The sequence below is a fragment of the Ovis canadensis genome, chromosome 3 (genome assembly GCF_042477335.2).
Source record: "Ovis canadensis isolate MfBH-ARS-UI-01 breed Bighorn chromosome 3, ARS-UI_OviCan_v2, whole genome shotgun sequence".
NCBI classification, from domain to species: domain Eukaryota; kingdom Metazoa; phylum Chordata; class Mammalia; order Artiodactyla; family Bovidae; genus Ovis; species Ovis canadensis.
In genome coordinates, this window is record NC_091247.1 from 33,756,581 (window position 1) to 33,870,935 (window position 114,355).

Here is a 114,355-nt window from a genome sequence, read left to right on the forward strand (position 1 = left end):
AGCTCCTTTTTCTCCCTGGGCCCCAGGTTTCCTGCTTTTGCACCTCTTGGAAGCCTGGGGCCCCCAGTTCCATTGTCATTGGTCCCAGAAGGCCTTCTGAGGATTCTGGAAGCTGACGTTTTCATCAGCTGCCATGGACAGAGTCGAACTATGAAGGTAACACCTCTCATCTGACGGATGAAGTGAGATTGTGCTGGACGACGCTAAACTGCAGAACCACAGACTCTCTGTTGACTCCCGGCCTGCTGCAGGGGGAGCTGGGGAGCAGATTGGGGGTGAGATGCAAAGAGCCCGGCGCCTTCAAGGCTGTCTGTCATCACACTCAGCACCACCACCCCCAACTAAAGACCTAAGGGCCCCTGCCTTGCCCTACATGTGGCCCAGGGCTGTGTGAGGGTCACTGGAGAAATCCAGATGTGAGGGCACCAAAGTCACGGGCTGGGGAGCAGATGCTGTAACAGAGAAACCTCACCCCAGCCTTCTGAAGCTTTGCTCTCTGGGGCAAGGCCCAACCCTGGATTCACAGGAGGGACTGAACTGCAGAGATGGGGCAAATATGAATCGCACTCTGGACCTTTTCACGATTGGCTTTGCCCCTATAAACCACGCTTGTGAGGTAGTTTGAGAGGAAAGAGAGGAGGAGATGGAGGTTCCCAGGGAGAAAGAAGAGATTAAGGAGAAACACGTCGCTCACTCTGACGCACGTTTGTGTGTGTGCGCGCGCGCACGTGTACACACACACACACACACACACACACACACACACATTAAATTACAGAGAGTCCTGGGCAAACATGTCAAGGAGAACACATGCCTGAAGCCCCCTCTGGAAGGCCCCATGGAACTGAGGCGCAGCCGGCAACCTTGGGATGCGACTTCTCTTGGGGTCCCCATGGCCACTGGGGCGCTGGGCTGAGCAGCACTGCTGCTGCGGCTTTGTGCGCCATTTCCACCTGCATCCGGCACTGGCATCGGAGCGAGTATCTGGGCCGGCAGTGAAGCCGCAAGATGCGCCCATTCAAGGATGAGAAAACGGAGGCTTGGGTGGGAGCGACGATTTGCTGGGGTCACACAAGAGAGCTCTTGGAGATAGGGGGACATCTTGTGGGCGCGTCCCACCGGCTACTCCAAGAAGGGGACGGCGAGAGGGGTGCGGGGCCCCCGGACACGCATGCCCCACACTGGCGTTGCTAGGCGCACGGTTGCCGGGTGACCGGTGCTGTTGACCGCGGGGCCGGAGCGCCCCGGCTCGCCGCGCGCTCGCCGCCCGCATCATGGCCTCTCGCAGCGCGGGCACCCTACTGACAGAGTTCAATGCCGCCTACGTGCCCCCCGGCCTCATGCCCGGGTAAGACCGCCGCGCGCCAGCCGCGCCTGAACCTGGGGTGGGGCTGGGGGTCTGAGTCCCTGGGGGCAGTCCCTCCTCTGCTCCCTCCACAAAACCCTCCTCCCGCCTCGAAACTCCATCCCCGCGGAGTGTGAAGTTGAAGGAACCAGGTTGGGCCAAGCTTTCACTTGGTGGGGTGGTCTCCTCAGGGGCTTGCACTCTCAAACCATGCAGTGTCTGGGGGCGGCAGGGGCTCTCCAGTTACCCTTCAGTGGGAAGTCCTTACCTAGTAGGCACCATACCGCCTGCCCGGGATAACAGTGGATGGGGTCCGGCTCATGGAGAGGAGGGGAAGATAGCGTGTGGGGCTGGTGTTTGGAGGGGATGGTGTTTCTGCTGGGCAGAAACAAGAGGATGAGGTGTCCTGGGGAAGGAAGTGAGCTCTTTGTCCCTCAGCACAGTGCAGGCATCCAGGATGCCTGCGGGTGCGCACCCGGAAGCAGAGATGAAAGAATCCGGACGCGTCGTGGGTTCTCCCGCTGATCTCACTTAATCCTCGAAGAATGCCGCCTTTGAAAGCTTCCCGGCCTTTAGGCCTTTAGCATTGTCGGATGCAGGGCCGAACCTACCTTTCCTTGCTCAGGATGTTTTCACACTCCAAACCTCGAAGGTGCAAGTCTGACTGTTCGCTTCCATTGTTTGGTCCTTTCTTTCAAAGTGAGATTTCCACTTCCGACCTTCCCTTCCAAGGTGTGAGACGGTCTTCTCTCTCCTACCAGTCGACATGGGCACTGAGGATGGGGGCTGGGTTCTGAGAATCCACCTGCCCTGTGTCTGCACATCCCATCTGAATGGATGAATGAAATTAATGTCTTGAGAGTTTTGCAGTCACTAACTCCGTGTGGATGAAAAAACATAGGCTTTCTTCTGCAAACTAAATAGACCACAAAATCATGAAGAGGTCCCACTGCTTATTTTATATGACATTTGGATTGTCTTGAAGCAGAATAAGCAGGACATGGAGGAGCTGTGATGTTAAAGTCATTTCTGTGCACAGAGGTGGTGCAGTGACTAGGGGCAGGTGCTGTAGCTTTAAGCCAGCCCCTTTGTGGACAGGGCTTTTCCTGGCTCTTGGGGAACTCAAAAGCTGCTTTGGCTCCCATCTGGCAAAGCTGATTTGCCAGGTCACAGTTGTTTTCTGAAGTCAAGCCTGGTGTCTTAGAAAAGGTGAATAAGGATTTTCCTATTAATCCTTTCAATCATTGGGGCATTCCCTTGATAAAGACATGTTGAGTGCTTGGGATGGGCCTGATGTTGGGTTAAGACAAACAAATGAGGGGAGGGAGGTTGCCCTGGATGGGTTTCAGTCTGGTGTGAATACATAAGGTTTAGTTCAAAACCGTCTTTGCAGCCTTGGATAGTGGTGTTTACAGCATATTCTGGGTGTTTAGCATGAAATTTGATTTTATACATTGACATGTTTTTTTCCTTAAGCCCACCGCAGTCTCTGTTGGAACCTAACCCTCCCCCAGAGCTCCCCTAGTCTGTCTGGGACTGCAGGGAGGAAAGCTGCATGTTTCAGAAGCAATCCTAGGATGCTTCTCTATCCATACCACTTGTCTGCAGTTCCCTTGAGTGCCCTGTCCTGTGATTGATCTAGAAATTGTGGTAACAAGTGAATCATAAATAAGGCTCCAAGCATGAGCAGCTGAGCCTATATGTGCTACCTTTCTCAGCTGGATCTTTCTGGGAGGGATGTATTCACCCTAAAGATTCTCATCAACAAGGAATGGATTGAGTTGTCTTATATGTCTGAATGCTACCTCATTGGCGATTTTATTAATGAAAGAATCCAAGATTTCTCGCCACACTTGGGTAATTATTATTTTTGTATGCCTTTTCAAAGATTAATCACAGGATTTTAAGAGCAACTAGTCTCTTCTGACACTCAAATCATCCCCCTTACCAGTTTTATTCATAGAGGCAGAGAATATTGACAAATATTAAGGACCTCAGAAATCAGGTAGTCCAGCCTTCCCACCTCCCATTCCAGATATAGTCACTAAGGTCTGGGCAGGGGGGACATGCCTGAGCCTCAGGCTGGTGATGGAAGAGCTGGGCTGCCACCAGGCCGCTGATACCCTGTAGCAGCACTGTAAACTCCCATGTATAAGCACCTACTATGTGCTAGGCATTGAGCTGGGCTTTTTACAAACTTTTGTGTTTTTGAATCTTCACAACAACCCAGATGAGAAATTGCCCAAGGTCATTCATCAAGTTCACCAGCCAGGTCTCTGTGATATCAACACCCTGCTGTCCACAGCTGTTAGCAGTTATCATCAGATTCCTACAGCATTCAAGGCCTGATTCTAGGTACTGAGGGGAATAGGATGCTGGTCTTCAGACTAGGATGCTCCATCTGGTCCCTTAGTGGACCAGCACACTATCAGCACACAGATATTGTGCCATTGTTTGGCCTCTGTCCCATCTCTTGGGTCAGAGTCCCTGAGGTTGTAAGGCTTTTCCAGGGAGAACATTGACTCTGTGCTTCCTGCTTCTAGGGCAGATCCAGGCTCTCTCTGCCTCCCCCAACACCTCACCCATCTCCCAGTCCAAACACATCCCTGGGCACAAAACACAGGCCATCTCCTGTGGAGGAGAACCAGGTTGGATGTAGGAGATGCATGTGCCCCAATGGGTACCTGATGCCACTCACACAGCCCTGAGGGACTGGGAGCCTTTCTAAAAAACAGGAGATGGGGGTCCCTGGAGACCCAGGCTTTGTAACAGGGACTCTCCCTCTCTCCAGAAAAGTCACCAGCCCTTAGAAATGTGCTCCCATTTGTCAGTTCAATTCAGTAAATATTAAAGAGGAACTGCAAGGGGAAAAGAAAAGTAGGAAAAGCAAACAAAGGAATAAATGTAGAAAAATCTTAATAGGTTTAAAAAATTAAAAATTAAAAAAAGAGAAAAAAAAAGAAGAAGGAAAAGGAAAACTCCACAGAACTGCAAAAGGACAATGTAGAGGCAGAAGTTTATAACAGCAATAAAAAGTGTGATTGAAAAAAAAGCTCAAAAGCTTAATTAGATTTCATAGTGCTAATAAATTGACAACTACATAAAAGTGAAAAAAAAGGAAAAAAAAAAAGAAAAAAATCCAAAATAAACTACAGAACAAGTCAAAGCACAAGAATAATAAATGTTTGTCTTGAGCCTCTGCTGTCAGCATCCTTTCCCTCTCTGGGAGTCACAGTCCACCTTATCTCCCTAGGATGCCCTCCAACACTGCGCTGGTCTCTGGACCTGCTGTCAGGAAAGCTCAGACTCTAATTTGGTCCTGCTCCTGTGTGTTCTTGCCTTTAATGTCCACAGCTATCAGAACTAGTGTGTTTTCTTTTGTGGGAGCTCTCAATGTCCTTTTATATTCCATAGACAGAGTCTGCCTAGTTGATCATGTGGATTTAATCTGTAGCTTGTAGAGCTGGTGGGAAGGTTTTGAGTCTTCTTCCTTAGCCACACTGCCGTTTCAATTATGGTTTTATTTCCACCTTTGCATGTGGGTTGTCCACTGGGGTTTGCTGCTGCGGCTGCCCTGGAGGACTTGGGTCTGCCCCAGTGAGGGCCAGATGTGGAGATGGTGTAGCTCCTTGGATCGCAGGGGCTCTGGCAGCTTACACAGGGGAGTTGGCGGCTAGGGCAGCAGGAAATACAGTGCTCTAGAAGGGTATGGCAACCCACTCCAGTATTCTTGCCTGGAGAAGCCCACTGACGGAGAAGCTTGGCAGGCCACAGTCTACAGGGTCACAAAGAGGTGAACATGACCAAAGCAACCCTGCGTACATAGACGCAAGGCTTTTTTTTGCCTGTGGCAGCTCTGCCCCAGTGAGGGTTGAGCGTGAATGTGATGCAGCTGCTTAGGTTGTGGGGACCTTCGCGGCGCCAATTGTGCAAGGACATGGACTGCCTCAGCCGCAGAAGTTGTGACCCTATCAAAGTCTTTTTTTGAGCCTCTGGTAGCTGGTAATCAATTCAGCAATTATTTCCAGAGTACCTACTGAGTATCAGGAATATAGGGACGCAGGTATGAGTAGTGCAGCCCTCTGTCCCCGTGGAGTTTGCAATTCAGAAAGGAAGAATTTACCAGGGCACAGATGTTTACAGCACAGCAGAATGTGGGCTGAGACATAAGAGAGGCACGAAGAACAGAGACAGTTCAATAGTGGGGATGGGCATGGGCTGTGGGTGGGTCAGAAGAGGCTTGATTGGAAGGGGGATATATGAAAGTACCTTGAAGGATGGATAAGATCAGAATCTGGGGAGAGGAGGAAGCATCTTCTGGATGGAGGGGATGCCCTGAGGAAAGGCATGAACTGGAGTTACCAGCAGGATATGCTTTGAAAGCAAAAAATGGCCTATTTGCCTGGAGTGGCAAAGCTGTTGCTGAACCTAACTTATGTCTGCTCGCCTGTGCCCAGTAAAGGTAACCTACTGACCTGGGTTGTGGTGAAGGGAAGTGCCAAGTTTATTTCAGGGCACCAAGCAAGGAGTCCAGGTAGCTCGTGCTCAAAAGCCCCCAACTCACTGAAGGTTTCCAGGGAAAGGCTTTTAAGGACAGGGTGAGAGAGGAGGGTTGTGGGGTGCCTGATTAGCTTGTGGGCATCCTTCTGATTGGTTGGTGGTGAGGTAATCAGAAGTCAGCATCATCAACCTTCTGGTTCCAACCATTCTGGGGTCTACGCACTTGTGGGCAGCATGCAACTGACTTCTTCCGCCTGGTGGGTGTTTCAGTATCTGCACCACAGCTCACAGGACATAGCTTAGAATATTATCTATAGTCCTTGAGGAGGAACGAGAGGTGCTTGACTTTGTTTAATGACCGAACTAGTATTATTTTTGTCTTGCCTGACCGTTTCCCTTTCTTTCTGCATTTTCTCACATCTCTGATGAAATTTCTTCTTTTGAATTCGGGAAAGGCCTAGGAAGCTACAGTTTTTCTACAGACAAGAGCAGGCAGAGGACATGATTGGGGGATCAGGGAGCGGGGGGGGCGATTGTGTCCTAGGAAAGCCCCATAGGGTCCTGCTTGGTCACAGTGTGTCAAGGAAGTGGATGATTGGACTGGAAAGACCTCTCACAGGGCCCATGTCCAGGAGGGCCTTGTGCACCTGGCCCAGTTTGTTCTTCATTTCCCAGGTGATAGGGAACTGTGAAAGTTGTTGCCCAGGGGAGGGATCTGATCAAAATCATACTCAGCAGGAAGTGTGTGGGGAAGAGGGTGCTCATGGAATGAGGACATGCTGAACAGTAGCAAGTTAATTAGTTAATAAGCTGCTCATGGGATCCCTGATGGTGCACGGTAATTAATTTGAATGTTAGCTGTGGGGCTAAGCAGTGCTATTAAGAGGGAGGGAGGGATGGCTCTCTGTGCACATAGTAACCACAGTGGACCTTTGCTGTGGACCAGGCTGAGCACCATCTCCAAGCTTATGTGGTGTGCAGGCAGGTGAGGGGCAGGGACAGAGGAGGAGGAGGTGCGAGAGTGCTGTAGGGACCATCCGATGCCCAGTTGTGAAACATACCATTCCCTTCTGTTCTTTCCACCTTGGCCCACCATACACTCCACAAAAATGGAGCTCTACCGTGGAACTGGGCGATCATGCTTGTGGCTCACAAACGCAAGAGAATGGGCACATAGACCTGGTCAAGGTGTGCCCCCTGAGAGCTAAATAAATATGACTGTGTGCGTATGCCTGCACATGTGTGCGTGCACACACACACACACATGCATGGGCACACCTCATACACCCCACCCAGAACAGCAGGAGCTGAATTGAATCCAGAATCCAGGCAGAACCTTAGGAGGTTCTGCGGAGGAGAAGGCTTCTCTTCTATTGGAATGCAAATATCTTGGCATTCAGAGAAGGTGGGAGAGCAGGGAGCAGAGGAGGAGTATGGCAGAGAGAAGAATCACGAAGACACGTCACCTTTCTAAAGCTCCTTTCTTTGAGATGCACACCCGCCTCTGGGGGTGGGATGCTCCGTGCCTGTGTGCCCTTGGCATATGGGAGCCCGATGTTCCAGGACACAGTTCCCCCAGCTTCTGGACTTATGCCTCTCACAGCAAACATTTATTGAGCACTTGTCATGGATCAGGGGCACTGTAAGTTTCTGGGGTAAAGGAGAACTCACATTAGCAGAGGAGATGAGCTAATGCAGATCTCCAGCTGGATGAAGGGTCATAATCCTACTGTGGGGCAGAGATGCTGGGTAGGCGGGTGGTCGGGGAAGGCAACAGGGAGCCTGGCTCTGTGAGTGAGGGTGAGAGCCCCCTGGTTGGGCAGGGATGCAGCCTTCCAGGTGGAGAAATCTGTGTGAAAGCTTGGAGAGCATGCAAGGGATGTAAGTGACGTGTCCAGGGCATAGGGCACCTCTGGGAAAGTGAGAAGAGGGGTACACCGTGGGGATCTGATGATGAAGGATCACTCTATCATCAGTGTGGACGACAGGCTGCAGGGGGTGAGCCTTGGTCTAGGGCAAGGGTCTCCAATCTCCAGGATCTAATGCTTGATGATCTGAGGTGGAGGTGATACACACACACACACACACGCACAACTGTCTGTGGAAAAGTTGTCTTCCATAAAACTAGTACCTGATGCCAGAAAGTTTGGGGACTGCTGGTCTAGGGGAATTGCTACAAGATCCGAGGCTGCCCAGTTAAGCAAAGAGGAGGCTTGTAGCCCTGGGAGGGAGTAGGGCCGTGGGAAATCCCTAAGGAGAGGGCAGAAGCAGGACTGGCAGAGAGGCCCGATGTGGCGGTTAGTAGGGTGAGGCCTGGTTTCTGGGGGATTCTGTAGATGGAGGTGGTGTTAACCAAGACAAGGACAGCCAGGAGGAACAGTAGGCTAGTTTTGGTCCTGCTGAGTCTGATGCCCTGGGCAAGCCCTCGGTGGACACCTGGATGTGTGGATCTGTGGCCAGAAGAAAGATCGGAGCTGGAGACACGGATCTGGGTGTCCTTGGTGTTGGATGTCTAATGTGAACGAGCTCTCCCGGAGGGAGTGGGTCCCTGAAGAGAGAAAAGGACTCTGAGGCAAGACCAGCGCCTAGTAGAAGAGCAGGGGAAGAGCGGCTGACCCAGGTCTATCCTCCCCTCTGCTGAGGTTTCCTGCAAAGCTCCCGCCGATGGAGACCCCTTCATGGAGCTCCACCAGCTCTCCTCCCATACAACACCCCCCGCCCACGGGAACGGGCCTTCCCTCCTCATGTTTAATAGCACTGGATCCTTGACCACCCCTACGCACACACATCCACTCCAGGAATCAATAAACACTGAGTGAGGAGTAGGAGTGAGGAAGGCGGGCTGAGGGATGCAGGCTTCTCATTTTCAACGCCTAGCATCTCACCAGCACACAGTGGCTTCCTGATAAAGCAACTCTTTTTTTTTTAATTGGAGTATAATTACTTTATAATGTTGTGTTAGTTGCTGCTGTACAACAAAGTGAATCAGCTATCAGTTCAGTTCAGTCACTCAGTCGTGTCCGACTCTTTGCGACCCCATGAATCGCAGCACGCCAGGCCTCCCTGTCCATCACCAACTCCTGGAGTTCACTCAGACTCACATCCATCGAGTCAGTGATGCCATCCAGCCATCTCATCCTCGGTCGTCCCCTTCTCCTCCTGCCCCCAATCCCTCCCAGCATCAGAGTCTTTTCCAATGAGTCAACTCTTCGCAGGAGGTGGCCAAAGTACTGGAGTTTCAGCTTTAGCATCATTCCTTCCAAAGAAATCCCAGGGTTGATCTCCTTCAGAATGACCGGTTGGATCTTCTGGCAGTCCAAGGCACTCTCAAGAGTCTTCTCCAACACCACAGTTCAAAAGCATCAATTCTTCGGTGCTCAGCCTTCTTCATAGTCCAACTCTCACATAAGTATACGTATATCCCCTCCCTCTTGAACCAACCTCCTACCCCACGGCCCATCCCTCCTCTCTAGGTCGTCACAGATCGCTGAGCTGAGCTCCCTGCGCTACACAGCACCTTCCCACTAGCTGTCTATTTCACACATGGATATATGCCAGTCCCAATCTCCCAATTCATCCCACCCCTCCCTTCTCCCCTCCCCATGATCATAAATCTATTTGCTACATCTGCATCTCTATTCCTGCCCTGCGAACAGGTTCATCTGTACCACTTTTTATTAGATTCCACATATATGTGTTAATATATATTTGTTTTTGTCTTCCTGACTTCATTCTGTATAACAGACTCTAAGTCCATCCACATCTCCACAAAATGACCCACTCTCATTCCTTCCTATGACTGAGTAACATGCCACTGTATACATGCACCATATCTTCTTTATCCGCTCATCGTCGACCCACCATTAGCTTGCTTCCATGTCCTGGCTGTTATCAATAGTACTGAGACAGACATTGGGGTGCATATGTCTTTTTGCATTATGGTTTCCTCAAGGCATATGCCCAGTAGTGGAATTGCTGGGTCATATCACAGTTCCAGTTTTAGTTTTTAAAGGAACCTCCATACCATTCTCCATAGTGGCTGTATCCATTCACACTGCGACCAACAGGGTGAGAGGGTTCCCTTTCCTCCACACCCTCTCAGCACTTGTTATCCGTAGATTTCTTGATGCTGGCCACTCTGACTGGTGTGAGCTGGTGCCTCGTTTCATTTTTTATTTGCACTTCTCTGACAGTGACGTTAAACATCTTTTCATGTGCGTGTTGACCATCCGTTTGTCTTCTTTGGAGAAATGGCCATTAGGTCTTCTCATTTTTTGATTGGGTTGCTTGTTGTTTCGATATTGAGCTGCATGAGTAACTCTTAATGCCGTCTGACTCACTCAAAAAATATTACCTGTTCAAGTAAAGAAGAACTCACAAATCACCCCAAACCCAAACACCGAGGATTAACCCGACCTTCATTTTAGGTTTCTTTTTATGTAGATAAAAAGGCTAAATGGATGGGTGTGTGGACAATGGGTAGAAAGATAGACAACAGTTTTATAAAAAGATGAACATACCATATTTACTATTTTAAAATGAAAAGCATGAAATGTAACCTAACTCAAACTCAACTGAAGAGAAAGATACTGAAGTAAAATGGGAGGACAGACTTTAGATAAATGCTAATTCATCGCAAGAGATATTTGTTTCTAAAAGTTCCCTCTAACAGAGAGAACAGGAGAGGGAGAGAGAATAAAACCCATTACGGGGTTAGAGTAATTATGTTATTTTTACCAGCGTGTTTCAATTTTGGATGCCATGGGTTGACTGCGCTTTAAAAATCCTAAGTGCATTCCCATCTCCCTTCCACCCACCCCTCAATTTTTTTTACTCAAATTATTTTTTTCCTTTGACAGGTTTTATAACATTTACATTCTTTTCTGCAACCAGCCTTCACCTAGTAGCTATTCCTAGTTCTGCCCTTAAATAGATGAGAAGTAACTACCAGTCATTCTAACAGAGGTTCTACATTCCTGAGTGTTTTTTTTTTTTCTTTTGAATCATCGCTGATTGGCAGGATTTCATCACTGAACACTGTCTTAGGAAGAGCATTGGGTGCTCTATTTCCGGAGTTCTTCCACGCAGCTGCCTTTCCACCTGGAGGGCTGGCCAGTTCCTCATTCTCGGGTCACGCTCTCTTCTCTGCAGAACGCTGTAGACGGGTGTTCATTTTCATTCTGTTGCTTTATTTTCTCTGTGTTGGGGTTTGGCAACAACTGGTGGGTGACATCACCTCTCTCATCTGCTGCATTCTGAACCACCTGGGAAAGAAGATGAACGAGGGAGGCTGGCATTAGGCAATGGGGCTGACATTGAACCCTCAAATGAGATGGCAGGGCAAGGGCAGAGTGCATCCCCCAAAACAGGGCGTGGAGGAGCAGGGTGGGCTTCCTTGCTTCCAAGCAAAGTGGGGAAGGAGAGTGGGCTTCACTCTCCCTGGCCTTCACCAGGGAGATGCCCCTCCACTTCTAACATAGAAGGGCTCCCTCTACACAAAGAACTCCTCGGGATGAAGGAAGAAGCATCTCCCCACTGCTTGCCTTTGGCTTCTTGATGATTGAACTGATATTTTTATTACATTTCATACTCAAAACAAAGAACCTTCAGGTTACGCATCTTCCCAGTGGATGATCTTCTATGACCTTAATGAAGAAGTATAAGCTCATATGTGAATGATGGGGTTAGAAGTCAGGCTGAGGGAGGTCAACAAAAGCATGAGCACGGAAGAAATGAAGGCAACAAGTACAGAGCATTCCCAGGAGAGATTTGGAAATGAAGGAAGAGAAAGGGCTCTAGAGAACAGCAAGGCCAAGTGTAGGGTTTTGCAGTCTAGGCAAAGCTTTGCATGTTTGTAGGCAGAAGGGAAGATGCTCAGGAAGGAGGAGAGATCTCAGGTGACTGGGAGGATGGACAGAGGCCGAGAGAGACAGGGAGGGATGGATTGGAAGAAGGAGGCCTTGGTGAGGCAGGAGGGGGTGCTCCAGACCCAGGAGGGGAAGGCCATGGGCCAAGAGGAGGACTCCATTCTGGAAGTGGCCAAGGTGACCCCACAGGCTCACAAGCACTCAGCCACCCCACCATCTTCTCAGGGCCAGAGACATGGCTGCCAGCAGGGAACTCAGGTGGGGCCAGCAGGAAGGGTGCTGCGGCAGGAGGGAGAGGCTTAGGACCCCAGGGCAGAGAGAAACCAAGGGACAAGAGAGATGAGGCTGGAGAAAGGCCCAAGTTCAGTGGGGGTGTCTCCCCTCCGCTTCTGGTTCAGCACCTCCATTGCTCCCTGCTCTGGCCCTGGACATCCTCAGATGCTGCAGGACCCCAGGAAAGTAGAGCCACAGAGGGTGGATAGGACCAGGAACCTGGAAGGACTCCTATAATGCCTACAGTGGAAAGCCAATTGGAAGGTGTGTCAGTAATCTCCATGCTTAACTTTCTCTCCATTCACCCAACGATGAAATCATGCATTTCTGTCTAACTCTAAGCTAACACCTATCCTCCTACTGAGAAGACTGAGGCCCAGGGCAGCTCTCAGAGGTCACACTGAAGCACGACTTCAAAGGTCTCACCGTGCGTTGGCCTCCGGTGCAGGATGAGCTTCTGAAATGGAGAAGCCCTCGATGTAGCAGTGGCCTGGCAGCCTCCCCATACTTCCAGGGCGTCCCTGTGAATGTTTTCATCGTGGGGAGTGAGCTCAACTGAGAGGAAGTAAGACTCGGAGTGTTGCAGTGAAATGATCCCAGGAGACGCGCCAGAGGGCCTTGGAGCATGGCCCCTGGCCTTCGGTGTCTGTAGGTCCAACATCATTGGCTCTGTTGGGATGTCAGCTACTCACCTTGTTTGTTCAATAGACATCTCCTGCCCAGACCATGTGCCTGACCTGGTTCTGAAAACTGGGGATAAAACATGAGTAAGATGGAATCAGACCCCACCCTCGAGAAGCTCATGGTCTAGCAGGAAGACGAGAAGTAAGCAGACAACAGCAGGACAGGGTGAGAGGGGTTTAGGTCACAGAGGGAACAGGGAGCAGGACCCACGTCGACCACCTAGACCCACCTGGGAGAGGCGACAAGGAAAAGGCTTCTTCAAAGAACTGACATTTGAACAAGACTTAAAGGACCTCAGCACTGGAGGCAAAGAGCAGGGGGATATGGGGATGACGGGCAGGCTGGTCATTCCTGGTGGCAGGAGGCACAGGGCAAGACCCTGGTGGTGGGGAGAGTGAGAGGAAAAGGGGGAGGGAGTGGGGAGAGTAATTCCACCTTGGAACTGCAGTGCTTTCTACAACCAGTGTGTAGGGTGGCTGATGAGAGGGAGAGGAAGGCAAGGGTCAGGCCACTGACAGCCTCCCATGCCATGCTAAGGACTTGACTTCAGGAAGCTCAGTCTGGCTGAAGTGTGGGAAATGGGCTGGAGGTATGAGAGCGGACAGGAGAGCAGGGAAGCTGTTCCTGCTGAAGTCCAGGTGAAAGGCGAGGTAGCCTGAGCTCAGGTGGGGGTATTGGAGCTGCAGGGCTCAGCAGCTGATTGGATGTGAGGGATGAAACTGGGGGAGACGGAGGCTTGTTTGGTCTTGGACATCTGCAGGGTGCTGTTCACTGAGGTGGGACTAGAGTGTTGGGGAAGGTGAAGGTGGGAAGTAAGGGCTGGGGGACATCCCAGGGAGATGTGGAGTGTGCAGTTGTACACAGGAGTCTGAAGCCTGGGGGGAGCTTCTGGGCTGGAGATGTAGACCAGGGGTCCTCCACACACCGGTGAGGGTTAAGACCAGGACATGGGAGCCATCGCCAGGAGGACTCGGCAGGGGGAGGGCGGCCAGGAAGACCCCAGAGGAAGTGGACAGAGGAGGGACATGATGAGAAGGACAGAGAGGTTTATGAAAACCAACACCAAACAAGAGAGCAGTATAATAAAAACCAAAAATGATGTTTCAAGAAGAGAGCGGCCCACGGTGTCCAGCGCTGCAGAAAGGCCATCAGCGTTTCTGCGAGAGTGACTCCAACGGCAGAACCGGGCGGGAGGGGGACAGGGCCAGGTTTCTGAGGGTGAGGGCGGCGCGGGGGTGTTGGGCGAGCTGTGCTGACGGGGAGGAGGCTTTGACCTCTTGATATCCTTGCCCCAAATCTGATTCCCATGCTCTCTGATGTCACTGACTCTCCTCACCCTCTCCCCAAACGAGTCTCCATGCTCTCTGTGAGTCTCGCTTAACCAGGGCTCTTGAGCGTGCTGGGTCTGTTCTGCTCTGCTCTGTGTCCCCAGGGGGCTCTTCTTGCCTCCTCCTGTCCCTTCCACTGGCCCCCTTGGTCATAGAAGGTGACGGAGCTCCAGAAGCTGGGCAAGCTCTCCAGGCCGAGTGGATGGTGCTGTGTGAGGCTGAGGTGCTGGGAGGCAGGCTGGAAGGCTGGAGCCCTGGCTACCTGGACCCCTGCCCCTTCAGCCATAACCTCGGAACCATGGAGAAGGAAATGGCAACCCACTCCAGTATTCTTGCCTGGAGAATCCCATGGACAGAGGAGCCTGGCAGGCTACAGTTCATGGGATCGCAAGAGCCAGACATGGCTTAGCACTATCTTTTCAGAGGTGCAGGCAGCCTCCACAGCTTCAGGTCAACCCCTCCATCAGTGGAGGCCCATCAAGGAGAAGCGATTTGCCTACAGCCTCGCTGAGAGGGTCAGGACTGGACCCGGGTGTCCTGGCCCCGCTGTGAACCTCTGGTCTGGAGAGATCTCTGCGGGGAGGTAGAGGCCAAGCATCTCTCTCATGTGTCCTTGCCCTGAGGCCTGAGCTGGGCGGGCACCTTAGGAAGCCTCTCGAGACCAGGAGGTGACCAGCGGGACCCACTGACCTCGCCCCCAGTCTTTAAGGAACTAGCCTGGAACCCTCCACCGCCCCCCTGCCCTGCTCTCTCAGGTACAAAGGCCACGTTCCTGGCGTGGCCTCCTCCTTCGGCTCCTCCTATGGCACTACCACCCTCAAGTACTTCCAGGACCAGCGCAACGCAGCCCTGGGGAGGAGCTCCACTACGTTCAGCAGAGGCGGCCACTTCCCGACCATCTTCTCCCCGAACCCCACCCAAGTGCTGAGGGACCGCACCCTTACCCGGGACCGCTGGCTGCACACCCCCAGCTACACCCGCTTCAACCTGGATAGCAGCCGCTGGGCCGAGCTCTTGCACTTCTACCAGGTGGGTGGTCCTGGCTGGGCTCCGGCCACCCCCTCCCCACTCCCCCCACATTCCCTCTCCTTTGCCATGGGAAGGGAGTGACGGCTGGTGGCCCGGGGAGACTCTCAGCCTCCAGAGCGCCTCAGCTTTTGCAGAGTCCCTGAGCCAGCAGGGAACCTGGTGAGTTTGGTTGGGGAGCGTGGAGGGTCTCAGTGCTCTGCTTCTCCGACTCCCCCCCACCAAATCTGACCTCCCCACTCTGGGGGCTCCAGTGGCTCATCCCCTGCTCCCCTGCTGCTGTGAGAGCTGGGGGCCTTTCGGATGTTTCCGCCATCACTTCCCCCCAGTCGTCGCCTCTCCCCCTGGGCCCTCACTTACTTCCTTTCTGAGCAAAAGCCTAAGGTTCATCCCCAGTATGAATCTTGTACATTGAGGACTGCAGAGCCCCAGCCAGGCTCCAGCCCCAAGTCTACTCTTCACAGTACACCAGATCCCCGTGCCCACCACACCAACTCCTACTCCACAGGCCCTTTGAGGATGAGCCTGGGCCAGGCGGTGCTAGAGGTAAAGAAGCGCCTGCCAGTGCAGGAGACATAAGAGATGCAGGTTTGATCCCTGGGTGGGGAAGATCCCCTGGAGGAGGGCATGGCAACCCACTCCAGTATTCTTGCCTGGAGAATCCCATGGACAGAGGAGCCTGGCGGGCTATTGTCCATAGGGTCACAAAGAGTCGGACACCGACTGAAGTGACTTAGGACATACGAACGCACCAAGTTGACTTCAGACCCCCCTGCCCTTGGGGAAAGAGAGGCAGGGTCTGCCCATTCCCCCATCTTGTCCTTATCCTGCTCCCCCAGACCTGGTCCCAAAGGGCCACAGGCTCACAGACACTCGCCCACCTCGGGGAGGCCAGGGATCCCTCTCTGCTGTGGTCTTGGAAACCTCATGGCCCCTCAGCATCCTTGCAAACATCGCTCCTAGCCTGATTTCAGGGACCCGGATGCCTCCTGGTCCCCAGGGTGGAGAACGGCATGAGAAGGCTTCCCCAGGAGACATGGCCGGGTTGATGGGGTCAGACTCTGAGGTGCTGTGGAACCGTGCTGTGAGGCCCGGGGAAGGCCTTTACCACTGTCTTGGCTCACAAAGCACAGCCTGTCTGGGAGGGAGGGAAAGGGAGACACTCCACTCTGGCAACCCACTCCAGTACACTGGCCTGGGAAATCCCATGGACAGAGGAGCCTGGTGGGCTACAGTCCATGGGGTCACAAAGAGCCGGACACGCACACACACACACGCACGCACGCACGCACGCACGCACGCATGTAGCTTACCTGGGCCACCTATTGACCGAGGCCTCACATACCTCACCTCTGCTGTCCCCTGCCTCATTGACTCGACCAGCACAGCTGGCATGGGGTGTATCATTATCGCCAGGAGTCAGACAAGGAGCTGGGGCTCAGGAGGGCACCCAGCTGGGGACTCTTCTCTGGAGGCATGAGGGGAGACGACCCAACCCCCTGCCCAGGTACAGCCAGGCAGGGAGCAGGCGCCCGCGTTCACTCCCGCGCACTAACGACCGGTCCTCTCTTCCTTGGTTGGGCTGTAGATGGCGCAGCGGCATCGGGAGCACTATCAAGACAAGACAGGCTTGGTGCACCGGGTCCCCTACTTCGTGCTGCCCGTGAGGGAGTCGGACCGGCACCCCATCCCCACCGACCTGTGAGTGCCTTCCCTCCCCTCCTCCGCGCATTCACCAGCTCCTGTCTACAGGGCGCCGGCTCTTGCCAGGCCTGCAGGCCCCCAGACTGAGAAACGAGTTAAGACTCTTAACTCCTGCAGCACACAGGGTGACAGGTGAACAGAGCTAGCGGGTGAGCCTCAGGAGGGGAGGCCAGGAATCTGAATGGGCAGAGTCAGGAAGATCATCTGCCTGGTCAGATGCGCGGGGAATTTGGCGGCAAACCGCCTCGTCTTTGTTGGCCTGAGTCTGCCATGGCAGCCTTGGAGCTACACTGGTCCAAACGCTGGCGCAGCCACTCCGTGCAGCAAGGAGCTGCTGCCCTCTGGTGGACCTACAGAGTACTACACTAAACAGGGACTGTATCTCCAGCCCTGGTGTAGACTCAGAGGAAACGTACTCCTAGGAACTCAACCATATTTTTCCAAAGCCCAGCAGTCTATCTAAGAAATATGAAAGTATCTCACGTTTTTTAATTGGGAGAGCTTCTTTTCCCAGGGAAGGCCAGCTCTGCCCTGTGAGATAACCCAGGTGGTTTCCTTGATCTCCCTCCTGACGCCCAGGCAGGGAGGTCTGAAGTCTGTGCCGTGAGGTGTCCTATGGAGTAGGGGGCATCGGAAGGTTAGTGGACAGATCTTGGGTTTCCAACTCCATGCTGACCTTTGCTTGCCCCAGGAGCCCCGAGTCTTGCCATTGTTGTTTACTGATAAAGCAGCAACCCTTTCCATAGAGTTTAATGGTTTTTGAAGATACAATTTAACATCACCTATAGATTCTTCCCAGATGGCACTAGCGGTAAAGAACCCACTTGCCAATGCAGAAGACGTGAGACACCAGTTTGATCCCTGGATTGGGAAGATCCCTTGGAGGAGGAAATGGCAACCCACTTCCATATTCTTGCCTGGAGAATCCCATGGACAGAGGGGCCTGGTGGACTACAGTCCATGGGGTCGCACAGAGTCGGACATGACTGAAGCAGCTTAGCATGCACAGATTCCTCTCTGTGGGACAGATGGACCCATTTTCTAAATAGGGAAACTGACTTAGTAATGGCTTCAGGGACTTGAACAGATGGCAAGTCTAGTAGGAGGTAGAACTGGAGAGAACCCAGATCTCCCAACACCAATGCTAAGATTCTAGATTGGCCATCTCACCACCTTGGGGTGGCTCTGAGTCAGTCCATCCCTGGAGACATTGTGGGGCCTCGCCTGGGGACAAGTCTCCTCTTGAGACCTCACCAGACAGTATCTACATCTCCTACAGCTGAGGGACCCCAGGATGCCCTAGCTCTGTCCCTTCTCCAACTGCCTGACAGCCCGTGCTGCTGCTGACGGCTTCATGTCTAACACAGAGCACCAATGAGGTGTTTGGGAGTAAGAGGGTCATTGGTTACACTCAGCCTTTACTCTGATCATCTCTGTGGCCTGGGGAACATCCCTGGCCTTCCCTGAGGTTCATTGCTACTGTCATTTTCATCACTATCGCCACCGTCATCATCTCTATTTATCACTATCATCTTCATCACCATCATCACCATCACCATTGCCATCATCGCCACCATCACCATTATCATCATCTTCACCACCATTGCCATCACCACTGCCACCACTATCATAACCATCGCCGTCATCACCAGCAGCTGCAGCGCGTTCTTAGAACGCGTGTTGAGTGTTCGCTCCTTGTTCGGCATTCTATTAGTGCTTTGCATGCATTATTTCATTTACTCCTCAAAGCAAAGTTAGGAGGGAGGTACCAACATCAGTCCATCCTACATGTGTACACTTCTAGCAGGAACTGGGCTGGAATCCATCCCAGCTTCCTGACACCCATGCCCTTGCTCTTAACCACTGAGCTTCTGTACAAACACCAGTCCTTCTGATCTCTAGTGCAGGGTGACTTACCAGATGCTAAGCTGACCAGCAGCCAGCAGAGCCAGCATCATGGGCTGGAAAATGGGCCTTTTTCACCCTGGTGGCCTGGCTCACTGCATAACACTGGCTCCACCCTCACCCCACAGGCCTCCTCTGAGCCCGAAGGAGAAGTGGCATCTATTAAGAGTGGCCCCTGAGAACCTGAGGACCTACCAGACATTCCCGTCGGGGAAGAGGGTCTCCCCACAGGAGCGGCAGAGGCGGGACTGCTACTTTGAATTCAGAGCGTGACGCCTGAGAGCCACGGCCCTGACAAGGTTGGCTTTCTGGAATAAAATCTTTAGCTACGACCATCCCATGCTCTCCCCTTCTGAGCCCCAGGAGCACTTGGCCTCAGCTGGACAGTGCCTGAGGGTCACACAGCATGGGGTCTGAGGGACCTGTGGGATGCTCACCCCAGGTGTCAGCACCAACAGAAAGCAATGTCAGCCCCCTGCTGGGCCCACCCACCTCTCCCTGGAGGACTGCAGGGGTCCCAAGGCACTCAGGCAGAGTGAGCCCTCCCGTCTGCTCCCACTGGGATAATCAAGGGTCCCGTTAGGCCATGACTGAGAATGAGGGTGTAGTGGTCCTGGACCACTCACACTGGTGTCAGATGCTAAGGAAATCCCATTTGAGCCCTGGCCCAGCCTCTTTTCATTCACATGACAGCCTGTGAGAGAGGGGGTTGTTGTCCCTACTTCACTGGTAAGACCCTGGGGCTCAGAGGTGGTGAGAGCTGCCCAAACTCATGCAGCTGGGAAGTGGCACAGCCAGATTTGAACCCAGACCTTTCAGACTCCCAGTTGCTGGCATTCCCCCTACACTCTTCACTTGTGGTCCAAGTGGGGGCTGAGGGGCAGGGGTGACACAGATCCCGGAGGGCCCTGTGGTGTCTGAAGGAAGAAACCACTTTCTCCCTCCTGCCCTGACTGGCAGGGACAGGCTGCTTTGACATCACCCCGGGACTGTATCTAGAAGTGACGGAGGGGAAGGGACCCAAGGCCAAGTCAGTCCTCAAGGTATCGCTGTGTGTCAGGAGCCCCTAGCCCAGAGTGGACACTGGGCTCCTGGTGCACATTCTGAGATGGCTGGGGAGGCTCAGGTTGTGGAGGGGGCTGCTTCCCACCCCCACCTCCTAGGTGGCCTCCTGTCTGCAGGAGAGGTCACAAGAGCTCCTTTAGAGACGGGATCTAGGATAGGCACCTCGGGCCAGGTGTTTACCCATGCCTCAGGTGCACGCCAATCCCAGCCTCTCCTGGATCTGATCAAGGAACTCCATTAAGAAAGGGCTCTTATTTCCCCTGCATGAGTGAAGTGGGTTCTTATTTCCCCAAAAGACAAGGCTACCACAGCAGGTTCAGGTTCATGGGAAGGTGAGCACAGCCCTTCCCCTGTAAGCCAGTCTTTAGACACCTCCTCCCTGAAGAGAGGGTAAACAAGAAAAAACAAGAAAAAAGCCCATCAGGTAGGCGTCTGACAGCTTTTATGGACCCTCTAAGGGGCTTCTCCTGTGTCCCAAACCAACTGGGCTCCAAAGAGTCCCTGTGGTGGCCACATTAATTCAAGGGTTTGGCTGAGTGGCAAAGCAAATAAACCCTGATTTCTGGTCACATACTGTCACGTCCCAAGGGTGCAGGGGTGTCAAGTGGGGCCAAGATGTCTTGGGAAGCCAGGCACTAATTGGAAAGACTGCTTAGCGCATAGCTCTGTACAGCCTGTACCCGAGATGCAAGAAGGATGCTGAAGGGAGGCCCCGTGGGAGCAAGGGAAAGGTGTATATTTTCCTGGTGAATCTCATCTGCTTTGGCTTGGTCCCTGCTGTGACATGGGTTGGCCTCAAAAAGACTGGCCAATCTCAGTCTTGGCACATCTCAGACACTGGCAAACTTAAGCCCTGGAATGAGCAATCCTTAATAAAAGTTACTTCTATATGACCTTGCACTCAAAATATAATGTTCAGTTCAGTTCAAAATATGATGAACTGATGAGAAAGGGGAAAGGCTTTAATTTTGCTTTATTGAATAAACAATATTCTAGAAGTGAGGGAGGGATGGGGACAAAGTCATTCTTCTAGTCAGATTTCCTCTAGTGCCTGCAGAGGGTTGAATTCCAAGTCCCCTTCAAGGCCACGAGAGCAGGTATTTGTGTTCATGTCAACATCCCCAGAAATGAATCCGAAAGGAGCTGAAAGAAGGAATTCCATTAGCCACCTCAAGCCTGAAGTTGCAAAGCCCCCTCTACTTCCTGGGTTCACACCTCTTGTGTCCCTTTGTCTGAGCGATGGTCAGCTTGCAGCAATCCAAGCCACCCCAAAGCCTTCTTTAAAGCTTCTTTGAGCAGCTCCAGAATGCTAAGGCTGTCACAACCTTGTGGTGCTGGAGCCAGTGGAAAGAAAGGGGAGTGATTCAAAGAAAACACTCAAGGCAGACAGGATTCCAGCCTCAGTTGTGTGCCGGGCTGTTATAGAAGAAGAGGATCAAGTGGGGTGGTCCAAGTGTGGACCGTCTTTCTCTAAAAGAGCCCCTGAGCAGCCATATTGGAAGGGAGGGCCATCTCCTCCAGCCAAGTGATTGGAAGAGGGCCGGACACCTGCCTGGACTGGCCAATCAGATTCTTGGGGAATTCAGTCAGAGCCAAGGAACATTCACTGAGGGTCACTGGGAACCAAAGAGCTATAAACTTGACTGCTGTGCGAAAGCCACATTTGGTCTCATGCCTAGCAAAGCAGAGATTTCTGGTTGCATATAAAGCAAAGACCAGAGCTTCTGAGGACAGAGGCAGAGACTCCGGGCTCCCAACTGGGCGCTCCATGAGGTCTAGCTGGTTTTGTTCATTTTTGATTGGTTAAACCATTTTGAATGGGCATTTGTCCTTGCTGTCACCTAGGCTGAGGACCAAGGGCAGAACAGGGTGCAGGAACAGCAGACGCAGGCAAACATGGAATTCAGCGCGAGAAGACTGCCCTAACAGGCTGGTCCTCGTGCCATGGGCTGCCCTCAGTGGTGGTGTACTTCCTACAACCGGAGGGACGCAAATGAAACTCTTAAACACAGCCAATATGGAGATGGCCAATTGTCCAGAAGAGTCTGGACCAGATACGACCCTTACGGCCCCTTTTTACCTGAGTTCTCTGAGCTCCATCACGGGCATATTCACTGTCTGCCCCGCCCCCACCCGGGTTCTGTGCCAGTCCCCAGCTCCAGGTGGCCACTGGAAGTTGTAGGGGGAGGGGAGCAGGACTAACAGTGGCAAAGGCGACTCCCCAGGTCAGTCCTGCAGCCCAGCAGACTTTGCGTTGGCTGGAGAGGGACAGTACCTGAAGTCTGGACCATCCGCATCGCTTGCAATGCCTGAACCGCAATCTCCCCTTTGCATTTTGAAACCCCACGCCCTGTCTCTTTCCAGGTTACCTCATTTCTCAGAAGTTCCAGGATTGCTGATTCTGAAAGAATCTGCAAAGTGCCCTGGAAACTCATGACCTCATTGGGAAGACTGAGGTGCTCTGCTGGCTCAGGGAAACTGGGGGCGGGGATCTTCCTGTCCCACCCACTGGGCTGGGCATCCCCCTACTCCGGAACACCTTACTTCATGAAATCTGGAGATTTGGCCATTGCGTGTTCAAACTCTGAGAAAGACAGCATGTTGTCGTTGTCCAGATCCGACTCATTCAGGACCTGGACAGGGGCGCAAAAGGAGCCAGAATGTAGAGAATCAGAAAGTGAGATGAGGGTGCAGCGGTCGGGGGCAGGGACCACATGCTGAGTGTTACCACAAGCCAGGCTCTCTGCCCGGTGCTTAGCATCCCTAGAGTCCCCTGGGGGCAGGTTCTCTGCTCCCTGCCCGCACTCCCACCCCCGTCCTGCCCCAGACAAGGACACAGAGGTGCAGAGAGATGAGGTTGTGTGCACTGCTGTCTGGGACCTTGTGGGCTGATCTCATTGTGGGCAAGAGTCCTCTTGGTGTTTCCAGCACAAACTTGGCAGTGAGAACGGGCTTGGGGGTGGTGGACAGGGTTACACCCCCACCCACTCCTGTCCCCAGTCACAGGCAGGGGCGCTGCTCTGCAACATGTACAGTCAGGGTGGGATGCAGCTGGGCACCCCCATGATTTTATCTTTGCTCCTAGTTTCCATCCAGACCAGAGAGTTCTCATAGTCTTAGGACAGATGGGCCCAGGGCTGCCTTCGTGTCCTCTGGACGGCCACTTGAGGACATCTGGGCATTGTGTGGTGCTGTTATAGTGTGGACAAGGGGACGTTGTGATGTGTCCATCTGAGGCTGCGCTGCTGTTGGCCCACCTGCCTGCAGTGGCTGCAGTGTTGGTGGGAGGGCCCCTTGGATGGGGCGCTTGGGCTACTGCTCTGGGGACCCAGGAAGGGAGGCATGATCCTGGAGGCAGGACAGAAACTGGGGGTAGTTGTTTCTAGCAAGTGTGCATCCCCCAGAGCCCCTCATTCACCCGCCATTAAGAGGCTTCCAGTGGTGGCTGGACCCACCCCCCCGCCCCGCAGCTCTGGGCACACACATGGCTGGTGAGGTCGGTCAGCAGGTCTTCTGACATGTCGTCACTGTTGAGCAGCCGGAGGATGATCCTCTGCAAGTCCTCCTCGTCAATGAAGCCGTTCTCATTAAAATCTGCTGAGAGGAGGCGGGGCCTCAGAGGAAGGGAGTCCTGGGACCAGGGCACCGGCTGGAACCTGCAGGCTCCCACCAGCCTCTGGGACGCCCCGAGGAGCCCAGCTGTGCCAGGTGGGCCTAGAAGGTGATACTCGGGGGGACCTGGGCAGGCCTAAGGGTGGGGAGTTGTAGCAACAGAAGGCAGGTTCAATTCTAGATCTCGTGATGACCGTTGAATATGAAACCCACAAACCTTAGGAACTGTGTAATATCCCACATTGAAGAATGACAGCTAGAGCTAACTTGGGCCCTGAGTGGAGGAATGAGTTTGCTGGTGTCACAGGGACCCTTCGGGGGTGGAGCCAAGACCTTGGTCTCTGTTCTCCAAGGAAGAGTGTGGACATAAAGGTCCAGTTGAGCACCTCACTCCTAGGGCAGGTGGCTCTCCCCTGGTTGAATGGTAATCAGCCACAGGGACTGGACGCTAAAGCCCATGATGTTCATCTAAGCGTGCCCCACATGGCTCTGCTGTGACACACCATGGGCGATGGATCAGAGCCAGTGGGAGAGAGGCAGAGGGGCTTGGGAGGGGCCAGCGTCCAGACCGGAGGGAATGGGGCTCCGCAGTGACCTTGCGCTGTGGGCAAGAAGCCCTGCAGCCTCTCCTGAGACCCTTCCCCCCACCCCACCCCCCGCAGTGTTTCCAGAGGTCCTGCTGGCCCAGCTCCCATATGCAGAGACTGCGGCAAAGCAACATGGCTTTGATCCCAAGCCATCTGAAAACAGAATAATTTGCTGGAGTAAAGTGTAGTCCTGGACAGTTCCCCTCCTTTGGGGGTGCCAGGGCAGAACTGCCTGGGTAAGGGTTGAGGGCTGGGAGCTCTGGGCTACCCGGCAGCCTATGTGGCCTCAGAAGCCTCATATCCCATGTTCTTGGCCACTTTGGGTAGAGAGGAGGGCTCTTCTTGCTGTTTCCCAGCAATGAGGGAGATGAGCGAGTTGGTGGGCTCAGCCTTCAGGGGTCCCCCAAACTCTCTGACCGTCATCATCTCAATCTGTCATGTTACTCCTCGCAATTTACAAAGTACTTTCACAAGATTAGCTCATTTGCGTGAGTGAGGTAAGGCAGGCCTTCACCACTCTTCCCATGGGAACTGAGGTTGCCTCCCTCACCACTCCCAGCCACTAGCATCCCCACGTCAGATCAAAGCCATGTTGCTTTGCCGCAGTCTCTGCATATGGGAGCTGGGCCAGCAGGACCTCTGGAAGATCAGCCCCTGGTGCCATGGCAGCTGTCTGAGGGTAATTCACAGCTGGTGGGAGCGTGCTGACCCAAGCAGAAGAGCAGTGCTGGGATGCTGGTCTCTGATAGGTAGAAAGTCTCCCCAGAGACACTGAGAGAAGAGGATGGATCAGGTGGAGGCCAGGACGGTCCCTCAGAGCAGAGACTGGAGGCCAGGAGGTATGTCCTGGGTAGGTGTGGCTGGCTGGCTGGACTTGAGCGACAGCCACGCGCCCTTTCCTTCTTCCTAACAGAATTGCAATTCTTGTTTATGTCCAGCTTAAAATACACAGCCTCCCAGTCCCCCTTGGGGCTATGTGTGACCATGTAACAGTTCTGGCCAATGAAGTTATAGCCAAAGTTTGCTGGGTGGAGCTTCCAAGAAAGTTTGTTAAAGAAGAGTAGATGTCATCTGTGTGTTTCAATGCCCATTTTGTCCTTATCCCCTCTCCCATCTCTTTTTCTCCCTGACTGGGATGACGAGATACCTGTAGGCACAGAATATATCTTGAGACTCTGAGGACGGCAGTCCCATTAAAGATGGGAGATTAGGAGGCTTGAAGGAGCCCGGGCCCTTGATTGCCTCCTGGAGCCATTACCTCAGCTCTGGACTGCCTGAATCCAGGATTTCTTTTTTTTCAAACAAGGATGCTCTTACAAGTAACTGAATGCAGTCCTAACTGATATAGCAGGTCAGAGCAGTAGTAACTCTTCAGCACTTCCCCCCTCCCCCTTTTTTTTTAGAATCCTGCAGGGCGCTTTCAAAAAGCATATCAACCAGGGCATACCCAATACTATCACATCAAGTTTCTGCAGATGGGGACCAAGTGTAGGTCTTGAAAACTCCCCGGGTAATTCCAATGTTGTCCATGCTGTAGTCCACAGAGATCTACTCTTTGTAGATCACAGAGCGTTGGACATGACTCATCAACTGAACAACAGCGATTCCAGTATTGGCCACATTGGAAAATCAGTGGGTTAGAGCCATGCTTCTGAAACTTTCAGGCGCAGAGGAATCATCTGGGAGTCTTGTTCAAAGGTAGATTCTGATTCAGTAAGTGGACACTGAGGCCTGAGATCCTACACTTCGAGCAAACTCCCTGGCAATGATGCTGCTGCTGGTATCTAGGCCACAGTTGGTGTAATGAGGGGTTAGAATACTGAGTTAGGTCTTCAGATTGGCTAAGGGCAATTGCTGGGGCCATCACATCATCATCCTCTCTTCTCTTTTCTTTCTCCTTTTCTTTCCCTTCTTTTTAGTCCTCCTCTTCTTCCTTCATTCCTACCACTACCACCTCAAGTTATACAGCAGCCATCACGGGCCAGGCACCAGGCTCAGAGATTCACACGTCCTGTCTTCAGTCCTGCTGACAGCTCTGTAAGGTAGCAGATCTTCTGAGCCAGAAGAGAATTCAGATTTGCCTGAGTCTAACTGATGAAGCCTTGGAGTTTATGAGTCCCTAGGCATCTATTTGCACCACTGATTTGCATGAAGCCTCTGTGCTTTTTGCTTTTGCACTGGAGCTCAGAAAGGAAGGAAACTGTTCAAGGGGCCCCTGGAGGCGGGTAGGGGGAGAAGATACAAGGACAGTGTAGGGGACTGGAGTGTCTGCTTCTTGATGTGACCTGAGGACCCTGCCTGACCTCTCAGGAGGGAGGACCTTCCCCCCATTCTTGAGCTGAAGACGTTTGAGCTCCCATGTCTTGAGGGAACTCATCTAGCTCCCTGAAGGTTTGGTGGTTTTGTTTGTTTAGCTCTAGAAACAATGGAAACACAGCTGAGACAGATATCTTTTGGAACATCTCCCCAGCCTACACTGCCATCTCTGAGTAGCATCTCAACTCCCAGTGTTTGGCCTCAGAAGCCACGTTTATTTATGTGACTCTGCTTCTTCTTGGTGGTGGATGACTGGACAAGCTTGGTCACCTAACCCAAGGGCAGCTGGATCTCTGGTTTTGCGGAGCCAGTAAGCATCTCCTGAGAAAATGGAAATGAGAGACAGAGATGCTTGTGGCCCGTCAGTCAGAGTGAAGCCCATAGGTCATGTGAAGGCTGGGGTAGCCCTCTTTGGTCCTTAGGCACAGAGGCATAAAAATTGGATCTGCAGAAGGAGAAGGTGCGCAGAGAGAAACAGAGATAAGAGACTAGGCAGGGACAGAGAGAAAAGGAGAAAGGAGCTCTCTGGTTTCCTGAGCACTTTCCAGCTGCATTTGAGGCCCTCGGGAAGCCTGCTTCACTTCTGCTGTGGATTCCACGCTGCTTATGGTGGACAAACTCTAGTGCCTTCCCTCCTTCATGATCTGCTCTTCTTGGTGTTCATGCTTTTGTCTAATCGACTCGCCCATCTAGTGTGTGTGGGGACTTACATCTAAGCAGCAGGATTTGGCAACAGATGAGACGTCTATAATATATGTTATACTGCCAGCAGTCTGGCCCAAGAGACTCCCTAGCTGTCTTGGAAGAAGCAACTGGCCACGTTGGGAGGCCCATGTGACTAGGAGCATAGACCACCCTCTGGAAACTGAGGGCAGGATGCAGGCGGTAGCCAGCAAAAGGCCAGGGCTCTAAGTTCTATTGTTGCTGTTCAGTCGCTCAGTCATGTCCATGAATTCTGCCAACAACTGGAGTGAACTTGTAAGTGGGTTCCTCCCCTGTCAATCATTCTTCAGGTGAGATTGCAGCCCAGCCAAAACCTTGATTGCAATCTTGTGAAACCCTAAGCTGAGGGCCCGACCAAGCTGTGCCCAGACTCCTCACCCCCAGAAACTGTGAGATTCTAAGTATGTTTCATCTAAAGCCATTACGTTTGTGGTGACTTATTACACAGCAGTGGAAAACGAATACACTGCTGCTCTTCCTCGGTTGCCTTTTACACAGGTAACTTCATGTTACTTGCACAGGTAACACAAGAGCACCTAGTCTGGGTCAGCATTTTCCACCCAGAAGTGCTGGCCCATCCAGAAGAGTACTAACAGGAGATGGAAGAGGCTAGAGGTAGCTCAGCAAGCGCTCTGCGGTGGAAGGCCCGACAGAAAGTATCAGCGCTCATGAACTAGAATTCTGTGGATAGCTTGGAAATCCCTGGGGACTCCCAGCAATGCTTGGGGTAAGGAAGGAGGAATAACACTGAATGGACTATTAAGCCAACTGAATTTGGGTCTATGATTTCATTTGTACTTACCCTGCTTAAAGTTCACTGTAAATTTGTGTCTCATATCAAATTTAGGACATTTGAGGCCATTATTTCTGCAGATATCTTTTCTGCCCTGTCCTTTCCTCTCCTTCTGAGATGTCAGCTGGATATTTGTTAGACCTTCCTATTGTCCTTCATGTCCCTCAGGGTCCGATTCTTTTTTATCATCATATTTTTCTTCTCTGTTCTTCAGATTAGGTTATATTCTATTGATCAGTCTTCAGGTTTACAGACTCTTTCCTCTCATCATGATTCTTCTTCTGCTGCTGCTGCTGCTGCTAAGTCACTTCAGCCGTGTCCGACTCTGTGCAACCCCATTGATGGCAGCCCACCAGGCTCCACCATCCCTGGGATTCTCCAGGCAAGAACACTGGAGTGGGCTTGAGTCTCCTGCTAAGCCCAAATGGTAGATTTTTATTTCAGATATTTTATTTTTGAGTTCTGTATTTTCCATTTGATCCTTATAGTTTCTATTTTTCTACTGAGAATTTCTATCCTTTCATTCATTAGGAACCCATTTTCTTTTATATCATTGGGAATGATTATAATAACTGTTTGAAGATACTTATCAGCTAATTCCAACATCTGGTTCATATCAGAGTCAGTCCTCATTCTTGGGAATGCATCATTTTTCGTTTAAAAACTACTAAAATACTGAATAATTTTATTGTATCTTAGACATTATAAATGTTTTATGTAGAAACTGTGGATTCTATTCTATTCTTCCAAAGAGTGATGAATTTTCTATTCTAGTGGGCAATCCCTATCACTCAGGGACCTTGTAAAATGCAATGCAGCTCAACTCTCCATTCAGTTCTTTCTTCCTTACCTGAGCTGCTTTAAGTTCATCCTGGTATATATGGTTTAGAGGTCAGAATGAGATTTGGCTCCTTCTGACTTTCTTTCATGGAGAAGGCAATGGCAACCCACTCTAGTACTCCTGCCTGAAAAATCCCATGGATGAAGGAGCCTGGTAGGCTGCAGTCCATGGGGTCGCTAAGAGTCAGGCATGACTGAGCGACTTCACTTTCACTTTTCACTTTAATGCACTGGAGAAGGAAATGACAACCCACTCCAGTGTTCTTGCCTGGAGAATCCCAGGGACGGGGGAGCCTGGTGGGCTGCTGTCTATGGGGTCGCACAGAATTGGACACGACTGAAGCGACTTAGCAGCAGCAGCAGCAGCAGCGGACTTTCTTTCATGGACTCTCCCTTCTTTTCACTTTTGAGGGGAAAGGTGTCCCAAACTCTCTGATTTTTGAAGTCAGAAAGAGATCAGGGTTTCTATTAGTCCTGTATGACGCCACTTATTGAAGCTCACCTTCAGGCTGGAAAAGTACAAAACTAAAATTTGGGGGAGGGGGTGGAGAGTTGTTCAGCACCATTTCCTTTTTTCACGTGTTAAATCTATGCTTTCCATGGCTACGCAGTGCCTTGAGGTAGTTGATTTTTACATTTTGTTTAGAGTTTACAGTTGCTTTTGGCTGATTCGACAGTATGATAGGAGCTTACTCAGGTTTTCTCTGTAGGGAAACTTATGATTTCATATGTGTTTACTGGATACTAAGCCTGAAGGCATATCAAATACAAAAATATCATTAAGCCCCTTTTACATGATAGATGAGACACTGAGACTTCATAGGTCCCTCTGGCTTAAATCCGCTTCACTCCATTCTATCCAAGCCCACTTGGCTGAGGCAGGAATGAGAGGGTTGGCGTCCACCATGTGGGGACTGGGTGGGAGGAGCCGGTAGAAAAGGAAGACAGGCGAGACGACAAATTATACAAGCCTAAATGTACAAGTCCTTTGGCCCAAAGGGTTGTCAAGATGAGCTTGAAGCCTTGCATGTGATCTGTTTGAAGGCTTTGTTTCTTTCCTTTTGGTTCCTTTTGAGGATTTCCGGGGCCCCAGATGTGCTAGGGGTCCATGAGGCTGAAGAGCAGAACTTTAGCAGAGCTTTGTGGCTCCCTGACAAGATCAGAGGCATAAGGTGTCATGGGACCTCAGAGATGATCTCTCTCGACTTGCTCATTTTTAAGATGAGGAAACCGAGGCTCTAAAAAGTAAACCTATTTGCCCAAGATTTCTCAGCTATTTAGTGGCTGAGCTAGTTTCAGTGTTTAAATCTCTTAACTTTTATAGAACAAGCATAACCCCCTCATGCCCATATACAGTCCTCTCTTTCTCTTTCTGGCCTGCCCGTGCTGCTATATGGAATATCAGCACCAGTGACTCCATTTGCCTCTCTCTGGTGACATGGAAGGGAAGTCATCAATCCATTAGAGCTGGACTTCTCAACCACTAAGAAAAAAAGCAAAGATCTACAGTACTTGAGAAGTATAATACCCCTCATACTCAAGTAATCCCCAACGACCAGCCTCAGACCAATGCACTGATGCTGATGGCTTCCAGATGTGGTATTTACTCTGTGGCCCTTGCCCCACCACGCAGTCCCCACGGCACCCACCATAGATGCGGAAGGCGTACTCTATCTTGAGGCTGGGGCAGGCCTGCTCGCTGAACACAGACGCCATGCCCAGCACATCCTCAAAGGAGAACACATTGTTGTGGGAGAACACTCTGCAGATTCGGTCTCTGAAAGGGTTGACCTGTAGGTGGGGAGGGGGAGAAAGAGGCAGGAGGCTTGTCGGGTTCATGCCTCCCAGGGCCTCATTAATCCATTAGAAGCACAGTGTCCTGGAAAGCAAGAGCAACAACCTAAATACTGGAGTAGATGTTAGGTCAATGAGCCAGGATCATGGACATGATCGAGGGTACCTAGGATGAAGAACCACACTTAACATCACTCTCCCCACTGTTGCCTTCTCCTTCAGGTACTTTCCAAAGGCTCATTTTTTGGTTGTTTTCTTTTTTAAATGTTTATTAATTTATATGTAAAATTTGGAAAACACCCCCCCCCATAATATTAAAAATGGGATAACTATTGTTCCTGATTCACTCTCCATGTTTAACTACTATTAACATATTGATGTAGAAGTCAGACCAACCCAGGTTTCAGTCCTGGCTTCACTGTTTACTAGTGATCATTTTACATAATCTCCAGAGCCTAAGATTTCTCCTCCGCAAGATCGGGTGGGATAATACTATGCCTACTGAATAGGTCTGTTGTGAGGATTAAACGGGATAGGTTTAAAGTTGCATGTGTGTGTGCTCAGTTGCTTCAGTCATGGCCAACTCTTTGCAGCTTTATGGACTGTAGCCTTCCAGGCTCCTCTGTCCATGGGATTCTTCAGGTAAGAATACTGGAGTGGGTTGCCAGGCCCTCCTCTGGGAGATCTTCCTGACCCAGGGATTGAATTCATGTCTCTTACATCTCCTGAATTGGCATTAGGTTCTTTACCACTGACCCCATCTGGAAAACCCTAAAGTTGCACAATAAATAACACTCAACAGATGGTAGTCCTAAGTTGGTATACAACTACTACAAGATATTATTTTAAGTTGGTATACAACTGCTACAAGATATTATAATTTGTATAGCAGTTTTCATTTTTAAACCAACTAGTTCTCAAATTTGAGTCCCAAATGAGGAAGCGTCATGTGATTTTAGAAACGCTGACTTCTCTAAAGTGGGCCTGGCCAGGGTCATTCATGAGAGGGCTCTTCTGAGCTGGCACCACAAGGTTCTAAGCCATTTCTCAACCAGCTCAGTGGCAGCTCATGAAGGCCACCTTGCTGTTCTCTCTCTAGCCCCCAGGAATGGGCAGGTGGGATGGGCTTTGGGGATGGGCAGATTTAAGGAGAGTAAAAGGCACAGAACAATCTTGGGAATATTTAAAAGTAACATATTCATCTTTGGCACTCTCCTCCTCCTGCTCTCTGTGTTTCTTATCCATCCCCACCTAGTGGGACTCCTTGGCCCAAAATTGCTCAGAAATCCAGCCTCTGTCTACTCTAATCTCATCCTATTTCTGGTAGGCCTTATCAGATACCAGCTTTGCTTCTGGTGTCCCAGACTGACCCTTATCACTCCCTTCTCATCAACTAAAATTCCATTTCCTTAGATGCATCTCAGCTAAGAAAGCTATTTGATTCTGCAAATTCACACAGCAAATTCTCCATCTTCCAAAGTTTTGATTAGTGGAAACAAACCTTTAGTTGATTTTTCTAGTCCCCTTTGACTGACAAGGTATCTCTTCAAGGCTCTAGGCTTCTTGCAAAAGGAGTGGTTCCATAGTACACACACTGTATCAGCTCCCTCACTGGACCCCAGCCCCAGCCTGTCTGGGCCCATGACCTTGTCTATCACTCCTCAGAGCTGCCCTAGCTTCAGCCAGTGCTTTGCTCTCTGGCTTTAATGTTTCCACTTTGGAGACATTCATCATGAACATTTCTGTTTTGTTTCTTTTGAACTCAGCTACAATATGAAAGTCTATGGTTTAATTCTATTTGGTGTATGCACTTGAGATGGGAGAGAGGACATTCTGAGTCATCTCCCATGACTGTGTAGATCTCTAGCCTTAATGAGCATACCGGTTATCCGAGGTCCTTCTTGAACACATGAATTGTAACTCCTGCCCTCAGAGATCCTGTTTTAGAAGATCTGAGGCACAGCCCAGAATAATGGATTGAATTGCATCTCGTCCCAATTTTATATGTTGAGGTTCTGACCCTGAATATCTCAGAACGTGACCTCATTTGGAAATATGGCCATTGCAGATGTGGTTAGTTAAGGGCATGTTAGGTCTGGGGTGGGCCCCAGATCTAACATGAATGGTGTTTTTATAAAATGGGAAATCTGGACACAGAGACACTTAGTCAGGGGGAACATCACATAAAGATGAAGGCCGAGATCTGGGTGACACAGGCACAAGCCAAGGAATGCCAAATATTGCCGGAAACTTCTGCAAGCCAGGAGAGAGGGGTGGAAAAGATTCTTCCTCCCAGCTCTCAAAAGCAACCAGCCTTGCAGACACCTTGATCCTCAGGCTTCCAGCCTCCAGAAAGTGAGATAACACATTTCTGTCTAATCTACATAGTTGTGATACTTTGTGATGGCAGCCTTAGTAAACCAATACACTGAGAAATCTGCATTGTAAATAGGATTTTCAACTGACAGGATTAATCTCATATATATACTTAAATTTGTTTCAGGAGTGGCCAGAGTCCAGGTGAATCTGGGCTGTGCTGCTAGGTCTTCCAAACTAGCTCCTGTTTCCTCTGTCCATTCACTTCCATGCTCCCTAGAAAGCTTGGTTTGCCTGCCTCAAATGGATCCTGATAAGAGCTATCTAGAGTGATGTATTCTAGGTCACATCCATGTAGCTAAGTGGCTTTACAGATTACTTTGCCAAATTGTAACTAAATTAACTCTCACAAATGGATAGGTGGCTTAACAAGATTCCTGCAAGGAAACCACAATTGAAGATAATGCTTACAATGCAAATGCAAGTGAACAAGAAAATGTCAGGGCAGATACCTCTCGTACTTAAAATGCGAGTTCTTCTCTATGAGGTAGAAACAATGAGAATACAGTCAGATGTAATGGGAAGTCCCATCTCCAGTTCTGTTCTCCTGCACTTAGATCAATAAGCTCACTGCCTAAGCATCTATCCACCCATGAATGAGATACCAGCCCTTCCCTGGGGGTTGCCCCTACTTCTTGGCTTTACTGGGAGTGATGTGGATTGTTGTTCAGCCACTCAGTTGTGTCCGACTCTTTGAGACCCCATGAGCTGCAGTACGCCAGGCTTCCCTGTCCTTCACCATCTCCTGGAGCTTGCTCAGACTCAAGTCCATTGAGTCAGTGATGCCATCCAACCATCTCTGTTGTCCTCCTCTCCTCCTGCCCTCAATCTTTTCCAGCATCAGGATCTTTTCTAATGAGTCAGTTCTTCGCATGAGGTGGCCAAAGTATTGGAGCTTCAGCTTCAGCATCAGTCCTTCCAATGAATATTCAGGGTTGATTTCCTTTAGGATGGACTGGTTGGATCTCCTTGCAGTCCAAGGGACTCTCAAGAGTCTTCTCTGCTGCTGCTGCTGCTGCTAAGTCGCTTCAGTCGTGTCCAACTCTGTGCGACCCCATAGACAGCAGCCCACCAGGCTTCCCCGTCCCTGGGATTCTCCAGGCAAGAATACTGGAGTGGGTTGCCATTTTCTTCCCCAGTGCATGAAAGTGAAACGTGAAAGTGAAGTCGCTCAGTCGTACCCGACTCTTAGCGATCCCATGGATTGCAGCCCACCAGGCTCCTCTGTCAGCACCCGCATCAATTCTTCGATACTCAGCCTTCTTTATAGTCCAACTCTCACACCTATATGTGACTACTGGAAAAACCATAGCTTTGACTAGATGGACCTTTGTTAACAAAGTAATGTCTCTGCTTTGCAATATGCTGTCTAGGCTTGTCATAGCTTTTCTTCCAAGGAACAAGCGTCTTCTAATTTTATGGTTGCAATCACCATCTGCAGTGATTTTGGAATCCAAGAAAATAAAGTCTGTCACTGTTTCCACTGTTTCCCCATCTATTTGCCATGAAGTGATGGGACTGGATGCCATGATCTTAGTTTTTTGAATGTGGAGTTTTAAGCCAGGTTTTTCACTCTCCTCTTTCACCTTCATCAAGAGGCTCTTTAGTTTCTCTTTGCTTTCTGCCAGAAGGGTGATGTCATCTGCATATCTGACGTTTTTGATATTTCCCCCGGCAATCTTGATTTCACATGTGCTTCATCCAGCTCAGCATTTTGCATGATGTGCTCTGCATATAAGTTAAATAAACAGGGTGACCAGTGAACCAGTTCATTGTTCTGTGTCTGGTTCTGTTGCTTCTTGACCTGCTTATAGGTTTCTCAGGAGGCAACTAAGGTGGTCTGGTATTCCCATCTCTTCAAGAATTTTCCACAGCTTGTTGTGATCCACACAAAGGCTTTAGCATAGTCAATGAAGCAGATGTTTTTTCTGGAATTACTGGGAGTGATGGGGGAGGAAGAATAATTGCCAGGAAGTCAATTCATCCCTCCTTAGACCCGTATCACATGACTATTATCCACCTACACACACCCCTCCACCCTCACCCCCCGACACACACACACCTTGTCTCATAGAGACTGGGAACCCGGCTGTCGGTGTGGTACCTGCTGGTAGCAAGAATAGTGCATGAACGCAACATGATGACCACAGATTCTATTGGAAGATGCAGAGAAAATTTTGCTGAAGGTGTACAGAAATATGCATTAGAACAAATTTCACAAAATGTATTAAATAGTTGAAGAAAATGCAGCTGTTTCTAACGTGGTGTTCCTAGATTCTGTTTCAATAATGAAACACATGAGGAACCACATTTCTGTGAGCCACTAAAGGGAAGAGGCGATGTGTACTGAACAGTGCATTACTTCCTTAATAAAGACATCATTTATGAGAAAATTTGTCTGAGTGTAATCACTGATAGAGTGGCTGCTTCCTGATGAAAATGGATTCTGGGTAGGGGTGCAAGGATGTTGATACATGTGAAACTACTCCCTGCAGAATTTCCTTCAGGCTACTGCAGTCAAGAGCTCAAATCCAGATATATACAAGTGCTGTGGGATGCATTGGTATGATCAGTTGTTTTTTTTTTTAATATAGTAAAACTTATAAAATGATTTATAATCAGAAGGAAAATGACTATGAAAATATTTTGAACCACCAAGAGGCTTGTTGGTTATCTTCTGGCAGTGCACTTAAAATAGTCATCAGAGTTAAAGAGGATGTATTCTTGTACAAAAAGACAAGTGTTCAAAATTTGGTGAGCTTTTTCTGAGGACAAGTGGCTGTTGGCAGTTTGCTACCTCAGAGATATCCACCAATATATGAACTCAAATTCTTCTGACTCTTCAAGGGAAAGGTGACTCATTATAGTAATGAGTGAGAAAGTGTTTGATTTTCCAAAGAAACTCATGCTTTGAAGAGAATGTTTTGAAAATGAGATTTTTGTTGTTGACAACCTGTTATCTCCTGTGATCACCTATAAAGATGTTTCTGTCTGCATATCTGAAAATATTAGAAACATATTTTTCTAATCTGTTTGAAAGTGGTCCAAGTGAAGAGTGGATATTCAGTCCATTTGTTAAAAATCTAACAAGTGGATATACAATATGCACTGCTTTCCAATTAGCTTATAAGAGCCCCTGACTGACGTAATGGAAGATGGGCATCAACTAGCTTAATTTCAGTCAGAAGTCTTTAACTGGTGGTTGGGGTCGAAAATGAGTACCATAATTTAATGTAGCTAGTGATACATCCTTTTCTTTGGATCAACCACTTCAGCCATTAAAAACAAACCCAGCTAGACCAGACTCCTAAATGGCTCTCTGTCTCAAAGTGTTAAAGCAAGATTCCAAAAAGAAATGAAACATATTCAATTGCTTCCCCAACACTGTTATTAATTATAAGCAAACAATAAAATTGTGAAAGGAGGAAATTTTGTTATATAAAGTAAAGGATAATTTATTTTTAAAAATTTTATGTAGGGAATTCCCTGATGGTCCAGAGGTTAAGATTCTACCTCCAATGTCCAGGGTTTGGGTTCAGTCCCTGGTCAGAACACAAGAACCCACAAACAGTGTGGTGCAGACAAAATATACATATATATTTCACATATTTAACTTTTAATTTTGCATGTTTATTTCATAACATTTAGTACTGTAGTAAAGGCATAAAATTTATAAGTGAATATATGCCTATTATGGGTGCATACTCCATATTATTTTATTGCTGAGGGTGCATGATCCAAAATGTCTGGAGATCTCTGATCTAGACTAACCCCCTCATAATCACAGATGTGGAAATGAGGCCCTGAAGGGGAAGCGGGGAATGGGGAGAGCAACTTGCCCAAGGTCATTCAGCCAACGAGCCCAGCCTAGGATCTTTTGAGTCTGCCTGGTACTGTTCCTGCCACGGTTGCCTGTGCCACATAACTATCAAACAGAATGGTGGTGATGAGGCCAAGCATGACCTGAAAAAGTTTTTTTTTAACAAGAATTACAAAAATGGATATGAGATTGGAGTCAAAAAAGTGGCCCCCAGTCTCTGAAAGCTCTAAAGCAATAGGAGCAAACGCTACAGAAAAGAGAACCTCTGGGGGTTGGAAGGAGGCAGCGATGGGCCATTCCACTGGGGAATGGTGGAAGAACCAGAGCAAGGAGCAGAGCAGGTGCTGGTCTCAGGGCTAGACCTAGGTCACCAGAGCTGTGTCCAGGCCCTGGAAGCCAGGCACTGGTATAGCTCTAAACTGGTATAGTTCTCTGTGAGGTCCATTGGCACCTTCCAGGAGAGTGTCCTGAGCCTGTCTATGGTCCAGAAGGGCAGCTTCCCTCCCCCCAGGTTCCTTTTCACATCACTCTCCAAAGGGAGTTCCCACGACACAGACTGCCCATGACAAGGTGTCCTTGGCACACATGCAGCTCCCTGCAGAGGCTTGCTGATGGTGCTGCAGGGAGAGTTCTAAAGGCCCAGGGGAAGCTGCCTCCGTGCCTCTCTCATCTGTCCACCCTGAGCCAAGGGCCAACTCAGCCAGAGTCCTCAAGTCTGGCCCAGCCCAGCCAGCAGCAGACAGAAGAACAGCTGGAAAAACACAGGAGAGGGAGCATGGCTCATTAATGAGCACAGTTCCAGTTTATTGTATTCCTGATTTTTGTTGCTCTTACTTTAACAATCTGAAATCTGAACTAATAAAATTTGGGACCCATCCAGAGAGTTATTGTCTGTGTAAAATTTCACACTCATTTAGCAGTCTTCAATCCTCCAAGGGAAGAAGATGACAATTGACAAAGTAATGCTTCCATTTCAAGAATAACATATACCCTAGTGTGAAGGTGTTCTGAACAAGGGAATATAAACATGTCAGTGTAGAAATTTATACAGGTAACAGTAGTGCAGTCTCTATCCAGGCATGACAAAACTAAAGAAGGTGAAAATAAACTCCAAATGCTGAAGATTTTTTTGGAAACAGAAACTACAGTTTGTAAATAAGATTTCAGTCCCTGCCAAAAAACTAAGTTTATTTTTTTTAATAAAAGCTCTTCTCAAAGCTATTGAACAAGAGATTTGATTTGAAGATGAAATTCGGAGGGAAAATATTTGGACTTAGCTTAAAAATATCTCCTCACCATTCCTCCAGCTAGCACATAGTCAAGAAGAGCTTTTTACAGTTGCTGGAAAAAATTCACACAAAAATACACTAGTGACTCAATATTGACATCATTGACGCAGTTTGATTCTTAAGATCTCATTTAAAAAAAAAGATCAAACAGTATTATTTCATTTGATATTTTCATTGCTAATTAATCTTTCTTAATTTTTACTGTTTGGGTTTTTTTAAAATAATGCTTTACTTTTTGCTCATTTGTCTGTTGCCAACTCTTTAAAAAATGATAAATCATATCATTTTTCAAGTGATATGTTCATTTGAAATGTTCATATGTTTGTAAATCAAATGTTCATATTTTTAGAATTTTAAACAGAGGTAAAGCATCTGGCAAGGAGAAGCATGGATGGAGGTGTCTGTACAAGAAGCCAGTCCCTCCTAGACCTTGAGTGGAGCCCTTAGGTTACTGGAGCAGACTCTCACTGAGAGAAGCACTGCCTGAAAGATGACTCAGAGTTGTGCAAGACTAGGTGAGCAGACCCTGTGTCCTGGGAGAAAGGTGTAACAAAATCTTTTGTGTTTTAGAGCCTTTAAAAACTTCTCTTGGATTTACCATGTTTTTTTGCTTGGAAGGCTCAATATCACTAAGATGTTGATTCTCCTCAAATTTCCTGCAGAATTAATGAGGTTCTAAAGTCTTGCAGTTGATGTGTTTGTGGAAATTGACAAGCTGATTCTAAACTTTATATGGAAATACAAAGGGTCGAGAACAGCCAAGACAATCCTAAGGAAGAGAAACAAGGCTGAAGATACTGCTAGATATCAAGACCTTGCTAAGACTTTTGTAATCAATTCAGGGTGGTATTGATGCAAGGACAGACAAATCAATGGCCCAACAGAAATTCCAGAAATAGACCCATACATATACGGGTGCCTCATGTATGACAAAGATCACATTGCAGTGGAGTAGGGGAAAGGAGAGTTTTCTTCAATAAGAGATGTTGGGTTTAGTGGATATCCATACACAGAAGGAACGAATCTTGATTCCTACCTCACACTGTACACAAAAATCAATTCCAAGATTGATCATAGATCCAGTGTGGAAAACCAATAATTAAAAAAAGCATAGGACAACACCTTCATAACTGTGAGGCAAAGATTCTCTAATAATACATACAAAGCTCTAATTATGAGAGGAAATCTTCATAAATTGGAATGTATTAAAATTGAGAATTTGTGTAGTTCAAAAGACATCATTACAAGAGTGAAAGCCACAACAATCAATATATACTTCAACAGGTGAATGGATAGATAGACACTGGCACATCCATACGATGTAATACTTCTCAATAGTAAGTAGATTCATGCAACAATGTGGACAATTCTTAAATGTATTTTGCTAAGTAAAAGAAGTCAGGTGTAATAATATATAATGTATGAGCCCATTTGTAAGACATTCTGGAAAATGCAAAACTATAATATAAGGATGGAAAACTGCTGGGTGGTTGCCAACATTTGGGGGAGGGGGATGGAGTTAACGACAAAGACGCCTCACACGGAAATGCTTAGGGTGGTGAAACTGTTCCCTATGGTGCAGCTGTGATGGCAGCTTCACACCTTAGTACATTTGTTTAAACCCATAGAACTGTATACTACAATGAGTGAAGTTTACTGGCTACAGATTTAAAAATTTTAAACTACAGGATGTTAGTGAACCCAGGATAAAATGTAGGTCATGACAAATAAAAGGAACTATGTACAAATAAGTGACAAAATCTCACTGAAAGGATTTGGGAAAGAGGAACTGACCAAGCAACTTTGGAAAATAATGTTTCAATCAGGTACTGAAAGTCTAAAGTCTAAACCCCCATAAACCAACATTGTACTCTAGATGGTAAATTTGTTTCTCACAGGGGTTCAGTTCAGTTCAGTTCAGTTGCTCAGTCATGTCCGACTTTGCGACGCCATGAACTGCAGCACGCCAGGCCTCCCTGTCCATCACCAACTCCTGGAGTCCACCCAAACCCATGTGCATCGAGTCAGTGATGCCATCCAACCATAGCATCCTCTGTCATCCTCTTCTCCTCCTGCCCTCAATCTTTCCCAGCATCAGGGTCTTTTCAAATGAGTCAGCTCTTTGCATCAGCTGGCCAAAGTACTGGAGCTTCAGCTTCAACAGCAGTCCTTCCAATGAACACCCAGGACTGATCTCCTTTAGAATGGACTGGTTGGATCTCCTTGCAGTCCAAGGGACTCTCAAGAGTCTTCAACACCAGAGTTCAAAAGCATCAATTCTTCGGTGCTCAGCTTTCTTTATGGTCCAACTCTCACTTCCATATATAACTACTAGAAAAACCTTTGTTGGCAAAGTAATATCTCTGCTTTTTAATATGCTGCCTAGGTTAGTCATAACTTTCCTTCCAAGGAGCAAGTGTCTTTTAATTTCATGACTGCAGTCACCATCTGCAGTGATTTTGGAGCCCCCCAAAATAAAGTCTGACACTGTTTCCACTGTTTCCCCATCTATTTGCCATGAAGTGATGGGACCGGATGCCATGATCTTAGTTTTCTGAATGTTGAGCTTTAAGCCAACTTTTTCACTCTCCTCTTTCACTTTCATCAAGAGGCTCTTTAGTTCTTCTTCACTTTCTGCCCTAAGAGTGGTGTCATCTGCATATCTGAGGTTATTGATATTTCTCCTGGCAATCTTGATTCCAGCTTGTGCTTCATCCAGCCCAGCATTTCTCATGATGTACTCTGCATATAAGTTAAATAAGCAGGGTGACAACATACGGCCTTGATGTACTCTTTTTCCTATTTGGACACCAGTCTGTTGTTCCATGTCCAGTTCTAACTGTTGCTTCCTGACCTGCATACAGATTTCTCAAGAGGCAGGTCAGGTGGTCTGGTATATAACAACATTAAGCACCTAACAATGTAAAACCAACAATGTTCATACTCCAATAAAAAAGTCACCAGTCATGAAAAAAAGTAGAAAAATAAGATCCGCAACCTGTAGAAAAACCAATTAATACAAACAGACCCAGAAATGACACCAATGATAGAATAAGCAGGTGCAAACATTAAAACAGGAATTAAAAATGATAAATCCATAGACTCAAGAAGTTCAACAGAATCCAAGCAGAAGAAACTTGAAGAAAACAGCACAACACAGCAAAATCAAACTGCTAAAAACCAGCAATAAAGAGAAATATATTTGAGGAAGGGGGTGTTGTGGGGGGACACATACACATAAAGAAACAAAGGCAAAAATGACTCTGGATTTGTCATCAGAAACTAAGCAAGCCAAAAATACATAGAGTATTACTCTCAGAGAGAAAGGAAAAAGATGCTAATCCAATTATTCTATACCCAGCAAAAATATCTTTCAAACTTAAAGCAAATGACTTTCTTCTTCTGCCAAGCAAAAGCTGAGAGAATTCACAGGAGCAGATCAGAGCCACAGAAAATATTAAAAAAAAAACAAAACACCTTGTTTGAGGAGAAGAAAAATACCAGAAGGAAAACTTGGATCTACACAAAAGAATGAAAAACACTGGAAGTGATAAATATCTAAAAAAAATATAAAATATCTTTTTTTTGTCACTTTAAGCCCTTTCCAAAGAGACAAATCCACATGTGTAGCTGGAATTTTCAACATCTCTCTGTCAGTAATTGACAGAACAATCAATGAAAAAATAATTAAGGATATAAAAGACTTGAAAAGATTATAAACCAACTTGACTTACTTGACATAGAGTACTTCTAACAAAGTAGTATAGACACTTTTTCAAGTGCACTTGGAACATTTAGATAGACCAAGATAGACCATATTCTATTCTATTCCATAGTCTATTCTAGTTTTGAAGGAAGTCTCAATAATGTTAAGAGGATTTAAATCATACAGAATATGTTTTGACCACAACAAAATTAAATTAGAAATCAATAAACAGAAAGATACCTTGGAAATTCTCAAAGAGATCAGAAGGGAAATTAGAAAATAATTTAAATTAAATAAAAATGAAAACACAACACTGTATATTTGTGGTATACAGTGAAAGCAGTGTGTACAGAAAAATGAACAACATTAAGTACTTCTATTTAAAAAGAAAAGACTTATATGTGTATTTAAATGGAAAAAAAAAAGTCCCTCACCCTTTGGTGGGAGTTGATAATTACAAGAAGAGTGGATCAGGAATTCCAGGTCTAACAGCTGGTGGATGATGGAGCCTGGTCTAAACCTGGGGAGCACCTGTGCTTCCCCTTAGGAAATGGATGAGCTTGTCACCAGAAACAGTGGCTTGGATGGAGCTTCTGGGCGGATCTGCCCAGGAGGAATTCCTAGTTCTGGGTCTTAACAGTCACCCCCAAGCATCAGAGTAACTCTACCAGAAGGTGGCAGTGTTGAGTTGAGTCATTCAGTCAGTTCTCAATCCTAACATGAATGAGCACCTACTGGGTGCAAGTGGTTAGGTAAGGCTGTGACTATGTTGCAGGCAGGTGGCATGATATATATTATGCTTTGCAAAGAGTAAAAACTAGCCTAGAGAAGAAGGACTAAAACTCCTAAGTCAATGCTTTGTCTACAGTTCTACTCTTGACTTCACTGGGTATGCACTTTTTTCCCCAGAAAAGTTCTCAAAAATCACATTCCTGCACACAGAGAACAGGCAGGGCTTGAGGTATTACCCTGAGTCCCATGCCCCTGGCAGTTGGTGATTGCTCAGAGGACAAACCAGCCAAACTGAAGGATGCGGCTTGCTCCGCTAGAGATGAGACACAGGCTCATGTCCTGGACTTCAAGCCACTGGAGCAATGCATATGTGAGTTACCATGGTAACAGGCCCTGAACCGGGTCCTGGGGCCCCCAAGTGAGTCATCACCTCTGCCTTCCACGGAACTCAGTCTAGGCACTTACAGAAGTCCTTGCAGAGTCTATGGCCTTACTACCCTGAACGTGCCCGATCTCATCAGAAGCCTCTGCAGATACAGGCAGGTAGGTGCATGCTCAGTTGCATAATCATGTCCAACTCTTTGTGACCGCGTGGACTGTAGCTCACCAGGCTCCTCTGTCCATGGGGATTCTCCAGGCAAGAATACTAGAGTGGGTTGCCAGTTACTTCTCCAGGGGATCTTCCCGACCCAGGGATTGAACCTGTCTCTCCTGTCTCTTGCATTGGCAGGTGGATTCTTTCCCGCTCGCTCCACAGTGCTTTTCCTCAGGCAGGATAAAAGAAGGTCTGAATCAAGTGCAAGCTGAGTGAAAGGACAAGTGAGAGGACAAGCGAGCAATGCTGGGAGACAGACCAACCAAGGGCTGAGAAGGAGAAACCAGCCAGGAGACAGAGAGTGGAGGTGGGGGTGAGCTGGGGAAACAGGGCCTCTCCCTGCTTTTCCAGTGGCTTCCCAGTTGTCTCCTCCCCTTCCAGGCTCTCCTGAGGAGGAGAGGGCAACAGTGGGGCTTAACCTGGACCCTGAACCCTCAAGGCCCAGACTGGCCTGCGTAATCATCAGCAAGTGGGGAGAAGCCTTGCATTTTCATTTCAGGGAAATTAGGGACAGGGCGTGTGGACCTGAGAAATTCGCTTAGGTGAATACACTCCCTCTGTTGGCCAAGCCCTGGAGGAGTCCTTCCCACGAGTTGTTTATAAGAAAGGGACACGGCCTCTGTGTTTCAGATGTTCAGCCTTCCTGAAGTTTAAAAACAGAGAGGCCTGTTAGGGAGCTGTCTCCTGGTGACAGATGGGTTGGCAGGGACAGGCTGAGGATGCGTCCCGCCGGCAGTGGGAGGCACATCGCTAATGGAACAAATCAGGGAGAAAGGCAGTAAAAATGTTAAATATTATTAAACATCCATGGGACCACATGGCCCAGACCTGGCTCAGACCCCACCAGTCTCTGCCCAGATTCTAGGCCCATGGGTACCTGTCACTGCCCCAAGAATCCTCCTCGAAGTGCCACCTGCTAACATTAAGATGCTCAGGGGACTACAGGCCTGAGTGTAGGGGTGGCCCAGGGGCCTGGCATTGTGCTGCGGGAGTCTTGAGGTGGGAAGTGGAAGGAGCAGAGGCTCTGGAGTCAGACTGACTCTACAGAGTTGCAACTTTTTATTTGACATCTACAAGATTCCTTGTAGCTTTTGAGGTTTATACGATCTCAATTTTTCAATAGTGTGACTTGCCCATATTACAGAGAAGCTTCTATGCACATTTGGACGTTAGCATTTTAATAACTTGAGAGCAGCTCTGCAGTGTCTTACAGCACATTAAACAATATTCAAGTTCCTGGGTAACAAGAATAACAAGACAAGCTGCGTGAACTTGAGCAGATCATTGAAACTACCCCCCCTTTTCCCCATCTGTAAAATGGGCAGAATCATAACTTTGCTTATGGGGTTTTATGGAGATCAAATGAGATCATATTTGCAAAACACCAAGTACTGGCAGGTCCCCCAATAAACTCTAACTACTATTAGTAATCTCTCCACCCAACTTCACTGTACCCCTCCATGTGTATCACCAGTACCCCCAGGGACTGGCAGGGCTGTTGATTTAAATCTCCCAAGTTGCTACTTGGGCCAACATGTTGCCAGTAGCTGACCCTACCTGCCAACAGGCACAGAAATGTTGGTCTGGGCCCCCATGGGTGCTTGCAGGGACAGCTGTCAACCACAGCCAGAGGCATCACCGACGTGTGAAATCCTCAGGGAACTCAAAGGAGAGAGGATCTCTAAGAAGGAAGGCAAGAACAGGGCTAGCATGTGGAGTGCCAGCCTCGGCATAACCTCGTTTTGTGGTTGACAATAGCGAATCCCAGAGAAGGCAACACACCAGCTGTGCATCTGAGTCCCACAGGGAGCTTTAATCAAAACTTACCTGTCTGAACCCACCAGTCGCTTTTAGTCAGTTACTTCTAGGGGCAGGACCCAAGAATCTGTGACTTAGTAAGCTGCCCAGGTGCTACACTAAGTGACCTCGTCAAAGTCACAGTGCTAAGAAATGGCAGAGACATGACATCAGGCACTATCCACCCCCCTCCCCCGCCCTGGACTGTCCCTTCTGGGACACAGCCTCCCATCCAGCAAAGACCAGGGTGGGGGTGTACAGCAGAGACAACCTGTAGCTTCACCCCAGGGCAAACACCCAGCCCCAAAACATGTGTCTTGCAGAGAAACCTCACAAAGCTTCCTTCTTCTCCTTAGAACTTCTCTCCATCACCCTCCCCGCAACAGGCAGTGGCCCAGCCCCGCAGAGAATGGCAAGTTACATCATCAGGGGCCCATGTGGGGCTGCCTCTCTGATCTCTTATCACTCACAGGCAATTCCACCTGTGACAGACTGTCTCTCCTATGAGTATGTCCTTTAACCGTTTCCCGTCTAACTTCTGTTTTTCAATTTCTCCCAGATTTATTTAGGAAATGTTTCCATTTACTGCCTTCATCATTCTAATGGAAGCCACTTCCCCCAGAGCACCAAGTAAAGTGCTATTGTTGAATAAATGACTCCCTGGTTCAATCCTCCAGCTTTATTATTTTGTGGAATTAATAGAACAACAAGGGAAAAATGGCTATTGGCACTCAAGTCCAGCTGGCATCTGGGGAGGTGGGTCCTGCAGGTAGAAAGACCCCACCCCCCAACCCCGGGTCCTGGAAGCCTGGAGGGAGAGAGCAGCTTTCTGCCCAATAGAGGAGGGATTGGGGTGGGGTAGGGGGAGCTGGGGGTCCTCAGGAGACAGAGGGTGAAGAGGACGGATGGGAGGAGAGAGGAGAGGAGGTGGGGGTGCAAATGCTCTACGATGGGATCCTCCCCAGGACCTCTCCTCCCCAACCTTCAGTGGTGAGACGGAAATTTGTATAGCGCTTGGCCTGAGTGGTTTTGTGGAAACCAGTGAAAAGGTTGGAGGCTTTGTCTGGGTAAATTTGAAGTGAAGCAGGCAAGCAGGAGATGGAGGCAGAAGGGACATAAGCAAGACATGAGTCCCTCTTCCCTCTACCCTCCGCTCCCTCCCCCAGAAAAAGAACAGAGGACTGGGGGAAGCTCTGTACTATTACAGGGCATAGACTCCTTGGAGGAAGGGTAGATCACAACTATTTCAACTCGATTTTGGGGGGCAGGGAGACCTCCAGATGCATGAGGGCTCCGAGAGTATTGCAGTGGAATTGTGTTCTCAATTTCAAAGCTGTTGTACCATGAGCAGTGTCCACTTGTGGCTCAGGCTGGGAACCTAATAACAGTTTATATGGCTTTTCTGTGGAAAAAGTAAACAAAGTTCCAAATAGCCAATGTGAAAACATACCAAAACACAATCTGTACCTGTACTTTAAAGGCAGTTTACGCAAAGCAAGAAACAGTGACGGAGGCAATGAGGTCAGCCAGGGCAGACCAGGCAGTGGACAGTTTAGGGAAGAGCCCAGAACAGAAGCCACTCTGCTTCTCACGGGAGCGGAGCTGCAGCGCTGCCCTGTCCCCCACCCTCCTGGTGCTGGCCCATAGTTTATAAGCCGCCTTCCTGTCTGTAAGCAGGAGGGCTTCTCAGATGGTGTTGGGGCTGCTTTGCAGCTGTTTGGGGACACTCACCCTGGGTGCCCTGGGAACATGTTCCCCTGTGAACTCTGTAAGATGTGTATCTTTGCGTTGAGATGACAATTTCTCTTTTATTAATACTTCTAAGCCACAACAGTTGATCTATTTCACCCCTCACTTGGAAACAACTGATATAAACTGAAATGGGCTCACAGCACAGTCCCTGTGTCACCCACAGCTGCTGCTCTTTCTCTCCCTGTGACGCTCAGGGACTCTTTAAAAGTCTGAACTGAAGCAACTGAAAGGTCCTTTATTATTTGAATCCCTGATATTTTGGATTACTGAAACCCCCAGTGTCCTACTCTTTTCTTCCTCCCGTATCCTGAGAATATTGCCCCATCCCCCAGCAAGTTGCCCTTGACTTTGAAGGACCCAGTCAGCCAGCAAGATCCATCATCACCTAGGCGTTCATTAAGTACCTACTGTTGGCTGGACCTCTATGCACCACACCTTATCCACACTTTCCCTTGGGCACAAGGAGACAGGCAGGAAGGAGAGAAATTGGTGCTTGTTCAACATTTACTGTATATCAGATGTGATGTCAGCCACATGCACGTTTGTTGCCTCATTACAACCCAAACAATAGATATTGTCAAGTTCATTGTATAGATGAAGGAAACCAAGGAGTGGGAAGGTTAAATAACTTCACCAAATAAGATCTTCAGACCTGAGCTCCTGGCATGGAGTGTGTTCCAGGAAGATACTACATCAAAATGGGGGCTGGGGAATGCATACAGAGATGTCAAGTTCCTGGGTGAGCATGTGGGTCAAGCCTGAGAGGGAAGAACATGCTTATGTCCAGTGCTGATGCAGCTCAAGAAGGACCAAGAGGAGGGGTGAAAAGGGTTCTGTGAATCCTGGCATTTGAGGGAGTAGGGAAAGATGAGCTGATGCTGGGTCACAAGAGCCACGGGGAGCTCTACAGCCCCTGCCACATGGCACAGCTGGAGAAGCGCTCACACACTACCCTCACAGGCAATGGAAGACTGGATTGGACAACACGCACAAGTGCCTACTGAAAAACCACAGGAAAGTGACCTTTGTGCATCTATGTCAACGTGGAGAGAGGTCTCTAAAGATGTCACAGGGTCCTCTTTTATCGTTGACTTGGTTTAAGGGTATTTAAGAGCCCAGTTTTTATTTTGTGCTTTTCTCCCACAAGTGGATAAGGAAATGGCAACCCACTCCAGTATCCTTGCCTGGAGAATCCCAGGGACAGAGGAGCCTGGTGGGCTGCCGTCTATGGGGTCACACAGAGGTGGACACGACTGAAGCGACTTAGCATGCACGCATGCATCTCCCATAAGAGGTAAATGTTTTTCTGTGTTGCTACATAGTCAATATAATTATCATTTTAATAGCTGCATAATTCAAATTTCCAGAGTGGACAGCCCTACCTAGCTCATGCCTCCAAGGAGAACCTGGGAATCTAAATAGGGAAATAATTTTTAAAAACAAGGAAAGCAATACATGAAGATGTTTATTGAAAAATTATTTATAGTAGCAAAAATATATATTTCCAAACCTGGAAACAATGTTAATGGCCTGCAATGAGAGGATGGTTGAGTAAATCAGAACTCAATGCAATTATACAGCCATTAAAATGATACCAACACAGACTACATAGCAACATGAGAAAAACATTTATGCCTAATGGAAAAAAAGCACAAAATAAAATCGTATCTGTTGGTCTACAGTGATGTAAAATGAAGTGTGCCTGGGGGAAAATGTGGCAAAAGAAAATAGAAAATGACAACTTCAGTTAGGATGGTTGGGTGCTAAGGAATTACTTTTTAGGAAATGCATTTTAATGCTGACATACTGTTTTAACAATAAATTTAAAAATCAGAACATAAAAAGAAAGTTCCAGAGAAAATTTGCTATGAAAGCAAACAAACTTTTCTTCCAAGGGGGTTAGATATAAGACTTTGCTTCTCTTTTCTGCTTTGCTCCCTGTGGTGCGAGGCTGGACTCCAGGAAGATCTGGGCTCCTGGCTCTCAGACCCAGAGAGCTGTGGGCTGCTCTTCTCCTACAAGGTCTGGCAGGAAACGCTTCATGAGAATGGAGGTTCAGTGGAAGAAGGCCCCAGGTCATTTCATGGTCTCTGCCTGTACCTTTCCAGATATATTCCAAAGCATGAATCTGCAGCTGTGGGTTGGTAACTAACAAGTGGTGAGCAACTTTAATTTTTCCTGATAATTCTACTAGATTTTAAGAGCAATATTGTTGTTATTATTTACTTGCTAGGTCATGTCCAAGTCTCTTGTGACCCCATGGACTGTAGCCCACCACACTCTTCTGCCCATGCGATATCCCAGGCAAGAATATGGAATGAGTTGCCATTTCCTTCTCCAGGGGATCTTCCCAACCCAGGGACTGAACTTGAGTCTCCTGCATTGCAGGCGGATTCTCTACTGCTGAGCCACCAGGGAAGCCCCAAGAGTAACATTTCTCAGCTATGAAATAAGAAGGGGATAATGCCTTTTGCAGCATTTCATGGATGGGCCTAGACATTATCATACTATTAATAAGTGAAGGTAAGTCAGAAAAAGAAAGACAAATACCATGTTGATATCACTTACACGTGGAATCTAAAACACAACACAAGTGAACATATCTGTGAAACAGACTCACAGACGTGGAGAACAGACTTGTGGTTGCCAAGGCAGGGAGGGGAGGAATGTCAGAGTTTGGGATTAGCAGACGCAAGCTGTTACACATAGAATGCACAAACAACAAGGCCCCCCTACATAGCAGAGGGGACTGTACCGACTAGCCCGTCAGTTCAGTCAGTTCAGTTCAGTCGCTCAGTCGTGTCCGACTCTGTGCGACCCCATGAATCGCAGCACGCCAGGCCTCCCTGTCCATCACCAACTCCCGGAGTTCACTCAGACTCACGTCCATCTAGTCGGTGATGCCATCCAGCCATCTCATCCTCTGTCGTCCCCTTCTCCTTCTGCCCCCAATCCCTCCCAGCATCAGAGTCTTTTCCAATGAGTCAACTATTTGCGTGAGGTGGCCAAAGTACTGGAGCTTCAGCTTCAGCATCATTCCTTCCAAAGAACACCCAGGACTGATCTCCTTTAGAATGGACTGGTTGGATCTCCTTCCAGTCCAAGGGACTCTCAAGAGTCTTCTCCAACACCACAGTTCAAAAGCATCAACTCTTCGGCACTTAGCTTCCTTCACAGTCCAACTCTCACATCCATAAATGACCACAGGAAAAACCATAGCCTTGACTAGACGGACCTTAGTCGGCAAAGTAATGTCTCTGCTTTTGAATATGCTATCTAGGTTGGTCATAACTTTCCTTCCAAGGAGTAAGCGTCTTAATTTCATGGCTGCAATCACCATCTGCAGTGATTTTGGAGCCCCCAAAAATAAAGTCTGACACTGTTTCCACTGTTTCCCCATCTATTTGCCATGAAGTGATAGGACCAGATGCAATGATCTTCGTTTCCTGAATGTTGAGCTTTAAGCCAACTTTTTCACTCTCCTCTTTCACTTTCATCAAGAGGCTTTTTAGTTCCTCTCCACTTTCTGCCATAAGGGTGCCATTATTATAAACCATAATGGAAAAGAATATAAAAAAGAATATATATATATGCATAACTGAATTACTTTGCTGTACAGCAGAAACTAATACCACTTTGTAAATTAGCTATACATTAATTAAAATAAAAATTAAAAAATAAAACAAACTCAGAAGTGTCCCAGCACTCAGAGGGAAACAACCACTCCCTGCCTCCAGGTGCTATTCTTCTCTGAATGTTGCCTGAAATCCCATCCAGCCACCTGGAGCATTTTAGCATTTTCATAGCCATCCTCTCCTGCAGGCTACACACAGACCCTCTGTGGTGGTGGGGCTGCTATCCTCAGGTCCATTTCTCAGGCAGGGAAAATTGAGGCCACATACAAAATATAAACTCCAGTCCAGGACTTGGAACAACAAGCCTGACGTGCCTGGGAGAATTGAGGGGCTGCAACCTGGAGGCGTCATCCAGCCCCAGTACACAGAAGGGGCCTGTTTTCTGTCAGGGACTGAGGCCAGAGCTGAGAAAAGTGGAAGTTCCCTCGCAGAGTCTTCTGTGGTCAAGGCTGCCCCTGGTCTGGCCTGGCCTTCCACCTGGGTGAATGGGTCCCCACACCCCCAGCTCTGCAGAGCTGTGCTGGCCTGGAGCTCCAGGCAAGCAGCTTAAGGCCTCCCCCACACCCACGCGGCTGGGAAGAAGAGGCAGCAGGGACCCGAGGCCTGCAGAGAGTTGAAAATCCTGGGAACAGAGCCCCGGTCAGCCCAGCCAGCACCTCATTAGGAGGCGCAAAGCGGGGAGGGGGCACTTTAGGAACAACGTTATTTATTCTATTTTTAAACAAGCCTGAGGTCTCTGGGGGCACAAATGAAGTTATCAGAAAAGACATGAGTAGAATAAAGCCCCAAGCCAGCAAAGCTGAGAAGGCCCCTGGGGACCCGGACTCTTGAAAAGCTGAGATGGGGTTTGTTTATCTTGTGCTTTGAGAGCACAGGACTGGGACCAGGGTGCTGGACAAGGATGTCCCAAAGCCCTCTGCAGCCTGTTCCCTCTGGGCCCCCCGGGGAATTCGGGTGTGAGCTCTACTCTAAACTGTCCCATCAGTGTCATCTGCAGCGGGGAGGGAGGAGGCACCACCTCTGAAAGGAAGCCCAGGTTCACTTCCCACCTCTGCCACGTGAATGCCTTTCCCAGTGGGCAGAGCCCAGGGGAGCTGGTGCTGCAGGGCACCTGCTCCCTGCCTGGCCATCCCTGGCTCCACACTGGACAGGACCTCCAACTGCCAGAGCCTCCACTTCCTCATCTAGAAACGGGCTAGTCATTCTCACCTTGATTCCCAGGTAACCCTCTTGGGGAGAAGCAATGAGACAGTGTGTGCCCCTGGGGAGGGCTGGACTTGCGTCACACTGGATCCCAACGCTCTGAAAAGCGGACTGACTTGTCTTTCCCATCTCAAAGCTTAGGAAGCCAAGGCTCCACGGAGTTGAGTGACTCGCCCTGAAGCATTCAGACTCAGGCCCACCTGGTTCCCAAGTCTGTTTTCCCTCTGGTGGTGGGGCAGCTGCCTGACAAGTGCTCTTGGGAGATTTGGGAGAAACTCAAGTCACTGACAAAAGCGATTACAGCATTGAGTAGGTGTGGCTGGATGAGAATCACCTCTGAGAAGTAAGTGATGGGAGATGGAGCAAGGTGAGCAAGACTTGCAATCAATGTTCCCGGTTTCTGATTTTGCTTTGAACTGCAGACAGCCACCACAGCTACTTCCCACTTACTGGCTGGGTCCAGTAAGAGGTGACATGTGAGGTGGTGGGGAAATGGTCAAGCTCTGTGCAAATGAAAGCCAAATGTCTCTCCAGTTCTGTTCCCCACACCTCACCCCCGTTACCATGTGAAATATGGGTTAAGCAGATTGCACCCAGGGAAACAGTGGAAGGGCTCCACATTTCCCCTACTAGGGGCACCACAGAACTGACTCATTGGAAAAGACCCTGATCCTGGGAAAGATTGAAGGCAGGAAGAGAAGGGGACGACAGAGGATGAGATGGTTCAATGACATCACCGACTTAATGGACATGAGATGGAGCAAGCTCTGGGAGTTGGTGATGGACAGGGAAGCCTGGCGTGCCACAGTCCATGGGGTCACAAAGAGTTGGACACGACTGACTGAACTGAACTGAGGGGCGCCAAGCAGAGGCTGCTACAGGTATAGCATAGTCCACTGGCATGCACTGGGGGACGGGCTGCCCTTGGCCATCCTATAGGCTCCCTCCAGCCCCACTGCCCCAAGTTAAAAGCCACAGGTCTTGTGCCTTGCCCTGGAGTCTACATGGAAAGTTGAGACCAAGAAGGAAGGAATTGGCCCAAGGCCAGGCAACCAGAGGAGGGAAAAGCTGGAACTGGAACCCAGAGTTCTCCCCACTGTCCAGGCTCTCATAACTACCTGTGCGGGAGACATTATACATCCATCGGGAAGATGAGGAAACTGAGGCCTCGGGAAGAGCCGTGGCATGCCCAGGGCTGCCGTGTCTGTGCTGTGGCCAAGGCTGGAGGCCAGATCCTGTCTCTCTGCTGCTGGGCCAGAGCAGAGACTGCGTCCTACATCACCGAGCTTTTTTCTGAAATGAACCACTTCTTAATTCTTTGGCTGAATGTCTAAATAAGGATTTTTGCCAATTCTGAGCCCTGCTAACTGATGAAGCTGTCAGAAAAAGATCTAATGATGCTTGAAAACGCGGGGAGTGAGCCAGCTGCCAGATTGCCTTCCCAGCCCTGCCTCCACATCAGGGAGTCAGGACCGTCCCACTGGAGGAGGGGGCGTGAGCCCTGGAGGCTGAGACTCTGCTGCCTTTCATCAACTGTGTGACCCTTTTTGATCCTCTGCTTGCCAGCTGTAAATGCGGATAACTCTGAGGATTAAATGAGATGCTATGTGTGCACTGCCCCAGCACAGAGCCCAGTCGGGCACAGATTTCAGGGCTGGCTGGGATGGTGGGGGGTGGGGCAGAGTGGCCAGTGATGTGAACTCTGCTGAACAGACAGGGGTGGCCCTGACTGCAGCCCTGGGCGAGCGAGAGCTGAAGCTGCCAGCTCCGTTTGGGGAGGCCCCGAATCACTCTCAGTATTTATCTTGGGAGGGACAGATGAAAGGCTCAGAGTGACCTTAGGCCCTGCGAGATGGAGCCCTTGGGTGGGAGCCTGGGAGGCTGGGCTGGGGCGCTTGGCAGGCCAAGCCCGTCCCTTTGTTCTCTCTCCTTTCTCAGTGGGACATTTGTTCACGCGGGAACCCTGGGCATTAGGGGTGGGGCCTGGCTTGGGGACCAGGGAATCCGACAATTCCCAGGCCTGCCACTGGAGCCTGAGAGACTGGGCTCTGGGAAGGGCCCTCCTGAAATGAGCTGGACTGAAGGGCAGGCCTTCCCCGCACATGAGACCCACGTGTGTGACCTGCCACCCAAGGGCAGGCTCTGGGAGCATCCCAACCAGAGACGGGAAAGGCATTCTGCCTTCAGTCACTGACTGTCCAGACCACCGGCTTCTTCCCACCCTCCTTCTTCCTCCTGTTACACACATGTGCACACAGGTAGACATACGTACATACACCCACATGCGTTGCCTGCTTGGAGGCCTTGAATTCGTCCTCCCCAATAGATAGAGAAGTATGAAGAACAAACAGGTCTTGGGTGCAAATGCTTCTTTGCAATTGTGGGGCTGTGGGTAGAGCTTTTAATCTAGACGCCTCTTCCTCACCTGCAGAGCAGGTCTGTGCTTCACAGATCTGGTGAGGAGCCAGTGAGGCAGAGAGTGAATAGGACTTTTAACCATGAGGCTCACAACTAATGGTAGTGGACATTTGGGGCTGGAAAGTAGGATTGCTGTAACTATCCAATCTGCTTCTATTTTTAACAAGCCAGGGAGACTATTTGAGGGTGAGGGAGGGGTTCAGGGCAGTGGCCTAAATACAGCATGAAGATTACAACTGGGTCCAGCTGTCCTGGCCTGGGCTGGGGGTGATCAAGACACCCCCACCCACCGCTGGCCTGCCACCTTCCCTCCATGCCCACTTCTCTGCCCCCTGGCTAAATTTGGTGCTCTCAGAGGACAGCCCCAAGCTCACTGGAGCTGAGAGGTGGTGAATGTTAGGGGCAGGCAGACTAGTTCCTCATCAAGGAGCAAACCTCAGACAGAGCCCATCAGAGGACACAGTGGGAATTCAGAACATGGAGTGTGGAGAAAGCTTTGTTGGAGCCAGAGGGCTTAGATGGGCCCTTGACCTTGGACAGTCATGTCCATCTGTGGGCCCTAGTTTTTTCATATGTCAAGGCCTCTCTGCCCTTGGGAGGTGCAGGGAGGTGGTGGCCATGAGAAGGCTCTGACAAAGTTGGTCCAAAAATACACTAGGAAAACTCCCAGACCCCTTAGTCACTGCTGTCCTTCGCACCCTGATCTCTTCTCAGACGGACAGGCGGATTCAAGTTCTCCTCGTGTGTCCCCATGGAAAAAGAGAACCTAAGGGCCTTTGGGACCCCTTCCAGCTGGGGACTCCGCCAGACAAAGCAGGATGGTCATTTATAATAATAGAGTTTTCACTGGAAGACTTGCTTACCACCTTTGACCCTCTGCTTCCCCAGCTGTCAATGCAGATAATAACTCGGCCAGCCAAAGGCTGTCGGGAGAGTTGAGTGCAGGTGCCTGAGGGCTGAGCACTAACCCTGGCCCAGTCACAGGACGGTACTAGTGAGGTCCCACCCATACCCTTGGGAGGGGTGCTGTACCCAGACTTGCCCGGCTGCCCCAGAAGCTGCTTGGCATCCTCAGAATTAAGGAGTGGATGCCAACAGCATGACCAAGAGGTCTGGGGCTGGGTCTCTGAGAGGGACTGTGCCTACCAGGTAGGCTGGGACCACCAGGTCCCAGTATTTAGCACTGGGGTTGAGAATCAGAGCTCTGCAAAGCCCCCCAGGGTTTGCTATTCTCCTGTTTGTTCTTAACCTTGAATTGCTGAGAAAAGATCTTCTAAGCCCCCAAGACCTCAGTTAGTGTACAACATATGATAAATGCATAAGCACGTCTAGGGTGCATCACTGAGGACCAGGAGTAAGAACCCTTATTCATCGGACTCCAGAAAATGTCTCCTACCCATGGGAATTGTTCTCTGGTAATTGATAGGACAAGGAGTGACGTTTCCCAGGGGTCTGTGGGAAGGGAAGGGGGTCCCAGAGCAGCCTGCCTGGGATGGAGGGTGGTGTGGGGGTGGGAAGGGAGAGGGAACAGCATGAGCGCAAGGCTCAGAGGCTACCAGCCAAGCGTAGCATTTGGGAGGCTGGCTGTGGATAGCGCAGGAGGAAAACTGTGGGGACAGCTGCTGTCTGTGTGGAAGATTCGGAGGCAGCATCAATGAGGAGAGGGTGTTTTTGAAACGTTTTCAAAACGTGTTGCTGAATATCAGGAGTGCAGGTGTCAATCCTTTATAAAGATGACAGGTTGAACACTCGCATCTATTTTCATTCCCTTTGACACCCACTACAATTATCGTAAACAAGTCTTTAGAGGCATGACCCACGGAAACAGAGAGAACACAAGGAAACAGCAGCCATTACTCAGCGACACACTCAGGAAGCAGGTAGACGAGAGGCAACTGACCCAGCAGATGCCAGAGGGCAGGACCCTGAGACTGCAGCAGGGAACTCATTATCAACCTGCTCTACATCCCAGAAGTTTCTAAGGCTCTGGACCTGGAAATGTCAGGTTGCTCTGGAAATATATGTTAGCTAAAAAGAGACTAATGTGAGTTTGAGTGAACTTCGGGAGTTGGTGATGGACAGGGAGGCCTGGAGTGCTGCAGTTAATGGGGTCGCAAAGAGCTGGACACAACTGAGTGACTGAACTGAACTGAACTGAAAAAGAGACTGATGACAGTGTTGTGAAGCAGTTGGAGTTCTAGACCTCCCTTGCTTTTGACACTGGGAGGTGATTGTCCCTCCCCAGCCCCCCACAGAGGTTTATTCTCCCAGGAGAGTGTAACAGAGGCTCTCTGCTCTGGGGACGTCAGCCACGGCTGAGAACTGGAAATTAAATCATTATGCATGTGCTGGAGTCTGAACATCCACCAGTTCTCTTCCCTGACTGAGCTCCAGAATCCTGGCAGCCAGAACTTCTGTTCTCCAGCGTGTCCTCAAGAAATGACCCCTTTCTCCATGGCGTGGCTTGTGGGATCTTTGTTCCCTGACCAGGGGTTGAACCCATGCCCCCTTGCAGTGGAAGTGCAGAGTCTCAGCCACTGGATCGCCAGGGAAACTCCCCTATTAAGGGAATTTACATAAAGTAAAACTCACTGCTTTTTTTTTTAAGAGTACAGTTTGGAGACTTCCCTGGTGGTTTAGTGGATGAGATCCCAGGCTCCCAAAGCCAGGCAGCCTGGGTTTGATCCCTACGGGGAACTAAGACCCTATGGGCTAGAGCTAAGCCTGAGTGCCACAACTGAGACCGCATAGCTGAAATTAAAAAAAAACTACAGTTCGCTGAGTTTAGACATTGGAGACAGCCATACCAACCAAGATAGAGAACACTGCTTCCACCCCCAGAAGTTCCCTTTGCAGTAAATGTTCTCATAACCCTAACTCCTGGTTGCCACTGATCTTTTCTTCAGCCCTAGAGTTTTCTTTTCCCCAGAAGGCCATGTACTCAGAAGTAAACGGGATTAGTGTTTTATGTTGGCTCCTTCCACTTTGCATCACGTGTCAGATTCAGCCATGACCCTCGTTTCGGCAGTTCATCACATGTTACTGACTACTGTTGCCTTGTACACAGTTTATCTAGCCACCCAGTTAATGGCCCTTTGGGTTGTTTCTAGTTTTTGGTTCCTACAATTAGAGTGGTTGTGAACATTCAAAAAAAAAAAGGCCCCTTCAGGGAAGCTCCGAGTTAATAAACCACACCCAGGGACTCAAGCTCTGAAACAGGTTTTTAGCAGCACCCCTCCCAACTTTTAATTATGAGCAAATAGTTACTAAACATTCAAGGAAGGCCTCTGATGTGAAAGATGGTGGCCCAAAGCTAATGGGAAACAGCACCTTGGATTACAGATTGGAGAAGACATTACATTCAGGAAAAATGAGAGGATACTTTTTTTTTTTTAAAGAAATAAACAGAGAATAAAAATGAGCTCTTGGGAATGAAAAGCATGAGGGCAGAAGCGGACAACTAAACTGGAGGTAAAGATAGAGTTGAGTAAAGTTCCCCGGAGAAAAAGCAAAGGGATGAAGATGAAACATACGAGAGAAGAGATGAAACATAAAGGACCAACCCAGGATATAAAACGTAAGAATAGTGAGTCGCAGAGAGAACAAAGAAGACAGAAGGGCGAAATTACCAAAGAAATAATTCATGGAAGTGTCCCTGAATGGAAGAACAGTTTCCATACTGAATGGGTCCTCTGCATGCCCAGTACTGGAGAAAAAGACCCACACTAACTCCCATTGCTGGAAATTTCAGAATACTGGTGTCAAAGAGAAGCCTCCAAGTTTTCAGAAAGAAAAAACAAAAAGCAGATCACAAAAAAAGAGATTAGAAAACAGAAGGGCTTTGGACTTCTCAGTAACAACAGTGAAAGTGAAAATGCAATAGACTGATGTTTTCTAAACTCTGAAGCAAAGTTGATATTGAACCTATCATTCAATTCCATCTGAACTCCCAATCAAGTGTAAAGAGAGAATAAAGACATTTTCAGATATGTAAGGTGTCAAAACACTTACCCCCATGCACCCTTCACCGGGAGGCTACCGGAGTATGTGCTCCACCAAAACAAGGGAGTAGAGAGAGAGGAAAAGACAGGAAAGAAGCTGGGCGACTGTGGAAGGAGACTCCAGACCGACAACAAGTACCAGGCTCCAGAGGACTGGCCAGCCCTAATTAGAGTGGATTGGAAGACTCCAAGAGAAATTTTGCCAAGAAAAGGGAATGTTCAGAAAAGATCTCCCTTCTGAATGCCTTTAGAGGAGAGTGAGATGATTGGCAGGGGGTTGGTATCATATTTACTAATAAATGCATAGAAAACTAAGCAAAAGCAGTGATTAAATCTAGGAAAGACAACAAAAAATGTGCAAAAAGGGAAAACTAACCATAGCCTATTTCATGATTCAGCTCTGAGTAGCACATTCAGCCATGATAATGGAAACACTGTATAGTGACTGAACTGAAATCATTAGAGTTGAGTAAAGTACTCTGCCCTGTACTAGGAGGGCAGAGGAAGGGGGAGTTATGGGCAGGGTGGGTGTGGGAGAGGCAAAGAGCCTCTTCTCTGGGCGGTGGGGGTGCGGGGATAGAAATCAAAGGCTGAGTTATCAAGAAGGGGCTGAACATGGTTTCCTCCAGAGAAGAGAAACGGGGGAGGGCAGTCCCCATAAGGCAACTTGATTCTCAGCCTGCATAAAAAATTTATTTAAATACTATATAGTGGTGGTTTAGTCACTAAGTTGTGCCCGACTCTCGCAGCCCCATGGACTGTAGCCTGCCAGGCTCCTCTGTCCATGGGATTCTCCAGGCAAGAACACTGGCATGGTTGCCATTTCCTTCTTCAATATGTGTGTGTGTTTATGTATATATATAATTTTTAATTAAAAAAACACAATCCCATCCTTGCCCCTCCCACTCTGGCGGTTTCTGGAGAGGCTGAATAACCATGAGGGCTTTTCATTGTCCATAGTCTTGGGAGTGAGTTCATTGCAAGCTATTCTAAGCTTCCCTTGTGGCTCAGACGGTAAAGAATCTGCCTGCAATGCAGGAGACCTGGGTTCAATCCCTGTGTCGGGAGGATCCCTTGGAGAAGGGAATGGGAACCCGCTTCAGTACTCTTGCCTGGGAAATCCCACGAACAGAGGAGCCTGGTGGTAGTTCATGGGGTCACAAAAAGTCGGACACAACTGAGAGACTAACACACTCACGTATTCTAAGCAAGTGGGCTCAGCCTATAGCAGGCCTCTGAAAGGCTCAGAAACACCGGGGCTAGGTGGAAACTGACTTGGAGTTGAAACCTCAGAAGCCACACCTGGAGCAACTCCTGACACCTCAGGCATGTTCCCAAACCTCAAGATGCTTTTACAGATTTGATGCTGCAATAAAACAGAGTAGGGATCAGGCTATGCCCAGACCACCTGCCTGTAGGAACCCCAGAAGGGAGATGGAAAGAGGCTGGAGGTATGTGGTAGCCCTGTTCATTAGGGGAGCTTCTACCAGACTGCCCACCGGGACACCCCAAGATCTTCCCCCAGGTCCTGCTGCTGGCTGTCCTAGTCCCGGAAACTAGAAACCTGCGTGGGTCACACCATGCCAGTACTCACCAGTGTTTATAGAAAGGAAGATCGTTATTTACAAGAACAGAAACATTGAGCTAATTCATGTTTAAATATACCAAACAGAGCGGCAGACAAAGAAAAAAAAAACAACCCAGAAACTTCTGGGTAAAAGGGGGCAGTGAGCCCCGGCTTAGCAGGGCCTTCCGGTGTCCCTGCTGGACTCTGTTGCTCAGGCTGCTCTTGCCCTGCCCTCACAATCGGCAGACCCTTCCCAATGTTAGCCAACCTCCTTTTTCCACGAGTGTATCCAAGTTAGGAAAACAGAACTCTCTTCCCAGATCACTCAAGACCCTGAGCCAAGTAATACCGGTACCCAGAGCTCCCTTGGGCCCTGTTCTCCAAGCTTTTCCAAAGAAGTGTTCTGCACAGGGTGAGTCACCCAGCTCCCATCCTTCAGACCACAGAGGACACAGGGATACTTGGGTCCCCACCTCCCATCAAACCTCTCCTTGCTTCTTTTGGGAAACTCAGTTTTCTGCTTCAATCAAGATCGGAAAGGCACAGAGTGAAACTTGAGTCCTGGATCTTAACCCCCCAAAGCTAGTCTGAGGACCAGGGATGATCAGCGGCAATGTTCTTGACAACCAAGAATAGAGGGAGAGAAATAAAATGAAAGAGGGACATGTACGGAGAGAATGGTTGTTGCTTCTGGGATTAGATCCTTCTTACACTTTTGTTCTAAAATTAATATCTTTACAAAGTGAAATGATGATTGTGGATGACATGTTTTCTTAAGCCCTTACTTGACAAAATTGGAAAGTTAGCATCTCTAGCTAGTCCTCCCACAAAATAACAACTTTGGGAGGCGGAGCAGATTTCACTGGACTATGAACATCCAGAGTTTGTGACATATTGCGGTAGATGACCCAAGGAAGAGTAAGACCAAGCTCCAGGTCAGAAACAGAACCGCAGACTCAGAGGGTGAGCAGGGCACCAATGCATGCGGTCCAGCAGCCGCTGACACCTAAGCGTGTGCCGGAACACCACCAGCTAAGGCTTGGCCCGCTCCCGCTTGGTACCCTTCCGTGACAGGAAGCTCACTTCTTCTGTGTACAGCTCTGATGATTACAAAGTGCTTACTTTGTATTGTGGAGAAACCTTCATCCTTGGACCCAGGCCTACACTTGGGAGCCCCTAGAAGCAGCCCTTTCACCTGCAGGAAAACAGCTCCCTTCTGCGCTCTTTGCCTCCCAGTCTTCTTTGACTTCTATTTGCTTCCCCTCACCACCAGTCATTCCTCTTGTGAAGTGACTTGCTTGAGATCACTTGCCTGGCAAGTGAGTTCAAAGCCAGCTCCTCTGCTCCTGGCCCTGTGCCCTGCACCCTAGCTCTCTCCATGAGGCAAAGGCTCAGTGTGTCCTCAATTCAGGAGATGGTACTGGCTGTTCAGAAACAGTTGGAAAGGCAACAAAAAATCCAAAATGGGAGGGGGAAGCAATATACAAAAAAAGTCAATGTGATCCCAATAAACACGCATAGATCCACATTAAAAGTGAAAGTATGGAAGGCAACAAGGCAAGATGGTCATGATGGTCACTCTTTAAGGTAGGCTACCTGGTGATTTTTACCACACTTCTGCTTTTCTCTCTGTGCTTTCCAATTTTTCTGCAATGATGTGGTTTTTATTTGTAGGATAGAATAAAATAATAACCATTTAGAAGGATGAGATAAGAAATGTCAAATTAAAGTAATCACATCCCAAGACATCACCCACCGTCCCACACCCCACCCCCCCATCCCACCCCCCGGCCGACTCAGTTCCCAGCCACTGTTCTGTGAACAAGCTCCTGGGGCTCTTGGGCCCTGGGCGGTGGTCCGCCCCCAGACCCTCACACACTGCAGCACTTTACAGCAGTCTCACATTCTTGCTGCATCAGCGCCCAGCCCTTGACTGCCAGATGATGAGCCCAAGGTCAAGTAGACCCCAGACCACCCGGGGTCATGGCCAGTGTGCTCCTGCCATCTGCCCCTCGTCCGTTTTCTGCAGCCTTGGAGCCCCAGCCCAGCCCCCAGGTGGAAGAAAGGAGAGGATGGGGAACAAAATGGAGGGTGCAGAGGACCGTGGCTCATCCCTGCCAGGTCTGTTACATGCACAGGGTGCGCATATTGTTGTACAGACAGGAGATTAAACTCAGAGGAGAGATCTGTCATCCGTGGAGTGTGATGGAGCTGGGCCTGCACCCAGCCCTCTGATCCAGTCCAGTGCTTGCTCCTCTGGGGCTCAGATCACAGCCCCTAGGCGTGACTGTGGTGTGCTGGGTCCCTGCAGAGTGCTGAGGCCACGGGTCACACAACACCCTCTGTGCCAGCCCTCCAGGGCGGGTCTTTGCCAGCTGTTCCCTAGGGCGCCTGGCAGTCCTAGGCACATGTCAGAGCCAAGCCCTGATTAGAAGTGGAGGCCCGGCCCCGGGGGTCAGAGTCCTGTCTGACTTCCAGGTTCTGCGGTGTCACGTGGCCCTGCGTGAGTTTTTCCCTTGTTGGGTACTCAGTTATCCAAAGGATAAAATCAGAGTGGAGAGCATTTGACAGTGATTAGACTGGCGGTTTACAAGTCTTTTTTTTCCCCAAGCCTAGTATTTGGGTCGGAGAAGGCAATGGCACTCCACTCCAGTACTCTTGCCTGGAAACTCCCATGGACGGAGGAGCCTGGTAGGCTGCAGTCCATGGGGTCGCTAAGAGTTGGACACGACTGAGTGACTTCACTTTCACTTTTCACTTTCATGCATTGGAGAAGGAAATGGCAACCCTCTCCAGTGTTCTTGCCTGGAGAATCCCAGGGACAGCGGAACCCGATGGGCTGCCGTCTGTGGGGTCACACAGAGTCAGACACGACTGAAGCAACTTAGCAGCAGCAGCAGCATTTGGGTACTCTGGGACTGACGCGTGACACTGTCCCCCATCCTGGACGACAGGACAGAAGCTCCCCATTCAGCCTGGCCTTTGGGTGCCCCTCACCCCAGCTCCCTGTGTGGATAGTCTAGGTCTTAGAGAGATGTTCCCCACCTTAAGTAGGAGTGTTTGTGGATGTAGGGATGGGCAGGCCTGTGTCTGTGTGAGTCAGGGGTCCCAAGAGGACAGGCTTCCCATTATGTAGCCGGGACATTTTCCAGGGATGTCACCTTGTTGAGGATTCTGCTCTCAGCTTGCCTCATCCCCTCCCCCTTCCACTCCCCTGCTTTTGGTTTCCTTGTCTTCTAGGCTCCAGCCTCTATTGCAAATCCCAGGCTCTGTCTTCCTTCTGTTTCTGCCCTAGAACAGGTCTGTCACTGGGGAGGGGCCGCCCCTTCCCCTCCCCCACAACCCCTCTGTGGTCTCTTCCTCAAGATCCCTCCACCCTCCACTTCCATCCCTGCACCCACCTCCCGGGGCCCTCTTTAAAGAGGTGCCCACTGTGCTCAGAGCCAGTTTTGTTTCAGACAGAAATGAAGATGGACTCTCATTGTACAATGACACTTTCAAACCATTATTCTGCCGAGACCCAAATGAAAAATCAGCAAGTCTGACACCACTGTGATTTGTTCATATGACGCTGCTTCTTTGCACAAAGTTTAATTAAAATTTCAGGAGCCCTTTATTGTGCACCTCTGGGCTCTTCCAGGCGCCCTGGGGGAAGGGCAGGGTCTTTTTACAACAGAAGCCAGTGCTCAAGGACGGTCCCTAGGAGATTGGCGGTGGGGTGCGCTGACAGCTGGAGCAAAGCGCAGCCTGTGGGGGTACACGGGCCTCACGGAGCACACGGGAGCCCAGCCACCCCTCCACTCCACCCATTTCACAGGTGAGCACACTGAGACCAGCACTTTCCGAGACTCAGCAGATCCCAGTGACACCACCCCATACCTTCCACCCCGCCTCCTGGACTCACCCTCAGGGCTGGCAGGGAGCTGACTTGATCCACGGTGAGCGTGGCCTCCTTGTAGTACTTCCCGGGGGGACAGAGCTTCAGGAAAGAGTCATGGATGCTGAGAAGAGAGACAGGGGTGGGCTGTAGGTGGGGACCAGCAGGCCCCCTGCCTCCTGCAGGCTCCCTTTGGAGGATTGATTGACACACATTTGGTGGTTATAAATCATCCTGCCCTTCCAGAAACATGCCTGGGGCTCCAGTGTGCCCAGCGCATACGCTGTGGGGGATGCAAAGATAAGCAATATGCTCTGTAGCCTGAACATAATCTACAAGCGCACTGGAAAGGACTTCTGCCCTCCCTTCCTGCAGTCCCTCCTTTACGGATGGAGGAACCAGCAGGGCCTTGGGGAAGCCAGGATGCCACCCCAAGCCATCTGTCCAGCCCCACCCTCATCCCAGGAAAAAGAGGTCACTCCATGGGTGTGGCCAGGCAGCCAGCAAACCACACAGCCATCCGAGGCCAGTGAGCTGGATCCAGACGGGGGGACTGAGCAACTGTCCTCATCGATCCAGTAATCAATGTCTGTCTGCGGGCCTCCTCCCTGCTCCAGGGGATTCGGCTTATGAGGGACAGGCAAGCAGAGGGGGAAATGAACGGCCGTGTGGGTGCTGCGAGGCAGAGGGTAGGAGCGAACACTGCCCCAGGCCAGGAAAACAGGGCCCTCCCCGCCCACATTCTGGAGCATGGACCATATCAACCTTGTAAGGGGTTGGGAAGGGAGCTGAAAAGTGGGGTGTAGAATAGGCGAAGGGAGATAGTCTCTAGGAAAAGATTGGGCGGCAACACTGAAGGACAGCAAGGAGAGAGGAAAGCCATTGTACCTAGGGTGGGGGTGGGGGTGTGTGTGTCCAGTGGCCTCCAGGGGAGGGGGCGCCCCAAGGAGTATTTGATCACTGTCATTGTTAGAATTGCTAGTGTGGGGTAATAAGAAGGCAGACTGACTTTGAGTATGTTTTATTAATTTTAAAGAATTATCTGAGGCCGGGCACCTGTATGGTTGACACCCAAGGTGTCCCCCACTCTGACCCCTCACTAGGAGTACCTGCTGCACACTGCCGACTCGTGTGGACATTTCTGGTGGAACCTACAGAACCATTTGCAAGGAAGGGACCATTATCTCTTCCTTACAGAGAAGGAGACTGAGACTCAAGGAGGTAAAATACTCACCTTGCCCAAGGTCACACAGGGGTGAGCGTGAAGCCAGAGCTGCAGGTGCCAAAGCTCTTTCCCCAGGAGCCCAGAGAGGAAGGTCTCAGAAGGGCTGTGGGCAGGGGGTGGGGGGCGGGGGTGGGGGTGGAAAGAGAGGGAACCCCACTGCCATGGTTACCCGCTTCTTGTTTTTTAAGCTCTGTGTGCCTGGTGCATTCAACCAATGAATTCATTCAACTCAATGAATCTTCCCAGCAACCCTGTGGGATAGATATAGGGGTGATGATGTCTATAGAGGTGGAGACCAAGGCTCAAAGAGTTGAAGGGGTCTGCCCCAGGTCTTTCAGCTTGGAAGGGGTCGAGGGGGATCTGAACCCTAAAGCCACGCTCCTCGGGCCGTGCTGCCCACCTCTAAAGGGTCCCAGGTGAAAGACTCTCAGCACCTCCTCCCCGCCCTGGAGAGCCTTCCCAGGAGGGGGTACTGTGGGGAGGGGGAGGGCCCTGCCCAGACTTCGTGTCTTCCCAGGCCGCTGAGTGGGTGGGCTGCCCGCAGATGAATCGTGGCTGTTTCTCGGCTTGCCACAAAATGTTCTCCTCCAAATATGGATCAGCTGGCTCTAAGTGGAACTCGGAATTAATCACTAATGGACTCAAAAGTCAAAGCCATTTAAAAAGCTCACACATCTTGCCTGCCAGAAAGCAAGCAGCCCAAGCTGCGTCTCCCTTCCACACCTAGCCAGACAAGGGGAGAGGCTGTCTGCGGGCGGGGAGGCTGAGACAGTGGGGGAGACCAGCTCCACTGCTCTGACTCTGCAGGACCTTGGGTCTGCCGCGTCCCCTCTGTGCAGTGAATCTCAGCTAGCTCCCTCCATCCTCCAGTTCAGGAATTCTGTACCCTTCTCTGGCATCCTGTCCATCCCTTGCCTCTGAGACCCTCCACTTTAGCCTTTTTTGACTGGGTGGGTCCCGCATCAGAAGCACACAGGGAGCTTGTGAAAGGATCAGCTCTAGAGATTCTCATTCAAGGCTAGCATCGGCCCAGGCACCTATAGGTTCTACATGCTTCTGTGTTTGTATTATACAGGTAGGACTGAGAACACAGCTCCAGTGAAAGTCTCCAGTTACACCCCTTCCATCCCAGTCTGGGCTCCCCGACCTGGGCTTCACCCCCATCCCATGGGGTCAATAGTCCCTTTCACCATGGAGTGGCCTGCAGGTATTTCATGAATGACCTCATCTCTAGCCTGGAAAGGTAACTTTTGGTTCTATGATCTACTGGTTCCAAGCTGTGTGACTGGGCAAATAGCTTCATTTCTTTGAGCTGGTTTCCTCATTCACAAAAAGGAAATGAAAATACCATGAAAATGACAGCTATTACAGTCTCAGCACCGACTTCTGTGCCAGGCAGCACTTTAATACCTGTGCAGATCTGATCATCTAACTGACCTAATAACAATTAGGTTGAATACGTACTTTTTGTATGTGTGAAAACTGGGGCTCAGCGAGGGTAAGAAACTCACTCAAGGTCACACAGCAAGTAAGCGAAAAAGTTGAGCCTCAGACTCTGGCCTTTGACTTCTAGGAAGCAAGCCTCTGTCTGCTGACCTTCTGGTGCTCCAGGTGGACCAGGAGCTAAAAGCCAGGACAAGCCATGGAGACTGGCAGGTTTGGGGACCTCAAGGGTGCTCAGAGGATCCAGGGGCCTCATGGTCAGGTTAGCCTGAGCAGGAACTGGGGCAAAGCTTCAGGATCCCATTTACCAGACCTACCTCCAGCCCAAGATCATGCCAGAAGCTGTCCCTGAGCAATCTAATATACTCTGAAATTGCTCAAACTGAGTCAGGCTGACCCAGGCTCAGACATGGAGATCTAAAGGAAGCCATACGTTCCCTTTCTGAGTCAAGTCCCAGACTCAGGGTCCAGAGCCTCAGGTGAAGATAAGGGCCCCAGAGGGGCTGTGCACTGATTCCATAGAGACATCTGGAAGGTGGGGGCAATTTAACAGCAATTTAACCAGAGTCAGAGAGGGCTAACCTGGAAGCTGAGGATGAAGGGGACCCTGCTCTTTGAGAGACCAGTGGTATGTGAAAGAAGATTCCCACAGATTAGACATTTAGGGTGGACAGACCCCTTCTTAGAGAGCTGAGTCAAGGCAGCCGTGGATGAGGAAGAAGCTGTCACATGTGGTCTGCCCCTCCCATTAGGTGTCATCTGCGGATCTGGTGACCAGGCCTTTTTGTCCCATGCAAGTCACAGATAAGAAGGTGGGAAAGCGTTAGACATGGGCAGAGCCACCCTGCTCCCCTGTTTATCAGTCTCTTGGATACTTTTTTTTCAGCTGGCTAAATCTATCCAGATGTACTGTCATCCAAGCCACACTTCTTTGTCACGTTCATAGGAAAATCACAACACAGTGTCAGAGGTGATGTTGGAAACTTGTTCAGAAGTGATCAGGGCTTAGTCTGGCCTGATTTAGCCCTGGCAGCCCAGGGTGTCTGCTCTCTCCCCTGAGCATCACTGCCATCTGCCCCCTGAGCCACAGCCGGTGTTGCTTGGAACCCATATCAAAGCTGCCCCTTCCCTTTACAGACAAGGCATAGACACTAACCCTAATGTAATCCGTGCTCCCGTCCCTCCAAGGAGTTAACCTAGGATCAGCTTATATGTGTGTGTGTATCCTTCCTAAGATATTCTCTGTGTGTATGTACATATGCATGCATGTATAGCCCTTTATTTTACTAAAAGTAGCACCCTATGTGTACCAGACTAGTACCAAAGTAAGAGTGAAATAGGTTTTTAAAAGCCGACAGCACTATAATTAATAGTATTAATACACAGTATTCTATACCACTTCTTTACCCCTGCTCTCTAGAGGCTGAATTTAAAAAAAAATTCTTTTTCTATTTCTCTTGGTTTTTCCTTAATATTTGCATAGTATTTCTAGAGATGGTGCTGATACTCCCACTTGGTATTTTTTCATTGCAGACTTTATTTTGTGACTTCTTACTGTTAAAAAAGAAAGAATTTATCTCTATCTATAACCTGCTGGATGGCATCACGGACTCGATGGACGTGAGTCTGAGTGAACTCCGGGAGTTGGTAATGGACAGGGAGGCCTGGCGTGCTGCGATTCATGGGGTCGCACAGAGTTGAACACGACTGAGCGACTGAACTGAACTGATAACCTACTTCAGGCTTCCTTGGTGGCTCAGGTGGTAAAGAATCTACCTGCAAATTGGGAGACCTTGGTTCAATCCCTGGGTTGAGAAGATCCCCTTGAGGAGGGCATAGCAACCCACTCCAGTATTCTTGCCTGGAGAGTCCCCATGGACAGAGGAGCCTGGTAGGCTACCGTCCATGGAGTTGCAAAGAGTCAGACATGACTGAGCGACTCAGCACAGCACATATATACTACTTCTTCCCCTAACATCCCAATATAAAATGATTTTCCTGAATCAAAATTCAGTATTTATATTATTGTTACATGCATGTATTAGTACATATTATATATGTATTATTCAAACATTGCTCACAGCTGAGTTCCCTAGTACAACGTGATTACATTTTCTTTCTTGCAAGACTCTTTGTTTTTCTTTTGCTTAGGTTTCAGTGTTTCTGTTATTATTTCGTTCTCAAGCTTTCTGCAGAACTGTGAAGTTCCTCTTTGCGCGTTTATATACCTTATATCATCCATAGGTTCATTTTGTTTTCCTGGAGCTATCACTCCCGGAATTCCTAACTCCTTAATTCTAATCTGGATGCATTGCTTTTCATGCCTGCTGCACTGTCATCCTTGGGTTTCTCTTCACTCTCATTTTTGAAATGCCATTGTGTTGCGGCCCTCTGTTTTCTGGTTCTTATGTCTTCTTTTTTCCTTAGTTTGAAAGTGCAAGTTGCTCAGTTGTGTCCAACTCTTTGCGATGCCATGGACCATGATGCCATGGACTATGATGCCATGGACTACAGAGTCCATGGAATTCTCCAGGCCAGAATACTGTAGTGGGTAGGCGTTCCCTTCTCCAGGGGATCTTCCCAACCCAAGGATTGAATGCAGGTATCCAGCTCTGCAGGCAGATTCTTTGCCATCTGAACCACCAGGGAAGACCAAGAATACTGGAATAGGTAGCCTATCCCTTCTCCAGAGAATCTTCCCTACCCAGGAATTGAACCAGGGTCTCCTGCATTGCAGGCAGATTGTTTACCAGCTGAGCTATCAGGGAGTTCTTTTTCTTAGTTTACTCACTAATTTTAATGAAGAACTTAGTTTACTTGATAATTTTAATGGACGCTGCAGAAGCTGCCTGCATGAGGTAATTGTTTTTAGAAGTCACATATCAAAAAGTATTGTTTCACCTTCACTCTTGATTCATAGTTTAGCTATGACTTAATCCTACATTGGATTTTTTTCCTTTGAATTTTGAAGGTGTTTGGCCACCGTCTTCCAGCACAAATCTAAAATTCTACTTCCCGATCCTCTGTATGTATTGTTTTCTTCCTCTGTGGACGTTCTTAAGATCTTCTAAATACCTCTGGTGTCCTGAAATAAATTAATGTAGGCTTAAACATTTTTTTTTCCTTCAAATACGTAGTGTCTCTCAGCTTTCAATTCATGTTCAATTGCCAAGTCTGTAACGAGCTGACTGGCAGCTCATCCGTGCTCATCTCTGTTCCTGGTGGTCCCGAGTCAGAAGCCTGCATGGCTAGCTCTCTCTCCTGCATGGCTATTTACTCTCACGTGGTGAGCTCCTGTCCTCTGCTGGGCTGGGGAAGGGGTGCTGAGTGGATTGCAGGGCAAGAGGAGAAATCATAGAACGCCATCTTTTTGTTTTCACCGGAGCCTTCATCCTGGCATTCAGAAAGGGGCCTTTCTGGGTCCTTGAGTCCATCATCCCAACCCCTGTTTTCAAGCAATCTGCTTTCAACTTTCAGCTCTAAGTCTGTATCGTGGATCTCTTTGTTTTCCACTTTGGAAATTTTTTTCTCTCTCTCATCTGCTTTCATCTCTTGAGTTCTCCCTTATGAGTTTCTTTCTTTCTCTTTTTCTAATTCTAGCTGTCCTTTTAGTAGGGAAAATAAATTTTTTAAAAAAGCTCAATTCTCCATGTTCACTGGAAGCTATGGCATATTACTTTTTTAACTTTACAATATACCTTGGAGATACTAATCCACACCCAACATAAAACTTCTTCTCTAAGGACAGTGCCATGGATGGATGGGTCCATCCACATTTATTTCATCCATGCCCTCTTGATTCAAGTGCAATGGCCAGGTCAAAGTGCCTTTCCCTTCCTGAAGCAGGCGTCCAGTCCTTCCCCCATTCTCTTCTATTCTTCACAGCTCCTGGTAGCTGTTCTACACCCTCAGCTGCTCCCCAGAGTGTGGTCTTCCTAATCTGGAGACTCACCTTTGTTTGAAGCAGCAAAGAGCTCTCTCCCTGGTATCACCCCACACATCTTAGCATTTTTGTCCCCACCTTCATGCCAGTCCTGCTCTGCCTCAGTTGAAAGTCTCCATGATGGTGAAACACAAAGAGAGTAGACACTCAGCCACTGCACCTCCTCTCTGCCTTCCTGGAGCATTGGCATCCCCATCCCTCCTCCAGCACTGACCCATCCTGTTCCAGAGCCCAAAAGGTGGGAGTCTCATGGGCAGAGGCTGCCCAAGGGCCAGGCACCAGGCCCTCATGCTTAGGCATGGCACTGACAAAAGACAGGGTTGGCAGGAGGTGGCTTTGAGAGAAGTTGGTGAGAGAAGCTGGGCTGAAGTGGAGCCTTTGCTGGCCTCTCCCTGGGACCTGCCTCCCCAGCACAAACAGATGAGGTGAGGCCCCTCCATGAGGGGCTCACTTTCAATAGGGGTGGAGAGAAGTGTGAAACAGGAGGTAGGCAGGGGCTGTCTCATGGCCTGTGTGGGCAGTTCAGAAAAGAGGAGTCCCTACTGACAGCTCCCTACTAGAACATCTTTCTCAAAGGCCAATAGAGAACACACGAAGATGGAAGGGCTTCCCTCCCACTCTCCTCTCTCTTGCCTGACTTCCCCCACTCAGCTCCCACCACCGCATTGGTGGTGGGGATGGGGCACATGTGAGGGGCCCTAGGGATCCAGAGAAGGCCATCTGAGAACGTTTGAGCTTTCTAGATGGAAAGAGGAGCAGGCATGGTCATGCTGAAGTGGAGAGAGGATAAATTAGTGCAGAACAATCCTGTCCTTCCTGTTGACATTTTAGACATGTCCACCCTTTGTCCACCATTTCTACAGCTAGAAATCTCTCCCATGGATTTACTCTCACTTGTCGAATACGCTTTGTTTTTGTTCAGTTGCTAAGTCATGTCCAACTCTTTGCAACCCTAGGGACTGCAGCACTCCAGGCTTCCCAGTCCTCCACTATCTCCTGGAGTTTGCTCAAGTTCATGTCCACTGAGTTGGTGATGCTATCTAACCATCTTATCCTCTGTCACCCTCTTTTCCTTTTGCCTCCTATCTTTCCCAGCATCAGAGCCTTTTCCAATGAGTTGGCTGTTTGCCTCAGGTGGCCAAAATATTGGCACTTCTGCGTCAGTCCTTCCAATGAATATTCAGGGTTGATTTCCTTTAGGATTGACTGGTTTGATCTCCTTGCAGTCCAAGGGACACTCAAGAGTCTTCTGCAGCACCACAATTCAAAAGCTTATCAATTGAATAAGCTATTTTTACATAAATGTTTACTATAACATTATTGATAGAACTAAAAGTCATAAACAACTTAAGAGTATGTTATGGGGGAGGTGGTAAAATAAATGACATTTCCTCTATAGGAAAGAATGTCCCATAGTCACAGAATGAGAGAACTCTATGTGCTTTATGTAAAGATAGCCAACATGAAAACTTGAAAAAAGGTCCAGAACAGTATAATGCTACACTATAAATTGGTAAATGCTGCAGTGTGAATGAGATAAAAATTTTGAAGGATATTTATGTAGATCTATCTATGAAAATTTTTTCTGGAAGCCTTGATGAGAAACCAACTGTGAACAAGGGTTATCATCAGGGAGAAGGCCTGGGAAGGAGAGAGACACTTTTCTTTTAGAATATTTATGCTATTTTAATTTTCTGGCCATGCTCACATATTATCTTTCAATTTTATTTCATTTTTATGCAAGTGTTCCTTTTTTAGAAAATATCAGTGAGATGCATGAGTAGTAGGATGCAGAGTTTTGTCATATTTTTATTTCTAAAATGAGCAAACACTCGTTTTAAAAGGAAAGCGATGACACCCGGTGACTGTCCCTGGTCTCCATCACTTCCTGTGCCCTGGACACTCACCAACCACCCCCCCCCCATGCCAGGAGAGTCTCATGGTTGTGGCAGAATCATTGCCCTCCCAGGGACCCCGAGTGGGAAGTGCAGCCTCCAGGCTGGGTGTTGTCTGGGGAGGGTGAGTCCAGCAGAGACAAAGAGGTGAGAGGGTTCTGTGGATCTCAGGGCAGTCTCCTCACTCCAGCCTCCCTTCACCCCACCAACAATGCCCTGGAGACCCCCTTTCTTCCTCTCACGAGTTTCTGATGAGCACCTGGCCCAGGCTGAGTGATCTTACATCTCTCATGCTGTCTACTCCCTCTGCAGCCCCGTGAGGGAGCCTCGTGTTGGCTGTCTCGGCCTGGAGCCTTCCTCTCTGGCCATCACCAGCATAAGAACAGGGGGTGGACTGCGCATTATTACACCCACCATGCTGGGAGGCAGTGAGGCGAAGCTCGGGAGGGAAGGGAGGACTAAGAGGGATTCAGCGGGGCATCAGCTTTACCCAGCTAGAGGACCACCTAGCGGCATGAGCTGCGGACCTGTTTCCCAAGTCCTCTCCTCCTTGTCCTCATCATCCCAGGGAGGCCCTGTCCATCTCTGCAGTTCTATGAAGAAACCTTGCCATGGATCCCATAGCAACCTACAATCTGACATTTCACTGTAGTTGGGCCCTGGGAATCGTGACCTTGGACCCGGGACTGGGGTCTGTCTCTGCCTGTCTGCTGCCAGCCTTGTCTCCAGGACTTTGTAGCTCTGAGCAGGGACCACATTCAGGGACCAGAGTGAGGCTGTACCAGGGTAAGATTTCAGCTCCAAGGAGAGGGAAAGGGGGCCCCCTCTACTCACCACAGGATTTCATTCCTGGTCAAGAAGGTCAAGGCCTGAAACAAACCACAGACAGGTGACTTGCCCACTCCGTCCAGCCCTGCCCTGGCCCTCTGGGGAGTGGGCAACTTCGGGGGTTGGGAGGAAAAGCTGACACTGTCATTGAACAACCAGGGAATGGAGGCTCCTAGCCCTCAGCAGCAGATGCCCGAGGTGGTGGCAGAGGAGGAAACAGTACCCCATCTCTGATGGCCTTGGGAAGGAGCACAGCGGTACAGGCCTGCAGAAAGAATCGGAGACAAGGCGAAAGCCCTGGGATCTGGAGCAGGAAACAAATCGGGAGGGGCCCTCTGAGGGCCAGTGTGGGTCACATGGATGTAGGTTTAGTGAAGGCAGGGACTACAGTGAGAGTTTTCCCACCCCTCCCACCTGCCTTGGGAAGCTCCCACCACTGCCCAGAATCTCCTGCTTGACCTACCCACCTGGTATTCTTCCAAATCCTCCCAGTGCATCTGGTACCTCAGACATTGCCCCATGCCAACCCCACACTTCTCTCTGCCAGCAGCAGAACCTCAGCCCCAAGGGCTCACCAGCTGTGCACCAAGTAGTTGGTTGCCATGGCAATCTGCATTCCACCTTCTGCCCATTCTACCTGAGTCCCTGAGTGGGCAAAGAAATAGATTCTTTTAGTTCCAGAGGCCAATGGACATCATCCCCAAAACAGCGAACAGTAGCCCAGTAGCAGGTTCAAGAATCGTGAGCCAACCTTCCAGATCTGCCAAAGGCTCACAAGACAAGTGTCCCTGGGCAAGCCACTCAGCCTCTCTGTGTCTCAGTTTCCTCATCTGTAAACTGAGGATGATGGTCGTGGGATTGTGATGAGGATTATTTGAGTCAATACAGATAACAATGCCTTGTACATAATAAGCTTTCAATAAGTGTCAGCTATTAGAACCCAAGGACTATGCCAGGTGCAGGAACACAGAGATGAGTAAGCATAGACTCTGACATCAAGAAGTGGCCCAAAGAGCGCAGTAAAGGGCATTCCACCCCATCCATCCTGTCCCTGCAGAAGCCAAGGGCACAATCAAATCAGGATGATACGAAGAGGGTCTATTAAAGGGACTCTCCAAAGACAAGGTCAGGGTGTGTGGAAACCACTCAGGATCACACAGAATCCAGGCTAATAACCACAGAGCCGCTACCAGTCCTGGCCCAACACACACGGAATCAGTACCCCTGTACCATCCCCTCCACTTCTCCCGATCTCCCATGGGGATGGAGAGCAGAGTGGAAAGTGAATCTAGAAAGATGAAGTCTAGCACAGACCTCAGTATTGCTGTCCAGGAGTATCTTTCCAAAGCCATCCCCTCCTGGTCTCAGTGCCAGTGTTAGCTTCCTGGTCCTTGTACCCACGTCATTCCACACCCTTTCCCAGGTAAACAGCTCAGAAGCTTTCTCATAGAGCTAGTTTATATCTCTGGAAATGTGGCTGCTCATTCTTCATCATCTGCCCTCCATGGAGAGGGAGACTGGCAGAAGAAACCCAGGAGCCTTCAATCCTTATTTACTAGACAGACACAAGTAAAGTACCTACAGGATGCCAGGTGCTCAGCTTGACCCTGAAAGAGATGGGTGAATGTGGTGTCAGCTTTCAAGAAATGAATATTTGCCACATACACAGACACACACACACACACACACCATGGGAGATTGGGTAGATGTCATCAGAGAGGTAATATGAATTACGAGTATTTAGAAGAGGAGAACCCTAGGCAGGAAATCTTCATGTAGGTGGTGGCATTTAGGTGGTTGTTACAATATCATAGTTAAGAATGTGGGCTGGTTGCATCACTTCTTGCTGCATCCCCTTAGGCAAGTCATAAAACTACTCTGAGCCTCAGTTCCCTCATCTGTAAAATGGGAATAATAAATCTCTACAGTATTATTGCAAGGCTAAAATTAAATGATAGATATAAAAACCTCTAATTTAGAAAGGTGCCTGGCACAATAAATTCTCATTAAAGGGGAAATAATATTATTACTTTTTAAAGTTGGGCCTGAAAGGAAGGGTAGGATGTCAGCAGACACAGTCAGTAATTTCCTCTCATCTTCTGGTAAACTGTCTGAGCTTCTATTCTCATTTATTGAGCAGCTTCTTTCACTAGTCTGTGTCCATAGTGACTGTCCCTTATCGTCCTCACAGAGCCCTGGGGAAGATGGAAGTTGGTGGGGTTCTGTATGCTATGGGGTCACTTGGCTGGCCAGGGGCTGAAGGAGGATCTGAAGCCTGGATTGAGATTGCAGGCCTGGGGGTCTCCCCAGTGCTGACTGGGAGCCAGGGGAGCTGCCAGGCCGCACCCCAGAAGGCTGCTTCCTTCTCAAGTCTCTCTCAGCCCTGCTGTCCTAGGAGGTGCAAGTAGCAGCAGGCTCTGGCATGTGCGTTTAACACCTGGTTGCTACACACTACAGGGAGAGCAAAAACATACTGGAGGGAATTCCCTGGTGGTCCAGGGGTTAGGACTCTGCACTTTCACTGCAGGGGTGCAGGTTCGATCCCTGATCGGGGAACTAAGATCCCACAAGCTGCACAGTGTGGCTTACTTACTCAGCTCTTTGTTGAGCCAGGCAGTGAGACAGAATGATTAAGCCAGACAGACAAGACCCTACCTTGATGGAACCAGAGGCCCATAGGGAAACTAACAACCCCTTAGATTGTGATAGGGCTATGAGAGAAATAAAGCAAGAATGAAGGGTGGGCAGGAGAGGCTCCCTGAGGAGGGGCCATCTGAGCGGAGACCTGAGCCACAAGGAGAGGGAACCAGGCTAAGTCTGGGGAGTTTTCCAGACCCAGAAAGCAACGACATCCAGCTAGAATTTAATGACACTGTTTGGCTTTCCTTATGTTTATTTATACTCTTTCCTCCACTTTGAAAAAGATACAGGCTTCCCTAGTGACTCACACAGTAAAGAATCTGCCTGCAATGTAGGAGACCTGGGTTCAATCCCTGGGTTGGGAAGATCCCTTGGAGAAGGGAATGGCAACCCTCCAGTATTCTTGCCTGGCGAATTCCATGGACAGAGGAGCCTGGTGGGCTACAGTCCATTGGGTCCCAGAGAGTTGGACACGACTGAGCGACCAACACTTTGACTTGCCATATATAACTGTGATATGTTCCCTTTACAAATATTACTTGGTGAAAATAAACAGACAATCTAAAGGAAAATATTAAGTAAATAATTAGACAGGTGGTGAAGAAATATACCAGAAATCACAAAAATGTCTCTGCCTCACTTCACACACAGGTAACCAAGGTTTGCAAACTCTGCTACCTTCCTCTCTCCTTTAGTTTTCATGCCCTCACATGACCCTTTTCCCAACTCCTGCCCACTCCACCCCTCGCTACACACAGGCTCTCAACCTAGAAAGGGTTTTCAGCGGTTCCTACAATTAACAATAGTACCCATAAGAATGTCACCTTACATTTGCATTGCATCGCTTTGTAATTCCAAAATGCTTTTCTACATGCCATCTCATCTGCTCAAGAGATAAAAGCCCAGGCTCCTTAAAAAAAGGAAGAAAAATCCCCATGCAATTCTGCCTCAGTACACTAACCAACCAGCATCCTTACCTTCCTCCAGCCAGTTAAATCTCTCTGAAAAGGGTGTAAATGAATAGATAATGCTGTGACAGTGTTGAACTCAAAATGTCAGCAAATTTGGAAAGCTCAGCAGTGGACCCAGGACTGGAAAAGGTCAGTTTTCATCCCAATCCCAAACAAAGGCAATCCCAAAGATGCTCAAACTATCCCACAATTGCACTCATCTCACACACTAGTAAAGTAATGCTCAAAATTTTCCAAGCCAGGCTTCAACAGTACGTGAACCATGAACTTCCAGATGTTCAAACTGGATTTAGAAAAGGCAGAGGAACCAGAGATCAAATTGCCAACATCTGTTGGATCATCAAAAAAGCAAGAGAGTTCCAGAAAAACATCTGCTTTATTGACTACACCAAAGCCTTTGTGTGGACCACAGCAGGAAAATTCTTCAAGAGATGGGAATATCAGACTACCTGACCTGCCTCTTGAGAAATCTGTATGCAGGTCAGAAAGCAACAGTTAGAACTGGACTGGAATAATAGACTGGTTCCAAATGGGGAAAGGAGTACCTCAAGGCTGTATATTGTCACCCTGATTATTTAACTTATATGCAGAGTACATCAAGAGAAACACTGGGCTGGATGAAGCACAAGCTGGAATCAAGATTGCTGGAAGAAATTAACCTCAGATATGTAGATGACACCACCCTATGGCGGAAAGTGAAGAAGAACTAAAAAGCCTCTTGATGAAAGTGAAAGAGGAGAGTGAAGAAGTTGGTTTAAAGCTCAACATTCAGAAAACTAAGATCATGGCATCTGGTCCCATCACTTCATGGGAAATAGATGGGGAAATAGATGGGGAAACAGTGGAAACAGTGTCAGACTTTATTTTTTGGGGCTCCAAAATCACTGCAGATGGTGACTGCAGCCATGAAATTAAAAGACACTTGCTCCTTGGAAGGAAAGTCTTGACCAACATAGATGGCATATTATAAAGCAGAGACATTACTTTACCAGCAAAAGTTCATCTAGTCAAAGCTATAGTTTTTCCAGTGGTCATGTGTGGATGTAAGAGTTGGACTATAAAGAAAGCTGAGCACTGAAGAACTGATGCTTTTGAACTGTGGTGTTGGAGAAGACTCTTGAGAGTCCCTAGGACAGCAAGGAGATCCAACCAGTCCATCCTAAAGGAAATCAGACCTGAATATTCATTGGAAGGACTGATGCTGAAGCTGAAACTCCAATACTTTGGCCACCTGATATGAAGAACTGACTCATTGGAAAAGACGCTGATGTTGGGAAAGATTGACGGCAGGAGGAGAAGGGGACGACAGAGGATGAAATGGTTGGATGGCATCACCGACTCACTGGGCATGAGTTTGAGTAAACTCTGGGAGTTGGTGATGGACAGGGAGGCCTGGCATGCTACAGTCCATTGGGTCGCAGAGTCAAACATGACTGAGCGACTGAACTGAACAGAAAGCAGGCCCAGGCCTGCCCAGACAGTTCTGCATGCTTCCCCTCCAGGGTCCCTCCCTGCAGGAATCCTCTGCGTGGAATAAAAATAATTCTTCGCAAGGTTTCTGTCACCTGCCAATGAACTCCACCAACTGTTAAAACGGTCACCCCTACTCCAACCTTGATTTAGACATCTCTTCAAATTCAAAAAGGACTGAGAAGGGACTTGTATCCAGAATACATACAGAAAGCTAACAGCTCAACAATAAAATACAAAAAGGCCAACTGAAAAAATGCACAAAGGAATTGCATAGACATTTCTCCAAAGAAGAAATATGTGAATGGCCAAGGAGCACATGAAAAGATGCTCACCGTCATCAGCCACGAGGGAGGATGCAAATCAAAACCACAGTGAGGTACCCCTGTGCACCCACTAGGATGGTGAGGATGTAGAGAAATTGGAGTCCTACACTGCTAGTGGGACTGCGAAATGGTGCAGCCACTTTCGAAGAGAGTTTGGCCGTTCCTCGAAATATTAATGGCACCCCACGCCAGTACTCCTGCCTGGAAAATCTCATGGACGGAGGAGCCTGGTACACTGCAGTCCATGGGGTCGCTAAGAGTTGGACATGACTGAGCGACTTCACCTTCACTTTTCACTTTCATGCATTGGAGAAGGAAATGGCAACCCACTCCAGTGTTCTTGCCTGGAGAATCCCAGGGACGGGGGAGCCTGGTGGGTTGCATAGTCCAGTCTACGGGGTTACATAGAGTCGGACATGACTGAAGCGACTTAGCAGCAGCAGCAGCAGCAAAATATGAAGCAGAATTACCATATGTTAAGAGCAGGACAACATGCCCAAAATGGAGTCACTCATACTAAGCCCCACATCACCAAACTGAAACTTAATTACAGTTACAGCTCTCCCAGAAATGGAATCTTAAACCTGTCAATTAGGAATCAGCACTAGTGAAGGCTGACAGACCCCTGCATCCCTGCAATCCACACTTTGCTACTATACTTCCTTATTCCCCTTCCCTTCTACCTATAAAAATCTTTCCTTTTGGGAATTCCCTGGTAGTCCAGTGGCTAGGAATCTGTGCTCCCCAATACAGGGTTCACAGGTTCGATCCTTGGTTGGGGAACTAGATCCCACATGCCACACCTAAAGATCTGGTGTACTGCAACTAAGACCCAGTGCAGCCAAATAAATAAATATTTTTTAAAACTTACCCTTTTGTAGAGCTCCTCAGATCTCCTTTCTCCCTGCTAGATTGAATACCACTTGACTCTTGAATCTTTGCTGCTGCTAAGTCACTTCAGTCATGTCCAGTTCTGCGACCCCAGGCTCCAGTGTCCATGGAGATTCTCCAGGCAAGAATACTGGAGTGGGTTGCCATTTCCTTTTCCACATGAATCCTTAAAGCCAATAAGAACTTTAAAACTTACTCAGATGAATTTTGTTTTTTAACACATACAGCCCAACAATTCCATTCCTGGGTATATACCTAAAAGAAATGATAACATTTGTTCGCATAAAAAACTTATACATGAGTGTTCATAGCAGCATTGTTCATAACAGCCAAAAGGCAGAGACAGCCCAAGTGTTCATCAACTAATGAATATATAAATAAAATGTGACATATCCATACTATGGAGCATTATTCAGCAATAAAAGTACATGACGTATTGATACATGGTACAATGTGGATGAAGCTTGAAAATATTAAATGAAATGAAGGAAGCTATTTGCAAAAGGCCACAGATCGTATGATTTCATTTATATAAAATGTCCAGAATAGACAAATCCATAGAGACAGAAAGTAGATTAGCGGTTGCCAGGAGTTTGGAGGAGGGGAGTATGGCAGAGAGGGGTTACTGCTAATGATACAGGATTTCTTTGGGGGATGATAAAAATATTATAAAATTAGATGGTGCTAAGAAAGGTAGTATTAGAAACAGAGATAAGTCAATAAAGGAAAGGGACACAGTTCTGTGAGTCCCCAGGGTCAGGGACGCCCTCTCTGCTCACCCATACCGGGATATGAGATGTCCAAGGACTCACCAGCATCCTCCTCTTGGAAGCTGTCTGGAGGCAGACCCCACAGGTGTGTCCCTCATGCAATCTGCGCTTATTTTCTCTGTTTCTGTTTGGAACAGCTCATTTTACCGCACCCAGTTTGCACCACCAAGTTGACAAAAGTGAAGCAGGACCAGAGATCAGAGTCATCTTTTATAGGAGAAAACAAATTGTTCACGTTTGTTTCCTCTTAAAAATAAATACCTAAAAATAAAGTTAGATGGTGCTGATGGTTGTACACCTCTGTAAATACACTGGAAAATATCGAGTTGTACATGCTGAGCGAATTGTATAGCTGTTGTTCATCCACTCAGTCATGTCTGACTCTGCAATCCCATAGACTGCAGCACGCCAGGCTTCCCTGTGTAGAAGGTCAATTAGATCTTAATAAGGTTTTTGCAGAACTTCCCTGGTGGCTCAGACGGTAAAGCATCTGCTTACAATGCGGGAGACCAGGGTTCAATCCCTGGGTCAGGAAGATCTTCTGGAGAAGAAACTGGCAACCCACTCCAGTACTCTTGCCTGGAAAATCCCATGGACAGAGGAGCATAGTAGGCTCCTACAGTCCATGGGGTCGCAAAGAGTCAGACACGACTGAGCGACTTCACTCTCTCAGTCTCAAGGATTTTACTAAAAATTATTTCAAGGAGTGTGTCAGTGCCTGGCACATAGTAGGCCCACCATAAATGTTATTAAAGGAATGTATACATGAGACACAAGATTTTGGAATAGTTTCGGATCCATTTCCTCAGCCCGAGAGTTTTCTGGCCCAGGGGGAGCCACCCACTGTAGTTATTCAGCACTGGAAGCGGTGGGGGGAGGGGGAGGAATCTTGCTGGAGCAAGCTGCTGAATTCTGAACATCAGCTAGGTTTTTGTTTGAATTCCCCACAGCTGAGCAAACTGCAAAGTCACCCTCTGCATGGAGAAAGGACTTTCTCAATTCTTTTGGTGTGGCAAGAGGCAGGTCTGGGGGTGCTGAGCCTGGGGCATCCTGGGAGGCAGGAAGATAAAGGGAGGAAGGCCTGCCCTTGCCGTCCTGGGGACAGAGGGATGAGGAAAGTAGTGAGGACTCCTGGGTGCTGAGAATCTTGGTGTTCGAGTCACGCTTCCTCCAGCTCACTGAAGGGGAGGGTGGTGGGGCTGCATGTCTCTAGAGTTCTGCCTATGGTCTCAGCCATTCCCAGCCCAGTGCAGAGCACAGGTGCCCCAATGCCAGGGGAGGTGTGACCAAAGCAAGGCTCTGGGTGTCCCTGGCCATGCAGGGGACCCAGAAGCTTCCTCATGCCCGAAGGAGAGCACCAGAGGGGCTGAGAGTTCAGACAAAGGCCTAGCCAGGATGCAGAGCCCAGGAAAGCACTTTCCCAGGAGCAGTGGGGAACCATGGACCTCCACAGGGCAGGTCAGCACATTACCCCGAAGGCTAGAGGTGGCTCTCATGCCTTATTGGGCCCCAGCAAAAATGCACAGAACAAACAGGGACTCTTCCCCACAGCCAGTGAGCCTGCCTCAAGCACCCTGATACAGCTTGGGGTAAAGAAAGAAGCAAATGAAAGTGCTAGTCACTTAGTCGTGTCTGACTCCTTGCTACCCTATGGACTGTAGCCCACCCGTCTCTTCTGTCCATGGGATCCTCCAGGCAAGAATACTCGAGTGGGTTGCTACACCCTCCTCTAGAAGATCTTCTGGACCCAGGGAAAGAACGGGTGACCACAACTGAAACACTGAATATTTACACAGAGGGACTGGCTCATCCAAAGAGACTGTTTAAACCTGTTCTTTGTTTCCCATTTACATTGTCTGAGGGGCAGTAGGGCTGATGTAGGGATGGAAGAGTGGGGGACCTGAAACAGAGTAAGTCTTCAAATAGATGGAACACTTATATGGGAAAGAAATCATTCAACTTGGAAGATACTGAAATATGATTAATGGCAAGTCTAGGGAATGGAAGTCTGAGAGGAAGATCTGGGGTTTTTCAGAGAATAAACTCTACCTTGCACACACCCAGGAAAGACTCCATGGCCAGGCCAGGAGAAGAACACTGAAGTAACAGTGCCTGGAGGGGACCTAGGAAGCCAGGGGAGAGCTCCAGCCTTGAGGGGGGTCCTTGGGCCCTGGTGACCTTCACCAGCCCAGTGAAAGAGCCTGGACACTGACGGTGGGGAAAGGAGAGAAGGGTGTAGAATTCTGGACAGGCACTCCCCCACACTGCCCACTGCCTTCAAGCAGGATGGCTGTTTACCATACCACATGTCACCTTCAACTCAAGGGCAGTTCTCCTGCCTCTGGGTCCAGCTTCTGGGATGAGGTTGGGACATGGGCCTATGCTTGGAGAAGACCCAGCCCCATGACAGGTGGGCAAGGCTTCCCTGGTGAGGTAGGAAGCAGGTACGCGCACGTGGGCCCAGTGCAAGTTTGCACGAACCCCAGGTAGTTAGAGTCTACCTGGGGTTCATGCAGACTCCACAGGCGAAAGGCGCAGCCCTCCATAAGACTCCCCTCACTTCAGATATGAGGTGCAAATTCTGGGGCTTCCCAGGCCACCTGCACTGCTACTAAGGGGCCACTATCCCCTCAGGTTTGACGATTTGCTAGAACAATTCACAGAACTTAGGAAAGCAGTATACTGATGTCTAGTATTATAAAGAATACCAATCAGGACCAGCCAAAGGAAGAGACACAGAGTGAGTGTCAAGTCTCAGAGAGTCCCAAATAAGAAGCTTGTGTGTCCTCAGGATGCATCACCCGCCTCCTGGACCATTGATATGTGACACTGATCAGGAAGTGCTCATCGAGCCCAAGTTCAGCATGTTTATTGGGGTTTCATCATGTAGGCATGGTTGATCGAATCATGAGGCACGTGACTGAACTTACTCTCCAGCCCTCCACTCCTCCGCAGAGGTTGGGCTGACATCAGCTGGCTCAAAACCCAACCCTCTAATTGCATGGTTGGTCTTTCTGGCCCAGCCAGCCCCCATCCTGAGTCATCTCATTAGCATGAGCTCAGACATGGTCTGAACAACCCACCAGGAAGAGCGAAGATACACACTCCTATCACTTGGGAAATCCGAAGGGTATAGTAGTTCCCTCCCTTGAGCCACGGACATAAGCCATCTGAATTCTTTATTACACAACACTAGGAAATCTGGAGTGGGTTGGAGTACAGTTAGAGAAATGAAGAACTAGATCCAATCTTTGAAAAAGAAAGGGACCGCTTCCTCCCCAAAGGAAGAGTGAAATTTATTGGGGGGTTAAACAGATTTATCCAGAGGAAGAACGTGGACAGAGAATATCTTGAAATTTAAATCTTTGTGTTCTTTTTCCACCTTATCATGAGAGACTTTCTTTTTTTTTTAAGTCTCCCGTTCACATTGCCTGGGGGGAAAGTAAAATTGTTATAGTAGAGGAAAAGAGCTAGAAACAGCCAATATTCCTTTTTTCTTATGAACAAATCAGGCTTTTGAGAATCCCAAAAGAAGGCTGAGGGAAGCAGAGTCCAGAGTTTATAAAAGGACAGAGAAGAAGTATTATGCCACCAGGGAGGTGGGGCAAAGATCTGGCAGGGCTGGAGCTGCTGCCACTGCCAAGGCTGGGGAGCTCGAGCCTGCAGACGAAGCGTTTGCTCACCACGGAGGGAGCACCACTCACTGCCCAGAAGGAGGAGGCACACGAGTGACCCACGGGTCCAGCCTCGCTGTCACTCAAGGAGGGTCCAATAGAACAACACTTTGTTTCCCAAGGCTCTGCTGAGCCCCTCTGAATTGCTCAGGTCCACAGACACTCCCAATCCCATTTTCAATGTCCCAGGACACCACAAAACTTCGCAGAAAAGAGGGTGGGGGACCTCGGCACTCAGAGGGTGGAGGACTGGGGAGAAAGGTTTGTAAGGAAAGCCCCAGCTCCTGTTCCTTCGTGGGGCTGGACAGTGGCACCCCTGCCCCTTTGCAACTTGTATCAGATGCCCTGGTGACCTGGGTCCCACTCTGACTTCCAGGGCTGCCCTGGGGTCAGGTCTAAAAGAGCTTGATCCATCTCAGAGTCTTGCCTCAGGGACTCTCTGTGTTTTCTGTCCAAGGATTGCTCTAACAAGAAGATTCCTCTGCCTTGGGGTAAGCATAGCCCAGAAGTTTAGGGTGACACTCCGGGGTCGGGGGTGGGGGGTGACCATCCACCTGTCAAGGTGGGAACTGGTAGAGAAAGGTCCCCTGCCAGCATGGCTGGGTGACAGCTGTGGGAAGCATTCTGTGGCTTCTCAGCAGGGCCTGATGAGGTCGAGGTCACAGCCCTTGAGACAGAGTGATCTGGACAAACACTCCCAAATGGGCTCTTCCTCTTTGTCCATCTCTCTCCTCAGCCCCTCACTCATGTGTCCTGGGATCAGCTCTCAAGTAAACCAACTGCACAAAAATGCTGGTTTTAGTCCCACTTTGAAGGACACCTCACCAGGACACCCAAGGCATTGTTGGGAACCTCTTGGGAGGCTGCCCTGCTACATGAGAAAAAAGGACATTCCAAAGATTCTGCATTCTGACTGGAGCCGTCCTGAATTTTTAGTTCTAAATTCCTATAGACAAACCTCAAAGATCACCTCGCTGGTCCCCTTCATTTTACAGTAGACTTGGGGCAGGAAACTCTCGTGACATCCCTTGGGGAGTCGATGCAGAGTGGGCTCTGGAACCCAGCTCCTTCCCAGGTCTCCTCCCTCCCAACAGGCCTCTAAAAGCCGCTCGCCCGAGGTCATCCAGCTGGTTTAATGAGATCCTATCTGTGGAAATGTCTTGTAAACTGTGAAGCATTATAAAAATGCTATTTGTCATGATTTGTGCCAGACCTGGGATTGGAACCCGAATCTACTGGCTCCCGGGCCAGTGCGTTAAGCCCAGCAATAAGAAGAGGCATTAGACAGCAATTTAGCATTCTTTATTTTTAGAGTCACGCTCTCAGAGACACTTGCTAACTAGAAACCCCATTCCAGCCTCCCTCTCTCTCCCTGCACCGCGTTCTGCTCGGTGGCTGGCAGGGTGGGGGTGGCCGGGTGCCGGCGGACCTCTATCTTTTATTCCCTGATTCAAAAACCTATTTACAAATCTTCTAAGATATCTCAGGCACTTTGCTGGTGCTGAGCATGTGGTGGTGATCGAGACAAATATAGCCCTGGCCTTAAGGAGATTGGCATCTGGTGGGGAGGAACGTAATCAGTAATCGCTTGGTTAACTCTACAGTTGTTTCCGTGCTGTGCTGCGAACAGAGTGCAGGACACATTGACAACGCCTAACCAGTTCTAGTGGTCAGGGAGGCTCCTTTGAGAAGGGGTTTAGCAGAGACCTGAAGGATGCACGGAAGAGAATCAGACAGGAGACGAGAAGGGTGTCTTCTGGCAGGGGAGCCACCAGGCAGAAAGGATCTCAAGAAGGTGCTGGCAAAGTTGAGAAGGGCTTAAGGGTGGAATGTGTGTCAAGGGCAAGAGTCAGGCAAAGCAAGGCTGGGAGAGGAGTTGGGGTTTGAACACACAGGGTGGGTGACTCCATGAGGGTTTATCTTCAAAGCTTTCCTCAGAGCAATGGACGTCATTGAAGGGTGTTATGCCGAGGAATGACATAATCAGATTTTTGTGTTCAAGGGGTCATTCTGCTCCTAGGGTGGCTGGCGAACATGCTGGAAGGAGGCCAGCCTGGCTCTGTGGAGGAATGTGAGGAGACTCCTGAGTAACAAGGGAGGGGGGAACAGTGCTGGGACAGGGCAGCAGTGGCGAGAAAGAGTTGGATGAGTTTGTGTGACATTTTCAGGTGGAATCAGCAGCACTGGGGGGTTGGATGTGAGCGGGGGGTGGGTGCGGATTGCCAGTGGGGACCTTCGGGATTCTGACATAAGCAGCAGGGTAGATGGAGGACACACCCCTTCCCGAGAGTGGGAGCCCCAGCGAGGGACAGAAGTCGGGGAAGAACATGATTTTGGATGTGTTGAGTTTCTGTGTGGCAACTTCCTGGAGATGACAAGTGGCAGTTTGGTCCATGGGCCTAAGAGCTTAGAACAGATCTCTGAGCTGAAGACAGACATTTGGAAATGTTCCAGCGTAGGTGATACTCAGATCTTGTGAATGAGATCCGCCTGCGACCGCAGTTGTGATGGAGACACAGTCTCTGCCCTCAGGGAACTTATATTATAAAGAAGCGATTAGAGGATGCACTTCTTGTAACGTCAGGGTGGCTCTTTAGAGACCAGTTCTCTCACCAAGAGCTAGCTGGGCAAAATCCAAAAGCTATCTGCTTGCAGGCAGTTGGGATTTGAAAGGTCAGGATCCTAGAGACTTGGGAGCCTATGGAGGTGACATTCGGTGCTACATGTACCCTTAAGGTCTCCCTGGCTCATGAGCAGCATGGGGCCAAGAGACTAAAAACGAGCAGAAAGTGATGATGAACTGAGTTAGAGAACTTGAGTTAGAGGTTTTGGAGATCTCATAGGGTAAGGAGAAAAATTTGGTGTTCGAAATACCCAGGCAAGTGGGACTTGAGGAGCAAGGTGTCAGAGAAAGAGAACAGTAGGTTAGTTCCCAGTTCCCAGTCGCTCTTCCCTGAAGGCACGTGCCGATTCAGAAGCAGCGTCGGCTGGAGCAGTGAGGGCTGAGTGGAAGGCATGACTGAGAGACCAGAAAGCTGAATGGCGTTGGGGCAGTAAGATGGGGCTGGGGAAGTAAACTGGAAATCAAAGGCCCACCCAAGAGGAGGGACCCTAAAACACAACCAGATTCTCCTGGAGAACCCCAGAAGAATGAGGCGCTAGGAGCCTACGTGCGTCAGAAACAGAGAGCCTTCAAAGTCTGATCACCAGCTTCAAGCCACCTCATCCCCAGGCTGGATAAAGATGGCCTTCCAATGCTCAACGTGCCTTCCAGAAAGCCGAAATAAATCCTTTCTGATGAAACAACATTGGTCAGAGCCAAAAACATATCTCTGGACTTCCCTGGTGGTCCAGTGGTTAAGAATCTGCCTGCCAATGAAGGAAACAGGGGTTTGATCCCTGGTCCGGGAAGATGCCACACGCTGTGGGGCAACTAAACCAGTGCAACACAGCTGCTGACGCCTGTGCTCCTAGAGCCTGTGCTCGGCAACAAGAGAAGCCGCTGCGGTGAGAAGCCTGTGCACCACAGCTAGAGGGTAGCCCCTACTTGCCACAACTAGGGAAAGCTTGCATGCAGCAACAGAGACCCAGCACAGTCCAAAAAAAGAGTGTCTCTATAATAGAAACAGACCCACAGGTGATCCAGAGAGTGGAGTTATCTGATAGACTGTTAAGTAACTGTGATTTAAATGGTCAAGAAAATCGATGACAAGAGGGAGAATTTCACCAGAGAACTGCGATCTATGCACCAGAATCAAACGGAAATTAAAGTGGCATGGATAGAATTCAGCAATTAATATCCTTGAAGAACGGCTAACGTTTTTTCATTCAGCTAGGAGGAAGGGCACCTCAGGGGCAGGTAAGTGCCCTATGAAAGCTCACAGTTGGCAGCCTGCAAACAGGATGGAGGGCGGGGTGTGGGGCTGGCAGGGCCAGCGGCAGCATTCTGTGCAGGAAATTCAGAGAAGGCCAGTTGGAACAACAGGATGCTGGAATTTGAATGCTGGATGAAGAAATTTGAATTTTGTTCCGCAAAGAGTGAACAGTAGTTCTGTTTGTCTGTACCTCTGGGTTTATTTTGCCTCTGGGGTCAGTTTAGAAAAAGTTTTAAAAAAAAAAGAAAGAAAGAAAGAAAAAATGATATAGTTTGCATTTTTAAGTTACTTTTTTTAAACATTAAGAAATCAGTATCTGAACCAATACTTAAAACATTTTTAATTGTTTCTCCATCCACAAAGAGCCTCATCTTTTGGGCTATTTTTGTAACACTCCATAACAAGCCTATATTATAGTTTCGGACTGTAGCATTGAACTTTTAAACAAATTTTGGTATTGAGCAAGACCTTTTTCGGCTGGTTTATTTTGTCCTTCCTTTGCTGACCTTGTAAACTACTTAATTGCGAAATGTGGCTTGTCTCAGAGTGCCTCTTAAACATTGTATTCTTTAAAATAGAGATTTTCCATTGCACGGGAGACCAGCAGCCATATCAACATACTCGCACAACAAAGCAAGGCTCCTCACTTCCACTTACTTAGAGACATATGGTTTTCATCAGCCACTTCTCTCTTCTTGGCAGAAAAGCTGGCAAGGGTTTAAATTTTATTTAGCAAATAGCCCATCCCTCTAACACCAAGCCCCCACTCTGTTCTATCTCTTCCGCTGTCCCACCTGACCCTGCCTCCTTCTCCATTGCCAAAGTGTGCCCCCAGTCTCCTGCCAGGCAGACCCAATCAATTGAATCACCCACCTGCCGGGTCTGGTCAGCGGAGATCTGAAGCAGAAAAACAGCCAGAAGGCCTCTGGGAATTGGAGAACAAGCTGAATATGAACGGTCTCTTAGAAGAGAGGGTGTCTGAAATTAGATCAGCCGGCCCAGCTGGGAGCTGTTCCTCACTGCTGCAGAGAAGGGGCAGCTGATGAAGACGGCTCGGGGCCTGGAGACCACTGCCATTTGGCGTGTCCTGCCACTCCCTTGCCATGGCCTCCCCCACCCTCTGCTCTCACCAGTTCTTACCCTTTCTGACATCACTGTGATTTTAAACGTAGCAAAGTTGGTGAGTCTTCATTCTCCCTTACCATCCTTCCCCCGGAGGCTGGCTGAGCCCCACTGACGTGTATATGGCCAGAAAGAAGTGCCTGAGTGCTGGTGAGGATGGCCCTAGACTAGACTAGAGGGTTCCCGCTGGTTTAGCACCCTCACCAATGCCATATTTGTTGCAACAACTAACCATTTCTGCCTCCAAACATACCCTGAATCCATGCACGTTTCTCTACCTGCGGAGGCAGAGGCTGTCCCGGCTCCTGGCCTTGGTGATCAAGGATGCTGGGGTTCTGAGGGGCTGGAGGAAGGCTGGTGCAGCTGGGCCACCGTGATGGAGGGAGAGTCACTCAGGATGGGGCTGTAACATCTGGGGGATCAAATTCCATTCAGACTGCTTCCCTCCAGGGCCCAGAAGGCTCTGGAGCTCTGATGTAGACATGTGAACATTTCTTGAGACTTCGCATCAGCTGGGTGCCCTGGTGGTGAGACTTGCTGGGGCTCACGATTCTTTGGTCATGTAAGGCTGCAGGAGCCCTGGGATGGAATCACACACTGTGAGACCCTCAGCCTCATAGAGACAGAGTGACCCAAGCAGACAGCAAGGATCCTAGGACTTTTAAGGAGGAGCGAGAATAGGGCCTTCCTATGGTCCCCTTGGCTGATTCTCCAACTTGGGAACAGCAAGCACTGGGAAATAAGGAAACAGGCCTGAGCTGTTTTGAGAAAGCACGTGTATCGGGGTCATAGGATAGGGCTCGGGAGGTGCTGACGAGGGAGGGGTGGAGCCAGACGGGGGAAAGATATTTCAAACTAGGCAGGTGGGGCCAATGAAAACATCTCTGGGCTATACTTAAACTTGAGCAGCAGGAAGGCAAAAGCTGTGATTTAAACAACCAACGAAATTATTCCAGCACTTCTGCTTTCCAAGGAGGTGGCATAATTCATATCAAAGGGATGGTGAATCTTAACCTGCCTGCAGAGACTAGTGGAGGAAGGAGTTAAGACTAATAATTTGACTGTGTTGAGGGGAAAAGCAATTTCCAAACTGGCCCTTAATGTCTTCTGGGCAGGCAGAGATTGGCCCTGAGGTGGTCTGGGCAGAGGATGGGGGTGAGCTGCTCCCAGGAGAAATGATGCTGTGGGAGACTGGCTCAGGGTGAGAGGGCAGAGGGGCGGAGGGGGAGTGAGGCTGGAAACACAGTGCATGCTGTAGGGGTGGGGAAGAGCAAAGGAATATCTGATATTGACCTTGAGGGGGTTTTCTGTGAGAAGATGCAACACAGCTCCCCCAGTTGTGTCTGTATGCACGCATGCTCAGTTGCTCAGTCATATCCAACTCTTTACAACCCTTTGGAAGGTAGCTCCGCAGGCTCCTCAGTCCGTGGGGTTTTCAGGCAAGAATACTGGAGTGGGTTGCCATTTCCTCCTCCAGGAGATCTTCCAACCCAGGGATCGAACCCACATCTCCCGAGTCTCCTGCTTTGCCAGGTGGATTCTTTACCACTTGTAAGAAAATGTGTCACAAAGACCCTATGCTAGGGCTACTTTAGGAAAATCAAGGGAAAGTACCTATGCTTCATATTTGTCTTGACACAGGGCAGAGAGAAGAAAACAGCTTCATGGGGCAAAAATAGGAAAAAGAGGAGAGAAAGAGGGGGAGAGAAAGGAAAGGAGGGAAGGAAGCAAGGAAGGAAGGGAATTATTAATAATTCAATAGAAACTGATAAGAGGGGATTGGGAACAAATCCCCTGAAAGTCTTGCAGAAAAGCCTGAATTTCCCTCTACTGTGGGTTGAGGGTTTGATCCGTTTTCCCTTGGAGAGTGAAGGGCAAGGTGAGGACTTCCCTAATAGTCCAGTGGCTGGGACTCCACACTCTCAATGCGGGGGGCCTATATTGGATCCCTGGTCAGGGAGCTAGATAGCACATGCTGCAACAGTGTTCTCAGACTGCAACTAAAATCTCCTGCTGCTGCTGCTAAGTCGCTTCAGTTGTGTCCGACTCTGTGGGACCCCAGAGACGGCAGCCCACAAAGCTCCCCCATCCCTGGGATTCTCCAGGCAAGAACACTGGAGTGGGTTGCCATTTCCTTCTCCAATGCATGAATGTGAAAAGTGAAAGTGAAGTTGCTCAGTCGTGTCTGACTCTACGGGACCCCATGGACTGCAGCCCACCAGGCTTCTCTGTCCATGGGATTTTCCAGGCAAGAGTACTGGAGTGGGGTGCCATTGCCTTCTCCGAAAAGCTCCTGCAGGATACAGCACATATTGAAGGTCCTGCAACTAAGACCCAGTGCTGCCAAATAAATGAGTAAATACTTTTTTGAAAGAAGGCCAGGTGACCCCATATGGCCATAGTACTTGGGCACACCCACCATGGTAGACAGAGAGTTTTAATCTATTGTGTAACTTACTAAGTGATGGGGAAGAAGAAACTGAGCAGGGCCTGGTGAGGGCTCAAACAGTCTCTAAAGGGCACTTGAGAGGATCCATCAACTAGGAGTTTAGAATCCAAGCCTGTTCTTTGGAAGGAAGGCCCTTGGCTCACTGTAACGGAGAGTGTTATGGAAACCCTTGTGAGATCTGGAAGGAAGTGGGCTTACTATTCCTTTCTACACATGCACATGCACACCCCTTCAGATAATGAAATGGACACGTTTAGCCTGAATGTCTCCCTGCACTCTTCCCCTTGATGTTTCTTGAAATCTCTTAAATTATGAATCGGCTCATTAATGGCCAGTTAAGATGACTGAGTGGTTCCATCTGTATTTCAGGCAAACCTTGGGATCCTTTTGGCCAATCAGGAGGACACCTTCCTTTCTATTTTCCCTTCCACTTAGAAACTGAAGTCATTCAAGGTGCTGGCCTCTGAGAATTCCCTGTGATTGACAGGGAATTCAGGGGATTGACAGGAAGATGCTTCATTCTTTATAGAAGTAGATGCCTCAAGTCATGAATTGCTATGATCAGGGTCCGCTAAAATTTTCCCCCAGCACCTGATCCATGGATATCAACCTTTTATGTTGATTTCTACAGAGGAGACTCCATCATGTCCTGAACTGTAATACAACCTTGAGAGGAGGGGGTCCCCAAGGACATTGGTGGGGAGGACATTTCCTCCTTCTAGAGGAGGAAGACCCTGCAGGGAGGGGTCTAGAAACCATCTCAAATGTCAAATGAAGCTATTGAGTCTAAGGAAGAGAAAGTCAGGGAGAACACACAACTGTCAGTGAGAATTCTCCATTATGAGCAAGAGAAATATGACATATTTGGTTAAATAAGGAAAAAAAATTATTGGTTCATGTGTAAGGGAGGATTGTGCTGGCTTCAGGAGTGGAACCCTCTCTGTCTTCTAGAAGATGGCAATCAGCTCTGTCCTATTCAAACAGAATAGGTTCCCCCACAGGAAAGAAGGGGTCTGTTACCACAGGAGGATAGGAGAGGTACTGGCCAGACAAAATAGCACAAGTCCACTCCAGCTGACTACAAATTTATGAGATAAGCATCTGGGTTTTTTTTCTATATAATTCAACTTTGATCACATCACCATCTTGCTCAGTATCCTTCAGTGGCTCACCAGCATCTACAAGATAAAGTCCAGTTTCTTCAAATGACTTACAAAGCCCTTCATGCTCTGCCCCTGGTTCTCTGCTCAGCTGCACCTCCTACCACTCTGCCCAGATCTCTCCCCAAGTTACCATTACACCCAGAGCCTAATGCATGGGGTAAGCTCTTTCCTAATTCTCTACATCACAGCAAAGCACAAGTCAACAGCATTGCCTGAAATCTTAGGGAGGAAGAGAAGTACATACCAGAAAGCATCCTACCCCTGCCCTCAGAATTGACTCTCCTCCCACCTTCAGGCACCTTCTAAGTATCCCTCTTCCATGGAGTTCAGGTCTAAGCAATGATCCCACCCTCATCCCAGCTCCTGAAAGTAGTTTTCCCCGTCTCACTACCAGCTAAGATCTGCCTCCCAAGACCTCTTGTCCTGCCCTAGAATTTGCCTCTTCTATACATTACTGGCAATAGGAATATCAAAACAAAATATCTGCCAGAACACTTTCCAAAAGTCAGAATGGTCAGGTTAATGCAGCGCTTTGAGAGGGACGCCAAGTCCTGGGTCTAGGTTGGGCTGCACCAGGCCCGGTCGCATTTCTTTGCACAGTTGCTTTCTCCAGTCCAAGTTGAAGAAGTGAGCACTTCTCTCCCACATTCTTCTCCATCTCAGCTCCTTATCTTGTACAAACAACTGATCCCAGAGAAACACACACCACTTTGCAAGAACACACCAGCTTCAAGCATAGTGTAGTCTGATTCCAAATTAGGAGATGGTGGTGCTCTAAATAAAACAATGCTCAGAGGCAGACTTCTACAAATCATTCAATGTATATTACTAAAGGGTAATAACATTTTAGATTAAGAAATCTCCTTTAGGGCCTCATAAGTGTGTTCCCATTCTCACCAAGAATGATAGGTTTTTGCTTTGCATTAGCATAGCTAAAAGGGCCTACTCAAGTGGGGCATTCAAAAACAAAAGGAACATCTTCCATAAATCAAATTTTAATCTCCATCCTAAAAGACAGGTAGTTTGCAATCCTAAAATGTCATTTTGTTTCCAGTTCAAAAGCAAATCCAACCTACTATAAACTCATTATAAATTATAAAATGTAGTTTTATAATTCCAGGACAAAGGACAACAAGGAAAGAGATTGGGTGAAGACTGATTTCAAAGTTTTGTCAAGGGAGCCATATCAAGACATCCAATAAAAACATACAAATGAACAGATGTGGGAATTTCCCAGACCTGCTCCAAACAGTGAAACATTGCATAGTTATTTTAAATTTTATTTTAAAACACAGCTAAACTCAAAAGCAAAAAAAGAAAATTTCTAGACACCAGAAATGAAACACAAACCTAAAGCCATAGAGCGTCAGAAAGGACAAACCCAAAAAAGAGTAGATGGAAGCAATAGTGAAATCATCCCAAAAGAAGCCTTAATAATGCAGACAGCATTTACAGGACTCTTGTGGAAAATAACTCCTGTTAAAGATGAGCTCACAGACAAAAAATACAAAATTATATGTGAAGAAATCCAGTGCCAAGATGGATATTCCACTGACCCAACAAATGGGTTAATTAACACCAGAGGAACTACAGACTAAAAAAAATGATCTGAAAGGTGACTTGTTTAAGAGTTTAGAGTGATAAAGAAAGGCCTATATAATAAGAGTAGAAAATTATGAAATAATGACAAGAGGATTTGCAATTTTGGTTATAATTGTGAGGTGTACGTTTCTCTTTGTAGTTGCATTTCATTTCATGCATTTTGAAGTTTTATGAAGTGCATATACACTTAGAATTACTATGTTCTCTGGGTGAATTAATCCCTTTATCACTATGAAATAACTGCTTTTATCCTTGGAGATAGTCTTTGCTCTGAAATCTGCTTTGTATGAAATTAATATAGCCACTCTAGCTTTCTTTTGACTAGTATTAACAGATTTAGGTATATCTTTATCTAACCTTTCACTTTCAAAACAATCTTTTTATTCGTCTATTTATTTGGGGGAGTTGTTCTGGCACTTTGTTGCTGCACAGCCTTTCCCTCTAGTTGTGGCGAGCGGGCTACTCTCCAGTTGCGGTACACAGATTTCTCACTGTGGTAGCTTCTCTTATTGCAGAGCACACGGGCTCTAGGGCAGGCAAGCTTCAGTGGTTACAGCACAGAAGCTCAGCAGCTGAGGCTCCCAGGCTCTAGAGCACAGGCTCAGCAGTTGTGGCGCATGGGCTTAGCTGCTCTGCCACACGTGGGATCTTCCCAGACCAGGGATTGAACAGGTGTCTCCTGCATTGGCAGACATATTCTTTACCACTACCCCCAGGGACTCCCTAACTTTGCCCTTTGAACCTATTATGGATATAATTAAAGTGAGTTTCTTAAATAATATCCATTGGGTCATACTTTTAAAAAAAATCTCATAATCTATATTTTTTAATTGGGACATTTAGACCATTTACACTTAATGTAAATGTTGTTGATATTGTTGAGTTTAAATCTACTATTTTGCTATTTGAGTTCTATGTGTCCTATCTGTTCTTTGTTCTCAATTTCCACTTTTTGGAGCTACTTACTGTGTTTTATGATTCCATTTTATCATAGATCTGCTTTATTCATAGGATATTATGTGCTCTTCATTTTCCCATAGGTCTACATCCTTCTTTTTAACTCCGGTGTAATATTCCATAATGTGGATATATCATAGCGTATTTAACTATTAATAGAAATTTAAATATTTTTTCAATTTTTAAATATTACAAAAAGTTCTGTTAATTAACATTTTTATGTATATCTCTTTGTGCTTTGAGCATCTCTGAATAATCAAATTCAGAAGTATAATTTATAGGTCAAAGGATGTGTATTTTTTCATTTTGATGGAGTCTGCCAATTTGCCCTCCAAAAATATCTGTATCAATTTGTTCCACCAACAAACAGTAATTTCTTACCTCCTTGGCACCCCTAGATAGAATTTTATTTTATTATTTTTAGTCATTCTATTGGGGGAGGTTGTCAGTTATTATTTTAAATTTCCATGTCTCTGTTTTTTTTATAATATTGAACATATTGACATATATTTATTGGACACATGTACTTCTGTGAATTGTGTATTGTTATCGGCAGAGTTGTGTTCCCTCGCCCCCCACCCCCTGCTCCTGCAGATTCATATGTTGAAATCCAAACCGCTAGCATCTCAGATGTGACTATATTTGGAGACAGGCCCTTCAAAGCAATAAGGTAAGATGAGGTCATGTGGTGTTTCCTTATAGGAAGAGATTAGGACACAGACTTGTGTATGCTCAGAAGGATCATGTGAGGACACGTAGAGAAGGCAGCCATCTGCAAGCAAAAGGAAGAGGTTTCAGAAGAAATCAAACTTGCCAACATCTTGATCTTGGACTTCTAGCCTCTTGAATTGCAAGAAAATAAATTTCTGCTGTTTAAGCCACCCAACATGTGATAGTTTCTCATGGCAGAGCTAGCAATATACACACATTCGTGTGAATATGAATACATGTGAATATATGCATATTCATATATCTTGCCCATTATCCTCTTGAGCAATGTTTCTTCTTATTGCTTTATAAGAGTTCATTATATATTTATTTTATTATATACATAAATATATACATACACACGTATATATAAAAGAGCCTTTTGTTTAGGGTGACCACATAATGTATCACTCAAGCCAAGAAGACACCTTGAGAATGACAAATGCTCGAGCAGATGGGACACCATGACAGCAGGTATAAACAGAGCCAAAGCTTTTCATTGTAAAAGCCATCCTGAGAAAACTAGAGTGTTTGACCACCATACTATGATCTGTTGTATTTACTGCCAATTTTTTCTCCAAGTATATTCATTACTTTTAAATTTTTAATAGACTTTATTTTTAGAGCAGTTTTAGGTTTGCAGAAAATTTGAGCAGAAAGTCTCCCTACTTATTAACATCTTGCATTAGTATGGTAATTTGTGACACTTTATGAACCAATATCAATACATTTAATAACTAAAATGAATAGTCTACATTAGGGTTGGCTCTCTGTGTTGCATAGTTCTGTGGGTTTTGACAAATACGTAAGTCATGTATCGAACATTACAGTATGGTATAGAAGAGTTTCACTGCCCTAAAAACACTCTGCACTCCATCTATTAATCCTTCCCTTCCTCCCTCAGAACTTCTGACAATCACTGATTTTTTTTACTGTCTCTACAATTTTGCCCTTTTCAGAATATCATACAGTTGGAATCACATAGTATCTAGCTTCTTTCAGTTAACAATACGCATTTAAGATTCTTCCATGTCCTTTCATGACTTGATAGCTTCTTTCTTTTAATTACTGGATAATATTCTACTGTAAGGATGTATCATAGTTTGTTTATCCACTCACTTATTGAAAGATATTAATATCAGGGTTTGTTTCCAGTTACTGAGTAATGAACAAAGCTGCTCTAAAGATTTATGTGCAGGTTTTTGCAGTTTTGAACTCATTTGGGTAAATACCTAGGATTGGGATGGATGAATTGTACAATAGCCTATGTTTAGCTTTGCAAGAGACCGCCAAACTGTCTTCCAAAATGACTGCACCACCTTGCATTCCCACCAGCGATGAATGAGAATTCCCATGTCTCCACGTTCTTGCTAGCATTTGATGTTGTCAGTGTTTTGGATTTTAGTTTTAGAAAAAGTCTGAAGCTTTTTCTACCCAACCTTCTTTCCTTCTTCCTTTCCTTTCACAGATGTCACATCTAAATTATACTCTGAAGGTTTCCCTACATTCCCGTTCCTTTTCCCCTTTATCTTTTACATGCATTGCCCCAACAAATTCCCTGACCTTCTAACTCCATCTTGATGTCCACTTCCTAAAAGATCTAAGCAGATACAACTCACATGAAACTTTGAGACACCTAGAGAAAAAGGCAGCACAGCCTCCATTTTACTAGCACAGATCCTGGCAGAGATGGTGTAGTTTTAGAATAGCATCCATGGCAAAAACTTACTACTATCTGACAGCTTCCAGACTGCAGCAATGACATCCTTCAGTGGCTCACTTCTGCACTGTGACTTTGGAAGTTATTCTGGTAAACTCATCCTAAAGTCTTTTCCTCCAACACTCCTTACAGTTCTGGCAGCTATACATAGCTTCCATAAATATCTTTCTGATTTAAAATAGTAAAATGAATTCTCTTTTCAGAAAGTAAAACCCAAACCCAATATACTATCTAATTTAATTTCTTCCAAAGTGGGTGATCTATTGTCTCAAAACCATTCTTGAATACTCAGCCTTTTCCTAATGATTTAAAATGCTCTCTTCTCACACACTAGATTTCCATGCATCTATTTCTTTACTCTCTTCCATTGTTTGGTTTATCTGTTCATATATCAGTATCACTCTGAATTGACCAGTTTATCAACGTCAATCACTCAGTCGTGTCTGACTCTTTGTAACCCCATGGACTGTAGCCCACCATGGTCCTCTGTCCATGGAATTTCCCAGGCAAGAATACTGGAGTTGGTTGCCATTTCCTTCTCCAGGGGTTTTCCTGACCCAGGGATCAAATCCAGGTCTCACTTTATAATAAATATTTATATGTAGAAGAGCTTTTTCCTTCTTGTTCTTACTGTCTCAAAATTCACTGGGCTATTCTTACTCATTTTTCCTTCTAGATGACTTTTAGAACTTGCTTGTAAAATTCCATTTTTAAAACCTTATTAAGTTTTTATTGGGATTTCCCTGAATTTATAGATTAATTTGGAAAGAATTTATGTCTCTACAATATTGGATCTTCACCAGGATTCATTTGTATTGGGGACTAGCTAAATGGCTTGGGAGTGGGCCTAAAACTTGAAGGCTCAGGCTGCACCAGATAATTAACTGAGTGGCACCCCACTCCAGCACTCCTGCCTGGAAAATCCCATGGGCGGAGGAGCCTGGTGGGCTGCAGTCCATGGGGTCGCTAAGAGTCGGACACGACTGAGCAACTTCACTTTCACTTTTCACTTTCATGCATTGGAGAAGGAAATGGCAACCCACTCTAGTGTTCTTGCCTGGAGAATCCCAGGGACGCGGGAGCCTGGTGGTTTGCCGTCTATGGGGTCGCACAGAGTCGGACATGACTGAAGAGACTTAGCAGCAGCAGCAGCTCATAGATATCTTAGAAAGACCAAGAAAAGTTTTTCAGAATGGTGGGAAAGCAAGACAGGCCACCTGGAGTTAAGGAGTGGTTTAACGATGATATATTGAAGGATAAATAACCATCTCATATGTAAAGGGAAGTACTTTAGGCCATATACTTGGCTGAGGGAGGGACTTTGGAGACATTAAATTCTTCCATGTGCTGATATAACTAAAAAGGCCCCCAAATCCTGGATGGCATCAAGATGGGACCAAAGGGGAAACAACACTGAGGATTCCGGAGAACTTGAAGCCAGGGGGCAATGGAGGAAAGATCCTGTTTCTGGTTTCTTGGAGACCAGGATAATGGATGGTTCTTCCGTATCAGGCGGATAACACAGAAGTACAAGGTGGGCCTGGTAAAGGAAGACAGTCTTCTCGGAGAGTTAGGAAAAGAAGAACAGCCTTGGAAGAGACTGGATATGGGCTGAATCAAGGTTTACAGAGTTGAGACATCCCTGTGCAAGATTCATCTGCACTGGTGACCACAGACGAGTCCTGTGTCCAATTGGCAAGATTAAAAACTTCCGTTCTTCTTGATTTCAGTGGCTTGCATGTGTATTATTATTGCTGAGTTACTGAAAGCAGAGAAAGAGGATTCATGGGTGTTATATCTCCTTCTCAGAACCAGAGCTTCAAGCCCTGGCTGATGGGAGAGGAAGTGTCAGAGAAGGCAAAGTGCTAATCTGACACCTGCTCAGAGCTCTTCTACTGGAATGTTCTCCAGAAGTCTTCCAGACTGAGCCACAGGCTTCTGGAGCAATTTGGGTCCCTGCAGCTGCTGCTGAGCTCCAAAATGGACCTTTCCTCTTCTACCTTTTTATTACAAAAAAAAAAAAAGATCACATCTGGATAATCCTTCAGAGTTTGTATTCGTTATCTCATTTGGCCTCCTAAAGACGCTATAATTTAGATGTAGTTATAACTACTGATTGGCAAACTCAGCCTTAGAGAGATTATTTGACTCACCAAAGGGCACAAAGCTACTAAGTGACAGAGCCATTTGCTTATTCAGCAAATATTTTCTGAGGCCCTACTCTGTGTCCAACATTCTGGAGACCCAGAGCTGAAAAAACCCTTTCCGAGTTGTCAGGGAGGTCCCAGCCTAGTGAGCAGACAGGCTTGTGGACAGGCAAATTTCCCTGATGCTGGGAAAGATTGAGGGTAAGAGTAGAAGAGGGCAACAGAGGATGAGATGGTTGGGTGGCATCACTGACTCAATGGCTATGAGTTTGAGCAAACTCCAGGAGATAGTGAAGGACAGGAAGGCCTGGCGTGCTGCAGTCCATGGGGTTGCGAAGAGTCTGGCACTACTTAGTAACTGAACAGCAATTGCCTCGCTGGTGGTCATGACCACTACAGAGGCTACACAGAAGCAAGCCCCCAGGAAGTCCTGGGAGAGTCTTCACAGACACAGAGGCAGCGTTTGAGCTGAGACTTGAAGAATGACTAAGAATTTTCCAGGGAGAACAGTGGAGAGGTCGTGTTTTAGGAAGGAACAGCAGGGACAGAGACGCCCGGCATGAGAGGACGAGGGAGGCGTAGGGAAAGTGCAGGCTGTGGATCCCAGAATCACACGGCAGCAAGGGGCAGTGGAGTGGTCTAGAGACAGGGCATTCATTCCATGGCCGACGTGTGCACCAGACACTACCCCAGCTAAGCACATACTAACCCACGGCATCGTCCCCTTGTCTAGGCTGCGACCCCTCCCAGCAGAGTTCACACTCTGAACCCCCATGGGACCAGGCTGAGGCTACCCCTGTGGGACTTTGTCTGTGTCCTCCCTTCCCCGCCCCCACGCACTCTGAGACCACACTTTTGACAAATCCTCTTCTCGGGGATTGCGCCTAGGGAGCCACCCCAAACACCTGCTTTGTTATTTTCAATCACTTATAAGAGCCTGACACCATGCTATGTATTTGTTCACAGTCCATCCCCTTCCACATCAGATAGGGCCTGACCCATCTGATTCCCTGTGGTTTCTCATGCCTGGAAGGGTGCCTGACACATAGTAGGTGCCCAGAATATCCCTTGCTGAATAAATGATCTCAGTGAATTCTCACAATCACCCTGTGAGGTAAAAATTATCATCCTATTTTACAAACGAGGAGACTTGCCTAAGCAACACAGTTCACAGCATGGCCAAGGGTTCCGAACTCTGCCTGCACGATTCCAGACCAAAGCTTACACTGTAAATCCAAGCGCGTGTTTACAATCTCCAGGACATTCCAGGCTATCTCCCACCTCCTAAGTGCTACTGAAGCTGCTTTTTTGGCAAAGAAATGTCCTTTCTCACCACCCCCACACCCCTCTTCCACAAACACAACTGATCTACACAGTGCCCCTTGAGCCCCTTTGGCCACTGGACAGCTTCCATCAGGTGGCTCTCTCATGTTTGTTTCTGCTTTTTCTTCTGTGAAGTTCTTTAGGGTAAGACCTTGCCACATTCATCTCTGCTTCCCTAGCACCAAGTGGGATCCTGGCAGAAGGCTAGCAATCTGTGAATATTTGTTAAATGAAAAGAAGGTATGGGAGGGAGGGAAGGAGGAAGGAAGAGTGAAGGAAGAAGGGAAAGATGGAAAGAGGAAGGAAGGATATGACCAGGGCAATGGGGATTACAGAGACAGGTCCAGCTCTGGTCCATTAACGCCAGCACCGTCAAGGTCTGCCTCTGGGAGTCTCTGCTTCTTAAATGTTTGCTGATTGACAAAATGTCACTGACAGTCCTTCAGCATGCACAGGACGGTTTCACATAACTTGATGTTAAAGGCAGAACAAATCACAATATTTGTACATGCCCTCTCCCCAGAATGGACACATGGTCATCTCCCTAATAGCCATCCCATCCCCTTCATACTGGGCATCAGCCATGCTGTCTGGCTAGGACAATTCCACCCCAGCTCAGGGGTCTACAGGCAGATGGGTCCAGTGGAGAGAGACGTAGATGGGGAATCCAGAGATCTGGGAGCCCAATTCCATCTGGGCCAAATTGGCAAAGTGACCCTGGGAAGGTCCTTCCCCTCTCCCACAGATGGTCTCTAACTTTCCTTCTGGCTCTAGAATCCCCGTATTTCTAAGACTCTAAATTGCCCAGTGCAGTAAGGCAGCCAAGGGTAGTGGCCGGGGCCCAGGATGAGGAGTGTAGATATCTGGGTTCAGAACCAGGCTGAGTGTTTAAGTGTCTTACCATCTCTGTGCTCAGTCCCTAAGAGCCTGAGTGTCTTCAGCAATATGATGGAAGAAAATTCCTCTTGCCCAAGTTACTCTCCTGAGTGAATAAAGGGATCAAACATGATAAGGATGAAGAAAAGATAAGACATTTACTGTTGCTGATCATTTGTATTGGCTCCAGTCCAGACGTGGTGGTAAGAACTTGACAGACTTTATCTGATTCACTCTTCAGTCCTATAGGGTAAGAATTGTCCCCAGGCATAATCTGGGACATGCTAACCACCAGCCCTCTGGGGAGCAAAGCCCTGACTTGCAGGTTTTCTCATTGCTTTGGTGTAAATTGGGCTTCCCTGATGGCTCAGATGGTAAAGAAGCTGCTGGTAATACAGGAGACGTGGGTTTGATCCCTGGCTCAGGAAGATACCCTGGAGAAGGGAGTGGCTACCCACTCCAGTATTCTTGCCTGGAGGATTCCCTAGACAGAGGAGCCTGGTGGGCTACAGTCCATGGGATTGCAAGGAGTTAGACATGACTGAGCAACCGACTTTTTGGTGTACATAGTCTGCTGTGGCCCATTTCAAGCTAACCAGCTTCATACAACTGAATGAGAAATTGAAAAATACACACAGTTGGCTTTTGAGAGGGAGAATGAGCCAGCTCCAGTGCATCTCTGATTACTTCTGCTTTATTTATGAGAAAACTGAGCTTTGGCAACATGGCCCTGTTCACACAGTCAGTACTAGCGGGGGCGGAATTGGAACCTAGACCTGATCCTTAAACACTCAGGTCCCTTCCCCCGCGTAACACCAGCGCTCTGTGGGCTAGAGGGCTCATGGAGAAACTGGACCTAGAAGTTGTCAATTTGGAAACTGGCTCGACCACTTTCTAGCTGTGAGGCCTGGCAGCCCTCAGCTTCTTTTAACCTAAGGCCTCAGTTTCTCATCTGTTAAATGGAAGAAAACCCACAGTGCACAAGGTTTTTTGGTGGCTCAAATCAACACTGTTATGCTTTGTGACAAATAACTCAGTCTCAATGCAAAAGTGACCAGCCCCCACCCCCCCCCAACAAGGGGGCCGATGGGGAGTTGCTGCTGGTCCAAAGGGCCTACCTGTTCTAAGGACACTGCTTCCCGAAGACTTTGGGGCACTCATCTTCCTTTTGTAGCCTGAGGGTCTACAGCCAAAGGCAGGTGGAATCACCCTCCACCCTAGGCGGATGCCCACTTAACTTCTAACAGGCTCCGTTCCCTCAACCTCCTAACTCCTAACATTCCAGCGCCAGCCCCTCCCTTCTGCCCCTCCTGGAAGCTCAAGCTGGGCAGAAACCAGAACCCTGTTCAGAGCTGCTGGAATCCCACGCCTCGTAAATCAGGATGCACCCTGAGCTGTGGGACAAAAGGAGTGCTCTGGAAAAGTGAGTGAATCTTCCGGTGATCATTTCCAAACATTATCCCACACCCCACTGAGGACTGACCCCTCCCCAGGGTTAAGCTGCCTTCCGAACCACCCCCACTACAGGTATTTGGGCTCACACCTCCCTCTCTTTACATCCAAGCAGCGCAGGATGGAAAGAGCCCCAAGGCAGGGTTCAGACTCCTGGAAACCATGCCTTGCTCTGTGGCGTGACTCAGAAGGGAAGTCAGCTGAGCTCTCAGAACCTGCCCTCATCTGGCCTGGCTGACCTGGAAAGAGGGAGCAGAATGTCCGCGATCACCTTTGTAAGAGGCAGACATTGTCTCTCTGTGCAGACCCAGTCTGTGCCCAAATCATGCGCATGTACACACACACACATACACACACATATATGTGCACACACTCCCAACTATCCCCATTGTGGAGCATCCTTGGACTTCAGAGATGCACATTGTGGCATTGACTCTGGTCTCCCAAGAGGCAAGAAAGAGATTTCCAGGTGACCCAAATCCCTGGGTGCATACCTGCTAAGTCACTTCAGTCATGTCCAACTCTGCAACCCTATACACTATAGCTCACCAGGCTCCTCTGTCCATGGGATTCTCCAGGCAAGAATACTGGAGTGGGTTGCCATGCCCTTCTCTAGATCTTCCCAACCCAGAAATCAAACCCAGGTCACCTGCATCTTCTGCACTGCAGGCGGATTCTTTACCCACTGAGACACCTGGGAAGCCCGTCCCAAATCCCTCAGTTCAGTCGCTCAGTCATGTCCAACTCTGTGTGACCCCATGGACTGCAGCATGCCAGGCTTCCCTTTCCATCACCAACTCCCAGAGTTTACTCAAACTCATGTCCATTGAGTTGGTGATGACATCCAACCATCTCATCCTCTGTCGTCCCCTTCTCCTCCTGCCTTCAGTCTTTCCCAGTATCAAGGTCTTTTCCAATGAGTCAGTTCTTTGCATCAGGTGGGCAAAGTATTGGAACTTCAGCTTCAGCATCAGTCCTTCCAATGAATATTCAGGACTGATTTCCTTTAGGATGGACTAGTTGGATCTCCTTGCAGTCCAAGAGACTCTCAAGAGTCTTCTCCAACACCACAGTTTAAAAGCATCAATTCTTCAGTGCTAAGCTTTCTTTATAGTCCAACTCTTAATCTGTATATGACTACTGGGAAAGTCATAGCTTTGACTAGATGGACCTTTGCTGGCAAAGTAATGTCTCTGCTTTTTAATATGCTGTCTAGGTTGGTCATAGCTTTTCTTCCAAGGAGCAAGCAAGGATTTTCTTCCAAATCCCTGGGAGCCCCTATAAAGAATCAGAAAGAAAAAACACAAGCTGGAAACTATAAGGAAACAAAACAGAAGAGAAGGGATTTCCTGAGTGGAAGGGGTTTTGAAACTGACCTGGGATTGGGAGATTTGTGTGCAGACAGCTTCCCTGGAGTGAGTCTCTAGCAGCACCCGCAGCTGGGACCTCAGGGAAAGCAGTGTGACCCGGGGCTGAGGGGCTGACTTGGGATCTGAGAAAGAGACCACTCCTTCTGAGTGACCAGAGGGCTCAGAGAAAGGACTCTGGCCTTAGACAGAAGGATGGAGGAAAGGAAGGGAGGGGTGGGCCAGGACGAGGACCGGAAACCCTCTCCAGTGAGCTGGTACAATCAGCTGTCGTCTGGGCCAGGGTTGTCCTTGCCCTGGCTTGTCTGCAGTGTCATTCCAGCACTTTCCTTTAAGTAAGTGCCTAAGGGATGGTCTGGGCCGAGACAGGTTGGGCGTGGGCAGAGTTCAGAAGCAGCGGTGTCTTTGGGTGGAAATTTATCACATTTTCTTGGCACCCAGGGGAGAGGTAAAAGGCACTGAGAGGGATTCTCTCTGTGGGAATCTGAATTAAGAAGAGGTAATTCAAGGGGATGGGATGGGGGTCCTGTAGGCCAAGCAGCACTGATCAAGGGACCTCCCAGTGGCATGACCCTACTGAATTGATCATTATGCCAGACCAGGACTTGTCAGGCTCTTAGAACTGATCCAAACCATGGGCCCAACTTGCCAATCAAACTCCCAAGAGTCAGGACCTGCAGGTCAGCCTTGGCCAATGTGTTCAGCATGGCCTGGATCCCTAGACACGTGAGGCTGGGGATGTGGGGTGTGTGTGAGGTCAGAGGGCCATGATGCTGCCCAGAGACCTTCCCAGGCCACACTAGAGCATGAGGCCTGGTCCCTGGAGTGTCTCCAGATTCAGGGACTCTCCCCTCAAATGGTGTTGGACCAATATTGTCCCCATGGCTCGGGGCTCCTCTTAGCCTCTCCTGAGTCTACCACTCCCACACCTCTGCCCCCAGTTTGTGAGTAGGGTGGGTCCATTTCATGACACTTACCTGAGCCTGCCTCCCAGGGATCACCCTTAAGCCTTGGTGGGCGCTCAGAGTGCTGGCAAAGTGAGAGGCCCCATAGCCCCAGACTATGGCTTGGCCAACTTCCTTGGATGGTGATCTTAAGGGTGGAGGCAGCTTCTGAGAGCTGCCCCCGGGTCCTGCCCTTGAAAGGGGATTTGGCCTCTCCCAAGGCAGATGTGGGATCTCCGAGAGAAGGTAGGCCTCTGCCAGGGCTGTTGGAGACCCTGCAGACCACCTTGTCCAGCCCCACACATGCAGACAAGGGCTCTGAGGCTTAGACTGAGTCGCAGAGACGGGCTCACGGCAGACTGTGGCCAAACCCAGGCCTCCCGCTGCTCGTTCTTCCTATTATAGCTCCCGAGACCGCTCCCCAGCCCCTGCTCAGATATGAAGACACAAGAAGCTTTCCTGGGCCTGGGTGAGGACCCCTGCCCCTCCCCACTCCCCAGGATGAGCGTTGGAGGGGGGCAGGGTGAACTCTGACCAGGGCAGGAAAGCTACTGTCTAAACACGCCGCCGTGGGGCCTGTGTGTCTGGCTTGCTGGCTGTCACCCGGGCCAGGTGGGCCTCTGACACACAGCAGGAATTTTCCATTCGCGCATCCTCTGGCTGGTTGTGATCCAAGGCATTTTCAAGCCTTTGTTTTTCATTCCCGTTGTCTCCCCTGCCCTACGAAGATGCACCCCAGGGTCCAGAACCTGAGCCCCTAAACCCTCAGGAAGGCTTCAGTGAGACTCACGCAGGAGCCACCTGCTAGGGCCTAGAATCCAGAATGATCAAACGTAGGAGCAGATAAAGTGCTTTTTAAAAATCTACATGGATAATGAAATAAAAGCTCCGAAAGAAGGGTGACCTGGCCAAGATCATTCTACCATTAAGCAGTAACCAAGATCGAACACAGATTTGTCTAACACTGACACTCTTATACTTCCAAAGCCCCAGGTTTGCAAGGTTAAGAGCCAAGGTCAGTGAGAGACACTCTAAGCCACGTGAATGAGCTCCAAATGTGAAGCTGCACACAGGAGCGGAGCCATCCACATGCAGAAACTGCAGATCACAGAGGTCTCCAGAATGGACACCTGAGTTGCCAAGGACACATGCTTCCCTTCACTCCTTTTCCAGCCTGGCAGCAGCAGCTCCAAAATCTATTCCCCAAAGGTAAGGGCAGTGAGTAGTGGTCTCTCTCTACGAGGGCCTGTGATGCCCATCCTGCAGCATGGTGGTGGGATATTTCCTGGGTTGGGGCAGGCTTGGCCGTGTGTCCAGGGCATTCCTTGGGCCTTGACCTAGCAGACATGTGGGGATACAGCAGATGTGCAAGGAGGCTGGGCCAGCATGTTTGAGCCTGAATCTGGAGAGACCTTTGTCGAACAGTGCAGGGGCTCCAGAGAGCCACCTCAGGCAGAGGTGTGTCCCTAGGGCAGTGTGTCTGGGGGTCAGAGCAATGTTGTGTCTGCAGGGCAGGTTCACAGCCAAGAGGAAAATACTGACTCTATGGTGAACGGCATTCTACAGTCTCCTCACTGGACCCTGGGATGTGTCCGAGAGTCACAACTAACTCCCCAGAGAGTGGGTCCTCACGAAGCTGGACCTCAGGGCACCCCAGCCTTGTTCAGGGAGGTTGACAGACAGGGAGACCAGGCGTGGCCACAAGCAGTCCTCCAACCTCCATGAAACACGTAGAATGAGGCCCCCAGTTATCAACTCAGCATTTCCCAAAGAAGTAAGTTCTATGAGACAGAATCAAAGGGAGTTAGAGAAAAAAGAGTTTCCATAGTCAAATAAGTTTGGGAAATCAGGTTAAATCAATCCTGCTTCTTCAAACATATTACAAGTTTCCTGCACATCTCCTAGAGCAGTTGTTCTCAGCCGGGGGCAAATTCATCCCCCAGGGGACCAGTGACAACGTGTTTAGATGCTTTTAGCTGTCACCACTGGAGGGATGCTACTGGCATCTAGTGGGTAGAGGCCTGGCTGCTGCTGAACATCCTGCAACGCCCAGGAAAGCCCACCACAAGGAAGTGCCCAGTCCAAATGTCAATGGTATTAAGACTGGCAGACCCTGCAGAGCACAGCACACTCCTGAGGTAGGTGGCCAGGGCCCACAGTGTAGAGAACAGTGGTCATTTTGGACCAATCAGCATCTGCCCTCCCTTCCTATGCTCGAGGATTCCCCCGTGTGCTCAAGCAGAGGCTGCCTCCCAGTACAGAAGCAGAAAGTGAAATATGGAACTCACAGCATCCCAGCCTCTTGAGCTACGGCACAGGCACGTGACCTCACTCCACCCCTAGACCGTGATGTCAGGAAGCAGGGACCGTGCAGATGCCACTCTGATGGGGGTGATGGCAGCAGTGTGGCAGCAGTTACAATCTGTTCCCAGAGGCTGCAGGGGTGGCAGTTCTAGAAGCAGCTTCCGGTGTTGGTGGAGCCGGTGGCACAAGCTGAAGTATAAAGCGCAAGTTTGGCATCAGCAACCATGGGGTCTTCCTGGGGCCAGTGCTACAATACGACTTTGGGCATTGTTCCTGGCTGCTCTGCCTCTGACCTCAGTTTTCTGACCCTACAGGAGATTCTGTGAGCTACCCAAGATTCTTAGAATAAATCCCATTTAAGCTTAAATTAGCAGAGTTAGCATCTGAAGCTTGCAAACAAGAACTAACTCTGAATGATGCTCGGAATTTCCCAAATGTGTTGGAGCACAGGATTTTTCTTTTGCAAAACATCTCAAGACACCATTGTTCTATGAGCATCCTTTGAGGAGCACTGGCCAAAAGGACTGTCTAATAGGGCTTCACATAACCTTTGCTCCAGCCAGAACCAGACCACTTCAGTGGCCCAGCCCTACCCAAGGCCCTTGAGGACACTCAGCGCCTCTCTCCTGGTCCTCGCTGAGTCAGGGCTAGCCCACATCTACCCTCCTCCCCCATGACAGCAAGAGTTGAGAATAACCACAGCTGGCTGCAGCCTCAAGAATCAGAACATAACCAAGGTTTGGAAATGATTGGGATTGCCGGAAGGTGGAAGGAACTGAAATGTGGATACAAAAACCGTTGCTTGGTCGGGCTGTTGGTGTAGGCAGGTCGGAAGTATATTTAAAAAGAAATTGAGGTTTTGAGAATCTGTGGCATCAGTAGGGGAAAGAGAAAACCTTTAGTAGAGGTCAGAGTTAGAGAAGAGAAGAGTGAAGCTATTTTAGGAAATGTTCTGCCTGGACCTCATGGAAGGTTCTGAGCCGAGTTTAAAGAGAGTGATTTTAGACTCAGTTAGACTCATTCATTTACTGTGGAGCCCAGACACCAAGCAGGTGCTGGGGAGACGGTGTTGAATCAAACAGACACATTGGCCTGCCCCTACCCTCCTGGCATTTATGGTCCAGTGAGGAAGGTAGACATCTGATGGTTTAGGTACAACTGGTCTTTTCACTATGATGATGTTTTGTCATTGGAAGGAAAGGGGAACAGAGGACCATAGCGGAAACTCCCTGGGGTCAAGGAGGACTTCCTGGAGACAGGACCATCAGAGGAGCAGGTGTGTGCACCAGGTGGACACAGGGGTCAACCTGGGCGGAGACAGAGTTCACTTGGAGCCGAGAAGGAAGGAGCATGACAGGATGGGATCTCAAAGAGGCTCCCAAAGCCCAGAGCGGCAGGACTGCCAGGCAAGCCTGGAGAAGTTGGGAGTGCGGATCCACAAGAGCCCCCTGCACGCCATGCCAAGGAGCCAGGTCTTCATCATAAAAGCAATGGAAACCATTCACTAGTTCATCCTGGAGCCATGTGACACATACCGAGGGGAACCTGAAATTAGAAAAAAATGCGGCTTCTCCAGCAGATGAGGCTGATGAAAGGAACCAGGCCTCAGATGGGTGTGAGCACCCAGGTAAACTAAAAAGAGGAAGTGGAAGGGGAAAGAATCAACTTGGAGAAGCACCAACCATGTGCTTGGATCACGTGCTGGGTGTTTTACAGGTGACTTTGCATTTATAGCAGAGCTGAAGTAACCATAAAAGCTGCTCTGGCCCCACACAGAACCAATGCATGCTTCCCCTCCCCCGCCATGCCTGTGCTTGCTGTTCAGGCCTGAAAGCTATCAGAGAAATCCTGGGAGAAACATGCAGGGCCCTTGAGAAGCCGAGGGTGGGGTGGGGGCAGAGCGGTGGAGGGGGCATGGCACTGCCAGGCAGAGACAGGGAGTGAGCTGGTAAGGAATCTGAGAAACCTGGCTGGTCCAAGCATCCCTTTTACAGATGAGAATCTGAGGTTCAGCAGCAGAGCAGGAAATAAAGCCCAATATCTGCGACTCCTTGTCCAGGGCTCTCTGCTGTTCCAGGTGTGTGTGTGCGTGTGTGCATGTGCACACACAGACACCTGGGTGCACATGGGGCTGAGATGAGGTCATCTGTCTCTCCATCCATCCATAATCCAGGCTGGCCATGATGCCGGCATGAATCAACATGTTTACAGAAATGAAAAAAACCGCTTAGGAGAGAAATTAATCTCTATATGGAGGGGGGTGTCCAATTTCAAAAGGTTAATATCTTGATTTTTTTTAATCCCCTTTCTGTTTTCTCAAAGAGGATTTGGTGTTCTCAGACCCAGCTGGGAGCTTAAGAAAACAGAACAGTGTTTCTCTGCCTGTTGCCTTTCTCTGCAGCTCTCGCCAGACCTGAGGACAAGAAAGCTTGGAGCCTGACCTTGGCTCAGGCCAGCCCTGTGCCGTGTTTCCCTCTCCATACAGGGGTGGCGGGTTTCCCTTTCTGCAGCCCTCTCCCAATCTTTTGGAGATTGGTCCAGCCTGGGAGTGAAAGAGCTCAGACACAGGAGATAAGAAGTGGGACTTAGCGTTGAAGGAGTTCAGGGCAACTGACCTGGCAGCTGAGGACAATCACAGGCCCTGGGGGAGACTTTACAGGTGTGTGCAGAGAAGGAAGATGTACAGATAGTACTGTGTTGTGGGGGGCCACCCAGGAGTCCCACTTCCCCCACTTCCCATCTAGGTGGATCTTGGATCTATCCTGCCTCCTTGAAAAAACGGAGATGACAATGGGACCACACATACACTGGATATGCTCTTCAAACTGAGTTTTGGGGCAAACAAGAGAGCATATTTCTGAGTTCACCATTGATGGGTGGACAGAGGCCTTGGTGTGGCCATTCGTACAGCCCAGTGAAGTCCCTGGAGGTCAGTCACCTCTTGGAATCCCAGTCCATCAGACCCTGAAGTTCCCTGGCTCCAGACTTGCAAAAGAGAACACCCTTCTGTGGAAGACTGGGCCCCAGAGGGTAGCAGGTGAGCTGGAGCCCCACCCAAGGTGAATTAGGTTCTCAGCTTGACTAGAGTAAAAAAGTAGAAACCCACTCAGGCATGCTGACCTCAGAACCTATGCTCTTGGACTTCCCTGGTGGCCTGGTGGTTAAGAATCTGCCTGGTACTGCAGGAGACGCTTGTTTGATCCTGTTTGGTCTGGTAGGATCCCACATGCTTCATAGCAACTGAACCTGTGCTCTCGAGCCCCGGCTCCACAGTAAGAGAAGCCACTGCAACAAGAAGCCCTCCCAACTAGAGAATAGCCCCACTGGCCGCAAATAGAGAAAGCCTGCATGCAACAGCAAAGACCCAGCACAGCCAAAAATAAATAAAAATTATTTAACAACAACAACAACAACAGAAAGAACCTATGCTCTCTCCTCTTCCTCATAGCTGCCTCCTTAGATCCACTCCATTCAAAGAGGGTCAAGTTCTCTGGCCAGGAGGTTTGTCCTGACTCAATTCATCAAGCCTTTATTAATAGACCGGCGGGTTTGCTTGGCAAGGTATTAGGGGGACAGAAAAGGTCCACAGGCTATGGGGTGACTCCCTTCTGGCCTTGGGCTGGGGCTCAGTCCCTCCCCCAGGACCGTGTCAGGCCATCATCAGACACTCCTGGGCCTCTGGCAGCCGTTTTCTCGTTTGTCCTTTTGGATCCAGCAAGTTACAGCTCATTCCTTTGGCCACATTGTTCCTTAACGACATCACTTTTTCCATCTCCCTGACGGCTTGGTGCCCTTCCGCCTAAGCGCTGCCTCCTCGGTGATCTGCAGCTCCCTGACATGCTGTGGTTTCCATGGATCACCGACGATGCCATCTTGTGTCACCTGACATCCACACCACGCAGAGCCCAGGAACCGACCTGTGCCTGCCCACGGTGACCCTGTACCAGGACCAGCCCCCACCCAGATGGTGGGATGGTCCCTTCCCCTTTGGATTGTTCCATGCGCTGGAGATGTGGCTGTTCTCCCAGACACCTAGCTCAAAGCCTCAAAGGCATCCTTCAATCTGTGCATAGCTGTGGAGACCCTTCTGAGCTCCTGCCTGGGCTGGGTGCTGGGGCACCATGCTAAGGCTGGGCCATGGACAACTTGGCCTCCTCTTGCCTTTCCGCCTGGGATCGGTCACCGAGTCCAGCTCGTTCATGACCGTTTTTTTCTCCCAGCTCCTTGGCAAGCTGGTGTCACTTGGCCTCATCCACAGTTCTGCCCTGTTTCCTACTCAAAGTCAAGCATCTGTCCCACCAGGGACAAGCCCAGGTGCTTAGTCCTGGCCCCACCTGCAGCCTTCCTCTCTGAGCTGCTCATTCATTCACTCAACCAGTATTTGTAAGCTCCAGCCATGGGTCAGTCTCTGTGTAGATAGCACCTTCTGTTCTATTGCCCTGTTGCTGCCCAGCTCTTCCCTCAATCGTTTTCTGGCGAGGGAGTGTGGCAGAAGAGGGAAAGCACAGAATTTGGAGTCAAACTGATCTGGGTTGAATACTGAATCTGTTGTCTATTTACCTGTAAGAGCTTAGCCCATTTGCTTTGCTGTGAGCCTCGGTTTTCTCACCTGTAAAATGGGAATGCTGCCATTCCAAGGGCAACTAAGTGTAATCATATCTATAGCTGGCACAACGTGCATTTCTGGCGGAAAGGGAAGAAAGAGCCTGGAACATTTGGAGGGACTGTGAAGATTACAGAATGGCTGGTGCAAAGAGCCCTAAGCAGAGCAAGGGGGATGAGACCAGAGAGGCAGACGGGGAAGATCACACAAGACAGGAGCCCACACCAAGGGATACAGGCTTGGCTCTGAGGGCTGTGATCTCTTCAGTGAATAGCCCTGCCCCAGCACGTGTCACATTCCTCCTCTGCCTCCATCCAGCCATGCAGATTTCTTAGGCTGCCACTCCAGGCTTTCCGACAGCTTTCCAGTCCAGCCCTGCTTCCCACCATTCTCAGAATAATATGGGGAATAACATGGTTCTTCCTTGTAGCCTCCCTGCTGGCAAATGACTCATGGGGGTTGCTGATGAGCAGGTCAGTCCAGGACAGCTTGGTGCCCCCACCCCCTATATCCCACCTCCCTCCTCTTTCCTGCCAGTCTGATCCAGGGAAACCAGCTGTCCTCAAGCCACGTCTGAATCAAGGCTGCTTCTCCTCCCCCCAACAAACACCCAAAGGCTATGTATGGCCCAGCAAGGCCACTAAGTTGCCAATCAGTGCCAGGACTTCTTTTCAATGACAGACCAAGGCTTTGGTCTGATTACATGGGCACCGGCCATCCGAGATCACCAAGGCTAGGGAAAGCTGGAAGTCAGGTGGTCCCCACGGTCTGCTCCAGCAAGGCCATCCTGCTCTCAAGCTACAGTCATGAAAATCAAAACAGAGAGAAGGGCTGGATTAGAGAGGGAGACCTGGGTTCTAGCTGTTGTTAATAATAACATTCTTATCTTTTTTCTTTTTTTAAGTTGAGATATAATTGACATATATGTATTACATCTAATGATTTGATGTATGTATATATTATTAAATGATTACCACAGTAAGTTTAGTTGACATCCATCCACCACACATACTTATAATTTTTTTCCTTGTTATGAGAACTTTCAAGATCTCCTCGCTTAACAACTTCCAAATCTACATTACAGGGTTGTTAACTATAGTCACCATGATGTACGTTATACCCCCAGGATTCATGTTACAACTGGAAGTTTCTACCCTCTGACCACTTCACCCATTGCGCCTACATGCCACCCTCTGCCTTGGACAAACACCAATTTGCTCTCTGTACTTATGAGTTCAGTTTTTGTAAGATTCTACATAAAAGTGAGGTCATATGGTATTTGCATTTCACTGTCTGGCTTATTGCACTTAGCATAATGCCCTCATGGTCTATCTGCTGCTGCTGCTGCTGCTAAGTCACTTCAGTCGTGTCTGACTCTATGTGACCCCACAGACAGAAGCCCACCAGGCTCCCCCGTCCCTGGGATTCTCCAGGCAAGAACACTGGAGTGGGTTGCCATTTCCTTCTCCAATGCATGAAAGTGAAAAGTGGAAGGGAAGTTGCTCAGTCGTGTCCGACTCTTAGCGACCCCATGGACTGCAGCCTACCAGGCTCCTTCATCCATGGGATTTGCCAGGCAACAGTACTGGAGTGGGGTGCCATCACCTTCTCCGCATGGCCTATCTACATTACTGTAAATGGCAGGATTTTCTTCTATTTTATATCTTTTTTTATATTGTATATATACCGCATTTTCTTTATCCGTTTATCCACTGATGGATGCTTACTTAGGTTGTTTCCAAAGCTCGGCTGTTGTAAATAATGCTACAGTGAAAGTGGGGGTGCAGATACTGTTTGAGATAATGATTCTATCTCCTCCAGATGACTATGCAGAAGTGGAATTGCTGCATCACATGGAAGTTCTGTTTTAATGTTTTTGAGGCACCTCCATACTGTTTTTTCCATAAAGGCTACATCCGTTTACATTCCCACCAGCGGTGCAAGAGAGTCCCCTTTTCTCTACATTCTTATCATCACTTGCCATCTCTTGTCTTTTCGATGATAGTTGTTCTAGCAGGTGTGAGGTGGTAGCTCATTAAGGGTTTGATTTGAGTTTCCCTGGTGATTAGTGATGTTAAACATCTTCTCATGTACTTGCTGGTTCTTTGTATGCCTTCTTTGGAAAAATGTCTATTCAGATCCTCTGCCCATATTTTAACTGAATGCTTTAGTCTTTTTCTATTGAGTTGTGTGGTTCTTTATATATTTTGGACATTAACCCCTTATCAGACATATGCAAATATCTCGGCAAATATTTGCAAATATCTTCTCTTATTTCATAGGTTGCCTTTTCATTTTACTGATAGTTTCCTTTGGTATACAGAAGCTTCTTGGCTTACATTCTCACCTTTTAACAGAATTAATTAATCACTCTCAGTTTCACATTCATCATCTCACTTGGAGTCCCCCAACCTCTATGTGAAACAGCCTACATGGAGATGGCCCTCATTTTCCTGTGCTGTAGAGGAGGAAGCTGAGGCTCAAAGAAGGGCCATGGCTTGCCCAAGTCTCACAGCTGGGCACTGCAAAGCTCTCCT

At 48.5% G+C, this 114,355-nt stretch overlaps 2 protein-coding genes and 1 non-coding gene across 4 annotated transcripts; 2 read left to right on the forward strand and 1 right to left on the reverse strand.

The window, feature by feature from the left end:
• Positions 1-1,274: 1,274 nt before the first annotated feature.
• CIMIP2C (ciliary microtubule inner protein 2C) lies at positions 1,275-18,937 on the forward strand. The gene is made up of 4 exons (XM_069580266.1): positions 1,275-1,348; positions 14,753-15,026; positions 16,612-16,724; positions 18,761-18,937. The coding sequence occupies exons 1-4, from the start codon at positions 1,275-1,277 to the stop codon at positions 18,903-18,905; spliced, it is 606 nt and encodes a 201-aa protein (XP_069436367.1). The 3' UTR covers positions 18,906-18,937.
• A 1,716-nt stretch (positions 18,938-20,653) lies between these two features.
• On the reverse strand, positions 20,654-88,023 carry CIB4 (calcium and integrin binding family member 4). 2 transcript variants are annotated; one of them, XM_069580268.1, is made up of 8 exons: positions 78,743-78,995; positions 72,932-73,109; positions 72,471-72,505; positions 63,158-63,254; positions 30,218-30,359; positions 23,182-23,291; positions 22,242-22,330; positions 20,654-20,840 (listed from the first exon to the last, which is right to left on the reverse strand). In XM_069580268.1, the coding sequence occupies exons 2-8, from the start codon at positions 72,983-72,985 to the stop codon at positions 20,810-20,812; spliced, it is 558 nt and encodes a 185-aa protein (XP_069436369.1). In that variant the 5' UTR covers positions 72,986-73,109; positions 78,743-78,995; the 3' UTR covers positions 20,654-20,809. The 2 variants fall into 2 exon arrangements, with proteins under 2 accessions (XP_069436369.1, XP_069436368.1); XM_069580267.1 differs by lacking the exons at positions 72,932-73,109; positions 78,743-78,995 and adding an exon at positions 87,955-88,023.
• Positions 74,949-75,020, forward strand: TRNAE-UUC (transfer RNA glutamic acid (anticodon UUC)). Its single transcript has one exon. It is a non-coding gene; the product is annotated as a tRNA-Glu (tRNA).
• Positions 88,024-114,355: the final 26,332 nt, after the last annotated feature.

Bases quoted from the DNA above. Each gene is read 5' to 3' on its own strand.
- CIMIP2C (XM_069580266.1), top strand. From the start codon at position 1,275: ATGGCCTCTCGCAGCGCGGGCACCCTACTGACAGAGTTCAATGCCGCC. The intron at 1,349-14,752 runs GTAAGACCGCCG...CTGCTCTCTCAG, and splicing joins CCCCCCGGCCTCATGCCCGG to GTACAAAGGCCACGTTCCTG. The intron at 16,725-18,760 runs GTGAGTGCCTTC...CTCACCCCACAG, and splicing joins CACCCCATCCCCACCGACCT to GCCTCCTCTGAGCCCGAAGG.
- CIB4 (XM_069580268.1), bottom strand. From the start codon at position 72,985: ATGGGGCAATGTCTGAGGTACCAGATGCACTGGGAGGATTTGGAAGAA. The intron at 72,506-72,931 runs GTGGGTAGGTCA...GGTTTGTTTCAG, and splicing joins AGGATTTGGAAGAATACCAG to GCCTTGACCTTCTTGACCAG. The intron at 22,331-23,181 runs GTGTGTGCCCAG...GCCCCTGTCCAG, and splicing joins TGACCGACCTCACCAGCCAT to GTCCTGAATGAGTCGGATCT.